Source organism: Equus caballus, chromosome 18 (genome assembly GCF_041296265.1).
Source record: "Equus caballus isolate H_3958 breed thoroughbred chromosome 18, TB-T2T, whole genome shotgun sequence".
Classification (NCBI taxonomy): Eukaryota; Metazoa; Chordata; class Mammalia; order Perissodactyla; family Equidae; genus Equus; species Equus caballus.
The window spans coordinates 64,980,032-65,124,210 of NC_091701.1; the positions used below are offsets into that span (position 1 = coordinate 64,980,032).

The 144,179-nt window shown below is 35.4% G+C and overlaps 1 protein-coding gene and 1 long non-coding RNA gene across 6 annotated transcripts; one reads left to right on the forward strand and one right to left on the reverse strand.

Annotated features, from left to right (window-relative positions):
* Positions 1-5,379: 5,379 nt before the first annotated feature.
* Positions 5,380-81,457, reverse strand: TFPI (tissue factor pathway inhibitor). 5 transcript variants are annotated; one of them, XR_001378769.3, is made up of 10 exons: positions 81,068-81,380; positions 49,453-49,575; positions 41,790-41,987; positions 32,078-32,122; positions 22,544-22,720; positions 21,781-21,876; positions 16,138-16,242; positions 9,695-9,719; positions 6,258-6,437; positions 5,380-5,543 (listed from the first exon to the last, which is right to left on the reverse strand). XR_001378769.3 is itself a non-coding variant. In XM_014732571.3 (8 exons), exons 2-8 carry the CDS (start codon positions 49,571-49,573, stop codon positions 5,437-5,439), a joined length of 924 nt encoding a protein of 307 aa, XP_014588057.1. In that variant the 5' UTR covers positions 49,574-49,575; positions 81,068-81,457; the 3' UTR covers positions 5,380-5,436. The 5 variants fall into 5 exon arrangements, 4 of the variants coding, with proteins under 4 accessions (XP_014588057.1, XP_070098144.1, XP_005601684.1 ...); XM_014732571.3 differs by lacking the exons at positions 9,695-9,719; positions 16,138-16,242 and having other exon boundaries at positions 81,068-81,457; XM_070242043.1 differs by lacking the exons at positions 9,695-9,719; positions 16,138-16,242; positions 81,068-81,380 and adding an exon at positions 62,245-62,512.
* On the forward strand, positions 81,145-101,796 carry LOC138918800 (uncharacterized). Its single transcript, XR_011428562.1, has 3 exons — positions 81,145-81,259; positions 86,278-86,352; positions 101,144-101,796. It is a non-coding gene; the product is annotated as an uncharacterized lncRNA (long non-coding RNA).
* Positions 101,797-144,179: the final 42,383 nt, after the last annotated feature.

A 144,179-nucleotide genomic window follows, 5' to 3' on the forward strand; every position in this document is an offset into this window, starting at 1 on the left:
TGATTTCTGGGTGCTTGTTATTTTCCTTCTGGTCTGGAGTATTAATGTACCTCCTCATATTATTTGATGGGGTGGATTTGTGACTTCACATATTGGTAGTGTCTGATGGCAGATTCCACCTGCCACCACTGGGTGGTGGGGGGGGGGGTCAGGAGCTGTGTATTCCGAGCCTGCCAAAAACCCTGGCATCTGTGCCTGTCCTTTGGGATCTACGCTGACAGTGCCTGTCTGTGATTGCCTGCTGGCAGCTGCTGCTTTACTAATGTATTTGTATATCCTCTGGTGGGGTTCCCTTGGTTTAACTCACTGGCTGAGCTGGTTCACTGGACAGGAGGAGGGGTGCTTTCTTCCATGTGAGTGATCCTGGGATCATTCTCACTCTGCCCTAGCTATCTGCCCTCCTGGGCTGCTGGCTTGATGAGAACATCTCTGTGATAACTTAGCCTCCTATGTAGGTAGCTTACCTACAGCTGAAAGGCAATTTCAAGAGCAAAGTTGTTCCCACAGAGAGCCCCTAACCCAGAGCTGCATGCAGTCCCACACTCTATGTCACTGCTGGGGACGGAAAGGAGATCCCTTTACCTCCTCCCACTTCCTCCTGGGGGGTCCAGCACCTCCACCTTCAGACGTATGACTGTGTGGTTCTCTCAGATGTCTACTGTGTTGTATGAATGTCCCCTGTTGGTTTATAAATGTCCTTCTCATTGTGTCTTAGGGGAGAGAGTCTATGGGAAGAGCTCACTCTGCCATGAAGCTGATGTTGCTCTTCTCTGGAATCCTCTGGAATTCTCTGGAATCTGGAATCACATGCAGCAGAGATGCTGGAAACCTCTGAATGTTCTGTGAGCTTTTTAATCCTCCTTCTCTCCTCCCTGCCCATTTATCAGAGTCATTAAATTGCATGTTTAAACCAAAAATCTAATCATCTCCTTTAACTGCTCAGAAACCATCACTTAGTCATATGGATTAAGGTTCTTCCATGTCTTTTTATGGCTTAGCAGCTCATATGTTTTTGGTGCTGAATAATATTTCATAGTCTATATGTAACACAGTTTACCCATTCATCTACTGAAGGACATCTGGATTGCTTCCAAGTTTTGGCAATTATGAATAAAGTTGCTCTAAATATCTGTGTGCAGGTTTTTGTGTGGACATACATTTTCAACTTCTTAGGGTAAATACCAAGAAACATGTTTGCTGGATGATATGGTAAGAGTATGTTTAGTTTTATAAGAAACTCTCAAACTGTCTTCCAAAGTGGCTGTACCATTTTTCATTCCCACCAGCAATAAATAAGGGTTGCTCTTGCTCTTTGCCAGCATTTGGTGGTGTCAGTATACCTGATTTTGGCCGTTCTAATAGGTGTGTAGTCATAGCTCATTGTTTTAATTTATATTTCCCTGATGACATATAATGTGAACCATCTTTTAACATGCTATTTGCCGTCTGCATATCTTCTTTGGTAAGATATCTGTTAAAAAAGACTTTGGTCCAGGGCTGGCCCCGTGGCTGAGTGGTTAAGTTCGCGCGCTCCGCTGCAGGCGGCCCAGTGTTTCATTGGTTCGAATCCTGGGCGCAGACATGGCACTGCTCATCAGACCACGCTGAGGCAGCATCCCACATACCACAATTAGAAGAACCCACAATGAAGAATATACAACTATGTACCAGGGGGCTTTGGGGAGAAAAAGGAAATAATAAAATCTTTAAAAAAAAAAAAAAAGACTTTGGTCCATTTTTAAATAGAGAGTCTTTTGTTTTCTTATTGTTGACTTTTAAGAGTTCTTTAAATATTTTGGATAAGAATTTTTTTATCAGATGATCTTTTGCAAATATTTTCTCCCAGTCTGTGGCTTGTCTTCTAATATCTTGATATTGTCTTTTGCAGATGCAAAGTTTTAAATTTTAATGAAGTCTAACTTCTCAATTATTTCTTTCATGGATCGTCCCCAAGGCCAGAACTTTAATTAGATTCTTTGAAGTAAGAGAGTCCAAACTTTTCTAGTTCTAGAAAACTTTGCTCTGAGAGGATGTGGGCCTTAAATTTTGGAAGTCATCTTGAAATCTTGTGAGATTAGGAATAAATAGAAATACTGTTGAGCAGCAGAATTAGGGGCAAAGACAGACTGAGTTTTGATGAAAACATGAGGTCTTGAATCCATCCATAATAAAGTCAAATACCTCTAGCCTTTTCAATTTGTAGTCAAATATATCCCTGTTTTGTTTCAGACTGTTTGGACCAGAATTTTTCTCATCTGTGTTGAGGAAATCATATTCATAGTCCTAATGCTCTATTTTTTTGTATTTTTTTGTATATGATTAAATGACTGCCTGCCTCTTTCTCCCTCTGGTAAAATGAATTGCCATGTACCACTACTCCCTTTAAAAGTGGTCTGAATAATTCTAGCCAAGACACCAGCCACGTGGTTAGAGTAGTTCAGAGATTGGGGCCTGAGGGACTGACAAGATCTAGGTTCCCTGTTCTGTATAGCAGGATGCAGGAAAAGCAATTAAGGTGTGTCCTCGCTAATGTCGTTGAGAAAGAACTGAAAGTCAAAAGTTGGAAAAACTACATACAAATGCTAATTTCATAAAAAAACAGACAAGAGTAAGTGCAGGTGATAAAAATTCAAGAAGTCCACTAACCAGTGGCTACATTAGTGTGATTTTCTTCTTTCTTCTTCTATGGAGAGTGGCCAGGCCACCTTCAACGTGTAGTTATGATATATATCTAAATATACATAGCATATTTATATAATTACATAAGAAATGATTGATAGAAATTTAGATGGAATAGAGCAAATGTAGAATATTAGGATTGTAAAGCATAGTATCCTAATTTGTTTGACAAATAGGAAATCATAATATGGATGCAGATTTGTAATTGAAAGGGGATTATTAGGAAATTCCAATTAAAGAGGTGAAAATGGACTGGAGCTTATGAAACATTTTTTCTCTTTGTCTTTGGGCTTTTTACCTTTGTGATAAGTGAAGAACACTAATTTATTTTTTAAGTGTAAAAAATTTCATGAGTACAGCAGTAAAACTTTTTATTATTCAGGATAATACACTTTACTTCTTATAATGTAAAAAATAAAATCATTTGAGCTGTTTTTAGCATGACTTAATTTTGAACAAATAAACAAAATAGGTAAATATAAGTATATGCTGTATAATATAAATCTATATAAAATTCACAGTTAGATGCATTTGATTATGCAAAACAAAGCAAGACAAAACCACCAGAGGGCTTCTATTGAAAAACATAGTAAAAATAATATTCACATGCATTAAACATTGCAAACCATCTTAGTGTATGTCTTTTTAGACTAAGTAATGAAGCCATGAATGGTAATTGGAGAAAACAATTAGTCAACTCACCAATGTGCTGTTTATATGTCCTTGGCAACTTGCCACTCGACCTAAGGAGACTTTAGCCTTTATTTGAAGCTATTGCTATCCATGTATAAATGACAACAGAGCATATTTCACAATGGATTTTGATTTCCAAAGTTTTTTGGATTTTTTGGCATTCTTTGCTCAAATTCCACAGCAAAGATTCAGTTTAAAGCAGTTGCTTGTGTACTGAATATTTGAAATTAAGATACGAAGTTTTTCTTTAGTGAAAAAATTGAAATTATTTTGGGGTCATATAATTTTTATGCCGTAGAATGAAAATTATGTATAATTGTATGTTAGGACTTTTCATATTCTGTCTCAAAACATGGTGATTTCATAACTCATATCAGTTGGACCCTGGATTCAGATGAATGGTCTGGAGGGGATCAGATTTTTGAATAAGAAATCAGCATGAATAAGCTGAGTAATTAAAGATATTTTCAGTGAACAGCGAATACTCTTTTAACTAAATTGAAGTATTCATGAAAGAGTAGTGTAGCTAAGTCCAAATATACATATATATATATATATAAAAATTGTGGGGAATTGGGTAAGGTTAAGTACCAACTACTGAGTCCTTGAAGGGTTTTGGGTAGTGGTGAAATATACTGAATTAATTCTTAGGAATTAAGTCAATACTCATGTGAAGAATACAGTGAAGGTAAAAAGCCTGGGAGTTGGATGAGCTTATGAAGAAGGAGGCAATAGTGTTTGGAGACTGATTAGATGTGGTATATGAGGGAAAATACGAAGTCAAGACTGGGTTCAAACTTTCAAACCTGAGGAACAGGCAGAATTATAATACTATTGCTAGAAATTAGTCATTAAGCTAAACTAAGTGGATGAAATGGTTAGTTGTTTCTAGATGACAAGTTCCAATTTAAATACGAAATTAGAAGTGAACAGTATAGAGACTGAAATGTGCATGATGAGGCTGTTGGGATGCTGGACTGCACATGGCTCAGCAGAGAAGGAAAGGAATGGATCTGGATATAGTGAATTAACTCCAGAGAATGTTAGTTAAAACCCTGAGAGTAAACAGCACTTGGATTTTCTAGTGGAATCTTCCTTACTGATAATTTTCTTTTCCTCTTCTACAGAAGTAGCATGCCTGTTTTTTCTTTTAAGCATGAATTTCTGGCTGTATTGTGTGTAATCATTTATCCTAATGATAAATCAACAGGTTTCAGGAGGTTCAAATATTATTGCTATTTTGGGAGCAGAACATTTTGTCAAACAATAAAATTAGGAAGTACATAGAGTTTCTTTCTGATGGCCATTAAAACTTCCCTTGTCCACCAAGTTTCTTCGTATCATGATCAGCATTTAACACACAATTATCTGACTATCTTTACTGATATAACAGGCCATAAGCAAAGAAAAAAAATCATATCAATCAAAATTAGGCAGGCACATGACAAAGGGTTGACTTTTCTTTGTTGAAATATGGTTTGGCTCAAGATTGGTCGAGGTACTACTGGTTAGTGCAACAGGAGAAAACGTATTTCTAGAGAGGGAAGTATATGATAGAATTCCATTGTTACCAGCTCTTTCCAAATACACAATTGAGTGATCTTTGTCAGAAGGTGCTTGTCACCATTTTAGATGGAAAACCCAAAAAGTGCTTGGTTTTTAATAGCTGCATTTCTTAATCTGGGCATAGGCTATAAAGAAGATCATCGTATATATGATCAAAACAAGTAAGTGACAATATAATCTCAAATAGATGACCACTAAATGGAAAAATGGACTGATTTGAGGTGGCCAGCAGTAAGATAATTTGTAGTTAAATGGCAAATAGGGATCAAGAGAATAGGTAAACTTATAGTAGTCAGCTAATAAATTATAGCCCTGGAAGAACCAATTTGACTAGATTAGATAATGATCACTGATGTAAATGTATTAATAGCAGGTAATATATGCATAGGAAATTCATGAAGTTTTAAAAGGACTTTAGGAAAGAAAAAAATAGAAATCATATTGAAAAGCTTCATCCAAAATATTTAGTAGGATTAATGTTGTAATAACATAACAAATTTATGTCTTTTTAACAAAAATTTTTTCGTATACTATTTTCACTGGCTGCTTCTTTCTTTTTCTTTTTGTTTTAATTAATCCTTCTTTTGATATTCTTTGGATGAAACCTACAAAAGGAATAGAAACAAATTTATGCATGATAAAGTAACATAATAAAACATTTTATCTAAAATTTCCTCAAATTATCTTTTGTTACAAACAAAAAAAATGAATAATTAAAAGCCTTTAATTTGTCTATGTTTAGAAGAACCTATTTCTAAGGAAGTCACTTTGTTTACATAAGAGTTAGCAAAAATGGACAAGCATGTTGTTGATTTTTATTATTTATCTTCAGTCAAAAATTCAAGCTCATTTTATTAAAAAGTGGACATGTGGCTCTATGTGGCTAGTGGAATTATAGATAATTTTTATTTACATATAAATACTCTTCTATAAACATGCATCATTTTTATACTCAGCAGAAAATCAATAAAGGCATTAAAATTTTGTGTATTATAAAAAAGTGTAAAGATATTTTGGTATAATTCTTTAAAATGAAAACATAGTATGTAAATATTAAAACAATAAAATGTTGATTTGTTTGAAATTAATTCTTTTTCTATGAAAACACATTAAGAGGAATTGCAGCTTACATATCCAGCAATATTATCTAAATGTAATTGAAAAGTGGACATTTATTAGCTAAATCATAATATTTTGTTTCTTATAATAAATAGAACCAATTTCAGGATATTTTTCTAGATTAAAATTCATTCAGGATTTTAATACAATTATCATCTTAAACACTAGTGAATTAATAATCTGAAGAATGTCTTCTATACCTTTCTTACAAGCCTTAAGACATGCTCTTTTAGAAGTAAAATTGTTTTCATTCCCTCCACATCCACTGTACTTAAATGGGCGGCATTTCCCAATAATTGAATTGTAGTAGAATCTGCTTTCATTGGCTTGACACAATCCTCTGTCCGCTGGGGTCAGACACCAGGAGGGGCCATAAAATTCTAAGAACATCAAGAAAACATGGTAAGTCACTTAGGATAATTAATCTAAGACTTTAATATTATTGTTTATAGATTAGTCTTGTGGAGTGTTTATGTAAAACAGTAATCTGCATGAATAAAAGTAGTACTCAGTAAAATTCATGCATTTTGATTCCATGAAAAGGCTCAACCAATCTCCAAGTGTCCAATAAATTAAAAAGTAGATACATTTGCTAAAGAGAAGTGCTATGATTACTCTTTCTATGAAAAAACTAGCTGTACATAATAAAACCACTATTCAACAATTTGACTTCTGAAAATTTGTTAACCATATGCATTAAAAAAACTGTCAATGTTTACATATTGTTTGTTCGTGAATGTTCAACTTTGGAAAAAATAGCGCCGATGAACAAAATCTTTATTCTTTGTACAGCACAAATACTGAAGCTGAGGAAGTGTGTCTTCTCTTGACTAAAAAAGTGCTGAATGATGTAACAAAATCACAATTTAAAGTTCAGGGATCTAGATGTAGCAAATTCTAACTTTAAGCTTCAGAGAAGGAGCCAAGAAGAAATGGTTTGACTTAGTTATAAAGTTTTCTCATAAATTGAAGCATTGGTTTTAGATGAGTTAGACGTTTTTGCAAAGGAAGGAATATTGCTAAAGCCAGTAAAATAAAACACTTACAGGTTTAAACCAGAGAGACAAGCTGGTCTGTCAATGGGACCAAGCGCTTTCAAAAATAGAAGAAAGAGATGCAACTAGAGTAATAAAAGGAACACTCATTTCCTTAAGGCAAAGCAGAGAAATAGATTCAGCCCAGTGGTTGTTTTTAGCTCCTTTGGGAATTCCTGTCAGTGAGGGGAAGCTGGTCCCCTTTAGTAGCAAAGCTAAACTGCTTGATATTAGTAAACCCATATTGCAGATATGTTGGTGGACGGTGAGAAATCAGTATAGGAAAACTTTAGTGGCTTTGCCAAAGCATGAGATGTGGGACAGCAAATGCAGACAAAGAGAATTTGCTAAATATTCAACATTGGCACAAAATAGAACTTTGAGGAATCCAATAGCCAACGAGGGTAAATAAGTTGAGCTGAAAGCAAGAAATGATCTGATGGCAAGCGAACCCCAGATGAACAGACTGTAAAAGGAAAGAAATAAAATAAAACAATTTTGGAAAAAATGAGTAAAATATTAAATTGATACACACATTTTACCACCTCTTGCTTTCTAGATATTTAAAAAAAGATTAGAGTGTCTTGATATAACAGCTCATGTGATAAAGAAACTCTGGAAAATAGGAGTGGGAATAATATGGGAGCAATATATGAGCAGATATTTTATAACGGTGATATTCTGTCAAAGTTCAAGAACTGTAATCACGTAAAGAATAGTAAATTTTATTTAGGTTTTTGACTAGGTCTATAAATATTGTGATTTTAAAAGCAACTCCTAGGATCTGTAAAACTGAAACATTATTCAAAATCATGTAGTGTAGTTTACGTTTTACCTTATCCTATTTGGGGGTTATAGTGCATGATTATTGCCATCAGAAATCAAAATTAAAATATATTTGGTGAGAATGTGTGCTTAACTTTCCATAAAAGGTTGAAATCTCCTCTTACCAACAGTGGTTTGTGTAAGAGGAATTTTCTGACAATCTAGAAGAGATACGCTTTAACAGCCCAACTATTGTGCAAACGTTCCCAATGCGTGTGCTATGGATTCTCATCAGCCCACAGCCTAGAGTATGAGATGGTTATTAATTGCCACCGCTTCCATCTCCATGAACTTCCAAAGTCATCACTTATGTTCAGAAATAAAAGAACTACCCCACAAGCAATTAGTCTGATTTGAGAAACAGAGGAAATTGTTATTTTTTTTATTCTCAACAAACACCCACGGATATTTTATAGTAGATGTGTATGATGAAATGATATGACTTTATATCAATTTTACTTTAGCATTTTGTACACAAGATATATTAGCCCACAGTAAGTTGCAGATAATATGTGTGGATGTACATATAAGTTGGACACTTCTTTACAAATGGTAGTTACTATGTCTCAATAGCAATGCCCTACCTAAAGTTCCTTATTCCAGGACAGAGAGAGTTTTCTGATGACATGGGGTAAACTCATTCTTCTTTTCCCCTAACATACAACTTACAGTAAACCTGGCCCCATAACAAAATCAAGGCTATTTCAAAGTGAGGGCAAGTTAGCCTGCTTCATCTTGGGCTACAGTTCCTAAACTGGAGGTAACAAGAGAGGAGCCTCTATTATCATGGGCCAGGAGCCTGGAACATGAGGTAAAAGCTAGAACCAAAATGGGCCTCTCCAATGGGATCCAAAACCATGGTCAATACACTACAGGTTTGGGGGGAGATATACTTTAGCTTCTGTCTTTCTTTAGCCACCAAGTCTTCCAACAATGTCTGCCACTGACCAAATCTACTCAGAAGCCAAGGGAAAGGTTTCCTATAATATGGGACAGGGCAAGAGGAAGGTATAGGATTGGTTTGAGAGCAGACGGTTGACCAGCACAGATGACATCAGAAAGAGTTTCACTACCAGTTAAATTGATCAAGGCATCAGACTGCCTCTGCTGGAAACTCTTTGTGACTTCTGGCATGCTGCTCCCACAGCCTGGGATCTGGTGTGCGGACGTGAATTGTCCCTCTTACCAGATACTTGCCCCTGCTCAGGCAGTGTGTGTTCCTGACTGCCCTGATGACAGTTGTTTGTCTATCCCTCTTTGTTCGCCCTGATTTTAATCACTATCTACACAGATCATCAAACACAACTTCACCTTTGACCCAGATCAGTATTGAGGTTCTTAACACTAGAAATAAGAATATTTTGATGGTTAAAATTTAAAATTAATCACTAAGGATGTTGTATTATATGTACTTAACATTTAAAAGTTTTTAATAAAGAAATAAATTATTACTAGTTGGGGGGGGGTCTTTATAAGGCCATTGCTCTTCAGAAAATGAATTATACCTGTAAACTAATCCGTTTCTCCTAAAATCATTTTAACTCTAAACAGGAAGACTATCATTGGGTGTCTCTAGCATAAACAACAGTAGAATTAAATGATGAAGCAGATGTCTTCTCAAGGACATTTTAGCTCTAAGATTTTTTGAGTCTTTAATTATCGTCTGGTTCAATCTCCAAAGGTAACGAAATAAAAATTTTTTATACCCCAGGACGAAATGAGATAAGCTTGACTGTTTTCAATTAACATATTTATTCTAGATAAACATAGGCACTCACCTATTCAAAATCCAGACTTTGAAATCTACAATGAAAGAAAATATAAAGGTTTTGAAGTGGTTGCACAATGTGATTTTTTTGGTTTAGATTATTGACAGAAATTTAAGATAGAACAAAAGACACTAACCTGACTTCTGTTTGTTTTCCAAAGGGAATTTAATAACCAAATGGATTCTGTCTCGATCTCGCCATTAATAACAAGTTGGATAGCTTCCATTTAGAGGGTCTATGATAAGGTGTCAGAATTCAGGATCCACTTATTTTCTGCCAGGAGCTGCCATGATCTAGTAGGCCTGCTAAACTGTAGGTGGCACTTCAAAGTCAGTTTTATGTGTAAAGTGGTTTATATAATTTTTCTTTGAAACTTATACAGTAAACTTTGAATTTTATACTCACTTTGAATCTTTACTATGGTGTCTTTCTTCTTCTTCCCATTTTACATGCCCATTTAGGCTTTTATTTTACCAATCAAATAAGGTTTCAGAACCACCTCATGACTTGTGGAGTAAATTATTTTTTTTCTTCTGAGACCATTTTAGGGAATTGAATAACAAATATTTCCTTTGAATAACAAATTTCATTTTTCCCCATAATTTCGTAGTGAAGAAAAATAAAAATTTTTATTTTCTAATTACAAATTATCATTGTAAAATGTTCAAATAATACAAAAGTAAAGCAAATATAATGCAAAAGTTCTCCATAATTTAATCCTTGCCCTTTAATCACTATCAGTGCTTTGGCCTTTATCTTCCCTCAAACTGTTTGCATATGCAGACATGTATTTGTATACTCCTCTGTGTCGTATTACTATACTTGGTAACATTTTGTGGCTATGTTTCCACATTTGCTCATACATATGCCTCCTTCTTTTTAATTTTATTTTTTGAATTGAGTACAGTATGTTCAGTCAATCCATGTCTTGTGTATATATAGATTACTTCTATTTTTTCAATTCTGGACAATAGATCATGAACATCCTTATACATTGGTTCAGATATTTCTAGAAGAGATATTTCTAAAATTAGAACTGTACAAAAGTTATATTCAATGTATAATTTGGTAGATGCTGCTGAATACTCAACTAAAAGTTTATATAAATTTATATTTCTACATGTGCCTTAAGTTTAAAAGTGCCTAAACATTATTTAACAAAACGTGGACCTTAATCCAATGCATTTATTTACTATTCATTGCTTTTTCCTCTCCTAATACCCACAAAAGTGGAAGGGTACTAGTAACTGCTCAGAGCTCCCCAAATATTCTACTAAATATAATTTACATAGAATCTAAGATACATTTGATTTTAAGACCCAACATTATCTTATGTACTGCTTATAAAGAAAGAAAAAAACACAATTACACTATTATACACTATCAGTTGTAAGCTTCATCATGGTTTAAACAATGTTAAAATGTGGAAAAATATGCATCTTAGAAACAATAAAATATGATAATTTATCTTTTTTGTGTCAACACACTGAAACACGTACATACATACAAACACACACAAATAGGAAGGGAAATGATATATGCTACCCGTTGGGCAAAAAGCTGAGAGGGAATGCAATCAGATGGCAAGATGATTCCTAGAGAGAGATTTTTAGCAGGTAGCAAGCTTAGCAGTTTGCTAGGTTACAATTCTACAAAATAATTCCTTTATGCTGAGCTTACTGTATCCTGCTGGGATCCTCTAGAAGCTACTTCCAGTCTTCTATTTTATTTACTTCATGATGAGTTGGAAAACGAAAATAGCAAAGAAATATTAAAAGGATACGCTAGAATGTTGACAGTGATTGTATGTAATGCAAATATGGCTGATTTTCTTTTCTATGTTTTTCAATTTGTCTGCAATTATAATATTCAAATTATATAATAAAATACATAATAAATATTAGAAATAATATTATATAGTAAAAATATTTTTAGAGTGATCCCAGTGTCCTGGGGTCATGCAGAAAGTCCAGAGATTGGAAGCTGTTTCTGACTGGGAATGGAAAGTAAACCTATCAGCTGTAAGTGTACTATATATAGATAATAAGTCTGTACTACTGGAAAAGCCTGTGTCTCCATTCACTACCAAGGGAGAAGCGGTGTTAAGTGAGCAGAAACTGGCATTCCATAGAAGAGAAAAGAGAGCAGGGAATGGGAAAATGAGCGCTGTGAAACATTTTTTTTCTATGTGTACTGGGCCACTTTGCTGAGTGTGAAATGTAGAAGGTAGGCTGCCAGGGCGCTGGAAACTAAAAGATCGTGTGGAAACAGACTGCAGGAAACCTTACCCAGGCACGGAAGCCTCCACATATTGAAAAGGAAAAGAGAAATTGGGTAGATATTTATTGGGTTGCACTTCTTTGCCTAGATACTGCCTAATCCATGGGCAGAGTTCACAAAGTTATCTTCATCCAGAGATTTTTTCTAAATAAAGCCACCAATAAAGAAAGCCATGGTAAAATTGAAAATCATGAAACTTATGAGTATAATTTATTCTATGATAATTATGTCTTATAATGTTTTAGAAAAACTTTTCTTCATGTCATATCTGCAAAGTTGAAAACTCTACACGATTTTAGTAAAAAGTGAAAATTAAAGTTTATTTAGTCCCTTGATCAGCTTTTAAGGAAGGATGAGATTTTGATACACTGAGGAGATAGAGGGAACTATGGGTGAAGGAAAGCACAAAGGTCAGAACATTCCTGGTTTTGGGGGGGTACTCTGCAAACTCTGGGCTATCTGAAGAACAGAGTGCATGGAGAGTCCAGTGGGATGCAAAGCTGGAAAAGTAGATTTAGGCCAAATAAAGAAGGTCTTTGAATGCTACTATATTTGGATTTATGATGTAGACATTAATACACCACTGAAAGTACTGAAGGATGAAGGACACAAGTTCTGTTCTTTCTTGGTTCGTGAAGCAAACTCAACCAGGCATGGGTTGGTTGAATCCACTAGGAGACGTGCAATAGAGGCGAATATAAGGTGACCCTAACTCCCTAACTAAAGCAGTTACAGTGGGAATAGCTGAAATTAAGCACCAGATTGAATGTGGGCAAGGGAGACAGACACTTAGAGGGAGGATAATTGAAATATTTCTAGACTAGTTGACTTACAAGATGCAATATTTTTTTAATTTATTATGAAACATAATTATAATAGAAACTACAGTCATGATAGTTTCATAAGTTGCAATTTTAGCATGGCTTTCTTTCATTGTGGCTTTACATAGAAAAATCCCTGAATGAAGATGAAATTGTGAACTAAGCCCGTGGATCAGCCAGCATCTAGGCAAACAGGTCCAAGATGTTAGATCGAAGATAGAACCCAGGTTTTGAGAAGACAGAAAATTTTAATTTTGACTTCAATGGAAGAACAATATCATGATTAATTCTGTACTTCAGTGGAAGTACAACATCATGACTCCATCCTACCATAACACTTGTGCAGGTCTGTGTCTGAGCAGGTAACATAGCCATTGAAATCATCTATGTGTCTATCTCCTTCCCTGATTTCAGACATGCCTGTAAGGACAACAACACCCTCTTTATTCTTCTCAGACTCCCAGTGTCCATGACAATTCTTGTTTTGTAGGAGGCACCCAATATTTATTGAACTGAACTGAAATTAAGAAGAATAACACATCTGTACCTCAGGTCATAAGACAAAGTTGGAAACAGGTTTGCAAGTCCTCTGTTTAGAGATAAGATCCAAAGACAGAAAACATGTATTAGTAGTTTATAATTATGTTTGAATTTTACAAGTGCTTTATGTTATTTCAGGTAATCATAGTATTAAGTAAAAATGAGGATATTTCAGATCAAGGTTACGGACTTTAGTTTCACTAAAAAATTATCACTAATAAAATGTATACAAATAATTTCCCTGATTATTTATTTTTTTCCTGCTGTAAACTTCTGTTGACATGGGTGATCATCATAAATATCATAAAAAACCCTCAAATATTAATACTTTTGAGCTCTTATTGAGTACTAAACACTGGGTTAAGAATTTTATATATGTCATCACAATCTTCACAAAAATTTTCAGAGATATTACTCTCTGCATATAACAAATGAGGAACCCAAGGCTAAGAGTTGTGTAATTTGTTTCAAGGCCACAGAGAGAGTTGACAAACAGCAGAAGTGGAATTGAAACCCACATCTTTCTGCTCATAAAGCTAATGCTCTTAACCACTATGCTATGTCATTTGAAAATTAACTAGAAAATAAAAATAACTGAGCAAAGATATTTTAATAATTATCAGATAAAGTTGTCACATCTTCTCCTTTATATCTGATCCCAAAATTATCTCTTCTTTCCAACTCAGGTTCAGAATGTCTTAGACGCTTCCCTCCCTCAGTTACATGCATCGAGTTAGAGTTTCCCAAGTCTGAACAGGACAAAGATCTAACCAAAATAGGTCATCAAACAAGGAAGCTGGAAACAGTCTTGGGAGTAACTGTTCTGAGCCAAACCGTATTCAGTACTCCAACATTTGAAGGCAAGAATTACTGGGTTACCATGTTCAACATGGACTGATTCTACAAATCACAGACCAAAGTTCCAGGCTTTACTGCACTCTGTGATCATGTTTGTACTGGCCAGCCAGATCCATTTAATGGCATTAGGTTGTGATAGACAACTAGAAACCTCATTCTGCTCTGTCCCTAGAAAGATAGAGTTGAGATTTTCCTAACCAAGACATTTTATATCAATGCTTTTCAAATTCATTCCTGCAAAGATTGTCCAGTATTCAAATAGCAAAAGGGCAGTCAGAGAATTACACAGGACACAGAGCAGCAGTTTTTCTATCCTATTCCAACCACATTCCTAACTTGCCCTTAGCAGTCAATACCAAATTCATATTATAATAGAGATTTTTACCTTTAGCAAAAAGCACGTGCCATCAAATTACTATTATTAATTTAGTAGTTTGTATTTTGTATTATATTCATTTGTGAATAAGTTTTGATATAGTTTTCAAGCAGTCACATGCGTAGTTTATTCCTACTATTTTACTTGTTCATGTAAAATTAATGTCATTCAAAATAATTTGGCTTACAAATTGGAAGTCTGTGATTTTTCTCTTTTAAATGTATCTGTATATTATTCAAGTTTTAGAAACACTTCCCTGGAGGAATCTTACGACTGACGTAAAAAATTCATCCTTGTTAAAACCAGAGATGGGTCCAGGAAGAAAGGGATTAGCAAAAGCAGTCCGTGGTCACCAGGGTGACTTATTTGAATGGCAGCAATCTTGGCAGAAATGAAGTGCTACATTTTTGTTTCTCACCAGCTCTCCTGCCAGGAAGTAGGAGGTCTGATGGATTCTCTCTACACATTACTATCTATTTTTGGAAAGCCAGCTTGTCAGAAAATCAACATATGAGGAACCAGATTCACCATGCAGGCATATTTAGACTATCAGAGAAGGTTCTATGCTTCTTGGTTTGAAAATACGTTATGAAAAACAAGATACTTCTTTGGGACTATGGAAGTGGGTTGTTGATGAATTAGGGTTTTTCAGAATTGTTGATGGTGCTAGTGATTAACCATGGTATGCTGCTAAGTGTGTAACTCTATAGTTGATGGGGGATATTTTCTTTCCAGAAAATTTCCATGGTTGTGATATTCTTCTATATGTAATCATAGCTTCAACAAGAGGCCAAATAGGTAACAATATTCTCTTGCGAATCTGTAAATGACTATATCAGGGATGGTGTTTGGCTGACAATCAGGCAATTTGTCAGCATAACACCTCCTTTAGAGGGCCAATAATAACAAAAAAATTTTAAAAAGAAGTGTACGTATGCATGTGTGTGTGTGATGTGTGTGTGTGTATATATATGTTTTTCCTTTCTTCCTATTTTTTTCACGTATATATGGCATCTAGCCACTAGATCATACATTGAATACAGTCAGGAAAGAGAGAGAGCTCCAAGCACCCAGATGGTCTTCAGAATGACATCCAATCATTTTCCCTTGACCTGGAGGCTGCCGGGAAGCAATGAGGAACTAGGTCAGGTAGATTGGTCTTCCTTTTCTCAGTCCGAAAGCAAGTATCAGATTGGGTTGGCAGTAGGGTTTTGAAGTCTATTCAAAGATTTTTTTTTTTCCCAAAATATCATAAAGCTGATGTAGTCCCAAGACAGCTATTAAAGTTGATACATAGAAGCGAAGGGAACTATAACAATCAAGAAAATAACTCACCTTTTTCGTGAATGGCTCAGGTCCACTCAAAAGGCCCATAACCAGTATGAACATTTGAGAACATTAATTTTTGTTTGCTAGTTAGGCATTTACCAATGAGATATATTGAGAGGAAAATATTAACTCTATGCATGGAAATATTAAAACTTTATTAATTGTATGCTATCAAAGGCATCACATATACCATATAAATATTAAAGAAATGTCAAAGCACAAACATTAACATATGCGTAAAACGCTACCTAATCCTAAAATGAACATGGATGCATGAATGAAGAAGGCATTCAGAAAGACTTGGTAAGTATGATCCGCATTCTTCCAACCATCATTTGTTCTTTCTTTTGTAACTGTGGATCACAAAATTAATAAAAAACGTAAGTCATCTGTCTTGTGCCTAAGACTGTGTGAGACGCTGGAGGAGGGGAGTTCTACAAAATATATAATACCTGGTCTCTTTCCTAAAAAACTTGTAATCTAGTCAGTGCGACAGAGCTAACACAACATCAAATAATCTAAGTATCAAACGAATCAAACCAGGAAGCCAGGAGACAGAGAGAGGAAGACTTCCCTGTGGCGGTGAAAAGGCAGCTTAGATAAGATGAGGACGGCCAGGGGATTTTAGGTGGGAGAAACCACACAAAACATCATGTGGAATGAGAATGGATAATTTGTATTTGGTAATAATGAACAGTGGATAATTTGTGTTTAATGACAATGTCTATTCAGAATGGACAAAGAAAATTCCTGTTTAAAGGATGGTGAGACAAAATCTGGAACAGGTAGAGGGCTGACAGATGTTGCCGACAAATTTAAGTCAAGTGGATGAGACTAAATGAACACAGAGAAAGAATGTTTCCATTAAGTTTTTAAAAAATTTTTCTCTAAAGCAAGAGAGAGATATAAACTTGTTTGATTAAAGATAGTCTGACCCAAACACGATGGATGTATGGGAGTAGGACAGTGACGTCAAAAAGATCATATCTGATACATGTCATATATGACTCTCTCATCCTCTGTCTCTCTTTCTACACACATATATACATACATATATTTTGACTTATGTTTGATATCTGACTATATATATTAATAATATATGTATATAGTATATCTGAGTTATATCTGATCTCTGTGATATTTATCGTCTATCTTTTTTCTCTCTCTCTCCCTCTCTCCTCTTCTCCCCCCTCCTCTATATCTATCATCAATCATCTATGTATCTATTGTCTATACCACATGGTTTGCCTGAGCCAGTATTAGTTCATGCTTATTTTTTTGGTATACCATGTCCCAACATATATGTGATTTTTAAAAAGTTGAAATAGTTTTTAAATAAAACTATTTTACATATCCATCAAATTAAAAATCCAACTTTCTGTCTATACATATATATTTAGAATAGATAATTTTTTAGCATCCCCCTTTTATTTTCATTAGTGCCCCAGTTTGGCTGATAAATGATCGTTGAGTTAATCTAAACATGAAGGATTGATAGTCTGAACAAAACAGGTGAGACTGAAAATGGAGAAGACAGGAATGGATATTTTGTCAGAAAAAAACAATAGAATTTAAGGACTGACTAGAAGAAGAGAAGTGATCAAAGGACGTTACAAAATGCTAAAGCTGGAATAATCGAAAAAATAGTGGCAACACTCTGAAAGTTTGGAAAGCTGGAAATATTGAAAAAGAGAAAAATTATATAAGTAAAGTTCTTTTGGCTTCAAAGCCCCATGATTGTTCTGCATGTCAGTATTCTCAGCCTGTTTCTAGTAAACACATTTGAACTGTTGAAATTTCCATATATCTATTAACTTAGTTCTATTGTATATTCTCTTTTAAGGGCTTATTGTAATTTTGTGACTATGTTTGTACTGATGCCTTTATCTGAATAATTAGAGATTTTATAAGTGTCTGAAACATGAACTTCTCCTGCAAATGGGAACTTACAAAGAGTTGTTTGACAGATGAGAAACCAAGCGCTGGGAAGTGAAGCGTATTGCTCTGAAGCATGTGGGTCATAATAACAAATAATAACACTTCTATAGCGCTGACTAGGTATCAGGCACTGTCCTAAGCAAGCTATGCATACAGACTGATTTCACCTCGCAACAAAACTGATGAGGTAAGTACTACGTTATTACCATCCTCACTTTACAATAGGAAAATGAGGTTCAGAGAGGTTAAGAAGTATTATAAGATTGCACAGCTGGTAAGTGGATGAACTGGGACTTGAGCCCAAGTCTTCAGGGCCAGAGTCTTTTCTCTCAGCTGCTATATTATAATGCCAACCACAGGGGGGACATCAAGAAGAACCAATTATGGTAGTCTTTCATTTTGAAGATTATGCACAGAACTGCACACATTTAGAGAGATTGTTTCAGAATTACTTCTGTCACACGTGGTGAGAACAAACATTTATTGAAGCTACATGGATATGCTCATAATTCAGCCAATCAAACTCAAATAATTTGCTCTTGTTCACAGGGACATGCTTACAAAACATTTTATAAAAATTTATTTAAGGAAGAGTAAGGCTCAATCTTAGAGATCATCAAAGTAGTCTACTAATATAGAAATATGGAGATGAAAGGGAGAAAATTAAACCCCAACTGTGCATTCAATAAGCATTCAAATATCTTGAGTCAAGAAGGCTCATTGGAAAAAATATATTCTCAAGCTCATTTGCAACATTATGGTAGTTAAGAATGAATAATAATTTTTAAAAATTACCAAACCATTTTCTAGTAACATTGAACAAAACTTCTAAAATGCTTTTCTAGTATCATCATGAAGAGAAACATATATTTACAAAATATATTTATATATATTTCACTTAAGAACAGTAATACAATCTAGCTGTATTTTTGAAATATTCAAATACTCTACCTAAGGATTGTTACTTAATGGAAAGAATTTTAAGAGAATGCTATTCTATTTGTGTGGTGGGCATGCTGTCATTCCTGCAAACTGAATTGGAACCTTAAAGAATTTACATCTTTGCAAAAGATGCTAATACCCACAGAGAACCTTACATATTGGCTAAAACCTTGAACAAGGTCTCACACAAACATAAAGCTGTATTTTCTTAAATTATAATAGAACATAGTAATATAATTGCAAGCAGTGACAGATATAATTATTTTTGAGCTGGAATATCGAGTGTCTTCACAGACCTGAGCAATGCCCTTTGATGGAGTGGGGAATGGATTAGGTATAGGTATAGGAAGAGTGGGGCACAATTTCCTTTCTATACTCTGTCATCTATATGGGGTGGAGGAGGGATAATCTAGGTCTTAGATAGCAGAGAAAGAGACGCTGTATGCCCACCTTTCACAATTTGGATGGGGTGAATACGGGATCATGTCGGTCTTTTGAAGAGTGGAGGCAGGGCTTCATTGTCACTTGATGCTTAAGCCAGCCTTTGTATCGAACTTCTCATAGTAGTTATTGCAACATTATTTCATGTTTTCAATTAGGAACGTTACAAAAGAATAAGAAAAGAATGCTCCAAAAAAAGGAGGAAAAGGGATCAAATTGGCTAAAGGAATTTAGACTTTGAGGCAAATATATACAATAAAAAAATAAAATAGTTTTAGACGAATAAAGGAGACCAGTGGTCCTAATTTTAAATGCAGATCACTATGAATTATTCCTTAAATGCCTCTTGCTTTAAAGAAAAATCCTCTTAATCTGTTTTCCTTTAAATTCATGTTGTGAACTTTCACTGCTTCCTTAGTTAATAATTTACTCTTATGACCGTTAATTTACTTATTACACTTTTTAGTGTGTATTTGCATAAAAACTTAGGACATATATCAGTATTTAAAACATTTACTTTCTCACATGTATGCTCTTTATTTCCCCCCTTGCTATTTTGGTATTATGCCTGTAAAAATCATGAGTTTTGTACTTCATAAAAGTTCAAGGCAAAACCACCCCCTAACCTACTATACTCATTTTACTGATAAATGACTGAAGATCTCTATTGGGATTAGTAAAGTAACCCAAATAAAAAATGTTGAAACATATTGAAAACTGATTTCATGCATTTCTTTTATTTGTAGATATATTGTTATATCTCATCTGCCTTTAAACTCATTAATAAATTTGCCATTCTAAACTTTCCCCTCTTCCACAGCAATAAGATTGAGCATGCTTTTCAACATATGATATTTAACTAGTTAAACAAAATGTCACTGAAAGACACAGGGCTGGAAGGGCACGAAGAAACAATGCAATGAAATTACTTAATTTTACAGATAAAAAAATCAGAACTACAAAGATACTATCATTATTACAAACAAAGTAGTGTTTAAAAATGAGACTCAAATTCATCTGGTTTGAATTCACTGCTCTAATTATAGAATCTAAGGATCTCAAGGCACTTTGAAGACACCATATTGTCCAAGTCCCACTGAAACTTTGCATGCCCTCTGTGACATCTCAGCTGCTATTAGAACACAGCTTGAATGCCTAAAATTTAGGGAATTTAATCCCTGAGGCACCCATTCCTTTTTGAAGTTCTCATATTAAAAATAAACACTTTACAGAAAGAAATTTGTACTTTAGATTTCATATGTGCAGCGTGATTCTTAGGTTGGGCTGATGGAGATAAGAAGGAAGGATGGGGATGTGGTAGTGGCAGTGGGGATTAAAATGGAGAGGACTGAGGCACGTACAATACTCAATTCTTCCTTCCATGATAGTGTTTCAAGTCCTGAGAGCATATATAATGTTCCCTCTAAGATCTCATGCCTCCTTACACTTTCCAGTGCTTCTATAAACATGTTTCCAGTTCTCTTTGTGACTTCTAAGGTATGGCATTCAGGGCTGAAGCAAGTCCCACAGGCATGATCAGGTCAGTGTGTGACTAAGCCAGACACCTACATCCTTCATTCTAAATAAATCATAGCCAACATTTGCAGTACTTTATAATCCAGCTGGGCACATGTGCTTATTTACTTGTTGTAAAGGGAGAAACTCAAAGACATTCTGATTCTGAACCCCATCTGATGCTGACACATGGCCAGGGTGGAGAATCTCTGGTCCAGACACAAAGATCTCCTTTTACCCTCAGGTTGCAATTTTAATAGTCACAGAACTCTTTCAATTCATGCCAAGTTCACATTTAACACTTTCACATGGACTGCCTCTAATGAGAATCTTCAACTCCTCTATGAACACATGTGGTTTTTAAAATTTAGGTAGGACCTTACATTTATCCTGTTAACTTTCAGATTTTCAGGTTGTTTCTAACTGCCTAGATATTTGTGGTTTCTGGTTATGTTTTCCAAATTTTTCAGTATTTTCCCAGCTCTCCATTTTTGTGAGCATATTTCTTGTATGTTTATTTAAATTTGATAAGTATGTTGACAGAGTAGAACCCAGAAAAGGGTTCTGCAGAAGCCCAAAAGAAAATTCCCTTTAGTGTGACATAACCTTTGGGGATAGTTACTCAACAAATTCCTAATCTGCCTTGTGACTGACACCAGAGACCACGCCCAATGCCATGCTCAGTTTAAGAGTGCCTTAGACTGCCCATGGCACACTGCTGCTATTATAGTGATTTACCCTCAGACACTGAGGCTGACGTTCCTAGCATTATTTTATACAATGAATTTGGCATAGAGATAAATATCATATGAAAGTTTTCATGTGATACGTAATTAAAAGCCTACTTCAAAGCATACTGTAAATAGATTAGGAAAATTGTCACTTTTATGAGATCAAATGCCTTAAACATTTTGAATCTCAGTATTTCAACACATTTTTTATTAAATACAAACAGGTATAATTTTTTTTAAAGCACAGTTCTAATACACATTCCACTTCTATTGTTACCGTGGTAATATTTCTCTGGCAGCAATTTAAAAAAATGAGATTCTTACCCCAAAAGTTGGGAACCTTGGTAGGCTGGGGAGTCAAGGAGTCATTATTCACAGCATTAATCTGGGTTCTATGATCATCCACCTGGAAATCATTCACTGGAAAAAATATAGCCAGTTAAAATAGACATTGTCGCAAGCTTGTAATTGTACACATAAAGCAAAGCACAGCAGTTGTGTGAAGAAAGGTAGACTTCTAGAAATTTTACTCACTTTGCTATGCTAAATTAGTAAACAGTGAATCTTTAAAAACATATGATATATATAAGATAATATTATGTATATGATAAGATAATATTTCCCCCAGTAACTTTGCGGCTCTTGGTCAAAAAAGATATAACAGTTAATGTTTAAGTTATTTCTTTAATAAATTTTATGGTCAGATAAAACCGACTGATTTTAGTGGTAGGTTCCAAAGAACTATTCGCTCTCAAATTGTTATAAACCTAAGGGATTTCAGCAGTCCTACTCTTGTGCCTAAATTATGCTATAGTATTCTCAGGAAGGAAAATTAAATAATACAACCTGAAAAAAAATGTCAGATCTATGAAAACAATTTCCACTATAGTTAGATTTCTTAATTATCTGTGCTTTTATTTAAAAAATTTAACATCATGACTAATTTCTATCAGATTTAGTGAATACAAATGTATCTTCATTTGTATGGCTGAAACAAAATCTGGGTAAACTTCAACATCCTCTCAGATGTCTTATTTTTAAAAGAATGGTTATAAATAAAGTAAGATGAGATGAGAAACAAACTTACATGCATCCTCGCAAGCGTTCTTGCATTCTTCCAAAGAATCAAAGTTGTTCAGATTGCCGAGGCACCCACCATACTTGAAACGTTCACACTGCTTTGACTGATTGTTATAGAAATACCTAGTAATATAACCTCGACAGATTCCAGCATCTTCTTCCAAAAAGCAGAAATCTGGCTTTTCTAGAAATTATAAAAATGTCAGAAAGCAATAATCTTATTTGTGAATAATTTAATTATTTTAATTAAATATATAAATAACTTGTTATGTTGAAGATATTTATGGAGTAAATACGAAAATTTAAAGGTAAGAGGTAAAAATATAACTTTATCCACAACTGTACAATATTAAGATTATCTACTATACCTACTGTGACAAATAGAAGATGTAACTATTGTTACATGTTCTTGCTAATGGAATTTCAATTTTTAAATTTCTCTTAGTAAATTAATAGGGCATTAACTATCAACTATTCCATGATTTGAGAGAATAAAAGATATTGGGTAATTTTATGCTTGGTTTGGAAATACAAAGTTTTATGGCAAAAATTTGGTTTAATTATTTTTATTAAGCTTATGGGCATTGACTATAAGGAAAGATCTATGAATATTTTGTATTTTTTAGGTGTGTGATCTCATTAGGGAAACACATGTAATATGTTGCTTCGTTAAGAATGGTTTCCAAAAAAGAAACTGGAGAAGAAACTTTAAGGGGTATGGAAGCTTTCATGGCTATTCTTAGAAAGTTCCTGAATATCTGTATTACGCATGATATCCTCTACCACTGTGCCTCTTACTTTTCTTCTTCCAGTCATTGGAATGACTCCAACAGTACAGAGGCAGAAAGGAAATACATGTTCAGGGATCGGAGAGGCTTTTGAAAAAGTCCAAGACCCATTCTTTGATAGTGCTCCAAACCTGGCTAAACACAGCTGTCACAAAAGTTGTGCCACTGTGATCTATATTACAAGCTTTGTCTGCCTTCATACTCTGTAAAGAGAGAATTGAATTTGCTTTCAAAATTATTACGATTGCAAGACATATTGGGCTTGAATATTTTCGGGCAAACTTCCGATTTCCCCCTTTTTTTGCTGCAAAATTACTATACTGTAAAAAACTATATTACCATAGCGGCCAAAATGAACTGTGGTATCTTTTTGCATCTTAAAGCAACTTGCTCTTCTAGCTCAGGGAAGCAATACTCATGAGGTTTTTATTATAAAAAGAATGTTTTAGTAATTTCTACAATAGTTGCAGACCTTCAGAAAAACCAATCTCCCATAAAAATTGTTTTATTAAATAAAACATACTATTTTAATAGTATAAAATATCCATTTTCTATAAGTTCTCAGAGTACCAATTTGAAAATTATTTTGCTTATCATTTATTGATTCATTTCTCAAAGTGAATGTTCCTATTATTCCCATAGTAACAATTTGTAGTTAAGTTTAATATATGGGACAAGGAAAGAAAACAACTCTTTAAATTTTTATAATAGTTTTTTATAAGAAAAAGAAAAAATATATTCAATTACTTTCATTTTGATTTGTTTTGGTCTTAGTATGTACTTCTTATGAAATTTTAAATTATCTTAATAGAGAATATAATAATTCTAAGTTTAACAAAAGGAAGTAGGTAAAAAATATTGCATATAAGGAACAGAAAACAGTAGCAAGTTATGCTGAAAAGTATACTTAAGGAATTTTACAACTGGAAGTTCATACTATTTATGAGGCCCATTCTAGGACATAAATTTATTTTAGGACAAAGTCGAAATATCACACTTGTAAAATAATTCTGCTTAGGCCTACTGTTTAAAATACTATCGTTACAAATCAAGAAATTCATGACTGATATTCCTCATGTAAATAAAGTAACATTCATATTGAATCTGCATACACAATCTTTGCTCTAAATTGATGCTCAGTTAAAACTAACACAGAATGCAGACTTTAAGCTATACACCAATTTCCACAAGCCACATGATTTTCACTATTATCTTTTGCTTGAGGCTGCATACTTGGCAATTGTCTTAAACCAAACTTTCTTTTGAAGGAGTGGTAAAGAATTCCATTGTCTTTATAACTGTTCCAATGCTGATTCTAGGAAGCATATCACAATGTTAATTTCAAATTGATGTGCTTAGAGGTCTTTATTACGAATTTGTTTTAACATCTGAACATTTTTAACACTCATGTGAATGTTATTATAACTTTATTCTCTAACTTTCATGTATAATCTCAATTAAGAATGATTGAAATTGTGACATCAATATCACTGCAGAGTGAGCTCTTCCCGTAGTCTCTCCCTGCTAAGACATAATGAAAAGGACATTCATAAACAAACAGAGGACATTCTCACAACATCATAGATGTCTGAGAGATCGACACAGTCATATGTATGAAGGTGGTAGTGCAGGAACCCCCCAGAAGGCAGTGGAAAGAGGTAAGGAGACCTCCCCTCCCTCCCTGAGTGGTGGCAATCTAAGGTGTGGGACCTTGCCAGTGGCTGGTGCATGATACTGAGAGGAGAAGGGAGAAAAGGTAGCTCTTCATGGGAACACATGAGCTCTTGGAGTTGCCTCCCAGCCTGTGGGACTGATCCACACTGAGGCAGCTAAGCAATCGTGGGGGTGCCTACACCAAGTCAAGTAGTCCAAGCTGGCAGACAGTGAGTGCAGAGCAGGGACATGTGGTATTGTGCATGTGAAAGAAAGCACCCATCCTCCCCTCCTGCCTGGTCCACCAGCTCAGCCAGTCATTCAGAAGAGGGGATCACTCCAAAATGGCTTCACATATGGGTGTAAAGCAGCAGTGGCCAGCAGGCAAACACAGATAGGTCCACTCAGCAGAGCTTCCAATAGACAGTCACATCTGCCAGGGGTTGCAGAGAGCTCAGAAGACACAGCTCCTGACCCCCCACCCCAGTGGTGGCAGGTGGAATCTGCTACCAGATACTACCACTATGCAATGGCAAAAGTTCACCCCATGGAATAGCATGAAGAGGTATATTAAAACTCCAGATCAGAATGAAAATGACAAGTACCCAGAAATCAATCCTGAAATCACAGAAATTTACAATCTAAATGACAGAGAATTCAAAATAGCTCTCAGAAAGAAGCTTAAAAAGTTACAAGAAAACTCAGAAAGACAGTTTAATGATCTTGGGAATAAAATTAACGTACAGAAGGAATTCTTCACAAATGAGATTGAAACAATAAAAAAAAATCAGAAATGTTGGAGATGAAAAACACAACGAATGAGATAAAGGAAAATCTAGAGCCCTTAAAAAATAGAGCTGATATAATGGAGGACAGAACGAGTAATTTAGAGGACATAAATATAGAAATGCTGCAGATGGAGGAGAGAGAGAGCTAAGAACAAAAAGAAATGAAGAAACTCTCCAAGAAACATCTAACTCAATTAGGAAATGCAACATAAGGATTATAGGTATTCCAGAGGAAGAAGAGAGGGAGAAAGGAGTAGAGAGTTTGTTCAAAGAAATAACTGCTGAGAACTTTCCAAATCTTGGGAAGAAGCTGGAAGTATGTGTAAATGAAGTTAATAGAACTGCTAGTTATATCAACATAAAAAGACTTTTTCCAAGGCATATAGTAGTAAAACTGGCAAAAGTCAATGACAAAGAAAAAATATTAAGGGCAACAAGGCAAATGAAAATAACTTATAGAGGAAGGCCTATATCAGGCTTTCAGCAAATTTTTCAGCATAAATCTTACAGGCTAGGAGATAGCGGAATGACCTATTCAAAATTCTGAAAGACAAACACTTTCAGCCAAGAATACTCTATCCAGCAAAACTATCCTTCAAATACAATAGAGAAATAAAAACTTTCCCAGATAAACAAAAGCTGACAGAGTTAATTGCCACAAGACCCCGACTACAAGAAAGGATCAAGAAGGCCCTCATAACTGAAAAAAAAGAGAAAGACTTTAAAAAGCCTTGAGCAAAGAGATAAATAGACAGATAAAATCAGAAAACTGCAGTTCTCTGTCAGAACAGGTTAGCAAACACCTAACTAAAACATTAAAGATAAAGGGAAGGAAAGCATCAAAAATAACAATAATCACTTGATTTTAATCACAAACTCATAACACAAAATGCAATAAGTTGTAACAACGATAACTTAGATGGGGAAGAGAAAAGGGATGGAACCTGCTTAGACTACGGAAATAAGAGGCTATTAGAAAATGGACTATCTTGTCTATGAGATCTTTTATATAAACCTCACATTAAACACTAAACAAAAAATCAGAACAGAGATACAAATGATAAAAAAGAGGAAAACTGAAAAAGCCATCATACTGTTCATACAGTTCAGTTCATCAAACTGAACTGGCAGTTGGTAATACATGGGATGAGAAGCAGGGAAATATGGAACAACCAGAAAACAAGTGATAAAATGGCAGTATTAAATCCTCATATATCAATAATTACTCTAAATGTAAATAGATTGAATTCCTCAATCAAAAGTCACAGAGTGGCTGGATGGATTAAAAAAAAGACCTGATAATATGCTGCATCCAGGAAACGCATCTCAGCTCTAAAGACAAAAACAGTCTCAGAGTGAAGGGATGGAAGATGATACTCCAAGTTAAGGGCAAACAAAAGAACGTAGATGTTGCCATGATTATATCAGACAGAGTAGACTTCAAGATAAAAAACACAATGAGAGACACAGATGAACAGTATATAATGATAAAAGGGACACTCCACTGAGAGGATATAACATTTAGAAATATATATTCACCTAATATGGGAGCACCAAAGCACATAAAGCAACTATTAACACACCTAAAAGGAGAAATTAACAGCAACACAATAATAGTAGGGGACCTCAACACCCCATTTACTTCAACAGATAGGTCATCCAGACAGAAAGTCAACAAGGAAATAGTGAAATTAAATGAAAAAGTAGACCAAATGGACTTAATAGATATATATAGAACACTCCATCCAAAAGCAGCAGAATATAAATTCTTCTCAAGGGCACATCGAGCATTCTCAAAGATAGATTATATGTTGAGAAACAAAGCAAGCCCCAATAAATTTAAGAAGACTGAAATCCTACAAAGCATCTTTTCTGACCATAATGCAATGAAACTAGAAATCAACCACAAGAAAAAAGCTGGGAAAGTGACAGATATGTGGAGACTAAACAACATGGTACTGAACAACTGAGGGATCATAGAAGAATTTAAAGAAGAAATCAAAAAATATTTGGAGAAAAATGAAAATGAAGATACACTATAACAACTCATATGGGTTGCAGCAAAAGTGGTCCTAAGAGGGAAATTCATAGCAATACAGGACTACCTTAACAAAAAAGAAAAATCTCAAATAAGCAATCTTAAACTACACTTAACAGAACTAGAAGAAGAACATATAAAGCCCAAAGTCAGCAAAAGGAAGGAAATAATAAAAATTAGAGCAGAAATAAATAAAATAGAAACCAAAAAAAAAACAGTAGAAAGGCTCAATGAAACTAAGAGCTGGTTTTTGAGACTTTATCTTAGAGAAGATAAAGAAAATTGACAAACCTGTAGCCAGACTCACCAAGAAAAACAGAAGCCTCAAATAAATAAAATTAGAAATGAAAGAGGAGACATTACAACAGATACCACAGAAATACAAAGGATTATAAGAGAATACTCTGAAAAACTATATGCCAACAAATTGGATAATCTAGAAGGAATTGGAAAATTCTTAGACCCATATAACTTCCCAAAACTGAATCGAGAATAGAGAATCTGAATAGACCAATAACAAGTAAAGAGATTGAATCAGTAATCAAAATCCTCCCCCAAAATAAAAGTCCAGGACCAGATGGCATCTCTGGAGAATTCTACCAAATATTTAAAGAGGATTTAATACCTTTTTCTTCCAAACTATTCCAAAAAATAGAAGATGGAACACTTCCTAACTCATTCTATGAGGCCAACATCACTCTGATCTTAAAGCCAGAAAAGGACAATGCAAAGAAAGAAAATTACAGGCCAATATCACTGATGAACATAGATGCAAAAATCCTCAAAAAAATATTGGAAAACCAAATACAGAACTACATTAAAAGGATCACACACCATGATGAAGTGGGATTTACATCAGGGATGCAGGGATGGTTCAACATCCGCAAATCAATCAATGCAATACACATTAACAAAATGAGGAATAAAACCACATGATCATCTCAATAGATGCAGAGGAAGCATTTGACAAGATCCAACATCCATTTATGATAAAAACTCTGAATAAAATGGGTATTGAAGGAAAATTCCTCAAAATAATAAACTCATAGTCAACATCATATGCAATGGGGAAAAACTGAAAGCCATCCCTCTGAGACAAGGGTGCCCACACTTACCACTCTTATTCAACATAGTACTGGAAGTTTTGGCCAGAACAATTGGGCAAGAAAAAGGAATAAAAGGTATCCAAATTGGCAATGAAGAAATGAAATTCTCGCTGTTTGCAGACAACATGATTCTATATATAGAAAACCCTAAAGAATCCATCAAAAAAAATTACAAATAATCAACTACTACAGCAAAGTTGCAGAGTACAAAATCAACTACAAAAATCTCTTGCATTTCTATACTCTAATAACAAACTAACAAAAAGAGAAGTCAAGAATATAATCTCATTTACAATCAAAACAAAAAGAATAAAATATCTAGCATAAAATTTAACCAAGGAGGTAAAAGACCTACTCACGGAAAACTATCAGACATTATTGAAAGAAATCGATGATGATGCAAACAAATGGAATGATATTCCATGCACATGGATTGGAAGAATAAAAATAGTTAAAATGTCCCTACTACCTAAAGCAATCTACAGATTCAACTCAATCCCAGTTAGAATCCCAATGGCGTTCTTCATGGAAAGAGAACAAAGAATCCCAAAATTCATTTGGGGCAACAAAAGATTCTGAATAGCTAAAGCAATCCTGAGAAAAAAGAACAAAGGTGGAGGCACCACAATACAATACAAAGCTATAGTAATCAAAACAGCATGGTACTGGCACAGAAACAGACAAACAGGTCAATGGAACAGAATTGAAAGCCCAGAAATTTAACCACACATCTACAGACAGCTAATCTTTGACAAAGGAGCTATAAACATAGGATGGAGAAAGTTCTATAAATGGTGTTGGGAAAACTGGACAGCCGCATGCAAAAGAATGAAAGTATACCATTATCTTTAGCCATACACAAAAATTAACTCAAAATTAATTAAAGACTTACAGGTAAGAGGTGAAACCACAAAACTCCTAGAAGAAATACAAGCAGTACACTCTTTGACATCAACCTTAGCAATATCTTTTCGAATAGCATGTCTACTCAGGCAAGGGAAACAAAAGAAAAAATAAACAAATGGGAAATCAACAGACTAAAGAGCTTTTGCAAGGCAAAGGAAACCATGAATAAAATGAAAAGACAACCCACCTACTGGGAGAAAATATTTGCAAATCATATATCTGACAAGGAGTTAATCTCCAAAATATATAAAGAACTCACATAACTCAACAACAAAATAACAAACAACATGATCAAAAAATGGGCAGAGGATATGAACAGACATTTTTCAAAGAAGATATACAGATGACCAACAGGCACATGAAAAGATATTCAACATCACTCATCATTAGGGAAATGCAAATCAAAACTACACTGAGATATCACTTTACACCCATTAGAATGGCTATAATTACCAGGACAAAAAATAACAAATGTTGGAGAGGATGTGGAGAGAAAGGAATGCTCGTGCCTTGTTGGTGGGAATGCAAACTGGTGCAGCCACTATGGAAAACATTACGGAGATTCATCAAAAAATTAAAAATAGAAATATCATGCAACCCAGTAATCCCACTACTGGTATTTATCCAAAGAACTTGAAATCAACTATTCAAAGAGACTTATGCACCTCTATATTCACTGCAGCACTATTCACAATAGCCAAGACATGGAAGCAACCCAAGTGCCCATCAACTGATGAATTGATAAAGAAGATGTGGTATACGTACAATGGAATACTACTCAGCCATAAAAAGAGACAAAATTGTACCAATTGCTACAACATTGATGGACCTTGAGGGTATTATTTTAAGTGAAATAAGCCACAAAGAGAAAGAGAAACACTGCATGATTTCACTCATATGTGAAAGATAAATAAACACATGGACAAAGCAAATAGATTAGTAGTTACCATAGGGGAAGGGGGTTGGGGGGGCATAAGGGGTAAAAGGGCACATATATATGGTGACTGACAAATAATAATGTACACCTGAAATTTCACAATGTTATAAACTATTATGACCGCAATAAAATAAAAGAATGATTTAATTCCTAAATCACTAAATATACATTATACGGCATAATTTTATAGTAAACTCTACCTGCATATAATTTTTTCCTGATTCTACATTTTTAAAAAAATGTCTTAACATTTAAATAATGGTCCTTCCTTTCACAGACATGTCATCTTTTACTTGGTACAAAACACGCTATAAATATGCTGTATTCTTTGATATTACAGATAATGAGACTTTCATTTAATTGCAGTATTGAACATTTTTGTCAAGATTATCTAAATATTTATAGGGAGATATTTTAAAACTTGTAAATAAAAACATTCACTTATGCTGTTTGTACAATCTTTGCTGCTGAATTTATTTTATAAATTTTGATTCAAATTCCAAACAATAAATTGTATCAAGTTTATCGGTGAGTCACAGAAATTTTCCACTCTTTCCCAAACAATTAAATCAAAGTCAGTACAATAAAAATACACTTTGAATTGTGTAGCTCTTTCATGTCCTGAGTTGAATAATTTGATCTCTTTATTCAATATTTTCTGATTCAAAGATAAATGCTATAAATGTTAATTGGGCCAAATCAGTTTCTAGACCTTTATTAACAGGAATGTGGCTTTCTTGATCTGTTGATAACAATTTTTCTTGGGCTGATATAATATATTCACAAAAAAGTAATTATTTTTCATTATAAACAATAAGTAAAATAATTTAAATCACAAAATAAAAAATATGCAAATTAAATAATGTTGGAAAAAACAATTATTGTTATATATCTCCACCTACTCTTGCATATAGACTGTTGACACCTTAAAGACATATATCCATTTGGGGGAATATTGGATGAAATTTGCTAAAGCCACACAGTGCTGAGATTACCAAGGGATTAGAGATCTGAGAACTAAAATGTAAGACTAGCAACCTCCAAATTGCCATTTGGGAGATGTTAGAATAACGTGTGTGGGGCTCTGGATTATGATTGATCTAACACTAAACATCATGCTGCATTAGACTGGGAGTCAATACGGTGTTTGAAGCCTTCCCCACCAAATATCATATATGTTATTTCTAATTTTTTCATTATGTCCATTGAAACAACATAGCATTTCAAAGATCACAGGAATTTATGATGAACCCAGCATCAGAGAAATGCGAGAATTGAATTTCCTTATGTAAATTCTACTAATTAACAAACAAATGAATGTTCACCTTTTTGCAATGTTCCTTCTGTCCTTCTAGATTTCTTTGGATAAACTGCAAGAAAAACAATATAGGTGTATCAATTACCATGATTGATAATATAATATTATGAATTTCAATTTAAAAAATTAGGATACTGTATCCATTACCATTAGAATTATTCCTATACATAATGTCAATAAATATATTTCTTTTCATTTTTTATAAAGATTAAATTATTTTAACATAATTAACTATGTTAAAAGTTTCTAACACATTTACAAAAATAAGAATTCACAGTGAACTCTGTTATTCAAAATATCTATGATCAAAATAATGTAAAATATGAAAGTAATTCAAATAGCCTGCTTTGCGCACAAAACAACTAATTTCTATAGAGTATTGGGAGTAGGGGTGGAAGAAGTCAGAACTATCTCCTTTTCTAATTCCTTCCCTGCCTCATTCTTAACTCAAATATAACTTTATTATTATTTCCAAGTACAGAGGAGAAATGAAGCAAAGTTATCTGGGACATATTTTTAGGTTTAGCCTCATAGAATTAATGCCATTACTCCACTCAAGAACTAGAACGCTTCTTGTCTTTGACTCATTATATTTCGAGAAAGGATTCTAAATTCTAATTTTAATGATAATGAATTTCAAATTGATATACGTGAAGTTTTAATTTGTTCATGTAAACATTAAGAAAGCTGAGTGATATTTATTTTGTTTTATAATCACTTGTATTACAGAGAAAAGCTTTGTTTGAGGCAGCTTATAATTAGTTAATTAGTTGTATGGTAAGGGAGAGGAGAGAGAGAGAGGGAAAGAGTGTTTTGGAGAGTAAAACACCCATGAAAGACAAGGTAATGGGGCCTATCTCCTTTTTGAGTTTTACTGTGTTTTATTCAGTAGTCTTTTAAAAAAGAAATATATATATATTTACAAAAGAAATACATATAATATATATTTAAAAGGTATATATAATTCTAATTCCATTTTAAATATTGAGATTTTTTTTGAATTGTAAATAACCAACCCCCAATTGCTGTTTTTTAATTAAATAGTGGATCATCATAATAAGCTTACATTAAAATGTTTTAATGTACTAATGTTACAGTTTTAATTTCTGAGGGCAAGGAAAGAATATATACATATAAATAGCATGTAAGACTAGAGCGCTGAATGATAATTTTTATTCTGTTTTATCCACTGATAACAGCCATGTGATGGGAACATAGAAATGCTTGGTTTCAATGTTCATGCAATATTAAAAGAGAGAACTATTTTGTTTGTTTGTCTCTGGTTTCATCTCAAGTCAGATTAATTCAGCTGGTATACACACAAACTCACTCAAATAAAGTGTTTTAGCCCATTGGAATTTTAACTGTATTTGTATTACTAATGATTATCTTTGAGGATTCTGAAATAACAACCATGGAAACCCTATTTAATGGATTTTTATGCCAATTACAGTCTGAAAAAATAGAAAGATAAGATTTACAGCAAATTACCCAAGTTATCATATTTTCCTAGATTTATGTATAACATAACATTTGTTAATGACATCTTAAGGAGAAATGAGAGTGTGCTTTACCAATTCCCATTGTACTAATTCTTTGAACTCTAACTTACATGAATTCACATTTTAAATATTTTATTATGAATATTAAAATGTAATATCCGACAAATTAAGTCATAATTATCTGATACATTTCAGTAATTGTAATGGGTTGTTTATCTCTCCCATTCTTTCTTCATCTTTTTGTCTCTTGTTGGAGAAGGGTAGGGTAAAATCTGAATGCTAACTTTTAATGTTTCTTATTTGTTGAAGTCAGCCTAGAAAATCCAAGCAGGTGGGAAAATGACTCTATGGGAAGAAGATTCTTGTTACCAAATAAGTATTCACAATTCCAAACAAATGAAACATGAAACGACAAAGTAAAAAATAAGAATGGAAAAAGCATTTACACAGCTGTTTAATACCCTGTGGAGAAAAGTTCCACCTAAATCCCCATGAAAAGCCACAAGTCACAGTAGCCCCATCAATAAAATAGTAATTAATATTAACAGCACACTGTCTAGAACCTTGAAAGACGTTTCAGGAATTGACGCTCCATGAATTTAAATGTAACACATTCAACCTCGCCGTAGAGGCTGAGAGTCTATAAAGCTAAGGCGACATTTGATCTCTTTCATCTAATTTGTTAATTTCCCACACTACATTACACCTATTCTTCAAAAAATAATAATCAAAGACAACGTTGTTGCTTAGGCTACAGAAAAAAAGCAACTAAACCAAAGGACAAATATTTTGAAAGTGAGGTATCTAGAAGCTATTTTACAAACTGTATCTTTATTTTTTAAATTTATTAACTTTGTTAACATGCCTCTATTATATAGGTAAATACACCAAACAAAATTATACATAGTTGGAAACAATAAAGCAACTTTACATCCAAAAGGACAGCTAGCATACATATCAAAGTAAACACACGCATAGTTTCTATTCTCTGAAATATTTGGCTTGCCTTTATTCTTAGGCATGGTAGTTTACAAACTACAGTTCTCATTGGTCTTCCCAAATAAAACAAAACTTCAGCTTCCAGGCCTTAATATATAAGATGTATCTCATATTTTGATTTTTTTATTCCCTATGCTCACACTATCTTCCCTTTATCCCTTGGAAAGTGATATGAATATCTATAATGAAACACTTAATTTACATCATTCTGTCAATAATTTATGCTTAAATAACATATATTAAACAAAAACCAACCAGAAATGCCTTGAAATAATGCCATTCTCCTTGTTACTGTAAAATAATTAGGTTCTCAGCAGAGAGAGGACCACTTTTGAGAGACTTCTATTATATTCCTATCTTATCATGGCAACTAAACAGCATTTTTTACAAATGAATAAAAATCTAAACAACTACTAGCATAATAAAATATATATATATAATTTCGCAATAGAGACATTAGCAGGTGTGACAGGATAAAATACCAACATGCTGATGTCATGATATTCTAATGTTTCCGGGCCCTTTCAAACCTACAGCCACATTATCTACCTGAAGGGATCTTTCCCTTGAACGAGTGATGTAAATACTAGTTTAAACAACACTAATGGTTGTGGTCTATGTCATCAGCACGTCTTCAATGTGCACATGAAGAAAGTGAGCTTCAGAGAGTTAAGTGACAGTCAGGACTGAAACAAACAAAGCTTTATCAAGTTTATTTTTTTTTCATTAAATTGTTTTTCTTATTATAAAAATAGTATGTCTATCTTCATAGAAAATCAGTTAACTATGGTTGTGTGGTCTATTTCTAGACTGTTTATTGTTCCATTGATTTCTATCTATCCTTATGCCCATATCATCCTGTCCAATTTTGGCAGCTGTAACCTAACTCCTAAAATCAGACAGTGTACTGTCCTTTAAAGCTGCTCTTTCGTTCAGAATTGTTTTACCCATTCCAGGTCCTTTATATTGGCTATCAATTTTAGAGTTGATTAATTAATGAATATAAAACCAGAATGGAATTTGCTGGAATTTGATTGGTAGAGAGTAGAATTTCCAGATCTATTTCGGGAGAAGTTACATCTTAACAATAACGTCTTTCAATCTATTAATATATTTTATATGTGTGTTTTTTATGTGATTGGGTTTTCTCTCAATAAAGTTATGCTTGCTTTCCAAACTGTTTGTACTTTTTTCTTTTAATGCACTGGCTAGGACCTCCATTAGAGGGTCTAAAATAAGTGGTGTGTGAACATCGTTTATCTTGTTCCCAATCTTAGGAGAAATGCATTTATTCTTTCACCATTATGTATGATGTTGGCTGATGATGTTTCATAGGTGTCCTTTATCAATTTGAGGATATTCTTATTATGAATTGCTGTTTAATTTTGTTAGTTGCTTTTCTACATCTTTTGAGATGTTCATATGTTTTTTCTCCTTTAATTGATTAATATGGAGATTAAATTTTGAATATTTAACCAATCTTGCAAGCTTGCATCAACCACACTTGGTCATAATATATTGTCTGTTCATATTGTCCTAAATTTGATTTGCTATTATTTTGTTAAGATTTTTTGTGACTATATTCATGATAGAAATTGGGTCTGTAGTTTTCTTTCATGAATTGTCTTTATCTGGTATAATATGAAGGTAATGCTGACTTCATATCATAAATTGGGAAGTGTTTCTTCCTTTTCAATTTCTGAAAGAATTTGTATTGAATTTACATTATTTCTATCTTTTTTTTCTCCCCAAAGCCCCAGTACATAGTTGTATATCCTAGATGTAAGTCATTCCAGTTCTTCTATGTGGGATGGCACCACAGCATGGCTTGATGAGCGGTGTGCAGGTCCACGCCCAGGATCCGAACCAACCAGCAAACCCCAGGCCGCTGAAGTGGAGCGTGCCAACTTAACCACTCAGCCATGGGGCTGGCCCCCTGTCATTTCTATCTTAAATGTTTTATAGAATTCACCAATGAAATCATCTAGGCCTGGAGTTTTCTTTGTTGGAAGTTTTTTATTTGCAAATCTAATTCACTTAATATAGAGAGAGCTATTCAGATTTTCTATTCTTTTTCTTGTGATAGTTTGAATAATGTTTATCTTTCAAGGAATTGTCTGTTTTATCCAAGTTGTTAAATGTATTGGCACCAATTTGTTTATAATATTCCATTATTATCTTTTTAGTGTTCACACGAACTGTATCTATGCTTTCATCCTGATATTGGTCCTTTCTGTTCTCTCTCTGCTAGAGCAGTATTACTTTTATTGATATCTTCTAAGAACTACCTTTTAGTTTCATTGATTTTCTCTACTGTTTGTCCATTTTCTATGTCAATGATTTCTGCTTATTTTTATCATTTTCTTCTTTTACTTATTATGGGTTTAATTTACTCTTCTTTTTCTAGTTCCTTGAGGATCACACTTAAAAATGTATCTTAAACTTTTTGTTCTTATAGTAAAATATTTATAGCTAGAAATTTTTCTCTAAGCACTGCTTTAGTTGCATCCCACAGATTTTGTAGCTTGTGTTTTTGTCATCATTTGGCTCACAATATTTTTCATATTCCAAATATTTGGGGTTTATAAGGCATTTTTCTATTATTGATTTTTAATTTAATTCCCCTTCTGTTACAGAAATACTATGTATGATTGTAATACTTTTAAATTTAATTAAGAAATTTGCTCCTACATATGGTCTGTCTTGGTGAATGTTTCACGTGCACTCAAAATAAAGGTATGTATCCTGCTGTTGTTGAGGAGAGTGTTATATAAATGTCAATTATGTGAAGTTGGAAGATAGTGTTGTTCAAGTCTTATATATCTAGACTGATTTTCTGCTTGCTTGTTCTATTAAGTACTGAAAAGTGTGTATTGAAAAATCTAAACTGAACTGAGAAACGATTCCTCATTTAACTTCTGTCAACTTTTTCTTTGAAAAATTTGAAGTTCTGTAATTGAGGCATACACATAGACACTGAGGATTGTTATTAATTGGCTCTCATCCTTGTATCTTCCCTTTCTTCTGCTGTTATCTCTTTTTCTGTAGTCTACTTTTCTTGACCATTCTTATGATTAGTGTTTGCAGGGTATATCTTTTTCTATTCTTTCTCTTTTAGCTGTGTCTTTATTTTTAAGATGTCTTTTCCATAGGGGCTGGCCCAGTGGCACAGCAGTTAAGTTCACACGTTCCACTTCAGTGGCCCGGGGTTCACTGGTTAGGATCCCGGGTGCGGACATGGCACCTCTTGGCAAGCCATGCTGTGGTAGGCATCCCATGTATAAAGTAGAGGAAGATGGGCATGGATGTTAGCTCAGGGCCAGTCTTCCTCAGCAAAAAGAGGAGGATTGGCAGTGGATGTTAGCTCAGGGCTAATCTTCCTCAAAAAAAAAAAGATATCTTTCCCATAAACAACATGTAGTTCTTGATTTGCTTTGTATATTGACTAATATCTGCCTTTTAATTGGAGCAATTACACCATTAAATGTTAATGTAATTATCATTATGGTTGAGTATAAATCCCTAGCTATTTTTTCCCACTGTTCATCTGTTTTTTGTGCCTGTTTCCCTATCTTCTTTAGAATTGAGTATTTTAATGACAATTGTATCTTCATTAGTGATATAGGCCTATTTGCTATATCTCCTTGTTTTATTTTTAATGGTTTTTCTAGGGCCTTTAATACATATCTTTAACTTACAACAATTTGGCTCCCGGTAGTTTCCACCACTTTCACCAACAGCGTCAGAACGTTACTGCAGTAATGGCGAATTTCCCCCTCTTTCTTACGTGCTGTAGTTTTAAATCCTTTAATACTACTTGCAGTGCAGGTCTGCTAGCAATAAATTTTCTCAGATATTGTTGATCTGAAAAAGTGTTTATCTCCATTTTAAGGGTACTTTAATAGATCTAGATTACTAATTGGCAGTTAATCTTTTTCCTTCAGCTCTTTAAATAAGTTTCATTTTCCTCTCTTGTGAATCTTCTCTTGATGAGAAATTTGTGATTCTCTTGATCTTATACCTAATGTATCATTTTCATAACTCCTTTTAAGATTTAGTTTTTATCCCTGATTTTCAGCAATTTGATTATTCTATTTATTTGTGTGGTCTTCTCTTTGTTGGTGTTTATTCTTTTTTGGATTCATCAAGGCTCTTGGTTCTACAAGTTACAGTTTTCAGCAATTATTTGTTCATGTATTTCTTCTGCTCCACCCCAAGGACACCTATAACACATTTTGATAGAATTCTTGATATTGTCTTGTGGGTTATTGGACTATATTCTTTTTTGCTTGTATATTTAGTTTTTTCCCACTGTGCTTAATTGTCAACCGTTTCTATTGCTCTGTCTTTAAGTTTATTGACCTTTTCTTCTATAATGTCTAATGTGCTCTCAAGTGCATCTGGTGAATTTCCTATTTTATATATTGTATTTTTATATATTGTACTTTTCAGATTTAGAAGTTTGATTTAGTCCTCTTTTATATATTCCATTTTTCTCCTTATTATGTTCATGTTTTCTTTAAATCTTTTAGCATATTTATAACAACTATTTTAAAGTCCTTGTCTGCTAATTCCATTGCCTCTGTCACTTCTCTGTTTCAACTAAGTAATTGCTTTAAGCTTCATTATGGTAAGTCTAAACTGGCCCTTATACTAGGTCTAATTTAGTCTTAGTACTAAATTAAATGCTAAATTTCTCTCAGTCAGGTGGGAGCTCTGGGAATTTTTCCGTTTACAAATCCCTGTAATTATTTTCTCAAACACAAAATTTCACCAATTGCATTCAGCTTTATTATTCAGAGACAAACCCAAAGGGACCCTTATCCAGATTTTTGTACTTTTTCTTGACATATGTACATTCTCTCCCACATATTTTCCCCCCAAACTCAGTCACCTCAGTCTCCTAATCTCCAATTCCATAACCTCCACCAGGGAGACCCCCACGGCTGTACTTGGGCTCCTCTCCTTTTACTGTGGTCCAGAAGTGCCTTCAAGTGGAAAGCTGGGAGGACTGGAGGATCCCCTCACGTGTTGCCCTTCTCTCAGAGATCACAGTCCTGCACTGACTTTTGATCAATGTCTGCAAACAGTTGCTTCATATATTTTGTCCAATTTTCTAGTTATTTATATTAGGAGAGGAAGTTTAGTTCCAGTTACTTCATCATTGCTGAAGATGGAATTTTCTCCTTGGGTGATATTTTAAAAGCCTGGAAATATTTTTTCTATATGCTAGCTTTATCCTTAACAGTAGTTTGCCACATAAAACACTCAGATATTCAAACAATAATATCAAGTGGTTTTTGAAGAGATAATGGATAGATGGGGCAAGAGACATATTTATATGCTAGGCGGTAATGATGCTTGAGAAAACATTATAAGCAGGGCAGTCACTGAAGAACAAAATGATTATATTTGATTAATTTCTTTTTCTTTTTTTTTGGGGGGGGGGGGGAGGAAGATTAGCCCTGAGCTAACATCCTCTGGCAATCCGCCTCTTTTTGCTGAGGAAGATTGGCTCTGAGCTAACGTCCATGCCCATCTTCCTTTAATTTATACGTGGGATGCCTGCCACAGCATGGCTTGATAAGTGGCACATAGGTCTGTGCACAAGATTGGAACCAGCAAACCCCAGGCTGCCAAAGAGGAGAATGCTAACTTAACCACTACACCACCAGGCCAGTCCCAGTATATTTGATTAATATCTAAAGAAAAGGGTAACTTTTGACACCTTTGATTCATGAATTTATAAAAAAGAAACAAGTATGTATTTCAAGGAAGAGGCTAGTTGATGGAAATAAGTAGCTGCCAAACGAAAAAGCGGGGATTACAAAGAATGAGGCATCCAAGCCTCTAGCCACGGTGCTGAACCTGAGTGATATTCAGATCAACACAAAAGATGATTTGGCCCAGTATGGAAGAGAATGGGTATAGAAATCAGTGATGAGTGGCAAATGACCTGACAATCACAAAAACTAAAGGCACCACAAGGGACCACTGACCTGCCTAATCTGTGTCAGTAACATTTCCAGCACATCTATGGAGAGGAAAGAAGGAAATAAGTGCGCTGAAGTCAAAGAAATATATTCACATCAATTCCTTTCTGTCAGCTCTGGAGCATACAACAAAGCAACTCAGAGTCACAGAGGAGAGAAGTGCTCTCTTTTCACCACATTGAGGTTTTCCCACAGGCCAAGAGCATCGTGATGCCAAGGCTGTTTTGTAAAAGCTGTTTGGAAAGCATTACCAGAGGGAGAATGCAGAGCCGCCTGCTTTGCAAAAAACAAGACACCTAGTGTTACTAAAAGGATACCACTGCTATAGCTGTACAATTCAATTCTTCGAGCTCTAAGAACATGCGAGGGGGGAATTTGGAGCTAGAAACTTGGGATATAAAGAGAACACAGATTCTTCTATCCTTCAAGTAGCTCACAATTCAGAAGAATAAAACAGATAAAAACATTCAAAATTTGAACCAGTAATTCTTTGGAATTGATCTCAGTGGGAAGCGGTAAAACTAGGCAAAACACCGTAATTTGTAAAATTCGCAAAAAAAAAATGTTGTTTTAATAGGATTAAAGCAGAATAAAATTGTCCAATAAGGGTTATTAACAATATAACGTGATGTGCTTTTAAACCTTATAACTTAATAAAAAAATGAAAAGTTGGGTTCAGTAAAGTCTTCGTGGGTCAGCAAGGATGATATTTTCTTTTCTACAGTCTTCCAAGTTTCCAAAGAGAACGACTTAACTTTCATATATATACTTCTACTTCCTGATGCAGCTTAGAATTTTCTAATTAGTAGCTACTGAGAGCCTCAAAGTGGATTCTCAGGTTCATTATCTTGGAAGGAGACAGCTATGAGATCATTGTATTGATAAAAGAAAGTCTAAGTCAGTGTGACAAACAATTTCTTAGCCACTTAGAGAGGCTGAATTACACTCATATCACTGCAGATATAAAACCCATCCTGTAAACTTAAGGGTTTGTCTTCCCTCTTTATTGTGGAGAAGAGTGTAGGACAATAGGCTTAAGGTATGTTAAATGACTGATATGACAAAAATGAAAAGCAATAGTTGAAAAGGAAAGCTGAAAAAGTAAAAAAGAAAATTCCTTGGAATGTCAAAGTAGTTTTAATTTTTTTTTCTAGAATTATCAAATCTATGGTTATATCTAATAAGTCTAAAGGCTCCTGGCTGATAACTGCCTCCAGACACCTACCTCTTATACACTTTTCTTTGCACTCTTCCAGGCTTTCAAATCGATTCTGATTGCCTTCACATCCCCCGTATACAAATTCTTCACACTGCTGAGTATGAATATTGAAAAAAAATCTCTTGATCATTGCCCTGCATGGGCCATCATCCGCTTTCAACGCACAAAACGAATGCAGAGGTTTCAGTGGTGGTAACTCAGCATCTACAAGGTAAAAACAAAAGATGTAACATAAAATCCTTCATCAACCCTGTAGGAATATTCTTTATTTCCTTTTTAATACATCTTAATTTTAAGGAAAAGTACAACAATAAAACAGGCCGATATAAGAAACTATGAAAAGTTATTCAAAATTATCAAAAAGGTAGATAAAGTTTATAAACTCATCAAATGAGACAGGTCTTATCAAACTTTATTAATCAACTGTTATTACTAATTAATGATTAATTATGATTAACTATTATTAATCAACTATTAAAGGAAAATGTAGAATAATTTCTCTAGACTTTTTTTATAAATATGGCTTACACCTGTACCAGTTGACCCATATGGAATTGAGCAGTAGTTGTAAGATAGCTGATGTGTTGGCATCACCAGTAAGTAGAGACCTCTGTTTTAATTCAGCAGTTTTTAAGGGCAGACGTTAATGGACAATCTTTTTGAGTTCCTCTCCCTAATTCACTGTTGTGTCATTTTTACACAAAAAACAACTCTTTAAAAGCAACAGTATCAGGGTTCCTACAAGACACCAATCCACATGAAAACAAACCAAAATAAGCAACAGTATATTTATACTCGTGTATATATATATACATATATATATCATACTATATTAAAATATTCCCTAATTATGAAAATTTAGGTGTTTGATATTACGAATATATATATATATATATATATATATGCTTTTACTTACCACGATTGGTTTTTAACAACGGTGAGAAAACTTAAACAATGCTTTCTATGTTTTAAAATAGAATGAGGCAATTCTGTTGACCTTGAGTTATAATTTCTCCCTAAATGTTTAGTCACTTATTTGCATCACAGAAGAGTTTCCTATCTTGGGAAGGGGCTTGTACATACAGGAAACTCAACTAAGATGTTTAAAATTGATTTTTATCATGTCTAATAATATTAATAGAGGGAGGCCTGACTTTAATTAAGTTGCATTTGTCTACAGAATCGGCCAGTAAGATAGACACTGAAAATTCTGGATGGTACAACCAACATAATAACGACCAAAGGATGCCGTATAATAGTCCTCGGGGATTGCCTATGTGTTGAGTCTCTGTTCTTTGTCTTTCACTATTTACCATGATTCCTTGTGGAGGATACAAAACCGGAAAATGATCTAAACCGAAGCAGCCCTTTAGAGGGCAGCAGTATCCTATTGAATGAAAACCAAGTTTAAGTATCTTTGAAAAAAGTGCTTTAATGCACTATAAAATGATTTACTTTGAAAAAGGAAACATGAATGGATGTCACCTTAATACTTTCACATAAAATATTTTAAAAACATGAAGTAAAGGATAGGTTTGTGGGTGTATGACATCTAGAATGAAATCAATTTTAATTTTCCTATAATTTCAAAACTGAATTTTTTGAAAGAGAAAAACGTATATCATAAAAGTTGAATTAGATAATTTTATTGTCTCTTTCACCCTTAATATTTTATCCTAATGATCTACACTGAATTAATGTCAAGTATTAGCCATATTTCAAATAATGTTAAGAGTTTTTGTAAAAAAGTAATTGGAATGTTATTTTTTATTTTCTGAGTTATAAAAAGATAAGTAGGCCTTGCATTCAAATATAGCTGGTATTATTATGCTGCTTGATTCATTTGACACTATTTATGAATAAGTGAATTTTATGTCAACCACTAATGCAACTTTTAATTTAAAAACTCCGAGGTTAATTTATAAAATACCATATTTCATATTACCATTTTGATTTCTCTGATAACAGAATTGACTATTTTTTTCAACTGAAATAAATTAAGCAGATGGAATGACAGAACAGAAATTTTCAGACCCCAAACTTGATAGGGTCAAGTAACGAGTAACAGAGATTTGTTATGATACACATACCTTTGTCAACAAAAGACAGGGGAACTTTTAGAACCAAACACAGTTTTCATGAACTGGCTAATTAGCAAGCTGTAACACTGGTCAAATCTTTAACAGTGAATTTTTTGCACCTATGCATTTGTGTGTTTTCAGCTTCCTGTGGGTTATGTTCAATTGGCAAAATATCATTTAGGTGCTTACCAATATGATGTTTTTTATAATTTTTACACCAATTATATAGTGTCCCTAAAGCCAGTCAATCTCTATAAAATATACATAAATAACTTTATCAAAGTAAGTTAATAACTATTGATTATCATATAAATATTTAAATCTCATTTCTTTTTCTTCCTAATTATTTACCCAACATTTTATGCTGATGAACTTACTTGAAATTAATTAGCTGTAAAAGATCCCTGAAGGCATATCAAAAGTTTTTAGCACTTAGAAAAATGGATACTTCAGATTTAGAATTTTCCTTAAATGTTTGTAGACTTCCTTGACATTCCTTATTTTTCTTAAATTATATACACAAGTACTTTTTTCTATAGAAATTCGTAATATATAAAATAACATTTGAGTGTTGATGAAAGCATTTTTTACAGATAAATCTCTCTATATAAACAAAAAATGACTTATGAAACAATGTTTCCCTCTTCATCATTGAAGTTATGTCAGTTTGAATTAAAAAATAATTGAAAGCATTTTCTAGTAGTACGTTTATGACTGTAAATGCTTTTTATATTCTCTTTTGTTGCTTAAAGGTTGGGAATTCTATAAGTGACAGCCTGAGTTGTTAAAAAGTTGTGAGAAGCTAGAAAACTTTGCATCAAAGACCCTGAGTGGTGCCTCTGACTGACAGCAGGCCCACGATGGCAGTATCGAATTAGCGCTGTGTATTTGCTCCACATGCATTTTTACAGGATGGACAAAATTTGACCTATCAGTTCTATAAATATCTGATCTTAGAATTAGACCTCAGAAGTCACATAAATAATTTTGAGAAATGAACTAGGAATAAAAGTATTCTGACATTTTGAATCTTACGGCTATATACCATTATCTCAGAAATTCCTATAGCACTTCTCACATCACCTGATGGTCCTGATTCCCACGTTAATGTTACTTTAGAACTTTGCAGACACCCGACGACTGAAGAAGGGCTTCAGACAGGCTCCTTTAACACAGATCTCCCCCTGGAGAGCACAGGGAGCTTCACCTGGGTTGCCATATATGTGCAGGAAAACTATTTCTTATAAATCAGTAATGTATATCAGTTCTTTCTCATTGATGATTCCTCTGCTTTTGACTCTTAATATAGTTGATATTCCTTATCATCATGCCAAATCTTTTCTTTCACATTTTGCCTGTTAAGGATATGCAACCCGAAGTTCAACCTGCTATTTAGTAATTGTGCCACGAGGTGGCGGCAGTGCACCACAAACACGAAAGATAATGCCCAGTAATTGCAGCACTCCTCCCAGTACTAACCACAGCTAATGTCGTTTACTGAGTGATTACTATGATCCAGACATTTTGTAATTATATTATTTAATGATCACAACAACCTTCTGACTTAGGTATTATCTCCAATTTGTAAATTATATAGAAAGCACTGCAGGGGCTGTAGTGGTTAAGCTTGTGCCCTCCACTTTGGCGGCCTGGGGTTCACGGGTTTGGATCCCAGGTGCAGACCTATGCATTGCTCATCAAGCACATACAAAATAGAGGAAGATTACCACAGATGTTAACTCAGTAACAATGATAGTTCAGTGACAATCTTCCTCAAGCAAAAAGAGGAAGATTAGCAACAGATGTTAGCTCAGGGCCAATCTTCCTCATCAAAAAAAAAGCACTGCAGAAATTTAATTGCTCAGTTCACACCATAAGTGATGGCTTTGGAATTGACTCCCACATAGTTTTACATCAGATATGTCACACCTTCTTAGTAACTGAGTAATAATGTCACAGATCTCTATAATTGAGAATCCTAAATTGGCATTTAAGTGAAGCACATAGACTTATATAATTTCCAGTCAATTAATAAAGTTTTTTTCTAAAATTCAGTTTATAAAAACTAAAAAAGCTTTCAATGATGAAAGTAGGTGATGATTTTATACCAATTTCCTAAGGAAAATGCTAAGAATTAACTTTTATTAACTGTATCTTATTATTAGCTAATTATTTTTCTTTACCATTCGAATTTTAATGTATTTCTTACCTGAATCTTGTATTAGAATATCCTTTTGTGCAGTGAGCTTGGGACCTACACCGGGGCGCAGCATCCCTGAGGTAGAGGAGTGATCAGGCCTGCCCTCTTGGACACAGCACCAGCCCACTCCACTCAAAAGGATGGAAATCGCCCTTGTTTTCATTTCTTAATTTTTGAGAGTTAACGATCGTGGGTCGAGCCTGTGGCAGGCACTGTGCTGCCATGGTGGATATGAGAGTAAATATATGGCAGCAGTACCCTCTCTTTCATGGGGCATCCAGACACTGAAGATTACATGTATAAATATTCACGGAGCTCAGGAAGCTGCACGAGCCTATAATCAGACTCTTAAGTTTGTTGAGGGGGTCAGGGATAACTTTCCTGAGACAAAACTGAGACGTGAAGACAGTGTTGACAGTGACACGGGTCTGCCCAAGGCCGTGAAATTGGAAAACACACGGAGGGCAATGTAACAGGAATTTAACCTGATGCAGTGAGATAAACAGAATTATGGTTTATGTTTAAGCATTTTTTTTTCTTTTTTTGAGGAAGATTAGCCCTGAGCTAGCATCTGCTGCCAATCCTCCTCTTTTTGCTGAGGAAGACTGGCCCTGAGCTAACATCCATGCCCATCTTCCTCTACTTTATACGTGGGATGCCTACCACAGCATGGCTTGCCAAGCAGTGCCCTGTCCGCACCTGGGATCCGAACCTGCAAACCCTGGGCTGCTGGAGAGGAACATGCAAACTTGACTGCTGTGCCACCTGGCTGGCCCTATGTTTAAGCACTTTTGTAATTGATTTCTTGTATTTTATATCTCACCGTCCGACAATTACAGTCTCACTCCTCCGTCCCCTTGTCTGGGATGTTGGATGGAAGGCTCCTCATAGTGCTTGGAGCCTGTCGCGTCCTCGACTGTCAGCATCCTAATTCTCCCGGAATTTGTTGGGGAACCTAGAGCTTTAAGGCAACTTGCTATCTAAGAGTCGACCTGCTGCTTGGCTCTCTCACTAGAAGGTTTGACTTCTCTGGAAGGGAAGAACTCAGACATGTACTCTTCGCCTTCTCTGTGCCAGAAAATGTGCCACATGCTTTCATGCCGTTTGTATAACAACCATCCAAACGTGGTTCTTTACATCACTTTCTTTAGGGCACTGCGAGTCAGAAAGTTTACATTAACCCATCTAATTTTGCAAAGCTACCCTCTGGCAAACCACACACGCAAACTTCAGTCTGTCTGATTCTAAATCTTATGAAAAATACTTGCCTTTCTCTAAATGCTCCCTGCTATCTTCTCTCTCCCAGTCCAGAGGAATTAAAAAAAAAAAGTTTATCACCACTGTGTTTTATCATCCTTTTTGTCTTACCAAAAAAAGAATAAAAAATTTATTCTACTTTATCCTACCTGCTGGTTGGACTGATGAAAGAAAGTTTACTATTGTGAGAGAAGCCATAAAATCTTGCATGTTTTTCTATAAAAGGATAGTACGCTATTTCACTGAAATAGTGTACTTCTATAAAATGGTGGCACAACCTTGGCATAATGTGATAAACAGTGTCTCCAAAATTGAATTGATTCAGATGCAGGATCATGCTATTCCAAGATTCATTAAAAACAAAACAAAAGAAAAACTGAGTAAGACTGTGCAATCAGTCAGCTAAGTGTCTTCAAGTCTAGCTTTAAGATCAAAATGTTTTCTTATCCAGCTGGGTTTGATCTGGATTTATGAGATTTTAGACTCTGGCCTAAATATTGATGGGTGAATCTGATTTCTTGGTTGACTGCGGCCGCAGTAACAATTTCAGGAACCTCCTGGTTAACTGGCTTGCATTTTCTCAGCCTACCTGAGGGAGACTGGACTAGGTGAATATCGGAACATGCAGAGCCTTTCTCCTCCCACATCCCGAGATGGGGTTGCCTGCTTTTTCCCTGTTGGAACCTATTTTATCCTCCACATCCCCTCTCGACTGAACCTCCAGAATTTTAGAACTTTAGACATCCTTTTTGAGAAACGAGCCAAATGAAGGATTAGAGTTCATCCCATAATGCCCAAATTCCTATTTTCATAAGGCACATTACAGTTTTGACTTCATTAAATAACATTCCATCTTTAGGAATTTTTTCTAACAATATATATTTTTCTCAGTGGCATATAACCGTAAGCCTTTATTTTTCACTCACGGGTTGGATGTGAATGGCCCTGCTGATCTCAGCTGCCCTGCTTCCCCTCCCGTGGTCAGCTGGAGGTGGTCTCAGCTGGGTCCGCCTGGGCAGCCGGGCTTCAAGCTGTGGGTCCAGCTGGGACAGATCTTCAGCTCTGCTCCAAGTGTCTCATTCTTGGGTGAAGGATGAAGTAATGCCACACGTACCACTTGGCCACCTCCCCATGCCAAGCTCTCAGGTCACCAAGCGTGGCTGAGTCCCCTTCCTCTTCGCACCAACAGCAGCTCCTTAGGGCTGCCTCCGTCACTTCACTTACACATTATACTGAAACCACCTGTCTACACTTCAGTCTCCCCTGTGAAACTGAGATTCTTGAGAACCTGGTCTCAGTCACCACTGCTTGCCTAGCACCTACCACAGTCTCAGGCACTTCAAATTTATCTGTTCAATCTTTATCAAAGGGAAGTACACCGAACAAAATCACTTTAAAGAGCTGTTCGAGATACGTAATAAGGATGTATTTATGGAAGTCTTTTGTACATAACGCACACAAATACAAATAGAAGTTGTCATTTTGTTCATATTCTCTCACTATTACCAATGACTTGAGAGTTCTATCAGTGATTTACTAATTTGCTACAAAATATTACTTTTACGAAAGACAGAAATCTATAATAGCAATCACTGTACAGTTTTCTCCTTGCTCTATTGTTTGATTGTTATATTTTATTTTTAGACACAGAGCTTTATGGGATTAGAACTAAATTCTATTACAGATCTCTTGGTGTCCTGCTTGACTAGATTCTCACACTGGACTCATCTGGCAAGTTCTGATTTGGGGAATAAGGGCCGGAAGGAGAGAATGGCTCGACTTCAGATGTCATTCGCTTCTGTTTCCTTCTCGCGCTTCTCCCAGCTAACGGGGGCATCAAAGTCCGCAGCGAGTTGTTCCTACAGCATTTGGTTCCTTGCAATTTTCCAGAGATCCTTCAGTGTTTAATATTATAGCCTGAAAAAAGAGAAGTCTTCCCTGCTAAAATGACTTTTTTTGGACTAAGTTTGTTTGTTTGTTTTCTGATACATTACATATAAGATGTTTCCCAAGAAAAATGTCCCTTTGATAAAAACTAATTTTCCTACGTGATGGGGAAAATAAAATTGTTTTTGGATTAAAATTGAGAGCTTTGACTAGCTTAAAAAGATGAATGCTTCCGCCACTTTACCTGTAATGTTTGTATGTTCTTCACTTTCCTGAGGAGCAGCATTAAGAGGAGCAGAGGCACAACCAAGCAGCAGACATATAGAAGCCCAACAAATCTGTTCTTTCTTCATTGTATAGATCATCTCTGAAATACAAGACATGGATAGAGCTAATAAATAAAATGTTAATGCATAATTATCCATAGGCTAGTAGGATTCTTATGCATACCTCCAAATGTAAATTTCTATGACATTTAATGTGTATTCTTATACATCTCTGTCCACACATTCCATGACTCATACTTCAAACATGTGTATGTAGCATTCAATATCATGGACTCACATACTTTCAGCACATATATCTAATAAAATTCAAATACACAGGTCATATTTCATATTTCCTTGAAAATACAAATTAAAATAGCAATAATTGAGAGACATGGGTAAATGCTGATAAACATGGCTAAGTATGTATTAAGATGACTTGGAAGCAACCTAGGTGCCCATCAAGGGACGAATGGATAAAGAAGATGTGGTATATTTACACAATGGCATACTACTCAGCCATAAGAAATGAGGAAATCCGGCCATTTGTGACAACATGGATGGATCTTGAGGGTATTATGCTGAGTGAAATAAGTCAGAGGGAGAAAGTCAAATACCGTATGATCTCACTCATAAATGGAAGATAAAAACAATGACAAACAAGCACATAGCGACAGAGATTGGATTGGTGGTCACCACAGGGGAAGTGGTGAGAGAGGAGGACAAAAGGATCAATCAGGCTCACATGTGAGGGAATGGACTCTAATTAGTTTTTGGGTGGTGAACATGGTGTAATCTACACAGAATCTGACATATATTACGATGTACATCTGAAAGCTATATAACGTTATAATCCAATGTTACTACAACAAAATAAATTAAAAAAAATTTTTTTAAAGATCCATTTTCACATGCAATTCTGTTTGCCACATCTTTCTACAGCTATTCTTCTTTCTCAGTCAGAACTAATTATTTGTTAACTTTTCTTGCATTTTTCTACTAACTCATTAATGAAACTTTCAATTCCTGATTTCTTTTTCTTTTTGCTCCAGTCTTTCTTTGAAAAAAGAAACACATTTTCCAAATTTTCATCTTTGTTTCCTTTAAAATATTTTTCTGTTTTTATAACCACTTTCCTAACCAGGTTTTCTATGAGATAGCAAACAGAACTGAGGGAAAAAGAAATATCTAACATTCCAGCCAGTCCTGTCCTCCAGTTCTTCCCCCCTCAGCTTAGGGAGTTATCTGATTCAAAAATGTTTCACAGAAAAGTGACTGTAAGTGATAAACCAACACATTTACACTCTGAGGGAAACAGATTTCAGCAGGAGAGTGACAATTCCTGTTTCAAAATGATTTAAAGATTTACAGCAAAAAAATAATGGAAAAGTATATCTAAATTTTGTTTTTAAAGGCTATTTCTCCCTTGGATTCAGAGGTGGAAGGAAATGTGTAATGTTCATACAGGATGCGAACAGAAAAAGAAGGGAACGTACACACATGTTCAGATACTAATGCCATCAGAGTCCGGAAGGAAAGAGAAATCTAACCAGTAAACATTCACAAATGCAGGAACAGATATTCCATCAAAAACAACTTTGAGAATTCTCTGGTTATGTCTGTAGCAAATCACTGCCACGATACACACCATTAATGTGTGAGTAGCCTTATAATAAATTAATAAAGTAAGAAATGCCATTTTGCTTTAAGCTTCTTTAAAAGCACCAGTGAAATGTATAACCTATTTTCTCATAACACTTTAGACACATTAGCACATATTTGATTTTGAGTCAGTAGCAATGTTATATACCTCCTAAAACATATCATAAGCTATAGGAATCCACAAATATATGTATGCATATGTATGCCTATATACACATATATATTATTTTGAAGAGTCTATCAACCAAATTTGTAGTCTTTATCTAATTTTTGAAAATGTATTTTTCAGCGACTCTTCTATTTTCGTTTGATTCTTTGAGATATACAACCTGTTTTACTTTGAGTGTAAAATACATCATGTTTTTCTATCCCATGGCTTAGGAAGCAGGTTGAAGTTGGGTGCTTGCTGAAGACTTGATGAAAACTGGGACTCTAAATCCATCGTGACTTTCTTTACAAATGGTGGCCTAGAGTGTTGCTCAGTTTTAGTTGTTTTAGACTTTCCTTGATTGTGAGAATCAGAAGCCAGCTCAGATAGTTTGGGTCAGAAAGTCATCAGCTCATTCATTCTAGAGAAGGTAGAACAATGAGGACTAGAGATGCAGGTTTGCAGCTGGATCTCAGAAACGACTAGTCAGGGAGCTGACCACCACCAGGAGTCTCTCATTCCTGCTGCACCCCTCACATGAGCTTTATTCTCGCCCAGTGCAGCCCAACTTTCCCTACACAGTACGATGCATAGCAGTGATATTTCCTGGGTTCTAAACCCTGAAGGTTCTTCCATCAAAATAGCGTTCCTACATCTCTTTATGGACTAGGTTCAAACAGCTTGAGAATGGCACTGATAGTTTCAAGTTGGAAAAAGTGCCCCCACTTTGGACCAATATATTTGAGTTGGAAAGCTGTAGGAGATCAGTATGGATTTGGTGGGCCCTAAACAAGCCAGGGGTCAGAAACAGGAAAATGGAATAACATTGGAAATCTGATTTAAGTATTTGGTTTTGGGGGTGGAGTGGACAGAGGTAGCCCCCAGGAGGAAGGGATTGTTGCTTCCAGAAGAAAGGAAAGATATTGGATAGATAAACTATGAGTATGCACTACAACAGGCCACAGCTAATTAACGGCTGATCTGAACTTGAATTCAGTCAGCAGATTGCTAGTTCAGCGCTCTCTCTTCTCCATAACGTTGCCTCAGAAAAGTGACCAAAAGCATTAAATGATTCATGTTCACAGAGCAGTGGGAGACTGATTTCGGCATACCATTGAAAAAATAATACAACATTTTATAACATCTATAAAACTGTAATTTGTGGAGATCAATCAGAGTGAACTGACCTAATTATATATTATTGTAATTAACTTCCTTTTAAAAATTTCAAAATGCATCAAGTCACATTGCAAAATGGCAAACAAGATGATAAGCCCAAACCGGAGCTGTGCATTGGTTAACTCACTTCTCCCACATTCCTGTACCTTTCTGTACTTCACTTTCTTGAATAGCTGGCTCCATTAAAAATATGCATCACCCCACCCTGTGTCATATGCAAAAATTGAGTCAAGGGAACTTAAAGATCTAAATGTGAAAGACAAAACATTAAATCTTGTAGAAGAAGTGTAGGAGAATATGTTCACGATGAGCATAGCGAAGATTTCTTTTCTTTTCTTTTCTTTTTTGCTGAGGAAGATTCACTCTGAACTAACATTCATGCCAATCTTTCTCTATTTTTTAGTATGTGGGCTTCCAGCACAGCACAGCATGGCCACTAACAGAGAGGTGTACGTCCACTACTAGGACTGAAACCTGCCTACCAAAGTGGAGCGCATTGAACTTAACCACTAGGCCACTAAGGCTGGCCCAAGATTTCTGAATCAGGATACAAATAGCACCAATTATAAAATAAAATACCAATAAATGGACTTCATTAAAATTAAGAACTTCTGTTCATCAAGGTAAGCACTGCTAAGACTGAAAAGGTGAGCTGTGAGAAAGTTTTTGAAGTTCATGTCTCCAAAGATCATATATTGAAACTGTATCAAGAACTACAAATAAATATCTAATTAAAAATGGGGTAAAGAGTGAACACACACTTCAAAAGGTGACATGCATATGGCCAATGAGCGTATTAAAAGATGCTCAACATAATCAGTGATCAGAAAAATACAAATTAGCACTATTGTGAGATACTATAACTTAAATTCATAAAAACAAACAATACAAAGTGTTGGTGAGAATGTGGACCCCACCATCATTGTTGGTGGGATTATGCTAGGGTCTCGTTTGTTTCCCCCAAATTTTTATGCAGAAGCCTAAAATTCTACATAAAGTGCTGGTATTAGGAGGTGAGGTCTTTCAGAGCAGATTATGTCATGAGGGATGGGATTAGTGTGGTTATAATATATATATATTGTGTATATATATACATGAGTGAGATCCTTCCACAGAGATTCTTCCTTTTTTCCACCGTATGAAGATAGAGTGAGAAGGCACCAGCTATGAACTAGGTCCTCACTCTAGTTATGTCCCTTTTAATTTCTAACTTGGCATCAGAAGTTATTTAGGCAAGAATATATTATATGAATGTGTTGTGTTAGTGACTGGTTGTGCATCATAATATTTTAGACACTAAGGGAAATTAAAAAAATCTAGAGAAATGCTTGACCCTCAAGGAATTTGCACTCAACCAATTGAGTTAAATAAAAATGGAATAAGTGCCAAGATGCATTGTCAGGATATCTTTGCATATACCAGGCATGTAGCAGTGGAGAATAAATATATGTTAAATTATTTAACTTGAATAAAAATAGTATTTATATACTGGGGCAATAAACTAGAAATTCTAAGCTCAGCTCTGCCAGCAACTTATTAAGTAACTTTTGGAAATAAATTTATATTACTGAAGCTGATTCATAAAATGCATGACTTGGGCTAGATTGTCCTTAAATTCCATTCCAGTTCTAAGAATTTATGCATTTGAACTAACATATTTTACACACTGCATAGCTTACATTTTCTATTCACTTTAATGCTAATTTTCAGCATCGATTTTACTCTCTTAGGTCAAGGTGTGTTCTTAGAATACTAGCTCAGCAAGATGTTATTAGTTGTTACATAAAAAAAGTGTTCATAGGTTAATATATGTTTCTATCTGAGTTAAAAAATTTATATAGTTTTCTCAACTGTAGGACTTTTTCAGAATCCTTATTATGGTAATGTGCAATTGTATCGTCTATGGGAGAACATAGTAAATGCATTTCCAAAGTTACATGACAAAGGACTGTTTTTCCATAAAATATCTTTGGAAAATACCTTGAGAAATAAGATACAGGTAAGGAAAAGTCAGCAGGTTTCCTGAATCAGGAAAATACAAAAAAGTATGATGTGATTTGTGCTTTAATAAAATCCAGCATGTGTGGAAAGATGTTGAGAGGGCAAAATTATAAGTGGAATTAACAGCTAGAATATTGCAGAGGATCAGAATGTAATCACGAACAGGAGCTATCGGTGGAACTATAGGAAAAAGGCCAGGTGTGAGAGACTTTTTGATTTGAGTATTGGCAAAATTGAGTGAGGATATGAAGGACAGAGGACTCAAGGATATCCCAAGGGAATTGTGCTAGTCATACAACTAGATAAATTAATGTAAGTATGGATTTGTGTGCATATTAGGCATGAATTCAGTCTGCGTGTGAGGTTATGTTTTCTAAGTGGACCTGTATAAGGGCAATTACAGACATAGGCAGGAGCTGGGAGATGTTTTGCTGTGTTGCCATCATCATCATGAGGTAAGATTTTCCAAGGGAACGGGTGTCCAATAAAGCATTCCCAGCTCCCCCTCCAACTTTATTTTCTGTCGGTCATTCCCGTAATTGCTCAGCTTTATGGACATTGCCTACTAATCCCTTAGCTCCACTGAAACTGCTAATTCTTGAACAAACCATACTCCTTCTAGGTTTAACACTTTGAAATTGCTATTTCCTGTCATGGGAACACTCTTCAACAAGATACTGCAATAGCAGACTCCCTTCTTTTAGTAAGAATGGTTGTCAGATAGCCTCTCCTCCAAAAGATCTTCTTTGAGTGCCATATTTAGAAAGTAACCACCACCGCTTCCTCTGTCACTCTATCCCAATAACCTGGTTTGTTTTTCAAGGTTCTTTGTCTTTTCATTATTGAATTGTAGGACTTCTTTATATATTATGGGTACAAGTTCTTTGCCAAATAATATATATTATAAATATTTTATCTTAGTCTAAGACTTATCTCTTTTTTTTTTTTTTTTTTTTAAAGATTTTATTTTTTTCCTTTTTCTCCCAAAGCCCCTCGGCACATAGTTGTACATTCTTCGTTGTGGGTCCTTCTAGTTGTGGTATGTGGGAAGCTGCCTCAGCGTGGTTTGATGAGCAGTGCCATGTCCGCGCCCAGGATTCGAACTGACGAAACACTGGTCCGCCTGCAGCGGAGCGCGAGAACTTAACCACTCGGCCACGGGGCCAGCCCCCAAGACTTATCTCTTCATTTCTATACAAGTGTCTTTTGATGAGCACAAATTTTTAATTTGGATAAATTGTCTTTTTAAAATAATTCAATAGCTGTTAGTATAGCCACAGAGTTTACAAACATTCAATTTGAGAGCCACAATCAATTTTAGAGCATTTTTCATTACCCTGTAACTCCACACCCTTTAGCCATCTCCCCCCACCCCCCAATTTCCCCATTCCCACATCCCTAGGAAACCATTAATCTAATTTCTGTCTCTATATATAGACTAGTTCTAGGCATTTCTTTTAAATGGGATAATACAATACAAGGCCTTTTGTGGCTGGCTTCTTTCATTTAGCATAATATTTTCAAGTTTCATCCATGCTGTAGCAAAAATCAGTACTTCTTTTTATTGCCAAAAATATTCTATTGTATAGATATGTCACAATTTATTCATCCATTCATCACTTAACAAACATTTTTGCTATTTCCACTTTTTTGGATATTATGAATAATGCTGCTATGAACATTTGTGCACAAGTTTTTGTGTAGACGTTTTCATTTCTCTCGGGCATACACAGGCATACCTTGTTTTATTATGCTTTGCTTTATTGTGCTTTGCACATATTGTTTTTTTTATGAATTGAAGGTTTGTGGCAACCCTGCAATGAGCAAGTCTATTAGCACCATTTTTCCAGCAGCATTTGCTCACTTCATGTCTCTGTGCCACATTTCAGTGCTTTTTGCCATATTTCAAACTTTTTCATTATTACTGTATTTGTTATGGTGATCTGTGATTAGTGATCTTTGATGTTGCTGCTGTATTTGTTTCAGGGCAACATGAACCGCACCCATAATAAGATGGCGAACTTAATTGAAAAATGTTGTGTGTGTTCTGATCGCTCCACCGACTGGTTGTTACCCTGTCTCTCTCCCTCTCCTCAGACCTCCCTATGCCCTGAGACACAACAATACTGAAATCAGATCAACTGATAACCCTCCGATGGCCTCTAAGTGTTCGAGTGAAAGAAAGAGTTGCACATCTCTCACTTTAAATCAAAAGCTAGAAGTGACTAAGCTTAGTGAGGAAGTCATGTTGAAAGCTGAGATAAGCTGAAAGCTGGGCCTCTTGCATCAAACAATTAGCCAAGTTGTGACTGCAAAGGAAAAGTTCTTGAAGGAAATTAAATGTACTACTCTAGTGAACACATGTATGGTAAGAAAGCAAAATAGCCATATTGCTGATATGGAGAAAGTTTTAGCGGTCTGGATAGAAGATGAAACCAGCCACAAAATTCTCTTAAGCCAAAGCCTAATCCAGAGGAAAGCTCTAACTCTCTTCAAGCCTATGAAGCCTGAGAGAGGTGAGGAAGCTTCAGAAGAAAAGTATGAATGTAGTAGACGCTGGCTCATGAGGTTTAAGGAAAGTGATATCGACCCTGATATCAGTTTCCCCACATGAAACCTAGCGTATATGGGGTTAAAACCAAAACACTCATTCCCTGCTTACTCCCTGGCTTCCTAGCTCCAGAATCCACTATCCTCCATGGAGACAGACACCATCAAGGACAAGCACCTGGATCATCTCTCCACAAAGAGATACAGGCTGGTGGTAAAGCTGCTGACCAGCAAGGTCACGGGCTCCCTCCTCTCTGCAAGTATCTCAAGGACAAACACAGGCTGGTGGGAAAGCTCTGATCAGCAAGCCCATATGCTCCCCCTCCACTATCTAAAACCCCAAATAAAAACCCTTCCTTTTAGCTTTTCGGGGAGTTTGGGATTTCAGCGTTAACTGTCCTCTCTCCTTGCTCAGTGCTGTGCAAAAATAAAATTCCTACTTTCTTCCACCGCACCCGGTGTCAGAGATTGGCTTGCTGAGCAATGGGTGAGCGAACTCACTTCAGGTTCCATATCAAAAGAAGCCATCTCCATAACATAAAAGTGCAACGTGAAGCACCAAGTGCTGATATAGAAGCTGCAGCAATTTACCCAGCAGATCTAGCTAAGATCATTCATGAAGGGGGCTACACTAAAAAAGAGATTTGCAATGTAGACAAAACAGCCTTCTATTGCAAGAAGATGCCATCCAGGACTTTCATAGCTAGAGAGGAGAAGTCAATGCCTGATTTCAAAGCTTCAAAGGATAGGCTGACTCTCTTGTTAGGGGCTAATGCAGCTGGTGACTTTGTAAGTTAAAGCCACTGCTCATTGACCCTTCTGAAAATCCTAGGGCTCTTAAGAATTATGCTACATCTCTCTGCCTGTGCTCTATAAATGGAACAACAAAGCCTGGATGACAGCACTTGTTTTTACTGCATGGTTTACTGAATATTTTAAGCCCACTGTTGAGACCTACTGTTCAGAAGAAAAGATCCCTTTCAAAATATTACTGCTCATCGACAATGGTCATCCAAGAGTTCTGATGGAGTTGTACAAGAAGACTAAAGTTTTTATGCCTGCTACAGAACATCTATTTTTCCGCCCATGGATCAAGGAGCAATTTCAACTTGCAACTCTTATTCTTTAAGAAATACATTTTGTAAGGTTATAGCTGCCATAGATACTGATTCTTCTGATAGATCTAGGCAAAGTAAATAGAAATCCTTCTAGAAAGGATTCACTATTCTAAACGCCATTAAAAACATTTGTGATTCATGGGAAGAGATCAAAATAACAACATTAACAGGAGTTTGGAAGAAGTTGATTCCAATCCTCATGGATGACTAAAGGGTTCAAGACTTCAGCTGAGGATGTAACTGCACATGTGACAGAAAGAGTAAGAGTACTAAAATTAGAATTGGAGCCTGAAGAGGTGACTGAATTGCTGCAATGTCATGATAAAACTTTAGCAATGAGGAGTTGTTTCTTTGCTTTTTTTTTCTTTTTTTTGAGGAAGACTGGCCCTGAGCTAACATCCGTGCCCATCTTCCTCTACTTTATATGTGGGATGGCTACCACAGCATGGCGTGCCAAGCAGTGCCATGTCCGCACCAGGGATCGGAACCGGTGAATCCCAGGCCACTGAGAAGCGGAACGTGTGCACTTAACCACTGTGACACCGGGCAGGCCCCAGAAGAGTTGTTTCTTATGGATGAGCCAAGAAAGTGTTTTTTTAAGATAAAATCTACTTCTGGTAAAGATTCTGTGAGGATTGTTGAAATTACAAAAAAGGATTTGGAATATTCCATAAACTTAGGTGATAAAGCAGTTTGGAGGATTGACTCCAACTTTGAAAGAAGTTCTACTGTGGGTAAAATGCTGTCAAACGGCATGACATGCTACAGAGAGATTATTCACGAAAGGAAGAGTCAATCGATGCAGCAAACGTCATTGTTGTCTGATTTTAAGAAATTAACACAGCCACCCCAGCCTTCAGCAGCCAACACTCTGATCACTTAGCAGTCATCAACCCTGAGGCAAGACCCTCTAAGAGCAGAAAGATCACAACTCCCTGAAGGATCAGATGATGGTTAGTATTTTTCAGCAATAAGGTATTTTTTAGTTAAGGTATCTACATTTTTTTTTAGACATAATGCTATTGCACACGATAGACTACAGTATAGTGTATAACATAACTTTTATATGCACTGGGAAGCCAAAAAATTCATGTGACTAGCTTTATTGCAATATTCACTTGATTGCAGTGGTCTGGAACGGAACCCACAATATCTCGGAGGTATGAGTGTACCTAGGAGTGGAACTGGTGGATCATATGGTAATTCTGTTTAATCATTTGAGGAACTGCCAGGCTGTTTCCAAAGCAGCTGCGCCACTTTACATTCTTACCAGTAATATCTTGCTTTGTTTTTGAAATAGCACTTAGGTTTTCTTTATCACATTTTGTTGAACTTTTTCTTTTTTAGAGTTTTATTGTTAAGCTCTAAGCTCAATGAGTACTTTGCCACGTCTAAAAGAAAGAAATTTCGTTTGGGCTGCTTCTTTATTTGCGATGTACCAATGAGAGACAGGAGAGACAAAACCTGGCAACTAGAAAAAGAGAAAAAAACATAGCTTGAAGAATAATTCCAATTTTCTGCTCAGCAGTGGCTAATGTTGTTATCTTCTTGGTGTTTATTACTTCCATCCACTCAATTTGGCTGATCCCCGGGGGGGCTACCCTCTGTCCACTAAAACCTGGAGGCTGTTTTTATCTTTAACTTATGTACTTCCTTGGCTATTTCTCATTTTGGGTGAGTCTGCAGCACACTAATGGAAAGGATAATAAATGAAGAGATGAAATAGAATAGAACTATGGTGGGGAGAGGGAGACAAAAAGGTCTATAGGGATTCTAATAGTTTTCTATTTTCTTTTTATGTTTTGAAGTTCATTTTTCACAAGTAGTATTTTCAACTGAAAGTTCCCAAATATTCTTGACAACTAGGACTGCAAACGTATTTTTGTTAAAATTTCTTACTAGACTTCTCTTATTCCCAAATGGAGATTCACTGAACTTGAATAATCTTGGCGAGAGGTTTGAGAGCCCAGATTTTTCTCAGGAAAGAGTATTTTCTGAATAAATACATTGTGGGAATGCAAATGTTTGGGCAGTTTCCCAAGAGAGGTTTAAGGCTGTGCCGCTGCACATTTGCCACATACCAGATTCTAACAGGTTGGTACAGAGCCTTCTCTCTCTCTCTTCATTAACTTCCCCCCAGGGGCCCGCATTCCTAGGACACTGAGTCATCACTATAAGCATTATTTTGGCATCAGGATTCATAATATTAAAATTAAGACCGAATATCATGAGGTTCTGGCTATATGACATATATACCACATTTATTTTAAGAAATGATACTAGAAATGCAAAGAGATATCATTATAAAACATCACTTTTTTAATCATCTTTTATTTTTTGAAGTAGTTTCTTATCTATTAGGTTATCGTTTCTTGACAATAACGCTGTGCAGGCAATGGGGCAGGTATACTGAATTTATGTTAGAGAGATGTGATTTACTTTCCAACATCATTTGCCTAGATGGCTAGTAAGTGACAGAGGCAGGACAAGATCCTGGACTATCCCAAAGAATCTTTAAAAGAAATAAGATTTATGGAATAGAGACCAAATGCAATTCAGGAAAATGCAACTAAATATATTAATTACTTACGTCTTCCTATATTTATTTCTCTTTGAAATATTATCTTTATTGTGACTTGAAGAAGATGATTTGGCAAGATCACCAAAGGAGTTACAGGATAGAAATTGGTTTCTCTGGTTTGCTAATCCTACAATTATAATTCATTAACCAATTTAGGTTTTAACTGTGATCATTATTATAATTGTTGATTCAGTGACTTGCCTAAAAGTTTTCTATTCCTGGCTTAAACTCTATACTTCATTAGTGATTATATTTATTGCTGTGTGAATATCTCCACATCATTCTATTCATATATATATGAGAAGCTGGTTTTGGGCCCAAACCTTAGCTGACTACATTAGAGAAGGACATAGGTCATAAGCCTTGGAAAACCTGGGGGTTTGCCCCTTACACGTGGGAAGAGGACACAGAAGTTTCCCATCAGTCAAAGCCAGAACGAGTAGATTAGAACAAGCCTACACAAGGGAACATCTAAAGGGATAGTTGAAAATCTGTCAAGTATCATATCTTCTCTTTCTTCCCAAACTTTAGTGGAAATAGAAACCACATATACACACATAAAAGAAAAAATCTTGGCTAAAGACCAGAGTTGAAAAGAGCAAATTCCTGTTTTATTTGAGTGCCATTTCAAAGATGTTTTAAGTCAGCTCTTGAACTATCTTGGATAAATTTTTTTATTGTAGATTAAGTCTTTGTTTTAATTTTCTCCCTAGATGTCTGCTTTTAAGGCATTTTCCTCCCATGGGGTGGTTAAATTACACTTTGTCAAAGAACAACAATAAATCGTAATGCAAATAGCAGTTTCCATTAATGAAACTTTATTATTATATTTTTCTCATTTATATCTCACACTCGCCCTAAGAGGAAGGTGTCCTCAAATGATAGATGAAATAAATGATGGTTCAAAACGATAAAATAACTATCCAAGAAAACAGCTTGTAAGTGGCAGTGTAAGTGTGTGTACCTGACTCTGACGCAAATGTCTTTAATCATGGCTTTATACTGTCAGATTTCAAAAACAGTCTTGGTTAAAGAAAATTTAAATATTAGTAAAAATTATATCTACACATTAATCTATGGATTGATTAATGTGATTTGTTGTAATAAAAATGGTAAGTAAAGATTTGAAAAAGGCACTACAGATTTGATTAAGGCAGTCACCATCTTACAATGTCCCAAACCACGTTAGCAGGAGTTTTCGGAGCTCTGAATATACGATGTTCTAAATGAAATTTGTGTTTATAGGCCAACTGATTAAAAAAATGAATAAAAGAGGCTCAATGCCTAAGGTAGGCAAACTTCAATGAACTAGGTTCAAAGTCTGGCAAGAATGCAGAATTAGACTCAGTTCAAGGTGACTTTTCTTTACTATCCCTTCAAATCAGCCAATAAGGCTTGAAACGAATCTTTATCGGTAACGACACAAGCAGTTTTGTGGCTAAAACTTACAGGAGCTGTTTTCGTCTACTAGGGCTGCCGTAACAAAATACCACCAACTGGGTGTCTTAAACAAGAGAAATTTATTTCTCACCATTCTGGGGGCTGGGAAGTCAAGTCCAAGATGCTGGCAGATTCAGCTTCTTGGTGAGAGCTCTCTTCCTGGCTTGCAGACACCACCTTCTCTGTGTCCTCACAGAGCCTTTCCTCTGTATGAGCACGTACAGAGAGAGAGGGATCTCTCTTCCTCTCCTTATAAGGCCACCGATCCTATCGGATCAAGACACCACTCTTATGACCTCGTTTAACCTAAACTACCTCCTAAAAGCCCTCTGTCTAAATACAATCACATTGGTGGTTATGGTTTCAACATGTGAATTTCGAGGGGTCACGACTCAGTCCACAGCAGCAGCCCTCCTAGTTTCTTAAGGCAGTGTCTCTAAACTTGGCTGGTAAATTTGTTTCAGAAGTGAGGGTCACTTCTCTGTTGTCAACAGGCTGTGGGAGGAGACGCATCAGCCCTCGAATCTCTTTTTTAATGTGTAAGCCAATTATTTCCTTTCTGCACAGCTACAGACGTCCATGTTCCACTTCTTCCTGCATTATTCAGCTTGAGGCAGGACTGGCCATGGCCTACCACGTTCCTATAGGAAATGTAGAAATCACCTCTATAAGAAGGATGCTTATGATCCAGTTCTCCCAAATTATGTGTTTCTGTTGTCAAAAAACAAAAATTGTTGTTGTTTCCTAGTGGACATCTGTTCTGAGAAAATAACTGTTCGCTATAAGTCTTTCCTAAGAAGAAAGTACCTTTTTTAGTTCACAACAAGAAGGAAAGACTTGGCAGGTAAAACGACCCTCACTGCCTGATCTATTCTCTACCCTCATTCCTCAATTGCCGTCACAAATCGTGTGAGAGAGCAGAAGGCCCCGCCCTGTACATCAATTCTTGTCACATCAAATTGGGAGATAACTTCCTCTTAGTTGTGTGGGCTAACTATGAAATTACTCAGAAGTTTTATTTTGAAAATGGATTTTTTTTCATAATTTGGCATAATAAAGGTTGTAAAAAAAGATTCTGAGGGCCTGAAAGCTGAGTATGTAACATTTGCCACAAGATTTTAGGAAAATGAGCAGTCATTATCACTGTTACGGAAAAGATGTGGAGACACTCTTCACGGCAGCAGAGAGGGCATTCTGTGGCAAATCCCTCTTCTCAGGGGCCTCCTTGCCTCTCCACTCCTGGAATCACGCTCTGACACAATCTCATAAATGCTGTGGAAACACTGCTTCTATATCAAATCTCTCCTCAATGATGGCTTCCCAGAGTGCCTCCTTGAGCTCCCAAGACCAAATAGCTCCATGATTATGATCTGTTACTTCTCATTTTTTTAAATCACTGCATCTATCCCTATGTAACACATTATATATTTATTTGCTTATTATCTGTCTTCTCTGCCCTTATATACAGGAATTACGTCTGTTTTGTCTGGTACGTAATAGGAGCTCAATAAATGTTTGCGGAACAAAGCAATGAATTAGGGATCTGTAAAAAAACCTGAATTTTTACTGAAAGTAAAAAGTCACTGGAGAAATTTTAAAATATGTATAAACTAAAATTATTTGAAACTGTATGAATGAAAGTGAACATAATCAACCTCAATTATAAATTAATCCTCTATTAGAGAAGACAATAATTATCCAACTAATTATTTCTTCCTTTCCTCCATCCTCACTTCTCCGAAACCTGCCCATATTCTCTACTTATAAAATCTACTCCCCAAACTCCTACTGAATGGACAATAATGGAGTCACACTAGAAAGTGGCCACTGCTGACTTGCCAAAGGGTAGACACCTGTACTGAGTAAGGTCAGTTGCTGATCTATAGAGAGCAGTGTGGGGCAGACTTCCAGAGAGGGTCAGATAATGAGAGTTCTCTAGAGAGGCTGTAATGGCGATCTTAGCTGTTTCCATTTCAGTCTCTGCCTTAGTTCACGACTGTATGTTCTCTAAAATACTCCATAGTCTATCCAGGAATTCCAGATTGTGCCCTGGAGGGCCTATTATATGTATAGTTTATTGCATCTAAATTAATCCTGTCCTATGACCCATAATTAAAATGACATATTTTATCATCACCTTAATTAACATAATGGTCAGTTTCTTTTTAAAGTTATTGCAAAAAATGTCAATAATAGAAAAGCAAGTGTATTCACAGCATTTTTTTCTATGTGTATTTTGCAACCATTTGATTATAAATCATTTTCATAATAGCAATTTAATTTTCCATTCAAAAATATCTCTGGCATATTCTTCTTTCAATATAACTTCTATGACTATAAGAAGCTTATAAGTTCTAGGTCAACCAGAAATTTTATTTTTTCTCATCTCTGCAATGAGAAAAAATACAAAATTTTTTATCAATAAAACCATCTGGAAATTGTCTCTTTCATTTGTGTTTGATGCCATGTAGGGGAAAAAATGTAGTTCAGTTTTTATCTACGTGATGTATCTGTTAAATCTAAAGTAAGCATTCTCCGGTGGTTACCAGGGGCTGGAGGGTAGGAGAATAGGAGAGATGTTATTTAAAGGTACAAGCTTAAAACCAGTAGCTAAATAAGTCCTGGAGGTCGAATGTACAGCGTAGTGATTATAGACAACAATGCCATATTATAAATTTCAAAGTTGCTAAGAAACTAGCTCTTAATTGTTCCCATCACAAAACAGAAATGACAGTTATGTGACATGATAGAAGTGTTGGCTAACACTGTGGTGGTAAGCATACTGTAATATATAAATATATCAGATCAACTTGTGTACACCTTAAACTTACATAATGTTATACGTCAATGTCAATTACATCTCAATATAAATTTTTAAAAAATAAAGTAAACATCCTACTTGGTATTATTGAAATAGTGTGAATCATAGTTAGGCAAAATTTTGCTATGACTAGTATCACTAATTATAATAGATTTAAATACATACTTTTATCCCAAAGTGGAGAGAAGTATGGATAGTTTGATGATTTTCTGATCAACTGCTCTTATTTTTTTAATTAAATTTCACAGATGCTATATTTCATGTATTTCTTACCCATGTATATACTGTGCTATTCTTCTGACAGTTTAAAAATGAAAAGTCTTCTAAAATTGGGAAATCTATTTTTATTCCTAAGGAATTATAAGTCATAAAGAAGCAGAATAAAGAAATTATAGAATAGCCATCAACCCACTCATTCAGAAAAAATCACCGCTGCATATGATTTCATATGTATGTGAATGTTTGTGTATAAGTGTGTGATCATATTTATACAAGCCTATGTGAGGGAGGAATCAAGCTACAGTTTCTGACTTAAGCTAAAGGATCAATGGATGGTTCCAGACAATTGGTTGAGGAGCCTAAGAGAAAGAACACGTTGCCTTAGGAAGGTAGTGAATTCAGGATGAGGCAGTTTGACTTTGAAGTACTTGTGAGTCATTCATTGGAGCCATGAAATAAGAAGCCCAATATGTAGACATGGAGCTCAGGGTAGACACCTCTGCTGGAGACAGAAATGTGAGCATCCATATAGAGATAATAATTACCTCTGTGGTGGGGATGAGATCAATTTGTTTAACAAAGATTTATGTAGCATTTGATGGGAAGCAGGCTTCTTCTAAGTGTTCTAGAAATATTAGTTCATGTAGTCCTCACAGTGACTCTATGAGATGAGTGTGAAGATTGGGAAGGAATACCCTAGAAGTGGACTCCAAAGACCAACGATGAGGAAAACAGATCTGAGAAGAAGACTAAGAAATGGTCAGGGAAAGAGGAGGAAATCTGGGAGGCTGTGGTGACACAGATGCTGAGGGAAGTCGGTACTTCATGAAATTGTCACAAGTGTCAATGTCTAAAGCACAGAGAGTCCAAATGATGTAAGAGCTAAAAACATGGGTCTGGTTTAATGATAATGGCATCATCAGTATCCTGCCAAAATTGCCAAAAAAGATTTGGTACCCTGGTGGGGGCAGCAGCAGATGAGCTGAGGAAGGAACTGGAAGAGTGGCTGTGCAAACAGCAATTTATGGTGCCATTTTATGACTCTCTGCTGAAAAGGAGGAGAGAGCACTTGAAGGGAAACTTTCGTGGAGGGTATAGTTTTACACGTTTCTGCCATCAGAGAGGGAGAGACAAATCTAAAACAAAAATAAAAAGAATAAAGGATGAGATCGTGGGCGCAGACGAAAGAGGTCTAACTTTGGCCTAAAGAAAAGAGCATCTTCCATAGAAACAAGAGGTTTTCTTTGGGACAGTAGGGCCACATGAGTTATTTTCAGGTGTGGGTACGTTTGTGTGTGTGTTTTGTGAGTGAGTTGTTGAAGAGTAGATAGAAAGTTGCAGATTTTCTTGCTGTGATTCAGCTTTCCATTTTTGTGTGAAGAAGAGCTTGTCTGTTCAAAAGTGGACTTTTAAAAACATGAGGGGGCTGGCCAGGTGGTGTAGTGGTTGCGTTCACGTGCTCCACTTTGGTGGCCTGGGGTTCACAGGTACGGATCCCAGGCACAGACCTGGCCCTGCTCATCACACCGTGCTGTGGCAGCATCCCACATACAAAACAGAGGAAAACTGCCACAGACGTTAGCTCAGTGACAGTCTTCCTCAAGCAAAAAGAAGAGGATTGGCAACAGATATTAGCTCAGGGCCAGTCTTCCTCACACGCACACACACAAAATGTGAGGGTTTGACATCTTCTCTAGGCAAAATAAAGCAAGGTACAGAAAATTTCTTATTAAAGGATTTCTGGGCTGCTGGAATCCCAAATTATAAATTTATAGTAATTTGTGCCTTCAAAATTTCAGTGCCCCTTCCCTCCAGACGCAGGAATTAAAATCGAAAGGATTCAGAGTTGGAGTTTCTCAATTGGACAGGGATAAAGAAGAAAAAAGGCAGGACTTTGAGGAGTGTTGGCACGAGGAAATGCATGTGGTTTATTATTTAATCGTCAGCTAATAATTTTTCCTACTTTCTTTGTTCAAAAATGTAGATGATACTTTAAGCTAGTGATACCACACTCGGGAATTTAAAAGTATGAAAATGGCTAAATGCACATTCATGTTTATTTTAGCATAGAAAATAATATTACATTTTTAAAAACGTAGTATGTGACATCATGACAATTATTAGATATGGCAGCACATCCATCTACCACATGTAATATTACAGAAAGTTAAATTGGTAATGATAATGACTAGAAGATAAAGTGGGGGATAATCATGGTAATATGAATTCTAAAAGATGTACACAAAAATATATGCATTTTTAAGATCAACTGAGCAAAAATTGGTGTTCATGCAGAAAAATATGTCTTGATAGAGGAAAATACATTAGGTCAGGGAGATTATAGATATTACTTGTCACATTTTTCAACTTTTTAAAATATTGTTTCAGTTGTCTTGTTTGTTTGCTTATGCAATAACCATTCTCTGCTACTTTTCACTGAGAGCAGACGAGCTGACCATGTTCATAAATCCAGCCCTCAGAGAAGGATAGCCTATGCCCACCTGAGGAACGAATTTATAAATGGTGGACTCTTCACTAATTCACGTTAATCATGGTGATTCCATTTCCCTTACAGTGACTGGTTTAGATATTTCCATATGATAAATCTCTGGCCATTGAGATGAGAGAGGAAGTATGCTGTCTTCCAGGGCTGGGGATGGGTACTTTTGAAAAAAATCCTTGATCTAAATGGGGCCACATGGGAAGGGCCACATGATGGCTCTTTCCACTTACTGTGTCTGTATGTGGTGCCTGTGGCTGAAACAACCATCTTGTAATGTTGAGGGGAACTACCCTGAGATGAAAACAAATGACCTGCTCTGAAGAATAGCAATAAAATGATGCTAAGAATCTGGATTCGTGTTGAATTAACCAGTTTGAAGCCTCTTACTTCCGTACTTTGTCTAATGTAAGATAAATAGCTTCATTAGTTAATCTACGTGTGCTATGGTTTTTTCCTACCAGCAGCCAAGAGTAACCGAACTGACAGTTATTTGCTGTTTTTGCCTTAACAAACTGATTAAGCGACTTTTTCCAATGTTTTTGATTGGAGGATGCTTGAGGGGGTGAGAAAATAATATCAGCACCACAAAGCCCAAGTCTGAATCCCTTTTTCTTATCGTTAAAACTATTTTGACAGTAAAACAATCTCTAATGTTTTGCTATAAAAGAGTCAACTTTTCAGATTATATTTTAAAAGTATATTGAGAGTAAAGATAAATGCAGGGAAAAATGAAACAAAACATTCTGTACCTGATAAGTAAATTAATATTAGAAACGCAGAGTGAGGGCCGGCCCGTGGCGCAGCGGTTAAGTGCGCACATTCTGCTTCGGCAGCCCAGGGTGTGCCGGTTCGGATCCTGGGTGCGGACATGGCACTGCTTGGCACGCCATGCTGTGGTAGGCGTCCCACATATAAAGTAGAGGAAGATGGGCACGGATGTTAGCTTAGGGCCAGGCTTCCTCAGCAAAATAGAGGAGGACTGGCAGTAGTTAGCTCAGGGCTAATCTTCCTCAAAAAAAAAAAAAAAAAAGAAACAGAGTGATTTAAAAATAAAACAAAAGCAAAACAACAACAAAAAACAAACCTCTCCAAATAATTGCAGACTATTGACTCTAATCATGTTTACTAAGACTGGCCAATCCACTAGGGAATGGCTATTAGATTTGGCTCTTGTTACAGGAAGTCATACTTCTGGAGAATTGTGCAATGTGAAATTCCCTAATGTTAGCTAATAGGTCAAATAATCATTTATCTGTATTTCAGATTGTGACAATATCACTGGTAACAATGTCTGCTGCTCTCTTTCTTCTAGCTATAGAAGTAGTTGTCAGGTATGATTTTAAAGAGCAGGGGAGGTTCCTCCAGGAATAATACGTTAAAAGCTGTTCACTGTGTAAGCCTAACTTTCTGTCATTCATAATGTGAGAAATAAAATAATAATATTTAAAAATAAAAAAATATCCCACAGAAAGGCAAAGGAGATACCAGGGAAAAAGCGTGGATATCTTCATGCTGTAACCAAATAACATACAACACAAGTAAACTAGGTTTATTTTAAAAATTAAAAAAACTGAAATGGAGGGCAAGGTCATATAACTATATACTGCTACAGATAAAAGAAACCATAGAGACTAGTATCTGGAATATCCTGGGTTTTTTTTAAATGAGGAAACTGAAGCTCAGAAACTGATTTTTTCCCCCCAAAGTCTTCTATTTTCATATTGGCAGAGCTTCAACTCAAACACAGAAATTGTGACCATTCAAGGAAAGCGCAACTGCAAGCCCCAGAAAGACCCACACTGTTCTCACAAATATCACTCTTTTTTTCCCCCAAACGTGGATTTCAGATTATTCACAATATTTAGAAATTAGCATTTTCATCAAATCATAACGAGGGAATTTTTATTCTCTGTTTTGGGCCAAAGCCCTATAAGTAAAATAAGTCAAGAAACTCATCAATTAAAACAATCTTTTTAGGGACCGGTCCCGTGGCCGAGTGGTTAAGTTCCTGTGCTCCGAGGCCCAGGGTTTCGCCGGTTCGGATCCTGGGCGCGGACATGGCACCACTCATCAAGCCATGTTAGAAGGACCCACAACTAAAAATATACGACTATCTACTAGGGAGGATGTTGGGAGAAAAAGCAAAAAAAAAAGAGTGGCAAGTTGTTAGCTCAGGTGCCAATCTTTAAAAAATTTTTGTGTTTCTATTTTTGAAAAGGAAAAATAATCTCCCTCTAAATAATAATAAGGAATATTGATTCTTATTGCTAGTTAAGAGAGAAGAGTGAGAGACCTAGCATGTGGAAAAGGAAAGTTAAGAAGCAATAGGGAGGGTGGTGTAAAGAAATATTTAGAAATTTAAAAATAGGGAAAACTTAAATATGTAAACATATTTCTAGAAATTTGTAAGTAAAGTCTGAAGAGAACATGACAGAGTAGATCTTCTCCTACTAAAAATACACTAAACAAAGGGAATCAAATAAAAACACATAAAGGAAATAACGCCAAAGATTCTTCCTTATATAGTTGCCTATAGTTACTAAAACTCTTTCAGAAAAAAAATGTGGACTATTTGTCTGGATTTTATAGTTAAATTTGTAAGCCATTTTTTCAAAGGAGAGTGGCAATCATTTCTCTGAATGAGTTCACCTTTCCTCATCCCAGCAACTCTGATTCCATACTACCCCAGTTTGTTTAAAGGCAAAGTTCTTCAAAGAATGTTGTGTTCTTTATTTTCTTTAAAGGGGAAAAAAACAAATAAAAGCTGGTATTATATAGCTAAACAAAAATGGAGGTTTCTGAGAATACGATTCTGCTGAATTACTAATGCCAATAGCTCCAAATGGAAGGAAATGGAAAAAATACAAATGAATACAGTAAATTTTGGTGTGAGAGGAGAAAGAAAGGAACTGAACACATTAACTGTCTTTGTCTATTATTATTATTAAGAAAAAGAATGATATAGAAAGACCTATGGCTGCTTCTATCTATTTTTCCTGCTTTTTGTGTACCCATTATTGAGTAAGAGAGGAAAAAGATATTTCAGCACCATTGCTTCTCTAATTATATTTCTATCTATCTATCTCTTGGTTATAGAATTAGTTTATTAATTCTAATTAATCTATTAATTCAGATGAGTGTGACATCTATAGGCAGGGGATATGTCCTCTGGAAAGACACAGAAAGACAGTTGAGGCCTGCCTAACATATTTCAAATTAGAACTTATTCATAGCTAATATAATTCTGGTTGATATTACCTTTTTTTATTTTAAGGATCAATAGTTAAAGTCAAGTTGGTTTCCTCATTTCCCCTGAAAGTCTGTTGCTATTCCAGATTTTGTCTCTTTTTAGACAAATACATTGGAGACTTTTCAACTCTCTGCTTATGATTATCTAATTTTGCATGAGAAAAGGAGAGGAAAATGTGAGCCCACGTAGCAGAATTTCCCACAAATTATTACAATATTATTTCCTTTAGAGAAGAGAAGCAAAATATGTACTCCATATTGTATATGGACTAGATATGGGACTAGATATGAGACTATATATTTAGAACATTTTGGTTTCAGTTATATGATGAAGCAGGTAAGCTTCTGACTGGAAAAGTGTTATGGTTCCAAATATTAGCTAAAGTTTTTACCCTTGAGTATGCAATAATTATGATGAACTAATAATGATCAATTTTCTCACTCCTCAGTGAGAGTAATTCTGCTGGTGAAATAAGTCCTAATGTGAAAAACTCTGGAATTTCTGATTGTACTCTAATGAAAAGAGGCTGGGGAGAGGGCTGAGCTTAGTTCAAGATGGGAACTACAGCTGTTGGTGACTATACTCATAAGTTTAGATGACATCCTGAGTTCAACTTCTCTGAATCATCACTGTAAAGGAACAGGGAGCCCCAGGAAGCTGAGTCAGGTCCTCCGGGAACCGTTAACGTGTTGATCTTGAGCCACATCCATTCAGACTGTAAAATGTCAGGCCCATGAAAGAATGAGAACTCTGGGCCCAGAGAAAGAAAAAACAATTGGTGCCACTTCCTTTTTTATTCATAGTATCCAATAAATAAGTCTCTTTTTCTCTTGGTTCTTCACTTTGAATGCACCTTATTTTACATTTTTATAAAGAACCCGGTTACTTGTCCAAATTGCCATTCCTTTTTCTCCTACCCAAATTCTACCTAAACATGATCATATAATCAGGAATTAGATAATATTTTCTTGTTAAAAGCCCCTACTTAATTCCCTTGATTGTAATTTTCTGAGAATGGAGACCAGACTTTTGATTTTTTTGTAAGCTACTTCAAATCCTAATAATTAGGCTAATTTATAAATGATTAAAATTTATCACTTTGTACACGTTTTGTAACCTGCAAAGGATCTAATATATAAAAAGCATATAGTTAATGCTAGCTTTGAAGATATTGAAAATTGAATCCGCTTATTCAAGTGTAATGAAAGAACTGACAGAGATCTTAAAATGATCTAATCTCTTCTTTGGCTTCTCAAAAAGATCTTCTCTTATCTATGCCCTCCATCCGCCATGTCATTTATCTGCCTTTGAGATCTTTATCTTTCCTTCTTCAGGACATATTATTACTTAACACTCTTTTGATCCTAACTCTATATGTTTTCCTTAGATATTTACTCAGATACATTTTCATGGTGATATGTAAGCTCCTTAGAGATCTGAGGAAAACTGTACAATTCCTTCTAAAGTGCAAACGCACACATGCACAGATATTTTTTTCACACACGTTTTTGAAGACCATGCATGGATCCCCACTTGCTCATCTCTTTCCTGGTGAGGCTTCCAGTGCCTATTAGGAAGGATAGAGGGTCACCCGTACCTCTCTGGCCTCTGAAGAAGGAGATGATAATATGGAAAGCAGGTAAGTGTGGTGGGGAGAGGAACGCTGACATAATAGTGACATGGCAAACACTGGTACCTCAGGAAACTTTTACTTCTTTAAGGGCTATAATTAATTAATACAAACTTAAGATGACTTTAAAGCAGTTTCATCCAGAGCTGACCACACACAGACAAAAAGAAAAAACATCTCTGTTGCCATGTGAATTGAGGCTAATCTAAATTCTCCTTGATTAAACATCTTTCCTCAGTTAGCTCATTCGTCAGCAATTCCTTAAGAGAAAAACATACAAACAGAGGTTAATCCTGGGAGGTCCGGAACCAGAACAAAATTTTTGGCCCTAAAAGGAGAGACTGGGTGTTTCCAAGATAAATTGCTTGTCTCACAAGTTTTTGATAACCCGCATTAGCACTAGGACATGAATACCATAATGATTTCTTTATCATGTCCCTGTTTCTTTTCCTCACAGACTGAACAACTCTGCTAAATGAGACTAAAACCACAGAACTCAAACAAGATGCGTGGAAACTTGAATAATGTACGCACTCTCGCATAATTATAAAACAAAATTCTAATGCTAAATATACATTTTGTCTATAATATTTACCATTTGGGATTATCTGTTTGCCTCAACTGGTATAAATAATTGAGCAGGAAGCACCTGAGACTAAGCTCCCTTTCACAAAAAGAGAAACTTTTAATCTGTGCTGTTAATTAACTTTCACCATCTTTCAATATGTGGAAGCAACTAGGAAGCAGGGGAGGAAAGATAATCATGAAAGATTGTGATAGGAAACTATATCAGGAAGGGCGATCTTTAACTGGTTATAAACTCTGGAGGTTCTAGGTAAATAACACTAAGCCCTCACAGTTTTGGAAATGCCTGTTGAACAAGTGACAACTTGATTGGTTTTAAGCTTGTAAGAGTTCTTTGTCACCTAAAATAGAAGAGAGTAAGATTTTAGCTGCCCAAACAGCTACTCTTATAAGAAAAACATAATGAAACAGGTGAACTGCTTAGCTGATATAAAATAATTATTTTATAGAAATAGTAAATTTACGTTTTTCATTGTAGAAACATGTATTTATTCATCTAACATAGCTACTGGGATACAGTAGGCAAAAATGTGTTTATCTTATTTAGGCAAATTAACGATTTATAGTTTATATGTCCTTAAAATTTCTCTTTCTATTTATGGTCATTTTTCGCTTTTTAGGATAACATTAAAATACAACTTAAAAAACAGCCCTTTCGCTTCCAGCTATGATGGATTAACAGAGACTGCATTTACCCTCTCACCTGAAACAACTTAAAAAATAAAACAGTCGAAATATATGAAATGATGGTTTTCAACTAATTAAATATTGGTCAGTGAGGGACAGCAATCCCATAAGGACGGGGAACAAGAGTTCAGCCCTACGTTCCGTCATTTACTCCAGTGTGCTGACCGAAGAGAGTTTCCACACTAAAGTTCAGGAAGCGAGAGCTGTGGAATTGCCCGGTGGCCTTCCTGAGTGGAGGAGACAATGCAGGGAATCTGGGGAGACTGAGGCGGCGAGAGGATGCAGGGCAAAGTACCAGAGAGTAAAGAGCTATTTAGCAAGAGAGATCCAGAGATCTTCAGATGGCCCTCAAGTCTTCAGCTTAATACTCGTCAGTGCATGCATGAGAGAAGGGTACCCAAGTTTGGGTAAAGAAACACCTGAAAGGGCGAGAGGCGATAACACTTAGAACACGTGTAAAGCTGGGAGTATTTCTTGTCTGTAAGTTGCAAAAATCTCAATTCATGGAGCATCAAGGAGAGTAGTCAGAAGGCTGCTTTCCTCGGTACTGGGGAAAAATTAACCATAGAATAAACATTTCTCTGATCCTGCCTAACAAAGCTTAACAGCAAGATAACAATATACCAAATTGTTTCCAAGTAATTAAACTGCATCCCAGAACAGAACTCAAGAATATTTATAGGCATACAACACAGCCAGCACCCAAGAAGGTAACATACACAATATCAGGCATTCGAACCAAAATTACAAGGCATGCAAAGAATAGTAAAATATAACTCATAACGAGAAGAGTCAAAACGACACAGAAATGGCACAGAAAACAGAATGCGTAGATGAAGATATTAAAACTGTAATCTTAACTGCATTCCATTTGTTCAAGAAGCTAGAGAAAATAGTGAGCGTATTAACTAGAGAGAGAAGCCAGAGACCCAAACTGAATTTCTAGAGATGAAAACAACAATATCTGAAATGAAAAATACACTATATAGGATTATAAACAGATTAGACATAGCAGAAGAAAAGAAAAGACATAACGATACAATCTATGTAAATTGAACCATCGGGGGGAAAAAAAAGACTAAAAACCATGAACGGTGCATTAGTGAACTGTGAGGTAACTTTAAGCATTCTACTTAAGACACTTGTAATCGGAGTCCTGGAAAAAGGAGAGTTCCTGAAGAAGGAAAATAGCACCAGGTGGACATGTGGATCCATACAAAGGAAGGAAGATGCCACATGGGCAAATAGAAAAGACTTTTTTTTAACATTTAAATCTCTTTGAAAGATAATTAGTTCATCAGTTTTGACAAATGTTCCATACTAATGTAAGACATTAATAAAATGTGTCGGGTATATGATGACGCTTTCTAGCTTCACAAATTTTCTGTAAATCTAAATGTATTCTAAGGAAAATTTTCTTAAAAAAGATAACTGTTTGAAACGAAAATAATGACATTTGTAGTGTGTTATTTATAACATATGTAGAAACAAAACATATGACAACAACAGCACAAAGATCAAGAAGGAAAAAAGTGGAAGTATACTATTTGAAGTTTCCTATACTACAAGAGAAACGGCTTAACATCACTTGAGGATAGACTAGGATAAATCAAATGTGTATATTCTAAGTCCCGAAGCAGCCACTAAAATAAAATAAAGAATGATAGCAAATAAACCAACAAAGGAGATAAAATGTTATCACACAATACTAAATCCAAAAGGAGACCTCAAGAAGTAAAAAAGGAAACAAAAACAGGACCAATAAAACAACAATAACAAGAACAGTAGACCTAAACATATCAATTATCACATCAAATGTAAATATTCTAAGCACCCCCGTTTAAAGGCAAATATTGTCTGATTGAAAAAAACAGCAAGACCCAACTATATGTTGCCTACAAAACCCATTTTATATATCAACACACAAGTTAAAAGTACAAAGATGGAAAACATTGTACAATTTTAACACCAATCAAAAGAAACCTAAGGTGGCTATATTAATATTGAATTACATTTTATAGCAAAGGGTATTACTAGTCATAAAGAGGGTCATTTCATAATGATAAAGGGAGAGATTCATCAAGAGGACAAAGTAATCCCAAAGGTTTATGCACCTAATACCAGAGCATCAAATTACATGAAACAAAAACTGACAGAAATGGAAAGGAAAGTAGACAAATCCAGAATTATAATCAGAGATTTCAACAACTGTGTCCCAATATTCAATAGAAAAAGTAGACAAAAATATTTAGTAAGGCTATAGAAGATTTGATAAACACTACGAACCAACTTGATCCAATTGACACTTATAAAACATTCCATTCCACGCATACTTTTCAAGGGCATACAGAACATTTACCAACTTAGTGCATATTCAGGGCCATAAAATGTCCCAATAAATTAGAAATTACCTCATCCATATAAAATATGTACTCTGACTTTAATGAAATTTAATTGGAAATAAGTAAAGGAAAGATATTTGGGAAATCCCCAAGTATTCAAAAACTAAATAAACTCTTCCAAAAAATTCATGAGTCAATGTTGAAATCATAGGGAAATTAGGGAATATTATGAACTGAATAGAAAACACAGCATTTCAAAACACAGCCAAAGCAGTATTTAGAGAAAAATATATAGCAAGAAAATAAGAAAATCAGAGAAGATTTCAATGAGATAAAAATAGAAAAGCAATAGGGAAACTAAATGAAACCAAAGGCTGAGTGTTTTATAAAAGGTTTGCAACTGATAAACCTCGATGTAGACTGATATGGAAGAAAAGAGAGAAGGCACAAATTATTAAACTCAAAAACTATAGGTTTCACACCATTACAGATTCTAGTATAATGAACCGTTATGAACAACTTTATGCTAATACATTTGACAACTTAGATGAAATGAACCAATTTCTTGAAAGACTCAAACTACCAAAGCTCACTCAAGAAGAAATAAATAATCTGAGTAGCCCTATAATTATTTTTTAATTGAATTTTATAATTACAAACTTTCTCAAAAAGAAAATTTCAGCCCCAGATGGTTTCCCCAGTGAATTCTACCAAACATTTAAGGAAGAAATAATACCAATTCCACAGCAACTTTTCCAGAAAATTTAACAGAAAGGAGAGAATACTTGCCAATTCATTCTGTGAGTCCCGAATTACCCTGATACCAAAGCCAAAAAAGGACATGATGAATAAAAAACCTTAGCATCCAGTACTGCAGTATCAGGTAAAAATATGTTCCAATTTTCATCAGGAAACGAAACAGGAAGTTCTTGCTTTCATTTTTAAAAATTCAAGCATCTTTACATTATAATATTTGTACTTTTTATTCTATTAATTGAGAAGATATAAAGAGAATATCATTGTGAATCCAGAATTATTCAACTGAATTCTCATTTTCTTTTACTATTTTTTTATTGTGGTTAAATAGATATACCATGAAATTTGCTATTTTAGCCACTAAGTGTACGACCCATTGACATTAGTTATACTAATAATGTTGGGCAATTATTACCACTATTTAGGAAATTTTTCGTCACTCCAAACGTAAACACTGTATCCATTAAGCATGACTCACCATTCATTCCTTCCTCCAGATTCTGGTAAAACCTCTAATCTACTTTCTGTCTCTACGAATTTGCCTATACTAGATATTCCATATAAGTCGAATTATATACTATTTGTTCTTTTGTGTCTGGCTTATTTCACATAGCATGTATTCAAGGTTCATTCATGTAGCATGAATCAGAAATTCATTCATTTCCTGTTCATGTTTATTTGAAATCAGTTGCACAAAAATAAGCAAGAGTAGGCATATGTTATTTTCATATAATCATTTTGATTCACTATATAGGCTACTTGGAAGTTTCCTAAATGAACTTTACAAATGTTATCAAAATTTTGCAACAAACACTATTATTCTGGAGACTCATCCTATCACTGAGATTTACTCCATTTCTAAGCCTTGTGATATGAGTAATGAGCTGATGCTTAGAGATGAGTTATTATGAGATTCCAGAATGGGATAGATGCTGATAAGAATCATAAACAGGAGAGAGAATGAGATTGACAGCAGAGTGATGGTGGCACTGAAAGTGTGGTACAGCTGAAGAGTGTCAATGGCACATTATGCTTGGTAATAGAAACACTAAATTTTATCAGTGCCATACTGATTGATACGTTCACATTCTGGATGTCAAAATAGCCTAAATGATGATATATAATATTTATTCAATCTAGAGAGAATGTTATCATCACATTTTGGGGAATTCCCTGCGGTAAGTCCATGTCTCCCCAGGGAACTGTGGTCCAGACGGAACAACTGGGATAGAAATATCACAGCATTGGGACTTCTACTACGGATGATGGTGTCCTTTTACTCTTTTGTTTTTTAAGTAATTTTAAAGTGTGGTTGTTCCAACTAAGAGAGAACATAGAACCCCAAAGGAAGGCCTAAAGAGAGACGAACATAGCAGATTTGACATGGGTCCAGTGCTTTTTGTTATTGGTTCTGGAAAGAAGAGTGGAAATGATTAGGTTGCCCTCAGCCTTTGGTAGTTGAATCTTCGGCCCTGACTCTACCTAACACCCGCCACTTGGAGAAGTGAAGACAGAGAGAGAAGGGTAGTGAGAAGAGTGGGCTCCTGGAGATGACATATCACACCAAGAAAGCAGTTGTTGAGGATCTCAGAGACCCAAGAAAGATGGTCTAGCATGACAAGAACTGTCTGGAATAACTTGCACCCTTTCTTCATTTTGGCAAAATTTAATATCCAGAAACAAGGACTTTGATAGTCACTTTATGTCTTGGATTCAGATTTCTCCTAATGCACATGGTAACAATCAGAAAGAATTATAGTATTGGCATATTTCTACAACAGGTATAATGCATTTGAACATATTTTTGTTTTTAAAAAGGTAACTCTGCAAATTAAATTCCCCTAGTTAAATTTTTTAGATGGTAAACAAAAAAAGGGTGGCTAGAGATGGCCTTTGTTGAGAAGAGATGAGTTAGATTGTTGTACAGTTTTTTAGATCATGTATACATAGCAAAAATAAATTGGTGATATAATTACCCCATTTTAATCAATTTTATCATTCAATGTATTTAATTAATACTAATAAATAAGATTTTTTTGAAAACTCTATTCTGAGTACTTCCCTTCCCTTTTTATATTGCCTCTCTTGCCTTTTTTTTGGCAAAGATGTTTACTTTGCATTTTTTCCTTCTATTAGGTAGATATCAGTTGAAATCTGTCTTAAAGTTTGTGACACTGAATTTAATACACTAACCATCCCAAAAGAATCTATGGCACATTTACTATCTGGTTAGATTGCTAGGCATTCTGGGAATACGTAAAGCCTTTTGAGCTTGCCTTCCAGTAGTTGGTCATCCTGTCCAATTATCTTTTGAATTTGAATAATGTACATAACTGACATCAGGAAATCAATTCTTAAGGAAAGAGTAAATTAGTGTTGTGAAAATTATAGTTTAATACAAAAATAATTCTCCATTTCATAGATTATTATTATATCTAAATTTAGATATAACATTTATAATAGAAGATTCTAGTCAAAATAGTTGTACAACCTACAAGCAAATAAAGCCTAGAATTAGGGACAATCAATCAGACCAGCAAGTACCAACTAATGGCATAATCCACTTGAACAGGAGCTACATTTCCCAAAAGGGGTTTGACCTAGTCACTGGAGGTAAAACAAACACTTAAAGATATCAAACTGTACCTTTAAAAAAAAAAACTTGTCCAATTCAGCATACCCAATAGAGAACGGAACCAAATAGCAGTATAGACGTCAATAAAGTTCTCCAGCAAGATTCTGTGGTTACCTGAAGAAGACAAATCTGATTTCCCAATGTAACTATTCAAAATTGTTAAAATTAAGTATTTTAAAGTTTTATGTCTATAATATTATCTATATTTACATTAATATTTTTAAATCTCTGTTGATCCCCATGAATATTGTATATCATTTTATTAACCTATAGGCCCCAAATTAATTTTTCATACTCCAATAAATTTTCAAAGAGTTAATTCACCCCTTACTTTAAGGAGCAGATGAGATATAGACAGTACGTCTTGAAATAATCATGCACTAGAAGGATGAATTTAAAAGAATCCTAAAAATGTTTTATGAAAAGATTTTGTTAGGTTTAAAAACTTTGCAGTATCTCAAAATTGACACAACTGTTCCCCTTTGACGTGAATATTATGCTTTTACACACAAAATATGACTCTCTGAGCTGTATGCTTCCTGCTTGGGTTCTGCCCTTTGTGTTTATCACATATTACACAAAGTCATTTTGTGACTAATTTCCAGAGCACTGAGTCACAGTGTGGCTGTGGCTTATCTTTTCTTTTTTTCTCCATGGTACTGCTCTTGTCCCTTATTTTTTGCTAATACTCTTATGCAAATAAGCTTCTTCCATAATAATTGTTTGTCTTATTAGAGTTTTTGTGGTTGTGTACTTCTATATTATATGCTTTCCTTTACTACCAGAAGCAAAGTTTAATATGGTTTCATAGCCAACAAGAACATGACAGTACATCGTGTAGGTATGTAACCTATTGCTTTACTTTACATAATCGCACTATACATAGACGTGATGTCATATATTCTTATTTAAGTATCTTAGAATAGGAGCTCTGGTCTTTGGAGTCTTGTAAATATTTCCTTAGAGATATTAGTTAATGCAGGCGTAAAACATTTAGATTATAAGAATGCTAATGTTTACATCTCGTTTTAAATATCACCAATTAATGAAAATAAAAGAAGTTTCTTTAAACATAAGGCTTCCAGACCGTCTCTGTTATAGTTTTTATACATTACTAAATAATATTTAAAGGTAAACAAATCTTCAGAAAATTCCAATTAAACAGAGACAATTACTACAGAATTGCCACTACAAGGTGAAATTATAAAAAAGGCTACATCTGACCAAATTCTTGCAAAAATGTCTATGATCTTAAAAGCATAAACCTAAATTGCATATATACTTGTTTAAGAACTGAATGCAAAGTGCTGACAACTTGTATTGCAATATTTTACTTTGTTTACAGAGAAGAGCCGATTTTCATTTTGGGGTTACAGACAATGCTCCTCCTTCACCCCTCTTTACTTCTCAGTGCCCTGCTTTCCCCCAAGAAAAAGAAATAAAAGTTATTTCTCATGGGCTAGAAAGTATATTGCCAAGTACTCACGAGTAAAATCTCTGAAGAAAGTTCTTGGAAAGATTTTTTTCAAAGCGCCGTTGAGGTTATTTTGTTTTCCCTTCCAGGCATTGAAGAGAGGATTTATCTTTTCTGCTGCTTCTTTTAAAGAGATCAGCAAACTGGGAAGTGAAGAGTAATGAAAGAAATGCAATCTGATCCTACCAGCAGAGTAAGGGCGAGGTAAGAATTTGACGGATATCCAGCACGAAGTCGCCCCTGTCTATTGGAGCAGAGGGCGCCTCCGAGCCGGCTCTGCGATCACTGCGGTGGGACTTGCCAGGCTTCCTGTTTAGGTCACTCTAACTGTATTTAGGCTAATTTCGCCAAACTCTTCAAAAGCCTTTTCTAGTAAGGAGAAAACAGACAAAGGAAACAGCTTACACTAAGATTTCACAATTACTATTTTTGAATATTTCTTTTACTTTCCAGGATTCTTTTCGTAATCAGTTTTTTTTTAAAGAAAACATTTTTTCCAGTTATATATTTTTAAATCATTATATATTTATCATTACATTGTTACTTAACCAAACGAACTTTTTTTTCAGTTTGTTTCTTGTCTTTCTTTAAATGATTTCATCCACATTGTCAGTATATTTACAAAAAAAATCTGAGGACTATGGAAGTTCCCTCTGATTAGAGGCAATATACTGTTCTGTCTGTTGCAGACTGTCAGGCTGTGAACCCTGCCTCAGCTACTTGCTAGCTTTGCAACTTTGGTCAGTTATTTAAATTCTCTGTGCCTTAGTTTCTTTTTCCCTAAAATGATGATAATGTAAGTTCCTAGGTTTGATATAAGTAGTAAATGGTTAATACATATAAATATATATAAAGCACTTAAGACAGGCCCCCATACATAGCAAACCTTCAATGAATGTTGACTATTGTGTTTATTGCTGTTGTTTATATTATTATTATTTTACACAATTTGTGAATACTTAATGTCACTCAGCTTGCTCTGCTGTAGGTTGCTATCACTGAGGTTAACCTTTTGTATTTCCATAATGGAATTATGGTCATATCAGACTAAGACCACTAGACATTTCATAAGATGGCAGAATCTACTTTGCCGCGAAGGCTGAAGTCATTTGATCAGAAAATCTTTCAGTTTCTTGATTTTTCCATCTCAGATTGTCTTTGTGCCTTCAACTGTTCTTGCTTCTTTACTTTGACCTCTGTGTAAGGAGTAACTTTTCCTCTTGTGTGTTTTTAATATTCACTGAATAATTATTAAGTGTCTGACACATACATTATCTCATTTAATTCTCAAAACTAGGTTATAAAGAAAGTCCTCTCTGTATGGTGTAGAGGAGGAGGAAAAATAATTTTCTCTCTATCCTTCTAGATTCTTGGCTGAGACCACCCTGTAATAAAAGACAGATTAACAAGAGAAAAACAAACAGAAGTTTAATAACACGTGTACCTTGTGTACACATGGGAGATACCCAGGAAAACTGAGTAACTCTCCGAAATAGCTCAAGCCACCACCTTAAATAACATCTCCAGCTAAAAACAAAGGAAGATGTCAGAGCATGAGGGAGCCAGTTATGGGATGCTATCTGGAAAAGCACGGTAAACAGGAGTAAAATTGTTATGCATATTTAGGTCCTAGCCTTCTCCATCGGCAAGCTTTTACAGATTCAGTCATTCTCCTCTTCCTATTAAAGAGGGGGAGATACATTTGCAAGTGAAGATTTCCCCTACACATGTAAATGTCCCTCACAAAAGGATAATTTTTACTTAGTTTTCAGAGCTTCTCTTGTGTCTGCTGTTTCTTAAAAATAATTAGCCTAAAGTTAATCCATATGCCAAAGAGGCATATTTTGGGGTGATACATTCTATGCCCTTTCAGTGGCCATTTCACAGGTTTAAGAAGGTTGAGTATAGGTTTGTGGAGCTCTGATTCAAATCATGTAGGCTGATTTCAGAGCACAGATGCTTAAATACTCTTCTATGCTTCTTTCTCACCCATGTTCTGGATTTTATACCACAACAAAACTCTGTGTGTTAAAATTTTGTTTTTAACCATGAAACTTTGCTGCGTAGTTACTATCCCTTATTACCTCCATTAAAAAACAAACCTCAATTGAGTAAATTTGAAGATCTAATTGACTTTATTTAATGATTCATGACTCAGACAGTATCCCATCTTAGCTGATAGAAAGGAGTTCTGAAGAGCTGTACAAAATGAAAGGGTTTTATAGGCAGAAGAGTGTTTCTAGCAATAAATGGATTGTCTCAGGCAAGGTCACCTTCCTTTGGGAGAAGGTAGGTGTCTATGAGGCAGATTACCTCACTAGTGCTGACCAGGTAATTCCAGATTGACATTTAAGGTCACATTCCTGGAGAGGTTGACACTACAATTAGGTTAGGTATTATGTCTTGGTTTTCTGATGTGGGGCTTAGCACAAGTGACTCCATTTTGGACCTGTTTCTTTTTTGACACCTTATACCCTGTAACTCAAGCACATTCAATATTCCCTTCTTGCTCAGATTGTTGAGAGAAGTTGCCTGTTTTGGGATTGGAGTGGACATTGATTAATTTTTTGGCCAATCTACAGGCTCTGCTCAGATAGAGGTAAACTCAGCTTTCCTCTTTCCAAACTTGAACTAAGAGCTATAGAAAAAGTATACAGTAGATGCCAAGCTCTTAACTAAAAAGCAGACATAGAGAAAGGACTGGCGGCCATTATGGGGTGCACAGGATGATTATGTGGAGAAAGCTATTTGAGAGAGAATGATGAAAAGAATAAATGGAAGAGAGTGTGTAACCTCTTAGAGAGAACATGGAAGGAATGAAAGCAGCAGGAGAGAGGAGAGAGCGATGCCTGAGCTCTACGGGGAAGCCCTTTCCCAGGCTCAGTTCAAGTTTTCCTAAGTACTCAAGAACATACATTCTTGTAATCAACTCCTCTTTTTCCTAAAGTCATTTAAGTAATCTCTTTTAGTATGTAAAGAATCCTACCTGAAAACGTCACAGCTGAGCTGAAATTAACTTCCCAGAGATAATCGATTTCATATTCAAGTTGCACTTGGCATCAATGAAAACTTTTCATCATTTTGTTTCCACATAACTTACACAAACTTGAATATTCTTGCAATGATGAGAATGTGGGAACTTGATGGTAAACTATCTTAAGATAAGACAGCTTGATGCTGTCACTTACGGGCTCTGTGGACTCAGCTTTCCTATTCCTGAGGCTTACGTGACTCTTTGTGGTTTTCTCACCAGTTTGCCATTCCATTGTGTACAGCTCTAAGTCTAAATTATTTGGATAAAAAAAATGTCTCAACAACAATTTCACTATGCGCATCTTAGACTTCTGTCTATAATCAGCATCTGGATGATCCAAGTACCCACCTAATACTAGATACTGTCCTTTTCATTCCTAACTATTCTCTGTTAATTTTTTCTTTTCAAGTCTCACACAATTAGAATAACGTTCCAGCCTCTTTCTTTGAGCTTGTTTATTTCTTGTCCAAGATAGAAAAATTGTCCTTTTTTTCTTTACTTGTCCTAAGTATCAGGAAACATTTCCTAATTTTATCCATTAAGAATTTTGTTCATTCAAACATATCAAATGTTTCAACAAGTTCAGGTGACTATATGAGTGAGACAAATCTGGAAGGAAGTTGGTTCCTTAAAAGCGTTGTGAGAAGAGTAAACATTGTTGCACAATAGAGAACATCAGAATTAGAAAGGATGTTAAAAACTAAATTATACAGAAGTTTTGATAACTATCCAAAACAAAGTTAAATTTTATAACATCTAACACTCATTCCACGTGTTTCTCTCTACTCTAAAGTATGTGAAAGATTAGATATTCCGTTATTGCATATTTCAACCAGTTACTTTTCACATGAAGTGTGACTGCAAAGGTCTTTCATTGGGTTAGGTTAAGGATGAGTCCTTGAGCTTCACTCTTGTCTCAGTCGTCATCCTATTATCCAGAATCTAAACCATGTACTGCTTGTGGTTCACTTTTTCTCAAAGTGAATTTCTGAAAACTGATCAACAACTGGAAACAATGTACATTTTCAGACTTCAGATGTAAAAAGGAATGGCATCTAGGCTTTATCAAATTGTATTAATTGAAACTCTGTGTAATAGATTTGACATATACAAACACAGGGGCAAAATTGCCTCTAAACTTCATCATTAACAAAATTAATCTCTCTCTCAAATCCCTATTTTTGCTGATGTGACAAATGCAACCTTGCCTATTCTAAGTAGTTTACTACTGACTAAATTACCAGTCAAAATTTTGTCACTTTCAGGTAAACCCAGGCAAACCAGATGCCCCCTATCCTTGCTCCTTCCCTTCTTTCTAGGACACCTGAACCCTTGGAAGTGTTTGGGAAGGGCATCTGGCCCACTTGCTGTCCTCTGTCCTCACTGGCTTCTGCTGAGAGACAACTCATTCAGCCTGGTCGTGTCTATTACAGTTTGGCCAAGATTTTGGATTAAAACTCTGTTCTTGCTTTAGACACTAGTTCTTGCAATTTAAAGCTGTAGCTTTCAAGAAGATATTCTCTCCTGTGGGTTGAAACATCTATTCAACAAGTCATGTGAAGCCTCTGCTCTTTGCTCTCAGCTTTATCTGCCCAGGAGGGTAAAGAGTAAGGACAAAAATAAATGGAAAAATATATCATGTAGTGGTAAATCAAAATACTACCAGCTACAATCCAGCTGCCTCATTTTTAGCCAAATTTAGTATCATGCTCGTTTTAACAATAGTTGAGATGCCTACATACACGGTATCAAGTATGGGTTTAAAGTCAGAGTATCTGCATGATTAATTAACCTTTGGATAGTTTTTTCTTAAACCATTAAGTATCTCAATTTTCTTAATATCTAAATGGAGATTTCCAAAAGCAATCCATCTCATAGGGAAGCAGGGACAACTGGATATATGTCAGGGAGAACGGGTCTACTTTGCTTCTTTTCCTACCCCTCTCTGTGGTAGATTATCTTATTTCTTCAAACATATTTGGTGCTCCTCCCTCTGGGTCCCTCCTTAGTAACCAGTAAGAAGAGGACATTTCCCTCCACATTGACATGAGGTGTTGCTGCGTTACCAGTTTTGGCTAATAGAATGAGCAGACGAAAAATAAGCAACAGCCAAGTAGATTTTTATGAGCTTTATGGAACGTTTATGAGTTTTATGATTCAATGATTTTTTTTCCATTTTCTCTGCCAGATGTCCTGCGTTTGGATTATTCTTTCAAACTGGATCACAATAAAGGAGAAATGGTCACACAGATGACTCACAAAGGTGATTGAAAATAAATGCTTTCTTGGTAAAAACCCTGTAGATTTTGGGGTAGTTTGCTATCAAGCATAACTTAAGGAGAAATGAATAGTATACTCCCTAGCTGCATACTCTCTTCCCTCAAAGACGTTATTTTGACCGCATCCATATTACTACATTACGTAACCTTGGACACTAAACTAAATTGGACTCTTGGACCCCATGCCCTCTGTCTTCCTGGCACCCTATCTTCTTTTGCTTCCTTTAGATTTCATTGCAAAATATAAAGTAATTTGGAGAGGATGCTTTCTGGAAATTTACTGATGGTAAGCAGCAGGATAAACAAAACTAAACAACAATCAATTTGAAATATGTTGTAGATTTCCTTTCTCCCGTGTTATGCAATAGAGTAATAACAAAGGCATTTTCAGAAATTTTATGGTCACAAGCAAGCTGACTCCATCTGTAGGAAAACAAATTCTTCTCAAATTAGGCTGAATTTTCACATGGAGCTCAAAATAAATACAGACACGCAAACTTGAGTACTGGAATCATTACGTTACTTATGTGTTATCTAGTTCATATTTCTGATTAACCAGATATTTCTTGCTAATTTTAAAATGAGAGTGGTTATTTAGGAGTAGAGGTAATGAAGCTCTAGCGCCGCTCAGCTCTCTCAGGAGGTTCTCCACAGGACTCTCAGTCATCACCAGCATTATTAACAGGCAGACATCTTGGGCAAGTGATTTTCCTTCATCAGATAAAACAAATTAACTAAGAAAATAGGGAAAGCTAATCTTTGTATCATCTGTGCTTAGGCATTGCATTTCACAATAAATTACTGCTACTTAGTGGTATATACATATTTAGTGTAATGTCTCAGAGGAAAAATAAAACAAGTTGGTTCTTAGCTATTTCTTTCTGGATTTCTAGAATCAGATATTCTATTGCATAGCATGGGAGAGTACTCAGAACCTTCACTTTCACTAATGTGGCTTTTTTCCTAATCTTACTTAGTTCACTTGTCTAACTCCTTATGTGAGAATCTGGAAAGTATATTCGTATCTTTAAAACATGAATAAAGAGGTAACCTCTTTTACTTTTCATTGATGAATAACAGGGGTTTCACATACATCTACCTCTGTGAAAACTTCCTATGCAAGTGACCTGTCTGTTACAAAAGTATTGTACAATCTTAGGTCACAATAATTGAGCTACATCATTTAGCATAAGGAAAGTAATATGCCCACTGTACTGAAGTATTTTCAAATTTTTCTCTTTTAAGATTTTATTTTTTTTCCTTTTTCTCCCCAAACCACCCCCCCCCCCCCCCAGTACACAGTTGTATATTCTTCGTTGTGGGTCCTTCCAGTTGTGGCATGTGGGACGCTGCCTCAGCGTGGTTTAGATGAGCAGTGCCATGTCCGCGCCCAGGATTCGAACCAACGAAACACTGGGCCACCTGCAGTGGAGTGCACGAACTTAACCACTTGGCCACGGGGTCAGCCCCCAAATTTTCTCTTTTAAAAAGCTTAAAATTGAGATGAAAGCTAAACCGATGTTTATTCTTAATTAAAACTTGTACCAAATTTCCAAAGTTTGGTTCAAGAAAACAAAATTTTAGTCATTATTTACTAAAGGAATATATACATATTATGTATATATGTTTATATATACATACATATATATGTTTAAGGATAAAATGCAATATTTCTTCTACTGTTAGACTCAGTTGTACTAAAACAAGGAAATCTGTACGATAACAGTTAACAGTATTAATAATAATGAGAATAATAATAATAAGCATTATTGAGCACCTATTTATATACCTAGCGTTATTATACCTTTTACAAATAATTATTTTAATCCTTAAACAATCCTCTAAATTAACTATTGTTACTATTTTAATTTGAAGGAATCTGAACATTGGAAAGCTTAATCCAATTGGCCAGAGTTTAGCATTTACAACAGTAAACAGTCAAGCAGTTTCAAACCCAAGTCTGTAGTAATCCCGTCTGTGATCTTTCTAGTGAACACAACTGCATTAATATCCACCGTGCAAGTGATCAGAAGGCAGAGGGTAAATAACGTCTTCATTCCCATTGACAAGGACCCTTCTGTCATCACGAAACTCACTTTACATTCTCCTCTTTTTTGTCATGTCTTATCTTCCTAACGCAAAGGACTGAAGTTGTTTTAGACAGGTGGTTGGTAGAAGAGTTTGTTTGAAGGGGAGAAAACAGGAATGTGATCAAAATTTTCAGGAATAGTGAAAAAAATGGTGGTATTTTGAATACTATTTTCCCTCAAATTCTATGAAAATGATTCATTTCTTGCTCATAGAAAACATGGAACTATTTGTGGTTAATTACTGCCCTCTGTTGACAACATGTTGTATAAGACAATTTATGTTTTAAGAGTATTTAACGGTAGGATTACAAGAAATTTCATCTATAAAGATGAGTAATTAAATCCCAAAGAATTGACGTGCCTTGCCCAACAGTCATAAGTAGTTAATGACAAGGATAGCGTGAGACCTCAGGAATCATGATCTATGATCACCCTTGTGTTGACTAAATTAAAAACAGTAATATTTTTGCCTGACAATATTTTCCATTTTCTGAGACTCAAAAACAAAATTTACAATAGTCAAGGGAATTAAATAAATTATTTTACTTTTTAAAAAATTTAGGTAAAATGTCTGTTCAGGTTCAGAATAAATCATACAGTACAGAAAAGTGGGAAGTAGAAAATAAACATCTTTCTCACTCTCCACCTGATTCTACTCCTAGATGTGGCCACTATTAACTATTTCTTTGTCATTTTGGGAATTATTTTTATATATACATACATATTTTTTCAAAATTGAAATACCATTCTGCAGCTTTTTAAAAACTTTAAAACATACATCTTAGAGTTTATTCCATATTACCACATGGAGATATAACATTTAAAAAAATATGGCTGCCTTGAGGCCAGCCCAGTGGCATAGTGGTTAAGTTTGTGTGCTCTACTTCAGTAGCCAGGATTTGCAGGTTCGGATCCAAGGCACAGACCTAGCACCACTCATCAAACTACAAGCTGTGGCAGCATCCCACGTAAGACAGAGGAAGATTGGCACAAGCTGTTAGCTCAGCCACAACATTCCTTAAGCAAAAAGAGGAAGAGTGGCAACAGCTGTTGGCTTGGGGCCAATCTTCCTCACCAAAATATATATATATATATATACACGGCTGCCTTTTATTGACACTTCTAAGGACTACAAGTAAGTTTAGAATGTCCTTAATTTAGGTTTGCCTGATAGTTCCTCATTATTCATTTAGATTGTATGTTTCTTCTTGAACTGTTCCAGAAGTAAGGCTGCTTTGTTCGCATTTCATTCCATCCAGGGCGCTTGACTGTGGTTTGTCTCATTACTGATGATGATTGTTCACTTCGGTCACTTAATCAAGGTGTCGTCTGCAGGCTTCTCCATTGTCAGCTACCCTATGTTTCTACTTCTGTGCACAGAGAGGATGTGAGTGGTAGAAATGCTCGCTAAGATACAAAATCAAAATAATTACTTTGTAAAATCCTTTCTCTCAGGTAGCAGGAATGGAAAAGATCTTACAATGCTAAGGATTATTTTCCCAGTAGTGCAGAGTGTCTGTTTCCTGGCCTCTCATTTGATTCCAATCCTCTTCCTGGAGGAACACACAAATTAGTGAAGTATTTGCAACAGTTGCACCTGGAGCGTGAGGAATGTTTGTCACATTAGACAATTCATATAACTCCGAGATTTGTTAATATGTAGGTCTATATGTAACATATAAAGTGTAATAATTCTTTTCATTGGCAACTAGATGAACAGTGCACACCAGAACTACTGGCAGTTTTATTTTTCTTAAAACATTTAATGAGAGATTTTCAAAAATTATATTAAAATTTCAGTCGTGAATTTTTATACTAAATTTTGATATTGATTAAAGTTTTCACTTTGCATTTGTATTTTTGTTTGTTTTTTATTTTTTTAATTGCAGTAACATTGGATTGTAACGTTATATAGCTTTCAGATGTACATCGTAATATATTTGGAATTCTGTGTAAATTACGTCATGTTCACCACCCAAAAACTAATAATAGTCCATCACCAGGCATGTGAACCTAATTACTGCTTTTGTCCTCTCCCCTCCCCCCTTCCCCTGTGGTGACCACCAATCCAATCTTCAATGCTATGTGTTTGTCTTTATTTTTATCTGCTACTTATGAGTGAGATCATATGGTATTTGACTTTCTCCCTCTGACTAATTTCACTCAGCATAATGCCCTCAACGTCCATCCATGTTGTCACAAATGGCCGGATTTCATCATTTCTTATGGCTGAGTAGTATTCCATTGTGTCTGTATACCACATCTTCTTTATCCATTCGTCCCTTCTTGGGCACCCAGGTTGCTTCCAAGTCTTGGCTATTGTGTACAATGCTGCAATGAACAAAGGGGTGCATGTATCTTTATGCTTTTGCGTTTTCAAGTTCTTTGGATAAATACCCAGCAGTGGGATAGCTATAAATCAGATAAGGGGTTAATGTCCAAAATATACAAAGAATTCATACAGCTCAACAAAAATAAAACCAACAATCCAATTAAAAACTGGGCAAAAGATCTGAACAGAGATTTCTCCAAAGAAGATATACGGATGGCCAACAGGCATATGAAAAGATGCTCAACATCATTAGCTATCAGGGAAATGCAAATCAAAACTACAATGAGGTATCACCTCACTCCAGTCAGAATGGCTATAATTAACACGACAGGAAACAACAAGTGTTGGAGAGGATGTGGAGAGAAGGGAACCCTCATACACTGCTGGTGGGAGTGCAAACTGGTACAGCCACTATGGAAAGCAATATGGAGTATTCTCAGAAAATTAAGACTTGATCTACCATATGATCCTGCATTTGTGTTTTCATAAGTAATTTTGAATGCTTTACAAGAAAACTTTTTGAAAACATGAAATTTTTAAATGTTTAGATTTAATTTAATTTACATTTTGGACAAAAATTTCAAGTTGCATACACTTAAATAAAGTAGAACTAAATTATGTGACAATTTTAATTATAACATAAGTATTAATTTTGCTGAAATAAAGGCAAAAAGATCAGTGGTATGGAATAAACATGTAAATACTTACGATTTACTTATGTACTTAGTTTATTATTCACCCAAGCATCACTGGCCAATTAACTGAATATCCAAATATGCACAATAAAAATTTAATTGAGATGTCTTGGTAGTTTGTCAACTTTCAGCTATATAAAAATTATGGCTTTACAACATATCTTACAATTTCATCTTTATGAAGTATGTTTAAGTAGGATAAAAAATCTTCTAGTTTGCTAAATTGATTAACGACTTTTAATATTGAACATATGGTCATCATAATGCCTTTCTTCCTCCCACTTCACTGTAATACAAACAGAGCATTTCCTGAATCATCCATTTACCAACAATTTCTTGACCACCTACTACATGCCAGCACTGGAACTATAGCAACAGACAATCCAGATAAACATTCCTGTTTTCTTGGAACTTACATTTTAGTACATTATTCACTAAGGGGGTCAGGGGACATATTCAGGCATTTGATATAGCTTTTGCCCATGTAACGGCACATATAAACTTACTCAATTTTCTTCATTGACATGACAAATTTTGGCTGACTTGACATGTGGCTTTGGTAGGATGAAGTCATAACTGCAGACAGACTTGTCAGAAGCCTTGAAGAAAAGGTCTGACCTTGTGGAATATGTTTAGGGGGCAAAAGAAAGCAGGAGAATAGTAGGAAAATTTCAATGCAGCCAATAGGATCCTCAAAATTTAATGAGTAGAACTGAAAAAAGAAAGAAAGAAGGAAAATATAAATTTAAATAGAATTTTGCTTCAAGTTATGGAGGTATTCTGGAAAGTCAGTGGGATAAGCTTGATTAATTGGTACCGTAACATGTAAGAAACAATCGCAAAACCACATCCTCTCTTTCCCCCTGGAAACATAGTGATAAACAGCTGCTGTCCATTTTGCACACACAGAAAAGCAAGGTTAATTAGAAGGACTGTCCTTGCAAATTCAGTTCCATTAACAGCAAAGCCAGTTCAGGAAAGAGTATTTTCATGGCATGATTTTTTTCCAAGTTCTATTAGGATCGTGTCAGATCCATATATTAGTGACTGACTATGACGGCTCAGAAGGTGGGATCCCTGCCAAACCCCGACCTGAACTCAGGAGAATATCTATTTCTTCTTCTTTGGCAACAGTCATTTTTCGCTCTTTCGATGTAGAAGTCTTTCAGAACCCAGGTGACATTCATTATAACCAAAGTCAGACTAAACAATGAAAGCATAAAGACGATACTCGGCTTTCATTCTCTCACAAAAATTTAAGTAATGAAATGCATAAATGACAAGATCATCTAGATTTTTTTCACGTTTATCTTAAAGTCAACTTTTCCTTTCACAAAAATGGATGACAACTGAGTAATGCATGCACTTTAGGAAGATATTTCAGGCTCCATTGCTCATATGTCACTAAGCACGGAAATAATCTTCAGTGAGCATTAACAATCCTTTATGGCACATGGGTTAGGGAGCTGTTTTCCATCTTGGACCATTTCTCCTGATATTTGTTGTATTCATGCTTTGTGGACAGCATTCACCACTCATAACCAATCAGGACCCAAATTTATTTTACTTTGTCTGAAACCACCTTAACTCCGGTCCATTCCATAGTCTCTCTTCCTCTTTAGAAGTAGTCGATATCCAGAAGTTGGGATGAATTTTTCCCATTTATGATGTTGTTCATTGTTTCATATGATATTTAAACAAATAATTTATACAACTGCTTCTTTTTAGAAAAATGTCCCTAAATTTATACTCGACTTATTCTTTGGCAACTTTCCCTTGTCACACATCATTATACTTCTGACATATATGTTTATATGTGTGGATCTTCTTTCACTTTAACTATGGTATACTATTCCATTTATTAAAAAGTACAACTAATTTTTTCCAGTCCTCTACCGAGCATTTGTTTGATTAGCTTGCCTGCATTTGTTTTTGCTTCAGGGAACGTTCTTACACATAACACCTTGTACAAATCTTCAGGATAGAGATGTAAGAATGGAATTGCAGGGGCGTAGAATAAACAGTTTTTAATTGTACAAGGTATTGCTAAATTTCTCTACAAAGTTGTCTCAGCAAAGCACTATAGAAGAGTACGTGTTTTCCACATGCTTGCCAAAAAGTGTTGTCAGAATTTTTGATTTCTGCCAATCTGATATTTAAGAAGTGATATCTTATTGTTCGTTTGCTTTTATTTCTTAGATTTCTTGTGAGGAAGTATTCATGTTTATTGGTTTACTCTTTTGAGAAATGGCTGTTTATATCCTTTAATCATTTGAAATGTTTGGTTTTCTGTTCTGTCTTGTTCTTGTTTAAACAATAGATGTTTCTTACATATTCTGGAAAAAATCCTCTATTGGTTTTATGGATAGGAGATACCTTCTCTAAATGTATCTTATCTTTTTAGTTTGTTTAGATTGTTTTTTTTTGTCACAAAGGATTAATATTGAGGTAGGTAAATATATCAACCTTTTCCTTAATGGCTTATGCTTTTAAAATCTTATTTAAAAAATTCTACCTCCATAATACAATGAATATTTTCATCTTCCTCTTTGTTTTCTGTTTCAAACAAAGTTCTTTGGGCTATTTTTTGCCCTTTACATCTTGCATGTAAAGTTTAATATTGATGTGCCTATTTCTTTGGAAAAAAATTAATGTTGACTGGTATTGCACTGGATTAATAAATTAATTTGGGAAGAATAAGCTTGAATAGATAAGAGGAGCTGGAGTTTAATAATCTGGTGGATGTACTGACCTTAGCTAGAAAGCAGGCAGCTCATCCATAGAAACAGAAGTAAAGGCTGAGTTAAAGGCTGGCTTCATGGGCGTGAGACTGGTGCAGTCATACAGGACGCTATGCAGAGAAGAGTCCTGTGCTTGTTTAACACTCTCCTGTCAGCACCTTGAAATTTGGTCAAGTGGTGGGTATTTGCATTTTGCACTGCCCCCTCCCCCACCCCAAATTATGTAGCTGGTCTTGGAGAGTACGCATACAGGTACAGTTGCAAAACAGATGGGGGGGTGGGTGTATATGGAAGTTCTCTTCTGTTGGCTTTTATTTTCTCAATGAAATAGGAAGTAAATGTCATTTATTTCCCTGTGCTGCATTCTGGGTCACTTCTCAAGGTCTCATACTCAATTCACTAATTCTTTCAGTGCCTAATCTGCTGTTTGGCTGATTTTAATTGAAGTGACTATTTTAATTTTAGAAGTTCTACTTGATTTTCTGTCAACTGTGCCTTTTCTCATAATTTTGTGTTTTTTGATTTATGCTTTTAGTTTGTTGTTTTGTCTTTAATGACTTTATACATACTTATTTTCTGGTCCTTTTTTTCTTTTCTATGTTTTTCTATTTTTTGAAGTTTTTAGGACTCTAAAAACTATGGCTATGTCTGCTAGTGATCACTTATGATGCTAAAAAATTTTGGAAATGTCCTCACCTCCACAGTGGGATTATTTGTGAGAACGCTGTCTCATTTTGTATATCTTTTCAGAGATTGTGCATCTGCATATGCCACGTATTCAAAATGACTGCTATTATCCCACCTGGGAACCTTTTGCACTCTTCTTTCAAGAATTTTATTTCATAAAATTGTCATAATGCATTGACTTATTTGAACAACACAATTTCCTGCCATTACTGGAAAATTCTTAGAAGAAATATACAATCTATGATGTCAAGGATATGACTCACTCTCGTGAAAGTGGCACCAACGTGTAGTGCAAAACCTGCCAAAAAAAAAAAACCATGATGGCACTAACTTCACCTATTTTTAAGCTTTTTAATGGAATCTATTTTTAAGCTTTAATTTTCACCTCTACTGGCCTTTCAACACCATAGAGTTTTGCAAATTTGACATCAAACCCACTTGAGGAGCACGCTCATTGCTTTAAGTTATCGAGGGAAACTTGTTTTCCTGCTTTAATCCCAACAAAATAGTTTTACGATTGACTTGTGCCAGTGAATAGATATTTCCCTAGTCTTCCTTTTCAGTAATTGGGTAACTCTTTGGAGAGTCTCAGTTCTTTGCAGGTGCCTCAGTTCTAACTTCCTGTCTCCCATAGACTCAAAACTTGCTCCTTGTCCCCATGGGTATGTAAAACCAGGTGCGAGGTTCAGCCACAGCCACAAAATCAGCTCACTCTTTCCACTTCCTTCTTTGCTTTTTTCCCTCTGCCCCTAAGGTATTCTCATTCTTTCCTGTAAACACAGCAATGCACTGTATCAGAAAAGTTATATTTTTATTCAGTATTTTGATGCATTTCTTGCAAAAAAGTTTTGTGTTAACTTTTTCTACTGTTTTGCCTCAATCAGAATCTTTTTTATTGCATTCCATTAATTCAGGAATTTACATTTCCCTTTAAAACAAGAGACTACAATTAAAAGGACAAAGGTAAGTTTCTTTGGTTTTTCTGTTTCCTAGATGGGAAACCAGGACAGAATTCTCCAAGGAGGTGATGCTATTTTTTTTTTTAAGTGTGCTTTTTGGTGAGGAAGATTGGCCCTGAACTAACATCTGTTGCCAATCCTCCTCTTTTTTTTTTCTCCTCAAAGCCCCAGAACATAGTTGTATATCCTAGTTGTAGGTCATTCTAGTTCTTCTATGTGGGATGCCGCCACAGCATGGCTTGATGAGTTGTGTGTAGGTCTGTGCCCAGAATTTGACCCAGCAAACCCTGGGCCACCAAAGTTAAGTGAGCAAACTTAGCTCTTAGCCATGGTGCCAGCCCCCAGGAGTTTTTGAATACCAACTCAAAGTTAAAATATTTATAATATTCCTCAAGTCTGTACTCAACACTTTCCTCTTTACTTTCAATTGAAGGTCTTATTTTGTTCTGAGATAAAAAGGAGATTGCCAGATTGTGTGTCACCAACAGGAATTTCCTCTTCCCCACCAGCAGTCTTTTCACTCTCCAAAGCTCTTTTCTAAGTTGTACTGAGAACTTATGTCATGGCTGAGTTGAAGAGAACAGAATCTAAGATGTGCTGTATAGGATGTGCTTATAGTTAACAATGCTGTATCATATACTTAAAATTTGCTAAAAGGGTAGATCTTATGTTAAGTGTTCTTATCACAAAAAAGAAATAATAATAATAACAATAAAGAAGGAGAGAGGAAACTTTTGGAGGTGATGCATATGTTTATGGCGTAGACTGGTGATAGTTTCAGAGAGATATGCTTATCTCCAAACTCATCAAGTTGTATACATTAAATCTGCACGGATTTTTGTATGTCGATCATATCACAATGAAGACAGTTGGAAAGGATAAATATATTTATTACAGTGTTCTCAATGGGTTATAAATCATTGAGAGAGCTGAAAAAAAGAGACTCTAATGCAAACTTTCAGTAGCAGAACTGCTGCCAACATGCCAGCAACTCTTTCTGTAATGAAATACTTGTCTGTTGTCTCTGTAGTTGCTATTTCCAAACACCAACACACACGTGCATGGGCACACACACTCACACACAAACGTGATGCCATTACACCTGCTGGTTTCAGACCACGCTGCCTCTTCCACGGTATGCGCCACCCATTAGAGAACCGTGCCGCCTTCCTCCCTCATCAGTAATCTCAGTTCTGATGCAAGTCCTGTGGGGGTGTATTTGATTATGGAGTCTAAAACACATTTGGAATTCTAGCTAAGAGATAATCTGGGATTTGTTTTAAGCTTTCCTGTCTCTGCAGTATAGAAAGAAATACTAAAATGAAGCTGGAATAAATACTGAATGAGCAAATCCTCAGTATCCTCCCAGTAGATTTCAATGTGGATTTAATTTTATTTCCTTTCATATCCTGGAGTATCTTCTATTAAGTATTCCTATCACTATCTCTCCACATTAGGGCTGTCTGTTTATCAGTCATATAATCATTCTCACCCATCTTAAAAAAGAAAGCAAACTCTTCCTTAGACCTGCATCCTGTTTGGTATTTTATAACCTCTCCAGACATTTACAGTCAAGACTCTTGAAACAGTCAATAATTATCTGCAATTCTGCATCTGCCAGTATCTAGTCCAGTCTAGCAACCTTCTTTCTACCCACACTGCTCTAGTGAGGGCCCTCTTTCCAAGGTTTGCAATGACTTCTTGTTTGCTAAGTCACATGGACACTTTGCAATGACCATCCTGAACTCCAGCCCTTCACCTCTTTGCACAACTTGAGAGGAGTCACTGTTTCTTTCTAGAAATTTCCAAGTGGTTTTCTAAGTCTCTGCTTCAGTCTTATTCTGCAGCTTCTCTTTCTCTGCTCATTCAGTAATTGCTGATTTTCCCCAAGTTTTTATACACTTGTTTCTTCCACCTAAAGACTGCACCTGAGTTATCACCCTCACTTCCTTGGTATCAAATATACCATATATGTATTAGTTTCCAAATATTTTGCTCTTTTTAATACTTGTCTTCTAAATACAAATGCTATATATACAATCACCTGTTGGTTATATCCACTTGGATATTTCAGAGACATTTCTAGACCATCATGTATAAAGCTGAACGATATCATTAATTTCCTAAATCTAGCCTTTTTCTTGATACTCTAGAAGTTTCTACCTCCTTCTTCTCCCTTATGTCCTGTGGATTATAGCTCCTAAACAGTTTTTTTGATCTTTTCCATCTCCTTCATCCCCACAGCTACCACCTTGGTTCTTCATTTCTTAACCAACAATTACTATACTGGTCTCCCCAACTGCGGTCTTAGCTTTCTCTAATTTAGTTTCCAAGCTGAATATCAATGTGATCCTTTATAAGTAAGACTTTGATCATGTCACTCCGTATGTAACTATTTGATGAATCAACTTTAGAAATATCTGTGAAGCACTTACTATGTTCTAAGCACAAGATAGGTATAGTTCCACCGTCTTTATGATCTAAAGTAAGCATTCCAGTGGTCCACGTAGCATATGACACCAGAGGGAATTATTCTTTAATATCTCCCTCGCTATAAGGCAAAACCATTTTAAATATGACCATGAAGTTCAGTTATACATAATATTGAAGACTTTGGATATTCCAAACTAGATTCAGAAATTGCTGCAATTGCTTCCTATTGTGGGTTTTTTCCCTTGTTGAACTCCGTGGATTGATAAGAAAAGACAAGTTTTGTGGGGAGTGGCAATATCAACTGTGAGGAGGATAGCAAAGTGCTGAAAAGAGGGCAGGCTAGACCGGGCCTCACAACGTCCTCCATGGATGGTAGGGCTGAAAAGGAGGACTTAGTCACCTAAGACTTAATCTGTAGAGAATAAAAAAGAAATCTTCAACTTGCTGACTTTCTAATATTTATTTTGGCTACTGAAAGGGTTTTCCCACTTATCTCTGGTGTGGCATAGTGGTTAGAATAAAATTTTCAGGGAAAAGCTCATTTTAATTATTTCACGTTGGTACCCTTGTCCCATTCCATTTTCTTTCTGAAATTTAGAGTAATTATGAACCAGTTGCTGGTTATACAAAATTACTGCGAATGATTACAAATTCCTTCAGATTTCTATAGGAGAAAAAAACCACAATACTTTATACAATGGATTTTATATCTACTTAAGAGTTTGGACTGTCATCTTTTTTACAACTTTATAAAAATTTTTATGCAAATAAGTGTCTAATAATTAATAAATGAATTTTAATACAACTGAAACATCTATAAAACAATTTAAGTAACCGCTACATCATAAATCTGACGTAATGTTTTATTTCCTGATCTGTTCTTTAGTTCCTGAATAAATAATCAATTAACAGTCAAAAAGAAGGAATGCATTGTAGTTTTACAGATATTATTTAAATCCAGTAAAAATTTTCATGCATGGGATAAAATTTGCACTTATCAAAAAATATTATTCTTCCCAATTTGTACTTTGTTTCAGTGTTTTAAAGTTTAATCACACACACATACAAACTCCAAGTGGTCACATAGAATGACAGAAATGTTAGTTCTGTTTCTTCTTTTTCATAATCACCGTGTTATCACTGTTTATTTTGAATCTATTCCTTAAGTGCAGGAATATGAGATTTTCTAGGAGTCAGAGAACCAAATGGAATAGAAAGTGTGTTGGGATGATTCTGGACAGTTGTAAACTGGGTGTTCTGTGTTACTGGGAGTTACAGAATTAACTTTCATGTAAAAAACAATGTTCATAAAAGGGCTATTAGCAAAATTGTGCGAATTTGAAGCTTACTATCCTGGTTATCTAGTGATACCTAACAGACCACCCTAAACCTTAGCGACTTACAGCATGGCAGTCATTTATTTAATTTGCACATCTGTAACATGGGCGGTCTCAGTGAAGACTGTTTGCATTTGTTCCGAGTGGCACCAGCCGGTGCAGCCATGAGGACAGCTGAGTGCTGGAAATGGAAGATTCCCTTACTCACCTGTTGAACAGTTGCTTGCTCTCACTGGGGACCTCACATCAGAGTGAATCCAAGAAAAATTGCATTGGATGGAGTTGAACAGGCAAGGGAGACTTTACTCAGGAATATTGCAGTAGAGGTGAAGACTGTTGCCACAGGGAGAAGGATCAAACTCAACTCCCTTGAAACAAAAGGCAAGAGAGCTTTTAAGCGCTGTGGTGAGCCAATGGAAAAGTATTAGAGGACACAGGGGAGGGTTCGGTCAACGGGATTAGGTCATCTGTGTTGGCTAATTTGTATTTATCAAAGTTAGGCTCCTACACTCCCACACACACTAGGAAATAGGGGTGCTATCTTTCTTAAGGTTGCATTTCAAAGGGTCCTTGAGAAAGACTTTCGTGGGTTATAAAATGGGCAAGAGGCTGGGAAAAGATTTACATCTCAAAAGGGCAGAGGTAGAATTGTCAACTGCAAGTTTTCTAAAATAAATGCTCTAAAGAGAGGAATGTCAAGGGACTATAGTGAGGAAGAAACCTGTCTACAGTTTGGTCAGCTGAGAGGGACAACATTAAGGTCGCCTGGGTCAAGCGTCAACAGGAACATCTACATGTAACCTCTGCAAGTGACTTCCAGCTTCCTCACAGTGAGGGCGCTGGGTTCCAAAAGCAGGCATTACAAGAAAGACCTACTTATGACCTAACCTCACAAGTCACAAACAGCATCACGTCTGCTGCATTCTACTCAAGAAAGCATTCACAAAAGTCCACACGAAGGCAAGCGAAGGGGAAAAAGTTACCACCTACTGATGGGAGACTGACAAAATTCTAGAAGTGTGTACAACTAGAAACACCATTGCAGCTGTTTTTGAAAAATATAATCTTCCAGTAATAAAATTCATATTATTAAAATTCAGCAATGACTGCTGAAATTGTTTAGAATTAGACCAACAAAATATCTTTTTCTGGGAGAAGTATTTCATCACTGACGTTTTAGAATTGCTGGTGCATAATAAAAAACAAAGGACTAAGTTGATTTTATTATTGTTTTTAGATTTTCTAGAGAAAATGCAGTCAATTACTGCCATGCAGTCCCCTTGCACTGTCCTGACCTTGTTAAGATATTAGCCCAAATTCCTTCATAATAAAAGACAAATTCCCAATATTGCCTTATAAAGTACTTCATAAATTAAGAATTGCCTTTCCTTTAGAGGTATTTTCTCATAATCCCCAATTGTGCCTTATAGTCTAGGCATGCTGAGTATCTTACGGTGCTTGGGGAAAAGAAATGACTGACTTTTATGCCCCTTTTTTGCAGATACTTGCCTTTTGCCTAAAATGAAAACTGCCTCAGCTCTACCTATCGACTCAGGTTTTACTCTTCCAGAAGCCTTCTTAGACCACCATCTGAGACCGTGGACCATCCAGTCTCACATATCGATGTCTCCCACCTGTTAGGGGGTTGAGTTATTTCTCTCTGTCCAATACCTCAGCCCAAGCTCCTATGCACTATGCAGGCTTGCCACTTTTCTAGGCCTCAGGTTAGTCAACAAGAAAAATTTGGAATTAGATTCAAGCCTTCTAAGATCCACGTTAGGACCAAGAATTCTTCACTTGTACATTAGCTACCTTGGATATTTGCTCCATAGCGTCAAATGGAGCCTGTAGCTGTGTAACTCCCACCACTTTGTCTCACACCAGGCCAACGTATTAACCTACTTGGGAGTCGCCTGTCCTTTTCAGGATGACTGCGGACAAGAGGAAATCTGCAGTTTCCAACATCAGTATGTTCTTATGTTTATCAATTTTTCCAGGAAAGTACTCCTTAAATGGGACATAAATCCTTTAGACTCTGTTCTCTTTCCTCTTCAACAGTCACCGTTCCATCTGGAAAAAGCTTTCACGTACTTCAAACCACTATCCAATCTCATTCAGGGTGTTTAACAGAGAGAATAAATCCATATCACTTAATCTTCCGTCGCTGGTCTAATTTTCCAGTATTTTAGATGCTGTTTAATCAATTTACTTCATAGAACTTTCAATTGATTATCTTCTCTTTTATCTTTTTTACAGACCATAAATGCACATAGAACATGTACTTCGTATAAGAGAATGGTTGTTTCATGGTTCCTCTAAGCAATAGTCCTGGTTATACACTTAAGTAACTTGCTTACTTGTGAAATTCCTGTGATGCATCACTGAATGAGCTTTGCTTTTCATTTGCTCTTGCCAGGATTGTTTTTTCCTGTCCTTGCATATATCGAGGAACTTACCATCTGTGACGGGCACAGTTTTTTAAGTTACTACAAAATTTTTTTATTTGTTTCTTGTTTCTGAATCAGTGAACCAGTGTGACCTATGTTCCAAAGTAGAGAACTCTCTCCCAGCAATCTCAATCCATATGCTCTTCATAATATATTATGTTACTGATAAAGACATTTGACAGATATCACGTAATAGTAACAATAAATACATAAAGAACGTATAACATATATAAATCTTTACACACCAAACAACATATAAGTTAAAGTCATAAATCGAAATCTCCATATTTATCTGGGTACTCAAAAATCAGTTTGAGTCTTCAAAGAAACAAAATTCCAAGAATAGATATACAAAAGATTCACTGTGGGTAAACTCAGTGAAGGATACGCGGAAGGGAGCAGGTGGAGGCAAGGAGAGCATTCAAACTAAGAGGCAGTTGTAACCCAAGTGGAAAGACAGAAACGAGGAAGGACTGGGTGGGCAGAGCTTCAGACTGCAGCATCGTTATAAAAAAATTATCCACTAGGCTGATGGGGTAATGTTTGAGCAAAGTCTCTCTGTTTGAAGAATCCTGCATTGGGCCGAAATGTCCCAGTTGTAGGGTTCCAGACCAACACCATGCTCACTCAGAGCATCCTGGAATGCCCGATGAATCAAAAGTTACCAAAAAAAGAAAGAAAGGGGCCGGCCCCACGGCTGAGTGGTTAAGTCTGCGCTCTGCTTCAGAGGCCCAGGGTTTCGTAGGTTCGGATCCTGGGCACAGACGTGGCACTGCTCATCATGCCATGTTGAGGCAGCGTCCCACATAGCAGAACTAGAAGGACCTACAACTAATATACAACTATGTACTGGGGGGCTTTGGGGAGAAGAAGCAATTAAAAACAAAAAGAAGACTGGCAACAGTTGTTAGCTCAGGTGCCAGTCTTTAAAAAAAAAAAAGTTACAGCAGCTGGAGGGTTTCAATCAGTTTTACTCTCTTATATTGTAGAGACATGTGTGTAAGGTAACTCCACGTCTGCCAAGACCTACAGACCAATATCAATTCTTAAGTAAATGGAATATTTATAAAGTAGATTAAATATTGGTACAAAGAGGAAACTTTAATATTTTCTCAAAAGTAGAAGCTCTACTGGCCACATTCTCTGATTGAATTTTTTATAAAATTGGAAATAAGAAAAAATGATTCATAACAGATTTAATAACAAACATTAGAAAAATTACTCTAAAAGTGTCTAGATCAAAGAGAAAATCAAACCATAAATGGGACTTTAGAAAAATAAAAAAATTTAAAACAGTTCATTACAAGACTGATGTAATATACCAAATGCACGTTTAAGAAAACAGTAAGAGACCAATGAAGTATCCAAATTAAAACATTAGAAAAAGAACAAAAATGAAGCCAAAGAAAAGAAACAGGGAAGGTAAATCCATGACTGCTGAAATAATTCAATAGAAAAAGTACAATATGGTCAAAACCAACAGGCCAAAAGTTTCTTTAAAAATTCCAAATCGATAAACTCTTAACAAACTGATGAATGAACTACGAGATAGCAAAATTCTACAATATTTAGATTGATAAAATAGATATAACTTTGGGAAGCGGATAAAAGAATGAGGGAATCATAAAACATTATGAGCAATACCATGGCAATAAATTAGGAAGTCTGGAAGAAATAGATATTTTCCTATTAAAATACAAACTATCAAAAGTTAAACTGCAAAAACATGGAAAGCAATTACTAAATAATAATAATAAATTACAGAAAACAATTGGAAAGATATTTGGAAATCTCATATTAAGAGAGCCACAAGGCGCTTATTTTTTTTTATAACTGAGCTCTATCTAAACATTAAAGCTCTGTGTAATAAGTATTCTAGATCATAGAAAAATGGGAAGTTTCTCATGTCGCTTTATGCATTTATCATAACCTTAATATTATAACATGTTAGGGAACTCTAGAATAATCCACTTAGCACTATTAATTTTCTAAATACATTGTTTAGAAAAATAAATTTCCATAGTGTGAAAAGAACACCAGAAGCAGAAAGAGTTTAGACAGAAATATGTTTTGTTTAAAATTAGGACACTGATCTTAAGTAATTACATGTATATTAAAAAAGAAAACTGTATGCCAAAAAATATTTGCTAAAATTCTGTATCCAATCTGAATTAAATTTCTAAACTTTATTAAGTAATAGGAAAGGAAGGAACTACTTAAAAACATTGAAGAATATTCCTACACACACACACACACACACACACACACTCACACAGATAAACCAGCAAACATATAAGACAGTGAAACGCTGCAATAATTAAAAAAGAAGAAGACAGAGATGTCCATTATCATATTTTTCAATATTATTTTTGCTGTTTTTAGTGTGCACTGTCCAGTACAGTAGCTGCTGTTCACATATGACAATTTAAATTTAAATTAATTAAAATTAAAAGAAATTTAAAAGTCAGTTCCACAGCTGCACTAGCCCTGTGTGCCTGACAGCTATCCTGTTGGTAGTGAAGATTTAAAACATTTCCATTATCATGGAAAGTTCTGTTGGACAGTGCTGTCCTACATAATGCAACAAGACAATAAAAAAAATTTGTATATGCATTAAAAAAGAGAGAGAAACTTACTCTTAGATGTTGATAACTTCGGGTGTATCTAGAAAAGTGAAGAAACTGAGTATATCAATAAAGAAGTTTATTGATTGTTTAGGTTAATACATAAAAGTCAGTGTAGCTTTTTATCTCTACTAACAATTACCACTGAGAAATGAAAATAAAAATATCCTGTTATGGTAGTAAACAATAAATAGTAAATGATAAAAATACCTATCAATAAATTTAATGGCAAAAATGGAAAACATCTAATTTATTTCAAAGTATTACTGATGGACATTAAACAAGACCCGGCCAAAGTGGAGAAACCATATAGCTGAATAAAAGTGATTACAAAATCAACAAACAATTTCAAGCAATTCCATAGTAATTTGATTTTACCTTAGATTTTGAATAGGATTTTATCGCTCAGAAGAACTATACCTAGTAATATTATCAAGAAGAATCGAAAGAGGTTCTCTTGTTGCTTTACTGGATATTAAAATTGAGTATGAAAACACTGCATGCAAAAGAAAATATACTGTCTAATTAAGGGACACAGTAACCTTGTAGAATATATAAAAAGCAATTTGGAAGAGACAGAAAGCCTATAAAAGAATCTAATATAGTGTTGTAAGGGAAATGTTTTAATTCAATGGGATATGGATTGTTTATTTAATAAATGGTGTTGATGGGACTAGTTAATCATCTGGCAGAGGGAAAGCCAGGTTCTTCACCATTTCAAAAACAATGTCAATGAAGTACGTATTTAAATGTAAAGAAAATGAATAAATATTCCACAAGGATGATAGTACAAAAATGAAGTTCTATAGGTCTTACTAAACATAAAAGGTATTCAGAATCCATAAAGTAAAAGGTGGATATATTTATGTACATTTTTTATTATATGGCAAAGGACACCATGCAATAGCTAAAGACAAATAAATAATAATAAAGGCTAAACAAGTATTTCTTAACATAAACTATAAAAAGTTAATATCTCCTACAAATATTTTTGATAAATTGATTTGAGAAAAGACAAATATGGAGTTAGAAAAATGGCAGTTGTTGCAGACAAAGTTCGTAGCCATCAAGCATTCACCAAATACAGCTCGCTTGTGTTTCCAGCCTCGCTAACAGTTGGATTGGTGCCACGGGACTCGTGAGTGTAAGAAGTGAGAGAGGGTTTGGAAGCGAAGGCTGCTCTGAGCTGATAGGCCTCCTCTAAGATTCTTGGCTTCTGTGGAAGCTCCCTGGGAACATATATTGCTGGTGTTTTCAGATACAACATTGAAGAGCCGTTTTCAGTCTGAGTCTCTGAGAGACTGTGGATCTGGGTTTGCTGCTAATCCACTTTGGGCATGTAACATGATTGAAAAATAAAACTCTCTGTGTTAATACATCAAAGTTTCTGAGTTAATATATTACCACAGCGTATCCTAGATTATCCTGACTAATATAGCAGGCAATTTACAGAAGAAGAAATAAAACAACGACAAAAACATCATACGTAATGCTTTCAACCTTACTCAAGAAAATGCAAATTAAAGCAACAATTAAACAATATTTTGTCTTCAGATTTACCAAACTTTTAAAATTTGATAATGTCCAGCACTATGACTCAACGTGTAAAATGAAATTCTCTTTCATTTTCTTGCATGACTTGCTACAATTTTTTGTAACATTTTGTAACATTTTGTAATTTGTAACATCTATTAAACAAACACAAGAAACACACATTATCTTTAACCCAGCCTTCCCACTTTTCAAAATGTTCCTACATAGTGTCATATAAATATAAAACCAGTAGTAATTAAATACACACACACAAAGATGTTTGTTTCAGGCAGCAGGATTGCAATATAAAACTAAAAAGTTGAAACAATGTAAATATCAAACAATAGAAAAAATGTTGAGTAAGCCTTCCGATCTGAGGGAATGGTCAATATGCTTGTCTAGAGATATTTTTTAAAGTTGCAGTGTACTATGTGATCCATATTTTTGTAAAAGAAAAGAATAACCCCTATATATACATGTATTTAATGTATTCATATGAATATAGAGAAAGGATCGAAGAATATCCAAAAGACTTTTGAAATTGATGAATTCAGGGTTGTTGGAAAGGAGACGTATGAGTGATGATTAAAGTTTTCTTTACACATCTCTGCATCAAGAATTTTATGTACTTCTGAGTCTTTCATATGGAGAGACATTGACGTAATTTGTTTATAATTTCATAAATGATAATTAGCTGCAAAAAGCTGTATGTCTCTCTCAAGATGTCCATCGTTCGATTTTTCATATGTTACATAAAAATAGAGATGGGTTCTTTTTATGTTTAAAATAAAATACATCAACAGTAACGTGTCTTAATATTATGTTAATATAATCAAGTTCCGCATGAACAATTCATGTTATAAGTGAAAATCATTGAAATAAAATGTGTTTCCCTGTAATTTTCACCTATTACAGTCTTCCTATAAGACTAAAGGAAATGTTGTCTCCCACAGAGAGCCTTCAAGTATCTAAAGGTAACTATTAGTGATTGTCTACGCTTTTCTTTCTTCGTTTAAACATTCTCGTTTCTTCAGCCCTTGTATTATTTCAACACTTTAGCTCTTTTCACGATGCTTTAACTTGTCAATGGCCCTCTTACAATAAGGCAACAAGAACTGAACACAATACTCCAGATTCAGTCTAACCAGCTGGAGTTCGCAGTTGGCTTATTTCCTCCCTTTGTTTTTGAACAAAATAGAATAAAAATAGAAATTAAGGCAGACTAAACAAATACCTTTGTCACAAATAAATTATATTGAATCTGTGGTGAACTACGAATCTCTCTCACATTTACTTTTCAGTGTGAACTATTATCAAATTATGTCTCCCTTATATATTTTTGTGATTGATGTGACCTTTGTATGTACCCCTGTTAATTTCGTAGTGGGGTAGTCCATTTTTTTCAGTCTATCATGATTGCATTAAATTGTGATTTTTTTGTGTGTATCCTTTATATTAACTCTTCCCACTATGCTTTTAGAAGTGGTGAATTACAAGGACAAGTTTTCAATATCCCATTAGTATTAACGAAAACAGTGAATAATGCTATGACAAGGACAGAACAAAGTAGCAAGACTGTGAAGTCTTCATCCCAAACACATACAATACCCAATTTAATTTTTGCAATTAAAAGTCATACAGCTACACATTCACCATTTCACTCAAAATTCACTACTCCATATATTCAATAAGAAGCATGAATAACGCCATGAAATATCTTGGTGATGATCCACCATTCAGTGAAACACGTTAATTCCATGTAAGAGATTAATCTTGTAAATGATAATGTTATTTGATTGACTTTTTTCAAATTAATAGACTTTTTAGAAGAGTTTAGATTTACAGAGTAAATGAGAAGATAGTAAGAAAGTTTTCATATTGCCCCACACAAATAGTTTCCATTATTATTAACATCATGCATTAGTATGGTACATTTGTTACAATTGACAGGTTAATATTGATACATTATTGACTAAATAGTTTACATTAAACTTCACAGTTGTACAGTTCTATGGGTTTTGACAAATGTATAATGTCATGTATCCACTATTACAATATCATACAAAATAGTTTCACTTCCCTAAAAATCCCCTCCCCCGCTACCTTCTGTTAACCCCTGAACTTTTTAATTTCTCTACAGTTTTGTCTTTTCCGGAATGTCATATTATTAGAATCATACAGTACAGTCTTTTTAGACTGGCTTCCTTTTCTTGGAAACATGCATTTAACTTTCCTCCGTGCCTTTTTGTGGCTTGATAGCTCATTTCTTTTTATAGCTAGATAACATTCTGTTCTGTGGATGCACCCCAATTTGTTTATCCACTCATCTATTGAAAGACATTTTGGTTGCTTCCAGTTTTGGGTGATTATGAGAATAAAGTTGCTATAAATATTTTCATGCGCGTTTTTGTGTGGATGTACTTCTCAACTTATATGGGTAAATACCACGGAGCATAGTTGCTCGATATATGTAATTTACTTAGCTTTGTATTTAGCTTTGTAAGACTGTATTTAGCTTTGTAAGAAACTGCAAAATTTTGGCAGCAAAGTGACTGTAATATTTTGTATTCCACCAGCAAGGAATGAGAATTCTTGTTGCTCTGTATCCTTGTCAGTGTTTAGTATAATCAGTTTTTTGGATTTTAGTCATTCTAACATGTATGTAGTGGTACAGTCATACGCCACATGACCACGTTTCAGTCAATGACAGGCCACATATACTACGTGGTCCCATAAGATCAGTACCATATAGCCTGGGTGTGTAGTAGGCTATACCATCTAGGTTTGTGTAAGTAAACTCTATGATGTTCAATTGCGATAATGCCAAAACTGCATTTCTCAGACCGTATCCCTGTCGTTAAGTGATGCATGACTGGATGTATCACTATTGTTTTAATTTGTAATTCCCTTATGATATATAATACTGAGTTTTGTTTGGTTTTGGGGTTTTTTTGAGGAAGATTAGCCCTGAGCTAGCATCCACTGCCAATCCTCCTCTTTTTGCTAAGGAAGACTGGCCCTGAGCTAACATGCATGCCATCTTTCTCTGTTTTACGTGGGATGCCTGCCACAGCATGGCTTGTCAAGGGCTGCATACGTCCCCAGCGAGGATCCGAACTGGTGAACCTGGGCCACCAAAGTGGAACGTGCGACTTAACCACTGCGCCATGGGGCCAGGCCCTACAATACAGAGTTTTAGGAGTTCTTTGTACGTGTTAGCTACAAGTCCTTTAACAGACAATGTTTTGCAAGTATTTTCTCTGACTGTGGCGGTTCACTCTCTAAATGATTGACTGTTTGTTAATTTTAATCCAACGATGTTGTTATATGGATACATTCTTAGAACATTTCAAACAGGAAAAAGTGTGTAGTTTAATATTTAATAACCCTTTTTCTTTTGCTTCAATGGCAAATCTAAACAAGATTCCTCAAATAAAACTGAGTTGTCACTGGATGTCACTGTTGCTTTACCAAATAAGACTGTTTTCTTCCTAAAGACAGTGATTTAGAATATTTTCTAAATAATCACTTTATTAAAAGAAGCAAATCCACATCTTAAGCACCTGTCAATTAGGTTTAGGTGCAAGCTACATGAAATACCAAGAATTAGGAAAACAATTTGCTTTTTAATTTACAAGATATAAGTTTCTTCCTAAACTTATAGACATGCTTCAAATAGCACTAAGAATTCATTAGGAAGACTACAGAACCAAAATAAGTTATTTGAACAATAACTTTTTTCAAGATAGAGGATTAAGATTTAGGCTGCATATGGTACATGGCTAATACATAGCACATAAAAAATTTTCAAAGTATTTTCTTACAAAGCATTTAAAATTATATATGCATATAAGAATATTTATATACACTCAAGTACTAAAAACTTACATGCTTAATATAAAATTTGAAAAGTTCATCCTATATATTTTTCCATTGCAATCTGATATATATACTGAAAATTTTATGTTTGAATTTTTTTTCCTTAGGGAAAAAATGTTTGAAAGAAAGCAGTTTATCACAGCCTTCGTATAACCACCAGATACCATAAGCACTGACTAAAACTGCCTACCCCGATCAGCTCCTCTTACAAAGTGCCTTATGCTAAAACAGTTTCTACGCATGTCCTTCCATGCTTTGAACATGTGCCACCCACCACCCTGTTGTCTGGCTAAACTATTTACCTTAAGCATCCTTTCCTCAGGGACTCCTATACTGGGTTGGAGCCTTTTGTTATACAGTACCTTAGAACATTACTTCACTCTCTCTCTCTTTTTTGCGGGGGTGGGGGGGGAGAGGGAGGAAATTAGCTGAGCTAACATCTGTGCCCATCTTCCTCTACCCTGTATGTAAGACCCCTGCCACAGCATGGCTTTTTGGGCGGTGCGTAGGTCTGCACCCTGGATCCCAGCCTGTCAAAGTGAAGTGCACAAACTTAACCAATATGCCGCTGGGCAGGCCCCTCTCTCTTTTTTTTTAACATTCACCATCCAGGTTGGTACTTGCTGAATGCCTGTCTGTCCTGAGGGGCTGTAAGTTTCCTGAAGGCAGCACAATATCTGCTTTATTGATTGCTAATGTCCAGGAGCAAGTTGAAGATTATTCACAAAATGTGTTAAATTGTGAAACACCGGTTAGGCAATAACTACTTTTAACACTGTAAAATATTACCGTAAAAGTTATGTGTAATCATAAAGAATATTACTAAAAATTCATTTGAGGAGATAGGGATAAAACTCTTAATCTAAAATAAATTATAATAAATATTTTACTTAACTATTTCCTGGATCAAAACACCAATGACTACATACTGCAAAACTTTCAGAGCTCACACCTTTTCCACACCATTTCTATTTTGGAACATATATGTATCAACATTGAGAAGACAATGATAAGACATTGTTTATTTTACTTAAATATCAATATATATATGATTTTGATGCACAAATTTTAGATTTTAAATATTCTATTTTCCTTTCCTTTGAATACTGCCAGTTGTCAAGGCTACATATTCAATTCATGGCTTACAATTTAAACACATTCCTACTAATAGTAATTTTGACAAAGAATATTTTCAATTGGAGACAACAAATGCAAACCAACAGTTTTCAAGGAGAAGGGAGAAGTTACAAGATAACAAAAAGTATAAAAATTGACAAACAATTTTTCTTCTGTTCTTCACGTGTAGATGATTAACTATTAGGAAGTTGATAATTAATATAATCTCCTAGTTCCTAAACTAGACAGCATCTGGAACATCGCAGGTTTGTAAAATGCTGCAATAAATAGCAAAAATAACAGCCTTTATGTATAAAAATATGTGATTGCTTAGATTTACAAATATCTACAAGGTGAGATTTTTGAAAATAATTTTGAGTATTGGCTAGATCATTATTTCCTAGTAGTGAAAAATCATCAAAATAACTGTCTCGCTTCCCTCTTTCCTCTGACTTCCTCAGAGGGCCCTCTGAAGTTTCATGTCTCTAACTCAGTTGTCTTCTCTGCTCAGTTTCTCTAGTGGTCTAAGTAATTTCAATTAGAATATCAAACTGCAATATAATTTTGATTTGGAAACTCTGTGTATTTTACTTAATAACAATACTTTATCAATGCATCTGTAAGAATTATTGACTAAAAAGTAAGATATTTATTTATCATCCAATTGATATATATTTCAGTTAGACTTTGGAAAAAGTCAATGTTATTTATTTAGTTTTAGAAATTTTAGACTATAAAAATGGCATAAAATTGTACTTTTATTTTAATGGGGGGCTCAGTCTATTACATCAAATAGCAGCTGAAATTGAATACTCTATTTCTATATCTATATCCATATCTATGTCCCTATTCTTAGATATTTTTCTTTATCACCATTTTAACCAATATGTCCAGTTCACACCACACCTTGCTTTTTCAATGCCGTAATGATTATTTTTCTCCCTTCTAATTAATTATGAGATCTACACAGAATATAGTATAATAGAAGACTATTATAAGGTTTAATTATCTTTTAGGGAGTTGTTCAATTTTTTAAAAATAAATCTGTTGTCTAATAGAATTGATTGGGAAACTTCTTGCTCTAAGAGAAGTAAGTCTGTAACTATTTCAAAGATATGATAGAGGAAAACATTTTAGTTCAAGATAAAAAATTTACAAGCACTAATTTCCAGAGGGCAAACACCAATGTAAAGGGCAAATCAAGATACTTTGGCTTAAAAACTACAAAACATCCCACTGATAAATAGAATTGTATTATATAACTTGTTGTATCTTAGTGTTTTATGTATCCAGAAAGGCCAAAAATGAAGTCCAATAGGAAATGAATATTGTCAGGGACTCTTAGAACAACGTGAGGCTTCAGTATTAGAGGCAAACTCTTATTTAATAAAGTAAAGGTAGCTTGTTTGTTTTTCCATAAATAATCTTTTGCCATTTATGAGTAACTTGCAGCATACTTAGATATTTGTAAAAAGTCTTTTTTTAAGAAAATATATTCTTCATAGTGGTGCTATCAGTTCCCTCTCCAATTCCATTCTCGAACACAGTCTCTTAAGAGTAAAACACAATATGGTCGGGACCACCCAGTTCAGATGATGAATCTATTAATCTGTACACTATTTACTTACTTATATTTATATCTACTTACCCTGCCTATCACAGTATCTAAGTTTTTTTAAAAAAAATTTAGAACTTTATAAAAATAAACTTAAAAACAAAAAAATGTGTTAATCACAATACAGTCAATAATGTTTAATTGAAAAGTCATACCAGAGAACATAATAATATATATTCATTGAAAGTTTTGTCCACATTAAAAAACTGAAATACCCTTAATCAGGCAGGACTGTGAGAGTAGTCTGCACAGTCCCAATGGCATGTCCTTTGCTTCTGATACTGATCAAATGTTGCTGATTCCTTTTTGTTTGCTCTGTGTTGTCCTTTGCACATGCTGGTTTGACTTGCAATGTCTCTTTCTTTTATATGAATTGTTCTTTTCAGCAGAAATTCCTATCATCTGGTTATGCGATATCTCACTTTACTTTCAAAAGAATGTTTGTTAATCTGTTCTTCCAAAATATTGTACAAAGTGTCTGCTACGAATTATATGTTATGCAACTAATAGCTTCCTTTCTATTTGTGAAGTACTGCCCCTTGCAGCTTTATCTCTCTGCCCTGGTTTCCTCATTCCCGTATATACATTCTGTACTCATTTCTGATTTTTTGTGACCTGAATCTCCTCTATCTTTAGTATTTTCCTCTCTTAGCGTGAAATGAAAATAGATGGTCAGAGTTCCTACAGGAAACAGATGGTTCACACACATTTAGTGATTCAAAAAGAGATTATTTCCAAAAGTACTAATTACCCAATGATTTGGATGGAACACAAGAATAGTCCTTGGATCTAGGCCTAAGAGGAGCTTAGCTGTCAGTTCCCCTAGGCCTAAAGTGTCAAAGGGAGAGAGGGAACTAGAATCCAGAAGAAAGAGAGTCATGGTAGAGCAGACCACCTTGAGAGGAGCCACCTTGATGATGTGACCTTTATGTAAAGGACATAGTTGAAGGCAACCCCACAAAGGAAGAGCCATGGAGATATATACCTTGATATCTCTCTCACTACCTCTCTCTCCTTAATCTTTCTCTGTCTTTGTCTCTCTCTCTAACCTCCTGCAGGACTCCCCAAAGACTGAATCCAACCCCAAACCAGTGTGAATGGTGATCTTGTTGATGTGGACCATAGAGATCAGCCTCCTGAAGAAATAAGAAACAGAGCAGAATGGAGAAATAGGGTGACGGGAATCTGGAGGGGCAAACATACCTAGCATGGTCTACTCTTTTTGCCTTTCAGCATCCACTCTTGTCTTCCTTCTAAGTGTCAAGTTTGTCTCTCCAACATTAGAAAGCATGAAGTCCAATCAGTTACCTTATCATAAAAGGATGCCATTAATTCTTCTTATTCCTACCTGAATCTTAAAATTTTAAATACTCTTATATTCTCCATATAAAATAGTAGGGAAAAAAGGGACGTTGTAGGGAAGAACTTATTAAATAATATATAATATAGCTACTATGGTCCCTTCTCTGTCTTCATTCATGAGGCCTAAGTTAACAACTACAGCTGCTTCCCACCACCATTCCATATTTCTCTTACCCTCTGCCACAGCCAAATAAAATAAGACTCTACATGGTAGATGATCCAAACCTTCATTTCTGCTGAATCTGAGTCCTAACTGCTCTTACATTTACTGTGTTCTTATACAGTTTTCTGTGGATGAATACTATTTAACGTAGGAACACTAAAAGGTACCAAAGGACATCTCCTTGATGCTGAACATAGTTCTCCTTGGCCCCATTGAGTAAAAGCAACCACATTTCCCCCCAATAATGAGCATCAATAACCCCGCACTGTACAGTGATGCTTTTCTCTCCTTGTTGGTTCAGCGGCCTGGGATATTGAAATGGCCAGGGATGGTCTCAGCTTCCAGTTCTTTGTAACCATAAGCAGGTCCAGGGAAATAGCCATCCACTGGGCAACAGTACCTTTAAATCTATGGAACCAAAGGTCCTATTGAAAGAAGATATAAATTCCAGTAGCTTACTGAAGAGTGAGAGGGTCATTGCCTTGAAATCAGAGATCTGTTCATACTACCAATGGAGAATTTGGCAACATATATTGGCCCCTTGTTTATGGTATATTTAGCAACCTTCAGGATATATGCTGGCAGGACAGGGTTTAATCTCTCAAGAATCACTTTAATTGAGTCTTCAGCTTGCCACTCCCTAAAAAACACGTTACTTCTAGGAGATGTGACATACAGCAAGCCCAGTAAATTTTATGGGCATGAGCTCATTGCTACACTTCCTTTGTTGCAAAACGTGCCCCTGGCCTGAAGTGATTTTGTACAGCCTATCATAATAGTGAACAAGGCATTCTGTACGTTCACAAATGGTGGTGCTTGCAGAGGCAGTGTAGTTCAGCAAGGCAAATCTATATCCACATAGGTGTCTATCCATATGAAGAGACAGGAAAGAGAAAGCAGTTAGTTTTTTGGAGAAGAGTTATTTCACAAGGATTTTAAGATAAATATGTACTCCTTTAATCAAAAAATATGTCATATTAATTTCTATATGATATTGGTTTTTGTGTTTTTAGAATATTATGGTCAATTAATATTTTATTTAAAAATTAGGTGCTTTAAAGAGAATACTAACTTTCAATTTTTCAAGTAAAGACAACTAAAAAAATAACCCTTCCATTCACTTTAGCCACATGAAAGAAAGAATGTTTTAACATCTGTAAAGGAAAAACATAATCTCAGAATAAAAGGTGATTTTTTAAGAGGGATAAAGCTAGCTTAATGAAAAATTCTTTATAGTGTCATTCGTTTTCTTATTTTGCTGTGAAATGTTTAAAAAAAATCACAGACCAACACCTGACTCAAATATTAGAACTACTGATCTGTAACATATAATGATTTCAGATCTTTTTTTTTTTTGAGGGAGATTAGCCCTGAGCTAACTACTGCCAGTCCTCCTCTTTTTGCTGAGGAAGCCTGGCCCTGAGCTAACATCGTGCCCATCTTCCTCTACTTTATATGTGGGACGCCTACTACAGCATGGCGTGCCAAACAGTGCCATGTCAGCACCCGGGATCCGAACCGGGGATCCGAACCGGGGATCCGAACTGGCGAACCCCAGGCCACCGAGAAGAGGAACATGCGAACTTAACCTCCGCGCCACCGGGCCGGCCCCTGATTTAAGATCTTTATATTGTCCCATCATCTAATCACATCTCCAACATGGCATAAGGTCAGACCAGTGAATTCCATAGGCATGAGCTCAGTGCTACATTTCCTCTGTCGAAAAAGTGCCTTCCTGGGAAAAATAATTCAAGGATGTTGCTGATTAACATTATACTTGTAAATATAGTGTATACCTGTGTTGAGTGATATGAGAGAAAGAGAGAGACAGAATGATTTAAAGGTTACTAGACCTTTAAAGAATCTCAAGTTTTATGGCTGTTTCATATCAATCGAATTGTTGGATAATTGACAGATTCTAAAATCTCCTGTTTATCTGATGTACACACCAATGGTACAAGAATATAAATGAATACCACACTCCTATCACAGCTTCCTCTCGCCTGTCAAGTTATATAAAATTTTCAAATGCCTATACGCACCGTCGGAAATAAGTTTAGTGGAAATATTCACATTTCCTACCCCCTTTATTCTGATCTTAGTATAGTATATTAAGATGTATTCAGCATGAATTTACTTTTTCATTTATATTCTTAAGGGGAGAGCTATCAATTCTACTTAATTTACATATGCAATAATATGAAAGCGGAAAGGATGTTCTATGGAGGATTATAATAATGAAATCAAATAAAATGAGCAATTTCTTGAATGCTAAAGTTAGAACAAAGCTTGTCTATATCTTTAATAATTTATTTATATTATGGTGGGTTTTTAATTTAAAACTCAGAAAGTCTTGGGATAAAAATTAATATGAAACTTTGAGTTTAGAAATCTCAAATGCTCTACGACACAATAGATGACTGGGGGATATAAAACTGTGTTGCAAATAAGAGATATAAAGATACGTGATTTAAAACACATCAAAATAACCTCTGCTTACGTGCCCTCAGATGAGACAGCAATCTCATCTTTGAAATTAGCCTTACTTCCTTCAGGGTCCAGGCTAACTCTCATTCTTTTGATTCTCTGATCAAAAGCAATGAAAATCTGAAAAAAATATTCAATATCCTGTGCTAGAATTCTTCACAAGTTGGCATCAAAAGCTTAGCACAGACAGTATGGACTTTAGAGTTTGACAGATCTGGGTTTTAATCTTGCCTCTACCACTCAATAATTCTGGGACCTCTGGCAAGTTACTTAAATTCATTGAGACTGAGATTCCTCACCTGCAAGACGAAAACACAATATCAGGTCTGATGCCTGGCTCTAACACTCACCCGCTGTGTGATTTTGGTCCCATTACTTCAACACTCTGTGGCTCAGCCTTCTTATCTGTAAAATGGTGATAATAAAAGTACCTCCTTCCAGAGGCAGGCTAACCAGGCTAATAAAGAATCCTTCCAAGATCTTGTACTTATTTTCTATTCATAATTTTATACTATTTTTGGTCTCTCAAATTAAAACCTTTAGGCCTTAGAAAATCTGAGTCCTGCCCACTTCCTTGGTCAGTGTTATGTTATTATTGTTTTCCATGCTTACTATTATCTTTCAGGATTAGATGGCATTATGTATTGTGTCTGGATCAAAGCAGGTGTTCAATTAAAGGTAGCTTTAATAATAATATTGGCAGTTATTATAATTGTTATTCTATAAAGACAAAGTCATCATCCACCCTCATTGTACAATTTTTGCATGTGCTATTTATGATACTTAAGTTACTTAACCAAAGAAAATTTCTACTCTAGTTAATTCTCATTTGCAAAATCTCCTTCTGATGTAGCAGTATATATTCTGTTCATTAATAAAAATAGTAATGGTTACTTTCACTGTCATTATAGCTAGCATTTACTGAGTGCTTACTTGATGCCAAGCACTCTATAAGTGCTACATAGTAACTAGTCTATGCTGACTACTTTTGGAATTCTATATATATAAATTTTTTTTGAGGAATATTGGCCCTAAGCTAACATCAGTTGCCAATCTTCCTTTTTTTTTTTGCTTGAGGAAGATTGCCTCTGAGCTAACATTTACGCCAATCTTCCTCTATTTTATGTGCGATGCCTCCACAGTGTAGCTGGACCAGTGGTGTTATGTCTGTGCCTGGGATCTGAACCTGCGAACCCCAGGACGCTGAAGTGATGTGTGCTAACTTAACCACTATGCCACCAGGCTGGCCTCCTGGAATTCTACTTGTTTTAATCTTCATGATAACCCCTATGAAATTAATGATGGACTGCAAGAAAGCAGAGATAAATTATGAAATAGGCTCAAAGTTCACATTGAAGAAGTAAAGCTAGGATGTGAATGCAGGTCTGTCTGACTCTAGAGTCTATATCATTAAAACACTAATCCATAATGGCTTGCCGGGAGCCGCCCACCAGTCCTCTAAGCCTCTACCCAAGGACACGGTCCGTCTGGGAGAGAGATGAGGAATGCACGGCGGACCCTCAGAAGATGGCGGTCGGCCGCTCCTGATCCTACTCATGCTACTAATCTTAGCAATATTGCTCTTGCTGTTCTTCTTCTGTACATGGGGATATCTTGGGGAAAATCTCTCCAAGCAGGGGAAAGAAGCTGATGTAACCTGGCCTTTTAGGGAGGGTTCAGGGAACGACAGCCTGAAGGGAAAAAACGCTCTGATCCCCTCCTGGAAAGGCGGTAAGGAAATTTTGACAGCCCTTAAGGAGGAAGCCTTCTAATAATCAGCCTCAAAAGAGAATATTCCCCCCTCAGGTCCTTGTAGGAGGTAGATATTATCCTGGGCCTGTTAGGACAGGAGGTGAATAGTGGCACCCACCCAGAAGCAAAGATATGCAAAAGGTGCGCTCTCCTAAAACAACCCATAACCCTGATAAAGTTGCAGAAAAATATCATAATATATTGACACAGAGGAATTGGGATTATGATGAGGATTGGGAACCCTATAAAATAGTTAATGGTAAAAGAGAAACCCCAAGCACTGTGCCTGTGTGGCTTTCAATCCCCTTATACTTTACAATACTTCTGCTTTCGTTATTACAGGAATAAAGATAAAGGCTTAGGGCCATTCGACCCATGGGAAACTAAATCTAGATGTTACACCCCGTTTTGCAATCATTCTTAAACATCTAGATGACTAGTAGACATAAAAAATGTCAACATCTATGTTTAATAAAGGTTGCTTGCTTCTCACAGACATACTGTGCTAATATTGTAACAAGATATGCTTATATACCCATTTTGTTTGCCAAAATTATGTACTGAGACAATTCCATGAAATCATAAACGTGTGACCTGGACCCTATATAAGGGCTTGAATGCTTCGAATAAATCAGACTTGGAAACCTCACTTCCAGTCTCACCGTAACTTCTTTCTTCTCCGACGGCGTTCATCCCTCAGGAAACCCTAACGGCTAGAGCTGGACTCCGGCAATGGCTCTTCTTGTTTATGGAGAACTTAAAAGTATAACCATCTCAGACAGAAGCACTGATTTATTTTAGTTATGAAATGTCCACCATCTTTCGCTATTTTGGCTGATCAGCATTCATTTCTCCCTTCTTTGGCAACCCTGATTTCCTTTCCAAGTGTTACATCATTCTCACTTTCGATAGTCTTAGAGGAAGCGCCAGTCAAGGTGTCCTGCCCTCCTCTAGAGTCCACGTTAAAATCTAGTAAGGCAGTGAAAACTTGCTCGTGGCAAGGACTCTGTCCAGTTGAGTCTAAACTATAGCCTTTAGCTTCTAGTGAACAGCTTTGCCATAGAGATCAGATTTGCAAATTCAGCACTGATGGGACATTTGACCATCAGAAAGCAAGCCTTTATAAAGCTTTCAATCTGCTTGAGTAATAGTAACTATAAAAGATACTCTGTAATCATAAATTATCTGTAGTATGAAAGGTAGTGGAAAGTGAGACTCATATGACAAGTATTTCTGTTAAAATATTGTTGCTTAAAAAAATTAATAAGGGGTTGGCCCCATGGTTGAGTGGTTAAGTTCTCACACTCCACTTTAGTGGACTGGGGTTCACCAGTCTGGATCCTGGGCATGGACCTATGCACCTCACTCCAAGCCATGCTGTGGGATCCCACATAGAAGAACTAGAATTACTTACAACTAGGATGTACAACTACGTACTGAGGCTTTGGGGAGGAAAAAACCAGGGTGATCGGCAAGAAATCTTAGTTCTGGGCCAATCTTCCTCACCGCCCCCCCCCCCAAAAAAGTGCAAAAGTTTAAAAAAAATAATGATCTGTCTTGGATGAATGAAAAATGTCTTGGTTTTCCCTTAGTCAAAAATTATAAAACTAAGACCCTAGAATAAGTTCCAATCAGAAAGTAAAAGCCATCTTATACTGAAGTGAAGGCTATCTTCTGTGATGTCACATAGTTCATTTAAATAGTGCCATGTTTATGGATATCTGAGTTCCATAAGATCCCCATATTGTTTTAATATAGTATACAGCATCAAAACTATACAATAATCTCAGACAAATAGCATAATCCACTGGAAGGATGTAGAATAAAAGAGAAAATTCCTCCAAGTAATCATAGAAAATTCCTATGTCATGCCTGGCTGACGTTAATGAGCAGTGAAAGGATCTTTAAGGAAACCGTGTGATGTGTTTGAGCTTGGTAATTGCTGTGGTCCAATTCTTTAAATCACTGCAAGGCTTCTAAAGAAAGATCCAAATGCCCTTGATTAAAGGCAGTATGCTTCAGCACATGGGCAAGCAGCATCCAGCTGTGTGGCCTTCCATAACCACTCCTGGGTTTTCTTGCAGCACGTTGTGTAAAAGATTTAGATAGAATTTCTGTTAATAAAGGAATTATACTTTGTAGCATACAGTGTTGACTTCTGGGGCGATATTAGCACCTTTCCTCTCGCTCCCTTCATCTACCTTCCAGAAATATGAATTTATGCAATAATTGTCAGCAAAGTATGTAGAGTAGAGTAGAGCAAATCTTTTTTTTTTTTTTTTTTAATTTTCATGTTCAGCAACTAGATTGTTCCTCTACCCCATGCTCACTGGCTTTTAATGACCTGGAGAATGCTCAGAAGTGACTGATGGACAAACTTCTTTTTGTTGCCTCACCAATGGCCAATATGCCTGATGGAACGGACCTAACAGGCAAGTGCAAGTGGTAATCTTCTAACGATGGCTTTTGAGGGGAAGAAGAAAATCTCTTTCATGTGTGACCTCAAACATGTCCTGGGACTCTAGAGATTACTTTCTGCTCTGAGTAAATGGCATTTTAGAAATGATACTGGAGCTATGAGACACAACAGACAGGATGAAAATCGAGTGCAAAAACACAGGGCATTAATAGTTTTATTTTTAAATTTATCTAAAAATAAGCTGTAACTTATATTTGTTCACCTTATTTTTGCCTTACCTCTATAATGTATGAATATGTGAACCACATATCTGTTGGGCATAGAATTAATTTTGGTTTGTATAATAAATTAATGCATCAAATTTACAGATTATCCTTGTAAGTATGTTTTTAAACATGATAATAAATGATATGAAAATGTGAATTTTCTAAGGAAATCCTATATCTCTCTGTATCAATATGCATATTAATATCAACATCTATATTAATATCAATATTGTATTGACATTTCTTCAAATATATTACAACAAAAAAGAACAGGTGTTTACAATTTGAAAATATTGTTTTATTTTTTAGCAATTCCTTGGATAAGGTTCTATTCTGTGAGCATTAATAAATACTACACTGAAATTATTTGACATCTTTTCATACATATTATTTATGTTCCTAGTATCTCCAGTTGCTCTGGTGTCCCACATATAAGACAGCACTTAGGTATGTGGACGAACGTCACAGCTCTATTTGTCACAGCTCCTTAAGGAATTCTTCTTTTATGGATATTGTGCCAGTGTTGAGCCTTTTCAGTAAATAAATGGTCTAAAAAGAAAAACAGAAAGTCTTGTAACTCCTCTGAGAGGATAAATATAGCCTGAATGGATCATTATGAAAGAGAAGAGATTAAGTTGTTTTCTGGAAATCACTGATATGAGCTGAGAGGATGAAGATATAAGATTGTGTTAGAGATTTACTTTTTGTTAGTCAGTAAATTCTGGCCAAATGGTCCCTACAATGTTATATGATTCAGATTTTAATTCTTTAATAGTATAGACACCTCCAGGGTTGCAAAAGAGATTAAATAAAGCACAGGCTATTCACACAATTATATAGAAAACCAACTTATTTCTCTAATGGCAAGTTGTTTAAAAGAAAACTTGGTACGTTTATATCTTGCTAGCTAGCAAGCTATCAATATCTCAAAAATAGGGTTAAAAAAAAAGAACTCGCTATATTTTATGAGTTATTGTTATACCAAAGTGAGAACTGTAATTTCTAAATATTATGAGGGACAGCAGTCAGAAGCTGAAAGGTTTCAGCAGCATTTATTCACACATAACATCCGTAATACTTAATCTAAGGGTAATAACTCTTTTACCAGGAAGATCCCAGTAGCTTCCTCATGCAATTTATCAGAGTTGGTGAATTATCTCCTGGTTTTGAATTGTAAACACAAATGCAGTGTCACATCGTTAAGAATAATGACTGCTAGAAGAGTAATAAGATAAGCCAATGGAATATTTGTAAGAATGAGAGTCAAGAGTAGCCTTCGTGTTAATATTGAATGATTATTACTTCCATTTTTCTTCTTCCTTGTCAAGTACTCCTAATTTAGGCCATTTATTCTTCTTTACTAAACACATAAAAGTAGAATTTAAAAAATTGTTTGTATGTGTATTCAGTAGTTATTTTTAAATTGCAATGGAAACAATTCTTGGTTTTCAAAGTTTTAGCAGATATTTTGGGAATAGCCAACCACAAATTTCCTCTGGGGAGTAAGTGAGCTCTTAAAACTAAGTAGGTAAATTGAGAAACTATTTAGTGCTCTGTGAATGTTTCTATCTGAGATCACTTGATGAGAGTATTTTAGGGATTTATATGGCTGTGATGTCATTGAGTCCAGAAACTCTACTTTTCTCTCAGCATCTTACATAGTACCTAGTACATACTGTGGCACACACTGAGCTCTTAAGAAATGTTTGTTGTTGTTATTGTCATTGTTATTGTCACTCTTCACAAATGAAAAAGACAGAAAATTTCCATAACTTTAGAGATACTTTTCCATAGCAATATTTTCTTATTACTTCTCCAACCTCTAGAACTTTCTAATTTTCTTAGAAACACCATTTGAAGAAGATAAGTTATTTTGTTTCCCTTTAATTCACTTTTTCCCTGAACTTCTGGGCAAATTCAAGAGAGACTTTGAGTGAAATTATTCTCTGCAGAAAATCTCCAAAATGACCAAAGCAAGCCCTGATTTTGTATTGTAGGGGCAGGTTCTCGGGTACTAGGAAATATGGCCTCACAACTTGGAGCGTCTGAATTAGAATAAGAAGAAAAATGAATCATTTGAAGGAGCAAGTCTTTCTTCTCTAAACAGTGAATTTCTTGGTTTTGCAGTTCAGTTGAAAGCACACAATATTAAGTAGTGTATTTCTATGGTGACAACCTCTGGGAATGCCACATTTTTCTAAAATTGCTGAGACAAATTGAAATTTCTATACTGTAACATTTGTAATTTGGGAACCCCTACAAGAGATTTATGATTTGGTAGTGGTAACAAAACACATGGAAAATTAATCAAAAGCAAGACTTTAACAAGTTGAAGAAATAATCAGCTACCCACAGTTTTTCTTTTTTCTGTTTTTAGTGTAGATATGTTTTGATTATTGCTTAATCAATGACTAGCATTCTCTCAGATATTGATATATTCCATCATCTAATGAAGAATGTTCTTTGCCATTGAAAGTGTTTGAAGAGGCTTAAATTGTTCTCATGTGTTCAAGATCATAGTCACTAATTATATTAATTTTTGATTATGGATTCTTTTCTTTCTAGTTCCTCTTCTTGCTCTTTGCTGGAATATTAAGTGAAGTAGACTATTTTGGCTAAATCAGGAAAGATAGCTGCTTGAAGCAAAGACTGCCTTGCTAAAGTAAACAGCTGTTAACCAAGCATAGCAAAGATGACTGAACAGTCCCAGTAAGGAGACCAGCAAAAATAAAGGCAATAAAGTGTGAAATTAAAAGTTAAGCTGAGTAGCTAAGATGGGCAGAAATGGACTTCTTTTTAAATCAGAGTAAAAGTAATTAAGATCATCTCTTTGTTAACAATAAACACTTTTTGCATATTGCTGGCGATCTATTTCAGACACTGAAACCTGAGGGTACACCTGTGATATTTTTGCATCTCTTCCTGGAGCAAACTTGAGCGTTTAGAATATAAGTAAATCATAGTTCCCCCTGTTTTAAGAGAAAATAGACTTTCACAAAGTTGCCACAAAATCATGAAGGAAGGGAGGGGCGAGAGTGGACACTCACACCTCTGTGCTTAGGTATGCGGGAGTCACAAACCCATGGTGCCAGGAGGGCAGAGTTGAACAAAATGCAAATACGTTGGAACAGGTATGGCGGCCTATTTCCGGTGACACTTCTGCCATTCAGGTCTGACAGTCTGCTTCCTGTAGGAATTTTGCCATTCTCCTTGCAAGCTCTTCCAATGGCACTGTTTTTACAATTGGGAAATGACAGCGATGGAGATCATTAGTTGACTTTACATAATCCACTAGCGACTAAAGAGCATAGTAGAGCATAGTGTTATAAGTACAATAACTAGATGGGTTCCCTTATTAATTACTTTTCTGAGTATCATTTTCTCTCTTTTGGAAAGTGAGGTGAATAACAGCTATTTCTCAGAGTTAAATAAAATGAGATAACAAATGTAATATTCTTTAGCTAGTGTCTGGCATTTTGGGGTCTTTGTTAAATACGCCTGAGATTTACAAGATCTATTTTCACTGTGGGTTGAGCATATTCATATGTATTTTGAAAGAGGTTCTTGGGAGATTTTGAGTATAAACATGATGACGAAAAGCATAAAGGGGAGTAGGTCACAAATGTAAACTCTTTTCACATGTTCTTTAGAAGGTACATTATTAGGGTTGTCACATACCAAAGAGAAACATTGATTTTGATCACTGAGCCTTTTTATTTGAAGCTGTCTCATTTGCTTGTATGCTGGTTGCTGGTGCAGGAATCCTTCTGACTTTGTAGCATGCTCTGCGCTACTCTCGATTAACCACCACTGATCCATGTGATGGCTATTGGTTTGTAACTATTGGCCATTTTGCCACTTCCTCATTCTAGCTTTGACTGTAATTTCTTTTGTGTCCTTTAGCATTCACCTAGTAAAAGAATGGATTCTTTAATATCTTACTACAAATTAATGAGTTATGTAACTCCAAATTAATGTCAACACCAATATGCAGATCTACAAAGAATTTCAATTTTTAAATTTTGGAAGTGATAAGTAAATAATCATTAAATATTAGATTAAATACTTTTTAAATAGAATTACTGAGTATATAGTATATCTTAGATGTATTACAAACAGTAAAAATATGCTTATAACAGCCTAAGGATAAATGAAATTGAGAGGTGAGTTTTAAGAGACTATGTGGTACTGTTTAGTTCTATGGCTCTCTAGTTGTACTTATTAGAATATGAAGAGCTTTATGTTTCATTAGGATAATTGATGACTACAAACACTATAAATTTCTCTAAAAAATGTTACTTCTAAATTATAGTGAATAAAATGAAATAGAGGGAGACTGGGAAGACATAGTACATAATAGCAGTATTGAAGAGTGAGAGCAAGTACCATAGTGAGGGATATGTTCTAAAACCAAAAGTTACCAAGAATAAATCTAACAAAAGATGTGCAAGACTTCTATACTGAAAACAACAAAATAATGCCTAGAGAAATAAAAAAGACCTAAGTAAATGGAGAGATACACCAAGTTCATGTTCAGTATTGTGAAGATGTCAGTTCTCCCCCAGACTGATGTGTAGATTCAATGCAATTCCAATCAAAATTCCAGCAGGCTTGTGTGTAGAAATTTATAAGCTAACTATAAAATTTTATGGAAAAGCTAAGGACCTAGAATAATCAAAACAGCTTTGAAAAAGAACAAAATTGGAGAATTTGCTCTACTACATTTAAGACTTACTAAAAGCCACAGTAATTAAGAGTGCTAGGTGCTGGCAACAGTAGGTCAATGGGACAAGAGAGACTCTAGATATAGACACATACATATATTATCAATGGATATACAATGAAGGTGCTAAGAAAATTTAATGGGAAAAGAAAACTCCTTTCAACAAGCAATGTTGAAGATATAATAGTGTTTAACTTTCAGAGTTGTTGTGGATCTATTAGTTACTACTGTTGTCTAACAAATTACTCTAAAATTAAGCAGCTTAAATACAAAAACATATATTATTTCACACAATACTGAGGATTAGAGATCCAGGAGTAGCTTAGCTTCTTCCTCTGGCTCTGGGTCACTCACAAAGTTATAGTCAGTTGTCACCTGTGGCTACAGTCATCTCATGGCTCAACCAGGGATAGAGGACCCATTTCCAATAGAAGTCACACAATTGTTAGTGGGTCCCAGACTCTGGCTATTTACTGGAGGCTTTAATTCTTTTCCTTATAGACAAGCTTTCCGTAGGGATGCTCACAACACTGCAACTTGCTTACCCCAGAGTGAGTAATGGAGAGGAGGGGGCGGAGAGGGAAGGAGAGAAAGAGAGAGAGAGCCCGGAATGGAAGCCTTAGATTTTAATAATCTAATTGTGTAAACAATATACCATCACTTCCTCTGCATGCTATTGGTCACACAGAACAAACCTAGTACAAGGTGGGAGGGCATTTCACAAACGTGTGAATACCAGGGATGTGGGTATCACTGACAACCATCTTGGAGGCTGGTTATCACATGGGAATAAAGAAAATTTAATGCATAAAGCCCTCAGAATAGTTCCTGAGACAGCGGAGCACTATACGAATGTTACCTGTTCCTATTAATACTATACCAATTATTTTGATATTTGGTGAAAATAATACTACTTACATTTGGAGTATTATTATTGTGTTTATGACATACTTGTAATTAAGATTTTTTAATTCTTACATTGAGGTATAATTAGTAGTTAGAAGTTGCTTCAAAATTTTAAGTTCACTGAATTGATGTTTTTAATGCAGAGAAATCATTTTAGTATTTACAGTAAAGTTCTTAGAATGTGGTTATTGAATGAATACAGGGTCTGTCATTTCAGTGTCAATGCTAATTCAGAGAACTGTCCGTATAATTACAGGCGGATCCTGATTTCATTACATTCTATACTGAACCTTTATCCTTCTAGACTTTGATAGATAATGCCATGTGGCAGTTTCCAGTCTCAGTGTCAGCAAGTAGAGCCAATGTGCCAGGTGCAAGCTGAGATGATGTTTCAATACATAACAATTTGGATGCCAGTGTTAGTGCTTTGCTTCCTCTGGGTCAGCTCATCGTTTTGACATTGAGCTGTTATTGGCTCAGTGCTCTGGTGATATGGGGTCAAAATAAATGGAAGTCATTGTGGATGATTCTTGCTGCAAACCTATCTTTGTGCAAAAAGCTATTAATTTTATTGCTGCTTAATATCTTCCTTTCTCAAAGTCAGAAGCATGACCTCTTGGAATTTTCATAGGTTGAATGAGTGGATTTACAGCATCTTGAATGTAATAGGTCTACTTATAAAGTGAGGAATCATAAAAGTTTAGATTTGAAATAGACAACTGGTCCAAAGTGAAGTGAGGTGTGTTCCTCGGCATGTTAATAGCTGTTACATGATGTCACTGACATTTGTAATTTATTGACCATCTGTAATCCATGTTACTTTCCCAACAATTTCCTAAATTCTTTTCAGTAAATTACCTTTCTCTCAGGGTGCATTCACTTAGGCTCCCTGGAAAACAGAGCCTGAGGCCAACTTTCGGGCTAATGTTTTATTGGTGAATGTCATTCAATGAAGAAAATATAGGGAGAAAGGAAACGAAGCAGAAAAGGAAGAAAAGAAAATATATACAAGCATTTCTAACTCCTGATGTTGGCTCAGTCATGAAGAATACCTCGAGAGAGGCAGTTTAAAACCACTGCTCATTGAACAGTCCTATTTCCATTCTCTCATTAGATAAAGTCCATCCTATATGATGTTAAGTTTTCCATACTTCTGAATGTGTTGACTATCTCCTCTTGACAGCATCCGGGGAAAGACAAAGCCTCCATTGGTTTGGTCTCCTTGGCACTGGAGTTTCTATGGCTCCCTCAGCTTTAATGGAGGCCATGGGAGCCTGTTCCTCCTCGCTAGCACAGGCTGAGACAATGGTATATGTTATAAGACTGAGGCTTTCTAACTGCGGGGACTATGAGAACCGTTGTATGAGGCCACTGGCTGGGAAACAGATCAATGACAAGCCCTAAAGCAGGTGGTGCCGAGCTGTTCCGTAGAAGCATAAACCAGATCTATACATAGGATGTGTGTTTTTGGGAAGAGGGAACTTCAACTGAGGCCAAAGGGACCAGATCATCCCATCCCCTAATCCTCATTCAGCCAAAAAAAGGAAAATAAGTGATGCACTTCTCCACTTTTCCGGATTGGCAAAAGAGGTTTCAAAAACTGTATTTGCAGCCCTTGGCTTCTTAACCACTTGAGGATATAAAAGCTGAGTGGAAATGAATTTCAAGATAGAGTTGTAAATTTGCTGTGAGGGAATCATGCTTCCCTCTTAAATCAAATATAATGATAAAAACTTAAATAAGACTACTTGGAGAATTTGATAGGTGTTGCTGAAGTTTGGAAGTTTGGGGCCAAGCGAACTTGTATTTCCTTGCTTAGGAAAAATCAAAGACATTTTGTGGCAGCAAAGTAGTAGTCTGGGCTGGTTTGGAAAAGGACTCCCACTAATGCCTGGTCAAAGGGCTGGTTTTATCAAGGACTATTAGAGAAGGAGAGAGAATGAGAAGGAGAACGCCCCAGTTAGGTGAGTCTATTTGGAGTAGAAGCTGAAAGGAGAGTCACAAGTGTTCAGTCAGGTCTCGTATCTCCTTTACATCGGACCTGCAGATGAGAGGACTTCTCTCAAGGAAGACCTCATCCTCATCTGTAGCTTCTCTCCCACATCTCTCCAACCCTGGAGCTGTTGGATAGGGGAGGAGGAGAGCCGGAATATGGAAGAATTTGAATTTGAACTTGGGATTTATTTGACAGTTTCGATTATTACACCTGTTTGGGTACATTATGGAGTGAGACTGTTCCAGGACTAAAGTGAGCCGGGGAGTTTTGTTAACTAAAAGTGCGCAGCTGTGGGGCCTGCCCACATTTTGTCCTGGAGACAGAGGAAATGGTCTCACGTAGTGAGCTTTCAGGGGCAGTCTTAAGAAAAAAACCTAAAGTTGTTTTATATTGTTTTACGATTGTTCTCTCTGACTCCTGCTCTCTCAACGTGCTGGTAATGCAATGTCCCTTTTCTTCTTTCCTATTTAGAGAAGTGAGTCAAGGAGCTTTCCTCCTTGTTATCCTTTAATAGTAAACTATCGTTCCCTTCACGGGCTACCTTTTCACACTTTTTTGCTTCACTATTTCCATAAAAGTTTCTTTTAAAATCTTTATTTTTGATTACTGAATAATGTATTACTAATTATAAAGAAAGTTAAAAAATGTAGACAGTCTATGAAGAGTATATAAAAAATAACCCATAAATGCACCGTACAAAGGGGGAGAATCCCTATTATCACCTTGTTTTACCTTTCAATAGATATGTTTGTATATACTATATAATTTTTTTATACACACTATATTTTTAAACTGATTTTAAACATCACTTATGGTCACTTCTGCCATCATCAATTTTAAAGGTTATATTGTACTTTATTTTATGGACATCTCAGTTCATTTACTATTTCCAAATTTTGGGTCATCTTAGTAGCTTATATTTTTAAAAATACTGTAACACTGACACAAGTATTCTGGAAGAGAAATTTACTTTGATTTCTGAAGTAATACTTTTCCTAAATTCATATATATACATTTTACTTCTTGTATTTGCTATTTAGATTTCTTTTTTAACCTTTGCTCATATCCTTGTTGTACAGTCTCTGACTAGATCCTTAGTTCAATGTTTTTCTCCTAATTCATTCTATTTTTTGTTTTGTTTTGAGGAAGATTAGCCCTGAGCTAACATTTGCCACCAATCCTCCTCTTTTTGCTGAGGAAGACTGGCCCTGAGCTAACATTCGTACCCATCTTCCTCTACTATGTATGTGGGATGCCTGCCACAGCATGGCTTGACAAGCTGTTGGTAGGTCCACACCCAGGATCTGAACCAGCAAACCCGGGTGGCCAAAGCAGAACATGTTAACTTTACGGGTCCAGCCCCTCCTAATTCATTCTTGGATCAGGAGCACTCTATTGATGCTGGTAGAGGTGTGCTGGGCCCAGTAAACCAGTTAGTCAAACACTTTGGAATGACCTTAGGTCTTAAACTTAGGGATCTGCACTTTTTCCAGAGATCCAGCAGGAGTGGCTGCAGGAAGGAGCTGGAGCTTGAGTGTAGCAGCATTATGGGCCAAAGGTCTATAACTAACTTGACGAGGTTAGGCTTTGCCTCGCCTCAGGGTATATGTTTATGGCCTCTTTCTTACCCTACTATTACTAGAAAAAACTAAATCAATTCAATATTCTAGCAATCTATCTAAAATTCACAATGAAAATCTCAAATAATGATTCCATTGTTCGTGTGATATCAAAGTTTTAAATATTTAGAGATTGACATTTCAAGATTTGTTTCTTAATTTTTTTTCCTTCTTGCCAGTGCATTTTATTTTCAAACATGCTATTTTTAAACTAGGCTACCTATTCTTGTTAATACAATACCTTAAATAATTTGGATAAATGCTTCTTATAAAATATAATGATGTAATTATTTGCATTAACTGTACCACAGTCTGGCTTTGCTTCTCATTTCTACTTTTCCTGAAGATAGTTCTTTACTAACACATTGTGAATTACACAGTTGTCCTTCAGAATCTTAATAACCATATCATTCTAGATTAAGATGTTTGTTGATCATTGATCTCACTTTCACATCTGATGTCTGAATTCAGTTCACACAAATGATTATTACAAATTGCTTCTTGATGGGGAAATTTTGATCTCCCTAATTCATAGATGGATACTGTATATGGATAATGTGGCATGATTCATAGACAAAATTTTGGCTTAAATCTATCATTTATATTATATTTATAATATAAATTTGTATTAAATGTGTAATATATTTATATTTAATCAATATTTTCCAAAAAGAGGCTTTATTGAAAGCAGAAAAGAAATTTCAGCACCTTGTCTAGATGAAAGTAAACAAAAATGTATCAAATAAATGCATTAGTATAAAACATTATTAAGTATCACTCATTAAGATATATTCTTACCAGAGTCTTACAGACCTACAAATTCAGTAGTTTGTTTTTTCGTATAAGGTGTCACTGGTATTATCATCCGAACAATTTACATGAAAAAACCAATATTGTCCTTTAAATATCAATCATGTTCTTATATTTTTTATCTCCTTTTTTATAGAAGACAGAGGAAACTCTAACCCTGAGGAAATTAATATTCAAGAATAAAGAAGATTTGCAGTTACATTTTAATATAGAAAGTCAAACAAACCTTTCAGGGTTTCAAAGACCGAAGGTTTCCTTTAATAAATATAAGCTATAAAGGAAGCACAGATGACTTCACTGAAGCAAATGCTAGTTTACTTAAAGGGATATAATGAGCTAAATCTTTATAACATAAAAGATACGAATTTTTTTTTTTTAAAGAATGACACCTGAGATAACATCTGTTGCCAATTTTATTCTTTTTTTTCCCTTCTTCTCCCCAAAGTTCTCCAGTACATAGTTGCATACTCTAGTTTTAAGACCTTCTGGTCCCTCTATGTGGGACGCTGCCTCAGCATGGCCTGATGAGCAGTGCTAGGTCCATGCGGAGGATCTGAACCAGTGAAATCTTGGCTCACTGAAGTGCAAACTTGACTACTTGGCCACAGGGCTGGCCCCTGAAGATACAACATTTTTAAAAAAGAGTTTGTCCAGATTTTGAAAAAAAAAAAAATGTGTTCTGGGGGCTCGCCCAGTGGCGCAATGGTTAAGTTCGCATGTTCCACTTCGGCAGCCCAGCGTTCACCAGTTCAGATCCTGAGTGCGGACCTACGCATCGCACATCAAGCCATGCTGTGGCAGGAGTCCCACATATAAAGTAGAGGAAGATGAGCACAGATGTTAGCTCAGGGCCAGTCTTCTGCAGCAAAAAAGAAGAGGATTGGTGGCAGATGTTAGCTCAGGGCTAAACTTCCTGAAAAATAAAATGTGTTCTGTCATTGCAATAAAGATTATATATAAAGTAGCAACATATAGTGCAAAATGAAAAAGAATATAGAAAATGTACATAGAGCTAAAATAATTAAAATGAGTCAACAGTATACTTATTGAAATATATGTTAATTTTAAATGATGCTTAACTTTGATTTGTAGAGCATCAGGGTGCGATGGACTGTGATTCAGAAGACTGAGGTTTTATTGTTAATTTTGTAACTAATTCACTATTGTAAACAATAACAACAGGAACAAAAACAACAACAAAAAATGGAAGTAATTCATTTAATCATCCCAATTTTGAGGTCCCAGATATATAATATTATGGGTCTAGTCTGGATAAGCCATCTCTAAGGTATATTCTATTTTTAATAATCTATGAGTTGAAAGAATGGGAAAGGAAAACTAATTCATCATATATGCAAGCTATGACTCGATCAGATGAAACCAATGCAGTTGGGATGAATTTTAGGATCGATTTTTACTAAAGGAGCAGAATATGAAGAATACCACACTAAAATCCAATTATTTAAAATGTAGAATATTTTAATTTATTTTGTATTATACATACTATGTTAATTTACTTTAATATGGAATACTTAATATGATGCAGAAAATCACATAAAATTGTACTTTCTAGATGAGAAAATATATTTCATAACTTTGGAAATATTTCAATAATGAAGAAATCACAAGAAATCTAATCTAACTTAAAAATCTAATGTTGAAACATTTCTCAAAAAAGTGTTTCTCTGCAAAGATATATTCAGCAATACCACCATTATGTTCTGTCCCATTGACTCTGTTGGAGGCAATGCTTATCCTGTAAACCTCATTTTTCAGATAAGAAAGGGAACTTGCTGCCACCAAGTGGAAAATGTTGAAGACTATGATGACAATTTTCATCCTATTTCTTCACATCCCCATAAATAATCCTCATAAGGTTTTATTTGAGTAGTGATCTTGGCTTGAGATTGGGAATTTCAAAACCCTTCTGACTTTTTTTAAAGGAAATCCCTGTTTTTCAGAAGCACACACTCTTTGCTCATGCATGTGAAAAATGATCCTGGACAAGCTCTAGGCCTGCAAGGGGAGACCACAGTTTCAGGGTTTAATTTGGGAAGAGGCGTATCAGCAAGCCCACTTGGCCTGAGAATAAAGCTCCTGTCACCAATCAACTCTCTGCATTTTTGTCTCTGATCATCTGACCTCCTACTTCCACACTTCAGATGGTTCCAAACTGTTGAATTATCATTGGCTACCACAAATATACTTGACTATTTTATACCTTGTTGTGCTATCATGAAATCTCTTGTGTTCAGTTAACATCCACCTATAAAATTGTTCACCCTCCTGGATCTTAGGAAAACCAGGCGAGTGGGAATAATTCAAGGAACTTTAGATAAGTAACAATGTCAAGACTGTGCACTTGGTTCTTCTCTTCCCTGGCTCCTATTTGAGTAATTTGTCCTTATTCTCTGCTTCAAAGCACATATTTAATATCTCAAGGGTTTTTTCTGTTTTTTTTTTTTCAATTATTTTATTGAGGTCATAATGCTTTGTAACATTTCAGGTGTACATTATTATCAGTTTCTGTATAGACTTCATTGTGCTCACCACCGATAGTCTAATTTTTATCTGTCACCAGGCGTGTGTGCCCCTTCACCCCTTTTGCCCATCCCCCAACTCTCATCCCCTCTGGTAACCACTAACCTGTTCTCTCTGGCCATGTGTTAGTTTACCTTCCACATATGAGTGAAATCATGCAGTGTTTGTCTTGCTCTGTCTGGCTTATTTTGCTTAACATCATACCTTCAAGGTCCATCCATGTTGCTGCAAATGGCACGATTTTGTCTTTTTTATGGCTGAGTAGTATTCCATTGTATATATATACACCACGTCTTCTTCATCCTTTCATCAGGCGATGTGCATTTGGGTTGCTTGCACGTCTTGGCTGTTGTGAATAATGCTGCAATGAAAATAGGGGTGCATAAGTCTCTTTGAATTTTTGACTTCAAGTTCTTTGGATAAATACCCAGTAGTGGGATCCATCGTATAGTATTTCTATTTTAATTTTTTGAGAAATCTCCATACTGTTTCCATAGTGGCTGCACCAGTTTGCATTCCCACGAGCAGTGTATGAGGGTTCCCTTTTCTCCACATCCTCTCCAACAGTTGTTTTTTTTTTTTTGGTGATTATAGCCATTCTGACAGGTATGAAGTGATACCTCATTGTAGTTTTGATTTGCATTTCCCTGATGAGTAGTGATGTTGAACATCTTTTCTTGTGCCTATTGGCCATTTGTTTATCTTCTTTGGAAAGAAGTCTGTTCATAGTCTCTGCTCATTTTTTTGATTGGATTGTTTGATTTTTGATTGTTATGTTGTATGAGTTCCTTATGTATTTTAGAAATTAACCCCTGGTCAGACATAAGATTTGCAAATATTTTCTCCCAGTTGGTGGATTGTCTTTTCACTTTGTTCATGGTTTCCTTTGCTTGGCAGAAGCTTTTCAGTCTGACGTAGTCCCATTTGTTAATTTTTTCTTTTGTTTCTCTTGCCTGAGTAGACATGGTATTCAAAAAGATGCTGCTAAGACCAATGTCAAAGAGTGTACTGCCTATATTTTCTTCTAGGAGTTTCATGGTTTCAGGTCTTTGATCCATTTTGAGTTAATTTTTGTGCATGGTGTAAGATGATGGTCTACCTTCATTCTTGTGTGTGTGGCTGTCCTGTTTTCCCAACGCCATTTATTCAAGAGTCTTTCCTTTCTCCATCGTATGTTTTTAGCTCCTTTGTCGAAGATTAGCTGTCCACAGATGTGTGGTTTTATTTCTTAGCTTTCAGTTCTGTTCCATTGATCTGTGTGTCTGTTTTTGTGCCAGTACCATGCTGTTTTGATTACTATAGCTTTGTACTATATTTTGAAGTCAGGGATTGTGATACCTCCAGCTTTGTTCTTTTTTCCAGGATTGCGTTGGCTATTTGGGGTCTTTTGTTGCCCCAGATGAATTTTAGGATTCTTTGTTCTATTTCTGTGAAGAATGTCATTGGGATTCTGATTGGGATTGCATTGAATCTGTAGATTGCTTTGGGTAGTATGGGCATCTTAACTATGTTTACTCTTCCAATCCGTGAGCATGGAATATCTTTGTATTTCTTTATGTCTTCGATTTCTTTCAATAATGTCTTATAGTTTTCCGTGCATAGGTCTTTCACCTCCTTGGTTAAACTTATTCCTAGATATTTTATTCTTTTTGTTGCACTTGTAAATGGGATTGTATTCTTGACTTCTCTTTCTCCTAGTTCATTGTTAGGGTATAGAAATCCAACTGATTTTAGCAAGTTGATTTTGTGCCATGAAACTTTGCTGAAGTTGTTGATTATTTCTAATCGTTTTCTGGTTAATAATTCAAAGATTTTGTATGGTTTTATTCCCACTATACTTAGTTCTTGCAATATTTTTTTTTCACTGTTTAGCATCTTTGTCTCTGTAAGCTGGGTTCTTGACACCCATCAGAAGCATTCTCTATTTCTGATATCCTATCTTCTACCTATTGGTTTGTCCTATTATAATGCTGGTATTATATGCATATATGCATTGTAAATGTGATATGTTAGAATGGGTATTTATTATCATATATATGTGAGATAAATTTCAGTTACAGGTGGACTGGAGACACTATATTCTGGTGACTCCTGAATATCTGGTTTTTGACTCTTGGCTAAAATAAGGGCAGTAGGATATACGATATTTTTTTAAATTTCTAAATTCTCCTTAGAAATCCCCCAAACTCAGTTTCTTTACTGATGGTTTGCAACCAGCCTAACCAGTTATGTCAGCCTGGCTGATTATGTAGCCAGAGAGGCATAAAAGCCCAGCTTAGGACTTCTGCTTTGAAGTCTCCCTAAGTTAGGATTCTTTGCACAGATATTAGCATTTAAGCTGGAGACAGACAAGGTCAGCGTGTGTGAATAAAGACCCCTGGGGAGCTTGCTCATGGGATGTTTCTTGGAACCCTAATGCTTGCCTGTATGCTTTTTCTCTTTCCTTTGCTTTTAAATAAAAGCTGACATGAGTAAGCTGTGTGGAGTATGGTGAGTCTTTTCAAATATCTGAACTTGGGCAATCTTTGCAATATGTACTGGGAGGTTGAATTAAAGCCCCCGCAGGACATTATCCTTATGCAAGACATTTGGCCTGAAGAAGACTTAAACTTGATTAGTGGTAGATTGATTGTTTTCTGAGATTAATAGCATTGCTTTGTGACCATGGGTCTGAGGAGATTTGTGGGAGTTTGTACTAGCTTTCCAGCATTGTTTATTGATTGCAGTGAGATTGACGATTTGAACTCGGACTCAGTGAGATCCCTTTATGGCTCTACTTTTGAGTCTGGTTCCTTAGCGTGAACATCCCTACAGGACCAGGACTGGCTGAGCATATATCAGGCTTCCTGATTTTGAGGGATGCTATGCCTATCTTCTCTCTGTTGCCTGATGATGGTTTCCTTTTGCTGTTACGCTCTATCTATATGGAGCCTAAATCTAGCATCTGTTATAGCACTCTCTTCAGGCCAATTCCTACCCACTTGGACCCCATTATGTTACCTTTTCTAAACCTATGGATTCATCTAATTTTGAGATCTTAACTTTTACTAGATGAAATTTACTAGAGTTCATCCTATGGAGAAAAAAACCATCTTCCTCATGAAATTAATTAGAATAGAAAAAACAAATCTAAACAAAAAACTTCGCTCTTTTAAGTCCACTACTGTGCAACCCGTAACTTCTTAAAGATGCCTAGAATTAATCACCTTTCCTATGCTAAGGCATCTATATTAATATCAGAAACCAGAATCTCTAGATTTCTGATGCAAGAACTATGTCAGTTTGGAATTTTGGATCATATAACCTTAAAACTGGAAGAGCCAGCTGTATTTATGATTCCTGAGATAACACCTATCGTGAATTCATTCTGAATATATTTAAAAAGTTGGTCTAAAAGTTTCTGTCTTTAGATTGCCACCACGAAAAGAGAGATTTCACAAAACTTTATTAAAATGCTCTAATAGTTGTTTGGCCTATTGCTGAATTCAATAGGGAACATATTTAGTGCCATAAAATTGGTTCAAATCTGCTAAATTTAACTTTATTCTAACATCTGACTTATGTTTAATTTAAATGTCTATGCAAATTTATATGCATCATCACTTCATGTGAAGGAGTCCTAAAATTGTTTTCATATCCTCAAAATTTATTAAATTTAAATTGATCACAATGAACATATAAGAGAGAAAGAAAATCTAAAAATAATTTTAAGAGTAAATTAATGTAAATGTATTCAGAACAAAGGAGAGATGTTTAAATTACTGCAAACATTCTTAAACAGAATAAAATAGCAGAAATAAATTGAGTATTGAGCAATTAATTAAAAACAGGTTTAAAATTCATCCATAAATAGTTGATTTCCTTTGAAATCATTTTCCCTCTATTTATTAGTTAAAACTTTTAGGAGTTTGATTAAAAAAGCAAAGCAATCAATCAAATTCTTCTTAAAATTGCATAATTTAAAATATATTTTCTTTGGTCAAATCTAGAGATTCAGACCAAATGTTAAAGGCTCTTATTGAGGTTTTCAAAGGGACTTGACTCAGAGAATGAGGATTATAAAATGGTTTAACTTCATGTCATGTCATTCTTAAGAACCAAATTATCTTTTTGAAATTTCCCTATTTTCCTGCGTTCCTCAGCCTATTTTATTCTTAGTAAATTCTAAATTCTTAGTAAAACAACACTTTTAAGGACAAATATCTTTATAGTTTTGTTAACTCTTCTTGAAAAATTATTTCAAAGAATATAAAGATAAATTGTGGCTTCCCGATTGGCATTTCAAACTATTGCATAGCTAAAGCCCATGAAGTATTATTTAAAGAAATAGAAGAAGAAATGGAAAGAGAGAAAACGAGTGAGTATAAGTAAGACTAAAATTATAAGAGATGAAAATGATTGAAATGAGAGATGGCAATGAAGGAAATTCCATTTTAAAATAGTAGAATCCTGCTATAATTGAATGTCAAATTTATTTCTCCTAAAAATTCGATGTATATTAATATCTATTGCAAAAACTAATTAGTTTGAATTGCATATTGCACAAATAACACCAAGAATCTTCTAAAAGAGAAGGCATTTTTTTCCTTTTCAGGTCATAAACTGAGCACTGTGGATTGGCCTTCTATCTGATTCCTCCAGAGAGAGAGTGGCCCAGACTCGCCCCTTCCTGATACACATGCAAGCTGCAGGCAGAGCCACTCTCCCTTCACAAACAAGCAGCATCCTGAATGGCAATAAATGCATTCCTCTTTTTCCAATATCCTCCGCTAAAGTGTTTGGGTGAGGAACACCTGCCCTTGCTTTTCCTCCTCCTCCTCCTTCTTATTGTTATTAGATACAATTAACTATAATTCAACATTATATTTATTGGTTATGACTGTATTCAATAAGTTCTGACCAATAAATCCATGTTGATTCACAAAATAAAGAATTTGTCCTCACCTTACTTTACCTGTTAGCAAATTCTGGAGCTACCAAACCATCGTTAAAGGATTCAACTTCCATGACTTGCTCATCAGCTGCTGAAAAATACTTGAGGATTATAAGTAAACAATGAGCACTTATAGTCCGTCACAATCTATATGACAAGGACTAGAATTTTTCATCCACTTTGGTGGATATTCTCTAGGTTCTGTAATAACTTGTTTTGTGATTCCTCCCTCAGAACCTTCCTTAAGTTTCTTGATAAGCTTCTGTCACCTAAATAAATACCTTGATGTGAGATGAGAGGTCCTGAACAAGGACAGAGGGAATTGGACACGTTGTAGATTGGCTTTAAGTTCTGTCTGGCATACCGCAGTTTATAAATGTTAATTATTTTAAATAAACTTAATCCTAAATCATTCTTGGAAAATTACACTTCTGCATTAAAAATAAACAAAACCAAACAAAAAGCCTCATGTTTCAAATGGAATTACACACCAATACTAGGTAAATATAAGGTCAAGAGTTGTGCGAGATCAAATTGGAAGATCTGAGATAATAACATTGAAAGGGGAAAAATAAAATTTATAAATGCTTTGGTTGTCATTTAGCCACGAACATTTTAACTACCTAAATTCAATTATTTTTCCTCAGTAAAAGCTACTTTTTGTAATGTAGTATAAATTTGTATTTAGTATAAATAAAAAGTATAAATAAAATGAACTATATAGCTATCATTAGATGGACACTGGTATTCTCTCTGCCACAAATTTCTATCTATCATCTTGATCTTGCTACTTAATTTTCTTGTATGAAAGATTCCTCACAATTTAAATAAAAATTTTAGTATCATTTATAGCAATGGTTTGAGCATTCACTAAAATCAGAAGTATATTAAATCAGTGTTTATGAGTACAAGTCACTTTAGGTAAAACAGCTTATATAAATGGTAATAAATAAAGACAACCTTACAATGTACAATTTATAAAAATTCAGTTTTGTGTGAGGAACTGTGTCCATCAGTTATATTAATGTGAAGCTGAGAGGCAGCTATTGAAAATAACCTGGCATGCTCAGAACATCTTTTCTTTACTTTGAAAAAGGCTATAATTGAATTGCTCTTGAAATACAATTGTGAGACAAGGCATTTTTCTGTATTCATGAGCAGCTGACTCATAGTCAAATCGCCTCTTTCTCAGCCATACAGTCCTGAAGAGCTTGCAGCTGACTATGGATTTTACAATGCATTCGGTAAGGACACATTTCCAAAGCCCTCAAGAGGAAATACTCATGATACATCACAGTTTTAATTGTGATGTATTCAAATCCGTATTTAAATAAACATTAAACTTTGACCATGTTTCCAAATCCATATTTAAGAAAAAGAATGAAGCTTTTATCACATAAATATTACACATTGTATCCTTCAATATGTCTAACCACAAAAAGAATATTACTGAAAAAGGAATGATTGAGGGATTTTAAACGAAGCAAAGTGCATTTTAATGTGATTTAAACACTGTAATCCTCATTATAAATGAGATGAAAATAGGTCTTATTTAAAACACATATGTATATATCTTCATGAACTATATTATATGTGTATAGATTCTTGTTTTCCTAAAAGTAGCATTCAATAATATATTTCAAGTACAGTTTGGGAAAAAAATTGCAATGGCTTTTCTTTTGAAAGAACGGTGGTTAAATAAATGGGGATAATATTTATTTTCCTCTTTATCCTAGTTTCCTAGGGCGACTATGATCTAAAGAAATGCTCTAACTGCTGGGTAGGAGAAGAGATAAAGGGGGTAGAAAGGAGAGAGATTTGAAATTCCTTAAGGGGTGGAGTAAAACTTTTCTAAAGCCGAGCACCAGTAATAAAGAATTCTGGCACTTTCCATTATTTTAAGTGGTGATGTGTTTATTGTACTTAGTTCAATTTCAAATCTCACAGACATTCCTAGAACTCTGGAAAATTTTAGTAGAAATCCACTAAAATAAGCCAACAAATAATTTATTCAGGTAATTACTAAACTATATTGAGTAATTGTTAGAAAAGAAGTTGACTTATAGGAAAGTTATAGGTATACTAAAAAAATACTGTTTTTAGTAGCAAATTGTTGGTGGTACTGTTAGTTTTATTATTCTGAGAGTGTAGTATATTTTTTACACAGGATAAAGCAAACGAATATGTTGGTCTCATTGAGAATAGGATTTTAATATTGAAATGAGGAGATACAGAGGTAAGATCAATGAAATTAAGTAAGAATAATCCTGATATTGAATTGGAAGCATCAATATGCTTATCTTAAAACTACAGTGTACTCTCTAGTTCTGTCTTCTAAAAAATACTAAAAATAATGACGAGCCCAATAACAATGAGCATTCCTGGTATCAAGATTGTGCTAACAACCTCGCATTTCTCATTAAAAGGATACAGAGCTCCCTGGAGAAATAGCTGATTCCAGGTCTGCAAGAGGAAATGTACAAACTGAGCTATTCATATCAGATGGAATAATGAGGAAATTATAAAAGATTACTGACTCTTTAAAAGGACTCCAGGAGCTAACTTGAAGAGGCTCCCTATGGCTAAATTTGGGACAATTTGAGCATCTTAAGAAAAACAAGTGAAACGGACTGAGACACATATAATGTACTTTAATCCAGGACTTTGTAATAATAAAAACCTCCTCAGTGGTCACCTATAGAAAAATGCTAGGAAACCGCCACATTATTTTGAAAGAATTGACTGTTATATTACTTTTCCTACATGAACTGTACTTTATGATAAATAAATAATTGATTAGAGAATATCTTTTTATAGAAATATTTCAGCTAATAAAAGTAGTGATTATAAAATTAAAATAACACAACTTTGCAAACTTAGTGAAGTAATGGATCTAGGCAATAATCATCAACAGATACCAATAAAAAAGGGAAGCAACAAGTCATCACGTACCTCCAGAACATCACATACAAAGTATTCTTTTATTTTTTTAAGGAGATTGGCCCTGAGCTAACGTCTGTTGCCAATTTTCCTCTTTTTTCTCTCCCTAATGCCTCCCAGCACATAGTTGTATACCTGAGGTGTAGGTTCTTCTAGTTGTTCTATGGGGGAGGCTGCCTCAGCATGGCTTGATGAGGGGTAGTGCTAAGTCCATGACAAGGATCTGAACCAGTGAACCCTGGGCGGCCGAAGTGGAGTGCAGGAACTTAATCACTTGGCCAAGGAGCCAGCCCAACAGAATATTCTTGCCAGAATATCAACCTGATCCTAGATCTAGCTGTGAATTTATAGGAAGTACTGGAGTTAGAGAAACATGTTAAGTGACATTACAAGGTTTCAATCAGCAAAATCGAGAATGTGGGGAACTCTATGGTACAAATGACCTGGTTAATCCACTAAATGAATTACATGGAAAAAACAAAAAGAAGGAGAAATCTACAAATCTCAAAACATAAGAATCACATCAACCAATTGCAGTACATAGATTTTATAGGATGGAGATTGGAACATACCATACAGTTATAAAACAACCTGCTATTAAAGAATTACTGTCATTTTTTGGGTGTGATAAATGTATTGTGATTATACTACAAAATAGTACTTATAGTTTAGACATATAAGTTGAAATACTTCCAAACAAAAGGATATATGTCTTGAATTAGCTTCAAAATAAGTATGGTATTGGGTGGAAACAGAATGAGAAGGGAGGATTAAAACTCTTGTGGTAAAAATGCAGAAAGCAAAAAAAACCCCCCAACCCTCCCCACAAAACCCAAAGCAGTCAATGCTCAGCTTTTATGACCAATGAAAAAAAGTTTGTTTTTTTACTCCCTAGCGATATTATAGTGTCAAGTTAGAAGGTTTCTCTAAACTTATTAACTTCTTATTAACAAATTATGAGCCAGGACTAGTGCCCTTCAATATCTGTTTCACTATAAGCAAGAGATAAAGAGAACTCAGAATATCACGTGATGTGGGGGTCAGGGATAGGGGATTTGGGGGAACTCCTATCCTCAGAAGAAGGTGACGGGCAAAGGATCGAGCACCAAGTCCTTACTATGGACCCTATGTGAAAAAAACTCAAGGGTATGTGTGCATATTTGTAGTTTCAGTGGATGGATATAATGGTATTTCTAAGATATGCAGTAGAAATTTCCAGAAAGGTAAGAGCAAACATGAGCACACTGGAATTAGTGATCCAATTCCATGGATGAAATCCATAAAAGGCTCCATGTGGCTTTGTGTCATATCCTGTAATAGTACAAATGAGTGGAGGCAGTGGCTACAGAGAAGAATTTGAGGTGACATAAATGGACTCCTATGGATTACACATGTTCTCTAGAAGATCTGGATGCATTCTCATTTCCTAGGTAGCAATGGTGGAATGGGAGGTTTGTTGAGGGATGGACACAGAGATGCTAAGAACATCTGTAGAACTAAAGGATGCAGGAATTGGAATAATAAACCACAACGTTTAAGCAGTCTAGCCAGAGGTGGATGAGTGGTTTACAGTACAAGAGAACCCTTTACAACTCAGTAGACACTAGATACTAGGTCAGGAACCATTCTGCTACAAACACCAGTGGAGACTCAAAGGGCAATGTGAATGCTTGAACCCAGAAACGCTTTGGAGAGAAGTAGAGGAAGGGGAAAACCAAGGAGAGAGCATTTAACCAGAAGAAACTGTTTTTAACTATTTTAAACTGTTTTATGTTTCTAAAACATAAAGTGGTAAAATTGAGTGACTTCAATGATTATGCCTTTTACTACATTCATTCTAATTTCTTTCTACGAATTCTTTTATTTAAAGGAGGCAATCTTCTCAAATTACAAATCTACATGTCACCTCTCCATTGAAAATGCTTATGATTCCCATTGCTCTTTTGACAAATACCAAAATTCTTTATATGGCCTACATGGTCCCACAAAATCCAATCCCTGCTTTAATGTCCAGTCTCCTATTTCTTCCAGCCACATCCCTTCACTTCAGCCACAATGGCCTTCTTTCTTATCACGTACTCCCTATCTACGCCTGACATGCGGTCTTTGCCCGTGATGCACCCTCACAGTGAAATGCTCTTCCTTCTTTGCCTGGTTACTTTTCCATCAAATCTTAATCTTAATCAGCTTAATCCCTCTGGTACTCACATTTCATTCATTCTTGTTGTGCTATCATCATAGCATTTGACATCACCATGTACCACTTATAACACTTTCATGATTTGTTTTGTTATATCTGTTGGACACCTGTATTACTTTGCACTTAAAATCCCCCCTTTAAATGAAATTTCAAAAGGAGCTGTTTGTTCAATTTTTAGACAAAACAAAATTTACTTTCCATGATAG

What these genes read in the sequence shown, in the direction of transcription:
- TFPI (XM_014732571.3), bottom strand. Translation starts at nt 49,573, where the DNA reads ATGATCTATACAATGAAGAAAGAACAGATTTGTTGGGCTTCTATATGT. An exon ending in CAAAGAAAAGTGTATAAGAG is followed by an intron (nt 32,123 to 41,789) that starts GTAGGTGTCTGG and finishes TTTTTCTTGCAG; the next exon opens with TTTATCCAAAGAAATCTAGA. An exon ending in TCTTAAGGCTTGTAAGAAAG is followed by an intron (nt 5,544 to 6,257) that starts GTATAGAAGACA and finishes TTCCTTTTGTAG; the next exon opens with GTTTCATCCAAAGAATATCA.